The sequence below is a fragment of the Podarcis raffonei genome, chromosome 11 (genome assembly GCF_027172205.1).
Source record: "Podarcis raffonei isolate rPodRaf1 chromosome 11, rPodRaf1.pri, whole genome shotgun sequence".
NCBI classification, from domain to species: Eukaryota; Metazoa; Chordata; class Lepidosauria; order Squamata; family Lacertidae; genus Podarcis; species Podarcis raffonei.
Window position 1 is genome coordinate 27294792 of NC_070612.1, and position 144179 is coordinate 27438970.

Sequence of the window (144179 nt, forward strand, 5' to 3'; positions counted from 1 at the left end):
ATAACTGTGCCGGCACGCCACATTTGCAATTGTTTTGCTACTGTAGGGTTTTGTTCTAGATCCCACAGCTCCTTGTGCAGTTGTGCCGTTATCTGTCATGTTGGGGATTTGAAAGTCTGGGTTGTTAGCATACTTCTCCTTGTTTGGGGAATAAGTCCTCCCAGAACACACATCAGAAAAGATGAATGGGATTTATCTATATCCTGAATACAGGATATAGATAAATATAGGATGACAGGTACCATCTCCGCCTGACCTTTGGCCTGATGGGAGATGGAATCCAACCTGAAGTAGCATCTCCACCCCCATCGTTCAACTCAGACACTGAGGTCCAGCACCAAGGAACTTCTGGCGGATCACTCATTGCAAGAAGCAAAGTTACAGGGAACCAGGCAGAGGGCCTTCTCGGTAGTGGTGCCCGCCCTGTGGAATGCCCTCCCATCAGATGTCAAAGAAATAAACAACTATATGACATTTAGAAGACATCTGAAGGCAGCCCTGTTTGGGGAAGTTTTTAATGACTGATGTTTTAATGTATTTTTAATCTTTTGTTGGAAGCCACCCAGAGTGGCTGGGGAAACCCAGCTAGACTGGCAGGGTGGAAATAAATTATTATTATTATTATTATTATTATTATTATTATTATTATTATTACTACTACTACTACTAAAGCAGCAGGTTGGAAAGGCTGAAACAGAGGTTGTGGACATGTCCATTTCAACAGAGGGTTTTGTTGCAAATTAGGGTACGTTTCATCCTAGTTTGTTAGATCCTTTCCAGACTAGCTGACATTTCCAACCAAAATGTAGCCTTCTGAGCCAAGGCATTTGTGAGAGGACTCACAAAATGGAAGGAGAATAGTGCTTTTTGGCAACAGGATGTTTGCTGGCATTTCTTCGAGTACAAGAATGCTGAGTTATTCCCGTTAAAACAATCACATCTCAAATTTGTTTAGAGGAGGCTTTCAATACGTTGGGTTTCATGGGATCTTTCCACCTTTTGAAATTGATTTTACAGTTAAGAATGTCAAGTTAAGGTCCCCCCACACCCCACCCCTGGAATTATGCATGCTATCCCTTCTGGGGAAAGAGAAATATCAGATTCCGTCAGCCTTGGCCAGTGTGTTCTCCTTGTTTGATCCAGCTCGCACAATAACCCCAAACAACTGGGTTCTAAAATGAAATAAAATGTTTTTATTTACTTTCTCTGTGTGTCTTTCTCTGAGATTCCCCGCCACACACACACAGACACACACAGACACTTCAGTTTTTCGTTCCTGCTTTCATTTTACGCTTAGTGACTTTTTTTCCAGCATTGATCCAGTTATGTCCTGGGCTGAGCCCTGATTTCATTCTCCTCAGCACTTAGAAGTGAAAAAGAACATCGTGTTCCCGCAAAGCAGCCCAGCAAACATGCTTCGTGGCTGTGCCAAGTTTGCAGCTGACCAATTGGCCCATATTCTGAGAGGGTTCATTTTCAAAACTCTCTTTCTTACAAATAAGCTGACAACACTGGAAGAAAGAATAGAGAGTTGGGTCAGATTCCCCCAGAAGTCAAGAATGAAAGACAGACCCTTCTGAGCTAGGCAAACATTTTAATGTTCGCTTTATTGCCACGGCCACCTGTGTGAAATACTTTTGTCGAGAGACTTCCTCGGGAGATGACTAAAGCTTCTTCCATATGGCGCTGGTCTCTGGCAACTCAGATTGGAAGAAACAGTGTGATTTATGTGCCCTGGATTTACCGTCCCAGAGCCCAAACTATTTATAAATATGAAGTCAGAAGTGTCTGTCTTGAGTAACCCAGTCAGATGTGGTGAAGGACCGATTCCTTTAACCTACCTGCATGGCCAATTTCACGTCCAGCAGCTTTTTGAATTTTGTGACCCACAGTTGCAAAGTAGCCATAATAGCAGAGACGGGTAGTTCAATTCTACTTTGTACTTGTGAAAACTTTAGTTTGCACCAATTTTTATCCAAGTGATTTTGTTTGTGGAAGATGCCAATGGAAGAAAACAGGCAGTTGCCTCATAGGTGTGAAATGGCTCAAGAAGAGAGCAGCCAAGCAGTTAGATTCTAGATTCTACACTGCAACTTTATATTCTTATAATATCCTCATATTGTGGACCAAGTTTTTTGAATTTGGGCTAGCTCCATAATCTCTGTAAAATAAAACTAAGATACATTGGATTTTGTATGATTTTGCAATTAATGTGCTGCTGTAGAATCTTCTCTACCTATTCTGGGAGTAGACAACATGTTGCCTTCCAGATTCTGAGAGCCACAACTTCCATCTTTGCTGAATCTTAGAAAGATGAAACACACTAAATTAAAATATCCAACATGAAGTATAAGGAATGCTTTAAACTCTCTGTTTCTTAAGCAGTGAGATATTTAATGCAACCAGTGCTTACTCACAGTACTGTGAGGGGGGCGGCTGCAATATTTAACACTTGCCATTTTCACAATAATAGGACAACAGCACTTACTTAGGGAAGTGTGCCACAGCACATGTGCAGAATGCCATTTTCTCCTATCTTAAACAAAATCTTTTATTTTCTGCACATCTAAGGACAGGGAAAGAGCTGTTGAAAAATTCCAAGCATTCATGTATTGGTTTAATGGGTTAGTGTTGGGTGCCTTAAATGACCTACACTGAATATCTGAGTTTACTGAATAGATATGATGTCCAGATGAAATGATACATTATAAAGAGGGCATTTCAGGGTTTGACTGACAACATCTTCTTCCCCAGGAGCTATGAAATGAAATTAAAGTGTTTTTCTAACTCAAGATTTTAAACGAACTATGTATGAAAAGTATTTATACAGTGCTTTTCATGCAACCCTCTCAAAGCAGTTTAGATGAAAATGAACATTATATAATAAAGCAGAAGGGGTGGGGAGCAAGCTTCAATGAGAAAAAATGTTTCAAAAAGCCAAGTGTTTTCTCCCCTCAGGGCAAGATGATTCTTGAGTAGCCCTGCGGTGGCTATTGAAGGCAGGAACCTACTGAAGGCTTTGCCATGAGGCAAGAGAAAGAAGACAGAACAGTTTGGTGAGCTGCCTGCTGTCTAGCTCCTGCTGCTCCTGCCCTCAACTGCCTCCTCAGGGCTACCCAGGAACCATTTTACACCGGATGGGCAAGACAAGACTTAGATTTTTTAAAGTGTTTCCCCCCTTTCTCCAGGGAACACACTGGCAAGGCAGCATCCATCAGGACTGAACTGCGCATCTCCTTTTCTGCCATTGTCTCCTTTCCTTTCTCAGGAGGGGTGCAGTGAATAACCTGTCCTGGATAAAGGCTGGAATAGGGTGTTACAGAAGTTCTGAATCTGGTTTTGCTTTTTGTTTTCTGTACTTCTGTAACGAGAATGACATTTAATGAGAGATTTAGGGATGATTGTCTTTCTGGTTTGAAGTTCCATTGCTGTCGCCATCCTGACACATGGTTGGTTAAAAGAAAAAGAAGTTACGCTCTCTTTAACAGAAGAGAACTTCAAAAAGACAAAGTTTAAGGTAAACACTTATTTGTAGATTATACAAACATAAAAAATATTTTAAATTCCCCCACCCCCATTAGATAGATATGAATAATGCACTCTTACATTCTTCTTACAGGCAAAATGCCTATTAAAAGCATGCACACCATAGATGAATTGGCCAGACGCATTTTAACAGGAAGTGACTTTTCACAGTGGCCAAACATTCATAATCTAACATAAATATATATATAAATAATGGTGACCTCAGATAGGGGTGGGACTCTTTAAATAAAGAATAAGTTATACAAACTTATTACTCATCCATTGGCTTTGGTATAAAAGCTTCTGTTTTCGAACAAGCCTCAGAAATCAAACATGCCATGCAGCTTCTGTACTGAGCTTTCTGTATTGAGGCTTCCGTATTGAGTTTTCAGTTTTCGAACGTTTCGGAACTCGAACAGTCTTCTGGAACGGATTACGTTCGAAAACCGTGGTACCACTGTAACTAGAATAGATATAACACTTGTTCAAATGCAATACAGCATATAAGGGGAACCCAATTCATCCACGGGGCACCCAAATGATATTTGGTTGCACTCTACCCTGGCCGCATTTAGGGGAAAACTTTTAGATTAGTCCAGGCTTTTCTGATAATTTTGCTGGTTATTTCGTTTCTGTATCTGTATTTGATGTGATGTTTTAAAGATATTTGATTGCTGTTTATAATTGTGATATTTTGCATTGTGTTGTTAGCTGCTCTGAGCTCCCACTGTGAGGAATTGTGGAGCATATTTCCAGGGAAATAGATAAATAAATGTTTTGTGTTGTGTGGTTTTTTTTTAAATGTAAACGTGTGTTGGTTTTCAGTTTGATTTCTGCTTAAAGAAGAGATCTACGAAACGCTAAACGTGCTCACTCTCATCATCTAGCCCTCATCTAATAAAGGGTTTCACTTTACCTAGGTTGTCTTGCTTGTATTTAATATGGTAATTGATATTGGACACCTGCCTAGTCTCATCATAGCTTTCTCTTTCTCATGCACCTGTCTCATTTGCCCAAAACATGACATGAGAACAGAAAGAGAATGCAGGACATAGAAGTTCAAACCTTTCTGTGAAGCTAACACGAGGATGACAAAATCTGTGAATGGGGGCGTTGGGGCTTTTTATTTCTGAGGAAGATGTGTTTTATGGATCTGAAGTTAGATCTTCTCACTTTTATTTTATATGAAAATTTACAGCCCGCCTTTCTAGTGCCTATGGCACAGGACTCGTGACATTTAAAAATAACTCAATCAACTAGAAAGAGCAATGTTCATGAAATATACTCAGAGTCGCAAAGTGATTTCATGCTCTTTATTCAGCTCATAGCGGTGAGGAGGAATGAATGAATGTCCCCTCAAAGTATCTGCTTTATATACATTATCTACACAATGGGCTGCACATGATTGGCTAATTCCGGAATTCTACTGTAAGCCAATCAGGTTGTGGATTCACTTCTATCTGGAGCATGATTGGGTGGTTCCTGCCAACCAATCATACTGCTGCATTGTTCTAGGACCAATCAGACTGCTGCATTCTGAATCCTATTGTTCTAGGACCAATCAGACTGCTGCATTCTGAATCCTATTGTTCTAGGACCAATCAGACTGCTGCCTTTTGGATCCTATTGTTCTAGGACCAATCAGACTGCTGCAGTTTGGATCCTATTCAACTCAGTACATAACAGTTCAATAAAACAGAAAGGTGATAGCACAAACACAGCTTTAGGTTCTTGTTGCTGCAACAGTGCCTGGGCTTCCTACATGGTTTCATGCCTACTTTGGAAGGATGGGATAATAAACCTGACTGGTAGCAGCAAATGTTGACGAAGAAGACCCAAACTACCCACGGAATGGGGGGTCTTTTTATTTTTTGTGCATTTTAATGAGAAACAACGTAATTCTCACATCTGAACCCAATTTGAGAACCAAAATAGAAGCATCCTTCAAAATTCACACTTTCCCCCAACCAAACATTGCACACAGAAATGCACGTATTAGGGAAAGTGTGCCCAAAAATGCATACATTATTTAAAATGACATACAGATATGCATTATATTATGGAAAAATGTTTGCAAAAATATGCGTATTAGTCAAAGCTGCATATTAAAATGTATATATTAGGAGTTAATGTGTCTGCGGCTATATAATGAATACTTTTTTGGGGTGGGATGGGGAAAATGGTAGAAGAAATTCACATTAAAATGCTGGTAAATTTTCACGAGGACCTGATCTGGAAAAGCTCAGGGGAAGAGTCTTAAGCCACAGCCAGTGTTTTAATGTATGCATCTGGTGACTGTTTCACTTTTGTGCTCTACATATTATTTAACTGTGCTGGTTCTGAGTTTTTATGTGCTCTCTTAAGTTTAGCATGATTTTATCATAGTATTATTTTATTCTCCTTTGTGTGATGCCTGGAGAAGTGATTTTATGGGGCATCTCATAAATACAAATCAATAAAATAAAATTATTTTAATCCAATAAAATGCTGCCTCTTCCAGTTGCTCTGAAACAAGGCAGAAAGAAAGGGGAAACGCTTTCAAGAGCCAGGAAAAACAGGAGGGAAGGAACTCTGATGGGATCAAAGGATAGGAGGCAGTCTGTGAATGCTCAGTGACATACAGCTATAGCTGCTGCAATTTTTGAAGGCGACTTTGGTGAACTTAGGTACATCCAAACTACAACTCATAGCTTTATCTATCCATCAGGGACATTTCCTAGAACGTATATATTGAGTAGAAGCCTCCTGATGCATATTTTGCTCTAGGAGGCTTAATTTGAGGATGCACTTCCAGAGTTAACAGTGAATACATTACTTCTTGTAAATACAGTGGTACCTCGGGTTACATACGCTTCAGGTTACAGACTCCACTAACCCAGAAATAGTACCTCGGCTTAAGAACTTTGCTTCAGGATGAGAACAGAAATCGGGCAGTGGCAGGGCAGCGGCAGCAGGAGGCCCCATTAGCTAAAGTGGTGCTTCAGGTTAAGAACAGTTTCAGGTTAGAAAGGAAAAATATACGAAAACAACAAGAAGAGATGAGGAAAACAACAAAGAAGGAATGGATAGAATTGTGAACATCAAAGCAGCAGCAATAAGATGACTGGGTCCCTTTCGGAGCTCGAAATATGGGTACCCCCAACAAAAATTTAAAATTTGGCTCTGTGATTTGGAATTAATGTGATTTGATTGGTTTGTTAATAAAAAAATATTTTATTTTTTTAAAAAAGAGAACAGTTTCAGGTTAAGAACGGACCTCCGGAACGAATTAAGTACGTAACCAGAGGTACCACTGTAAGCTACCATAGCTGCTGGAGAGCCATGAAAATTTGTGTCCTGGGCTTTTCAGACTACTCATGTACTACCTGAAACCAAAGCCAGATGTCCCCCCCCCCAGCTCTCCTACCCCACTAATTTGGCTTATTAGTGCAGGAAGCTTAGCGCCCTTCCAGTTATCAATTGCAGGTAGGAACAGAGGACACATGGAAATCTGTGAATTGAGATGAATATGCAGAGCTGAAACATTGCTTTTCTGAAATGGCCTATCTCTGTTATAGAAAGCCACTTCTTGGGAAGAAGACCCAACTCTGCAGTAGTAGCATCTCTCTTCCTTGGTTATTTTTATCGTAGGGCTCACAGGCTGAGGACTTGCTCAATACTCATTTGTTGGCCACTTCAGAATGTCTGAGTCTTTCTGAGATAAAACATGCCTGCGGCCAATATGTTCTCATAAAAGATTAACATTCCGTTCTTTATCAATAATCACAAATTAGTCATTCCTTTTCACACTCTTGTACTTTGGAATCAGAACAACATAAATTATTAACTGTTCTCATACTCCATCATACAAATGCAAGTGTTTTCGATAATTGCTAAAATATGAGCCTCACTTGGGCTCAAATATCTTCTGGTGCATTTGTGCCAAAAGTGAATTTCAGTCATCAAAAATGGGGAAGTTTCTCATGACAAACTAGGAATTGCAGTGTATTAAACAGCTGAATGCTTCCTTACACATTACCAATAACTATTCGCAGATATTGAGAAAGTCATGAATTGATGAACAGCCTGGCAACCCAGCATGGCTGAGGAAAGCTGCAGCCATCAAGACAAACGTGTTATCTAAAATACTGTTAGCAATCAACATCTACAAATCAGTACATTGATTCTGGATAAATAGCAGAAATGCATAATTTGATTTGCTTAGCAAAATATACCACCAAATAGTTCAGCAATGACTGTGTATAACAAGAAAGGAAGGGTAAAGTATCCCAATATTAGAAGCTATTATCAGGCTGTTAAATTAACCTCATCAAATGAATGATTTAATGAGGAAGATCAAACAGGCCGAACTGGAAATGTTAACACTTAAATTAGTGGACCATATTTGGTTCCAGCAAAGATGAACATTAAGAAAGCTAAACCAGTTGTCAGCCTTGGCCAGGGCCAGGGCCAGATTTGGGGGGGCCTTGAGTATGGTGTTGACCACCATCCCCACACTACCCACAACCAGGGAAGGGCCCAGCCTTGCTTATGGTGACTGCAGCTGACACACCTGAGGCCTTGGCATTGATGTCTGCTGGGCATACTTCAGCAGTGGGCAGGTTGCATTGATTGCAAATAGGAGCTAAGAACTACCCAGACTATCAATTTATGAAAGCATCGTATTTAATAGATTTATGGGCTGGAGGCATTACATTTCAGGTGACTTAAAATGGCAGGCAGTCACTTAGGTAGGAGCTGAGTTTGACTCTCATTGAAAATTGGCAGCACCACCTACTGCTGAAAGGCATCCATGGACCGAGTGGGGCAGCTGGTGATTGGCAGCATGACTGGGTCAAGCTGGGAAAGGGCTTTATGAAGCTCCTGGGCTCTGAGTCAATGCCTGGCCTGGCCAATCGCTGCGGCTGGGCCTGGTAACCAAAGTTGACAAAGCCTTCTATGACATCAGAACAGTCAAGCCTATGGCAACCAGAGAAACTGTGATGCTGTTGCTTACACCCCACCCCACAGATCAGCCATTCGATGTTAAACAGTACTTACAGCATGTGAATATGCTAGTCTTCCTTGACCAAGCAACTATTTCCAATGTTATTTTTCTAACTCTGTGGAAATATTAGGCCTGTTCAGAAATAAACCCTCACCAACATATGCCTTGGGCAACCACCACAACAGCATATCTGGTGACAATGTGAAAAAGGAGCCTGTGTACACATGGAGGACACCTTCACATGAATTGGGACATCTGTACGTGCATAGGCTCCTTTTCACACAAACACTGAACGCAGGACACAGAGACAAATGTAGCCAGTGAGTGTGTCAGTGTTGGAGGGATACATCTTGTAGGTACAGCAAACATGGTCTGTTACCTCCTCAACACATTAGGACATTAATAGTGGAACTATCAAAATGATATTACACTATTTTGTAACACCACTCATTATTATAACATCTCATTTAGAGGAGGGAAGAGTTTGTGTCTAAGTGTGTATTTGTGTCTGTGTGTCTGTTTGTGTTGTTTGTTCGCAGACCCTCTTGAAATGGCCATTTTCTGATGTGGTATAAACAACTGTGAACTTGACTTGGACGCTTATATAGAAAGCCAATGGGATAGCATTCTTCTGAACTAGAAGTTAATAACATTCTTTGCCAACTGAACAATTTTCAGCTTCATTCTTGGCAGAAGTCGCACCACAGACAAATGGATCAGACATTTTTGTAGAAGCTGTGGATGCTGAGTGCTTCTCTGAGAAGAAACACAATGGGAATTTTCACATGGGAATTGGGCCAGATGGCTTTCCCTGGACCTTCATTTTCAAATAATTCCACTTCTACCGCCTAAGTGGGTGAAGGAGATGGAAAAATAAAAACCATCAGTGTGAAAAAGAAAACATCTCACAGTATCCAGTGCTTGAGAGAAAGTTTATGTCTTAATTTTTCAGAAGGTGAACTGTAGGCATGTGTCCACATTTTGACTTCCAGCTCTGTGAACCTATATTCCATATTGCTGGAGCCTTATTTATTTAGCATTGTGTTACTTAGTTTTGCTTAGCAGCTCCTATGAGCAAAACCCGCATTTGCTGTTGTGATGTAAATATGGGGGTGGGGACTCATCGTATGACCAGATCAACAGGTAGGAGGATGAACAAAACGCTCCCCATATGCAGCATGTTTTCCCTGGTGTGTTTACTTCCAATCCTCCATTCTTCTGCCTCTCACCACAAAAAACAACACCATTGGATTTACTGCTGGATTCACAGTCCAGCTGGCTGGTGGGCTGAAGGAGAGTAAGTGAAAAAAGAGGGGGAGGAGGAAGGATCAGAATAGAAGGATCTGTGGTTTCAAATGCATCCCCAACTCCCATATTTGACTTATTAGATAAACATGGAGATGGGGGAGTTGTGTTTGTGCCATGAGATCTAATTCAGTTCTAAGCCTGTGGACCATAAACTTGTTCATCATGTAAAGCATCAGGAGAGAACTTCTATGCCTGATTTCCTGGTCCAAAATTCCAACCACAGTACCACACTGTATCTCAGATCATATATGTTTCCATATATGCCATATCTCTTGTTGTCTGACACTTTTCTTCTCCCTTGTTGTATAAAGCAGTGTTTTCGAAGAGGTGGCTATTCTTTGTTCCTACAGATGTTGATTGACTCCAACTCCCATCAGTACCAGCCAAGCATGGCCGATGGTCAAGGGTTATGCAAGTTAGAACAGAAAGATGGAAGGTACCACAAGGGTCTAATCCAACCCCCTGCATGCAGGAATCTTTTGCCCAACATGGTGCTCAGACCCACGACCCTGAGATTAAAAGTCTCATGCTCTGCCAGCTGAGAGTTGTAGCCCAACAACATCAGGTTCCTAATCCCTGCTTTTAAAAATGGAAATAAGCAACATGGGTTTAGCCTATAAGTCCTAGTTTGGTAGCAATGTTTTGCCATATGCTGAAGAATCACCTTTTTAGCTGGCCTTAGACATGTGTGAGATGTATTTTTAGGACCCACTTCCTTCTTTTAATTGCAGGTTGTTCAGTCTGATTTTGATAGGGTATTTTTCTATTGTTATAAACTACCCTGGAACCTTATGGAGAAAGGTGAATATGAAATTTAAATAATAATAATACAAAAATAATGAAGTGGGAGAATTCTTTATTCCAGACTAGTAAACTTTTGCTGACAAGCGTGCGGAGTTCAGTTTCTGTGCCAGTAGCAAAGCATGGTATCAAAGGTAAAGGGCTGAATTTCTGCCTTATCTTTGAAGGTCCATACTTTTCCTTATTACTTTATTGCAGTTTTTTGTGGTTTGAAAGATAAAAAGTGACTAGTAGGGAGTTGTACCAGCTGCATGCAAGTTTTTTTTTAATAAAAAAACCCGAATCAATTGGTTGCTCTGGGCATTACTGATATTATGCAAATGGCAACTGAATTGTGAGGACAGTTTTATCATTAAAAGACAAATTATTTGTGGTTTCTTGTTGCTCTCATTGTATTGTTTTCATAAAAGATTTCTCCACCATGCTTCATTACACAGCATATTCAACAATTCCCCCGCACACTGCTTATATAATACTCGACATTTTCAAAGATTCTGTTTAGAGTGGAAGAAAATGCCCAAATATACTAGGAAAATGCAGGTGAATCCTATGCATATTTTCTCTGAAGCAGGGACTGGGGAGCACTTTGATTCTGTTCACATTTGAAGGCAAACCTACATAACTTGTGCTTTCCAAAACAACATGGGTAACATAGCCAGCCTCCAAGAGTCACACTTCTTCCAATTTTGCAGTGCAATTCTCTTCGCCAAAATGAAAGTCTCTGGCCCTTCTAGAAAGAAAGCTATGAAGCATAATGTGCCGTTTCTAATCAATTTCTGTTAAATGAGCTGGTCTGGCTGCTCCCACCTGTTTTAACCAATGAGTGAAGTCAGAGCTGTGATTGATAAGCGAGTTGTTTCGATTCCAGGCAATAGGACTCCCTGAGGTCCTAACAGGGTTGGATTTATAATGGTGCAGATGGAATACTTGCACCAGGGCCCATGCCAGCAGAGACCCCAAACTCCTCAGCTTTCATTTGAAAAAGTAAGTCTCTGGGCCTTCTAGATACAAAGTTATGAAGCATTGTATGCAGGAAGCTTTCTAAGATGTAGTTTGCCAACCCAATGCAAGCAGATGAGTTTAATGCTTTTTCTGGCTCTGCAGCACTTGCTGAAGTTGGTCGAGTGACCTGCCAGCGGCAGCTCCCTCATCAGAAGTGTTGTATGGTGTCGTTTGAATTTTCCCTCATCTGTAGAGACACTCTGTTAATCCTACTGGTTCAGAATAAAAAGACTACACAGAGTATTGTAACTGTGTGGCTTGATATCTTTCTTCCCTAGGTAGCCTCCAGGTGAGAGGAGACCCATAGAAGTGCTGTAATACCACACTGTATGAGTTAAAATATTCCCTTTTCAGTTTTCACATTCTGTTAAACATTAGCATCAAATGGCTTGGGTTGTTGGTCTTTAGAGAGAGTGACATGCAGTTTTATCGTTGATTGTCAAAAAGATTGTGTTGCTTGCCTCAAACTTTACAGATAAGGCAAGCTGTGCACCAAAATAAACCTTAAAAGATTTTTAAATAGAAAAATGATATCTAGAAAATAATGGATATACAAATGATACGGTAATCTTGTTAATCTGACATCTACTAAATCAATCGGTATTTATGAAATAGCTCCCATCCTTCTACTATTGCCACTGTATTAATGTCTGGCAGTTATCATGACAATTATTGCCAGTTCTTCCTCATATTTCATTGCAATATATTTTCCCTCAAACATTTGCTGCCCACATACATGTGTTTCCTGTCTGCAGATTGTATCTGTGCCAAATGAGCACTCTTGTGATTTACATTTGATTGCGATTTTTCCATTTTAAAATTACCGTATTTTTTGCTCTATAAGACTCACTTTTTCCCTCCTAAAAAGTAAGGGGAAATATGTGTGCGTCTTATGGAGCGAATGCAGGCTGTGCAGCTATCACAGAAGCCAGAACAGCAAGAGGGATTGCTGCTTTCACTGCGCAGTGATCCCTCTTGCTGTTCTGGCTTCTGAGATTCAGAATATTTTTTTTCTTGTTTTCCTCCCCAAAAAACTAGGTGCGTCTTGTGGTCTGGTGCGTCTTATAGAGCGAAAAATACGGTAGTCGAATCAAAAATAGAAAACATTGTTTTGCCGCTTTTTCATTCGTCAGGTGAGATGGTACCATCAGTACAGGTATTTTGCTGGGATCTTTTTTGACGCTTAATCAATGCCACTAATACATTAGTGATGCCCAGGCATGGTCAATGCACTCGATTCGAATGTTACTCCCCAAACCAGCAGCCCAACAGTTGGGAAGAGGGCAACAGAACTGATAACCAGGCTGTAGCTTAATTTTCTTTTTGGGAAAAGAAAGCCAGCGAACAAAATGGCAGCCAGCCAGATGATTAAGGTGGTTGTCATCATTTTTTAAAAAGATGATGCTACAGGGCACAAATTTGCATAAAGTTTGCAAGTTGCTTTGCTTTATATGTGTAGATGTGCATTTATAAATAATTACTAAGATTTAAATAGAAACACAATGCATATTTACCACAGTGCAGAAGGCTGTGACCTGGTGAATTGTGTGCCCACACAGTTTGCTGTCTAGGTGCAACTGTTGATAGGCCATTTGAAGGCCCCTATGCTAACCTTCATGTCATTTTTCTCTTGAACCAGTTGGACTTGAACCAGGAAACCCTTCAGAGAGAGGACACCTTCAAATAGAGGACTATCTTCTGTAACACAGGACGCATGGCCACAGTGCAGATGTCAGCTAGCTCTGGGTCATTGAGAAGATTAGTGTCACAGTTTTTCCAAGGCATATATGCCATTTACAAATCCAAGCACTTGAGCTGTGATAAGTAGAACTACATAAGAGTCTTAGAAAATGCCCTGGAGGTCATTAACTGGCAGAGGTGGATTTAAGGTTCTGTCGAAGTAGGCGCCAAGCAGAATAAAAGGCAAGAGGCGTGGGAGCATGCGCCAAATTTTGATCTTGCATAGGGTGCCACTGAAATCTGAAGGACCAAAACCCACCCCTGTAACCGGGAGGGTTATGGAGCAGCAGTGTATGTAACAAACTGACCTGAAGAGGGGAAGCCTTCCTTCCTAATGTGGAATGCCTGGGGATAGACTTTAGCATGCATTCTAACTGATGGTACCCCTTGTAGGTTATTACAACCCATGGAGTGGTAGGAAGACCAGATATCAACCTCAGAGAATTCCTACATTGTACATTCTTGTTTATCTGTAGTTGCTAGCAAAGGGGGGCATCAACCTTTCCATTTAGTATGGATAATTTTCAGGACACTCACAAAAATAACTTTTAGCAGGCAGCCATCTGGACCTTCCCTTTGACCTTTAGCTATGGAGTCAGTTCTGACTTTGGTCTGTAGCAGAACCATTACTATATAGGTTTTAACTCTCTGGATACTATTGGGGGATGAGCCATATTTTACACATTCCCTAATCATGCGGCACAGAGCGAAATGGCAATTCAGTATTGAAATGGAATGGGAAATTTCCCTGAGAAAAAATAGAATATTTGACCATGTTCATGCACCATCTGTCACATGGCACTGTGGTCTAAACCACTGAGCCTCTTGGGCTTGCTGATCGGAAGGTCGGCAGTTCAAATCCCTGCAGTGGGGTGAGCTCCCGTTGCTCTGTCCCAGCTCCTGCCAACCTAGCAGTTTGAAAGCAAGCCAGTGCAAGTAGATAAATAGGTACCGCTGCAACAGGAAGGTAAACAGCATTTCCATGCACTCTGGCACTCATCACGGTCCTCCATGCGCCAGTAGTAGTTTAGTCATGCTGGCTACATGAGCTGGAGAGCTGTCTGTGGACAAACACCGGCTCCCTTGACCTGAAAGAGAGATGAGCACTGCAACCCCATAGTCGCCTTTGACTGGACTTTACTGTCCAGGGGTCCTTTACCTTACCTTTAACCTAGTGAATACTAGCCCTATTAAATTGGTACCAGTACAGGGTGATTCTGTGACCAACTTTAGCCCTCTGATCTGCCCCATAATAGAAGAAATAAACGCAGCATAAAGGGCACTGTGACTTCTAAAGGGAGTTGTAGGTATAAATTTTATGGTTCCTTTAATGGATTATCTGTAGATGCTTATAAAAGTGCTGCTTATGTCACAGATATTCTCTAAATGGTAGACAATTGTCTCCATGACTGGGAAGCGCATAGTACAATAATCATCTATGGGATAATATGGTTCATGTTTTACTGTGACTTTGTTAGTGGTGAAAGCCTTACTCATATTTTAGAAACAGTAGGATCTGTGTTGTCATACTTTTACAAGGTTGAGAAATAAACACAGATGTCACAATTACAGATAATGTTGCACATTTTACTATGTGCTTGCAAATAAAGTTTCAGATATCTAATTATCAGTGTGGAAAATGCTAAGGAATGGTGAACTTCGGAGACACTGCGCTTCACTAAAATTTCTGAGTCCCAGGTCGACATCGCGAACATTTCCTGAGAACTCTGCTTTGTTACTTTCTTCATTACAGATACCTTACTGCAGAGATTTCAAAACTTTTTATGTTGGTGGCACACCTGTTAGACATGCATCATTTCACAACACAGTAATTCACCTTTACTAGAAAGCCAGAGGATAAACCAATCCCTTTCCAGCCCCAGGAGGAGCATGGGGAGCATTCGTGCGACACACCCACACACCAGAGCTGAAACACTAATGTGTCGCGACACACAGTTTGGAAAGCTCTGCCTTACTGACTATATTTTTACTGAAAAGGAAGGTCCACCATCACATCATTTTAACATGGCCAGTTACATCAACAAATGTGGAAGTTACTTAATGGCATCCCCAAGGAAGCTGTAAATACTGGTCAATTAACTAATTTTTCTTAAAACCAGAAAATGAATGGTTATTCTTTTACTCTTTCCAAAATGTACTTGAATTCTAAAGGGAAAAAAGGTCCCAATTGAGCAGCATGATCCTATTCATGTCTACTCAGAAGTATATCCCATTGAGTGCAGTGCGGACTGTGGTCTCCATCTAGCTATTAGTAATTAGAAATAGTATTTCTTCTGACACAGTTAGAAGCAGATTCCTTCACATTTGTCCACACACCTCAAACTCTTCCACACGTCTTTATATTCTTGCTTGATTATTACAAACGTTTGTTCCCCGACCTTTATGACAGTGGTGTAGCTGTCTTCAGTCTCTACAAAATTCAGTGCAAAATCCATCTTCTTTGATGGCCCCCAGGATGTTTATTAGAACTCACTCTTTTGAACATTTCTATTGATTCCCAGTTTCCTTTCACAAAGCCATTAAAAATTCTCAGCCTTGGTTTTAGAACTTTAATCCTGTCTGCCTGAGTATTTCACTCAGCCCTCTGTTACAATAACTATATTCTGATAAGTTATCTGAATGCCCCAGTTTTATACCATGGCCTGAGCTAATATCTGGCTACCCTGAACACCTCCCATCTACTCCGACTTATTTTTAACTGTCCTTATCTTTGCAAGCCTAAACAGCTCATAGTGCAGTTGGATGCTCTTGACAAGTCCAAGCACGTATCTCTCATTTTGAATCTGTTAGTGGGCTAGCTCTCTAACTGCACTGTCACACATTTTAGATTTTGCAGGACAGACCTTTTCAATGAGGTCTGCTGCACTGACAGCTTTCAGGAAGCAACTGCACAACCATGACACATCATTGTCCCATTGCATCATCACATAAGGGAAACCCAAACACAGCTTACGTAGCTGACATATGAACATGTCATAATAAAAAATGCCCTTTTATTCAGGAGATATCTAATTATTTCAAGATATGATACGCATTTTGCAGATTTGTAGCACAGAAGAAGCATATCACCTATACATGTATTATTTCATTTTGCATTGGGTTTTTGTTTGAACTCTCCTTATGCTATCCTTTAAACTAAGGATGGGGAGGTGTTTTGAGCCAGTTTGCCAACCACGGCAAGTGTAATTGAATCTACAGTTCTGACATAAGCAATTTATCCAGTTCTTTCAAAGGGGACCTGATCCAAATGGAAAGTCCTTTCTTTGAATTTTGTATATTCCTCCTGCAATTTCACCGACACTGCAACTTCTTTTCAGTACACATGGGGTGGAATCCACAATCCACTCAATTGGTGTGTGTGTTGTTGTTTTGTTTTAAGAAAAACTTCCAGAAGAGGAGGAGATTCTGGTGCTTGGAATGGATGAGGGGAAAAGTGGAAAGGAGGCCTAGGAATGTTTCCTCTTCAGCAACTTTTGGAGAAAGAGTTTCCACTCAGAAAAATGTTTTAATGGTGTTACCTCTTGTTTTGGAACATTGCATTACAAAGAACTCTGCTATTTACATAGTTTTCTGAGCCACAGGACATTCTGAAATCAGAATTTTCTGATTTGAGCTTGTGTGGTTTGATTTAGTCATCGAGCCATTGAAGTCCACAAAACATTTTTTTAAAAACCCTAGGACTTATGTAATCATAGTAGGGCTCCGGTGTTTTTATCAGCTCAAGCTTTCTTAGGAACAGGGATGAAAGAGCAACCTGCAGCACTGGAATGTGTGTGTTTACTTCTAAATAAACTTGGCTAAGGTAGAAACAAAACAAAACAAAAAAATCCAAAACCAGCTGCATAATAAGTTTATTAGAGCCGATAAAATGTTGCAAAAATGTGTGCAAGCTTTGAATAATAATAAAAATTATTCCAGAACTCTTCTTCAGGTGAGATGTTGCACAAAGCGGGAGTTGCAGGGTAAGGGTGCTAAACAAGCTGTTTTACATTTAGGCTGACTTCTGAAGCCTTGGGGTCAGCATTTAAATCAGGGCTGTGGGACCTGAGGCCCTCCAGATGTTGTAGGACTCCAACTCCCATCATCCTGGTTAAAGTAACTTGTTTAAAGTACTGGAAGCAGAGTGTAGGAATAAATGTGGACAGTTCTCCCAATAAAAGAAGTGAAGTCCCCCAAGGATTGACTGGAACATTTTAAATTGTTTAAATTGTTCATACAGGATTTGGAGTTACGGGTGAGCCGTGAGGTAATTGTGTTTGTTGATGATAACAGAGCTGTAAGAACAAAAACAGATTGCGGGAGGCTCCAAAAGGATATCTCCAAACTGGGGGAATTAGCATTAAAATGGCAAATGTGATTCAGTGGAAGCAAGCGTTGCGTCATGCATGTTGGGTTAATAATCCTAACCACATATACAACTCAAGGACTCTGAACTGGAAGTGACTGGCCAAGGAACAGCTTGATGAAGATATTGACCCAGTGTGCAGCCGCTGTGAAAAAGTCGAATTCCCTGTTAAGGATCATTAGGAAAGGGTTTAAAATAAAACAGCCAATATTACATTGTCATTGAACGAATCTGCGATGTGGCCATGCTTAGAATACGGTGTTCATTTCTGGTTGCCACAACAAAACAATACTGTACAGCTGGAAAAAGCTCAGAAAAGGGGAAGCAAAATGCCCAAGAGGCTGGAGCAACTTCCCTAAGAGGCAGAAGTGGTTTGCTGGGTGCAGTGGAACAGCTCTACTGGTTGTCTGGCAGATGGGTTGTTGCTGCTTACAGTGAGGTGAAGGCACGGCAGTGGGGAGGTCATTGCCAGCAGGAGTGCCAAATTGGGGTTTAGACAAATTCACGACAAATAAGGCTATCAATGGCTGAAGTACTGCAGGCACAATGCCTCTAAATACTCGTTGCTGGAGAAAGCGCGGTTGCTGCTCATGTCCTGCCAGCAGGCTTCCCATAGGCATGTTGTTGGCCAGCATAAGAACAGGTTTCTCTATAGCCTATATGCACCTTTGGTCTGATTCAGCCGGGCTGTTTTCATGTGCCTACCACTGACCAATTCATTTCGGCACCTGAGGCAAAGCACAAAATGGCATCCCCCAGGGAAGAAGAGGTGAGTGAAGATGTACATCAGGGATAAGAAGGGGAATATATATATACACGTGGGTGGCGCTGTGGGTTAAACCACAGAGCCTAGGACTTGCCGATCAGAAGGTCGGCGGTTCGAATCCCTGCGACGGGGTGAGCTCCCATTGCTCGGTCCCTGCTCCTGCCAACCTAGCAGTTCGAAAGCACGTCAAAGTGCAAGTAGATAAATAGGTACTGCTCCAGTGGGAAGTTAAACGGTGTTTCCGTGCGCTGCTCTGGTTTGCCAGAAGCGGCTTAGTCATGCTGGCCACATGACCTGGAAGCTGTACACTGGCTCCCTCAGCCAATAAAGCGAGATGTGCACCGCAACCCTAGAGTCGGTCACGACTGGACCTAATGGTCAGTCCACAACGGGAACAAGAGTATGAGAATCAAATCAACCTTACCCAATGGTTGAAGTGAGAATCAAGGGCTATCATGTGGGGAAAGGGGCCTACTCTGAATCATGCCAGGTGGGTGTAGAGCCCAAAAGACCCCAGAGGGCTGTCCTGGTGCCTCTTATCAGCTGAGAGGCCACTGTACTGGCAGCATTTACGGGGGGGGGGGGAGCTTTTGAGGAGGATGCAGATCCAACCTCCAAGGAGTACCCCACAGTCTTTGTTGCTGCAGCAATGATGCATTCCTTGGAAGCAGGAACTGCTGGCCTCGCAGATCCTGCCGCCTGACCACTGCCTAATGGGTGGGCTGGCCCTGCCCCTGACCATTGTCCATGCTGGTCGCGGGTGCCAACTTGAATAAAATATTAGGGGGTGGGGCAAGTAAGCCCTGTCCTGCATAACCTATCACAAGATGTGGCACATGCACACCATTTGAATGCCAATGCCCATCAATTTTGTGGGGGGCGGCCCCCTCAAATATTTTATTGGGTGGCCCGAAGGGACCTCAGCCCCTACGAGTTGGCTCCTATGATGCTGGCTGAAGCTTATGGAAGCCACCTGGAGCCCCCTCACCCATTTACAGAGGCGTGCAAATGGCAGATAGTTGTGAAAGGTGCAGGTGTGGCCAGGCGCCCATTCTGCAGGGAAGGAACGTCTGAGCGGAAAAAAAAGGCGCCTGGCTGGTCTTCGATCCCCTTGGCGCGCGCTGGGGATTTCCACACCGCCCTAAAATTCCTTCCTCCCCCCTCCCTCCATATCGTTCACTGTCATCTCAGCGGGTCAATGGCCGGTTCTTTTCCTCCGGCCCGCCACCCGAACGGAGAGGGGCGGGCTGCAACAGGAGGAACCTTTTCGGCCCGCGAGGAGGAACCGCCAAGCAGCCCGAGGGGAAGCGGACGGCCACTGCGGTGGCAGCTGTGGCGGCGGCTAGAGCGAGAGCAAGCTGGAGAAGCTGCAGCCTGGCTGGGCGGGGAGGCGGCGCTTGGGTCCCCCAGGCCTGGCGCGGGTTGGCAGGGGTGAGGGAGCGGAGGCGGGGCGAGAGGCGAGCTGGGAGGGACGCCAGCCTGCGCTGGGCTCGGGCTGCCTGGCTGGCTGGGGCTGAGGCGAAGGAAGCAGCGCGGCGGCGAGCGAGGGCTGCTGTGGCGGCGGCGAAGCAGCAGCAGCAGCGGGCGCAGACGGAGGCTTGGCGCGCTCGGCTTCTCTCCCTTCGCTGCAGGGCGCGCGGCTGGGGCCCGGGCGGGTGCGTGACAGCCGAAGGTGAGAGCCTTTCCTTCCCGCGTCGCCGTCCCCTCGCCGCCGCCCGCCTCCCTTCCCTGCCTTGCTGCTGCCGGCCTAGCGAGCGTGCGGAGGGGAGTCCGCCGGCGGCGGCGGGGCCGGGACGCCGCTTAGCCGCGCGCTGCAGACATCCTGTTCGGCGGCGCGAGGCCTCCTGCAGCCTGAAGGGGGGCTTCGCTGTCTCTCTCTCTCTTGCGCGTGGCTCCGGCTTCTTCCCTCCCGGTGACAGGCAGGCAGGCAAGCAAAGCCTTGCATTGCATTGCATTCATTTCCCGTCTCCCCTGCCCAGCTGGCTTGGCTGGAGGAAGTTGAACTGGAGCGGAGCGGCGTCCTTGCAGCAGCGGGACCCGATCTCCGCGCCAGCTGGTTTGCTTGCGAAGGAGGAAAAAATGCTTTCTCTGGGAAAGGGCGCTCAGGGTTGCAGGAGGTTGCATTTATGGCAGCTCCGCTCCTCAGCCCCAGACCAGCCTAGGTGCCCTCCACTAGGCTGCGAGGAAGGGAGGAATTGCCGGGTTAAATACTTCGTATTCCCTGCCTCGCCTCCCCCCTTTTTGGGTGCTGGTGACGGCCGACAGAGTTAAAGCTGCGCTGAACTGCATGCATCGCGGTTAAGCGAATTCTCAATCGGCTACAGGTCGTTTGAAAAACCCGGAAGGAATAAACCCTCTCGCTGACTTTATATTTCAAAATCTGAACACGTTTCCTTTTTCTTTCTTTTTCTGCCTCCCCCGGTGCTTTTTATGGACTTTGCACAGCGGCTGTGCTGCGTGAGGAAGTCCACACTGCTGGCTTATGTGGGGAAGCAAATCAAAAGAGTGCATGACACTTCTTGGTCTAGACAGTGTGCAATGGCAAGAGTGGAGCACAAGGTGCTAGACTTGGTTGATGCTAAATAAAACTGGCTAAATATTGACACTAAAATCTCATTCTCTGGATAAGTGAGCAATCCACGGAAGTTAATCTGGAAAATTGCTTCACACCATTTTCCTGATAGGAATTTTAATCATGTATCGGAACGCTAAACCCCCCTCCCCACCGCACTCCTGTAATGTATTCATATTATAAGTACCGAATTTGCATAATGTTGTTCAACATAACTTTGCTCTTTTCTACATGTATTGTCTTTACTATTTTGAAAAAACTTTAATTTCTCTTATAAATAAATAAGCAAACTCTTACTACCCTATCCGGAATACACAGGGAGACTTACTGGTTTTAATTAGATGCAATGTGAAGCAGAGATGCAATTTGTTGAATTCATAGCCCAGATATTATATGAAGCTTGTGTTGCCAAAGCTGCATTTCAGTGAAGTGTAATGAGCTGTTAAGCGAACTTCTTGTGCTGTCCCTGAGTGCTGCATTGTGTTTGCTTTGGGATTTACTGGTGGCATTTTAGAAAAATAGCTCTTATTAGTGTATTGTGTCTTTCCTGGAAATGGAAAGTGTCTGGTTCTGGAGGAACAAATGGCTGGTTGAAGGATTTGAGTTCAGGAAGGGGAGAGGAAAGTCTTGTGTTTTCTGCTGCCAAATCCTTGCCTCTAAGCATTGGATTAAAACGTGCCCACACTGAAAAAAGAGGGTATGAGATGCATAGAACTATTTGAATAGGCAGAGAAAATTCTTGCTATTCAGATGACAAGTGCAAAAGGAATTGCAAAAGGAATTAAGCAAGGTGTTGCATTTTCACATGATGTGTGTTGCTGGGTTATATTTTTATTAATTCATCAACAGAAAAAATCCAGTGTGTGGTACCCATAATGTGAAAAATGAAGACATTGGGTTGTACCCAACATAATCTCTACTCAAAGTAGACCCATTGAAATTAATAAACTTGACTAACTTATTTTTTAATTTCAATAGGTCTACTGTGCGTAGAACTTAGTTGGATACAGACCAACTAATTGAATGTATAAGGGAGCAAAAAACAAAACAAAAAACCAACACCCTAGTAAAATCTCTGTGGTGCCGACAGGAGGAGCTATTATAACTTAAGCCTATGACACTCACAGGTGCAATCCTGTGCCTGTCTACTCGGTAGCAAGTTCTGTTGAGTTCATTGAAACTTACTTCTATTTCAGTAGGTACACAGTTGTAGTCTTAATGTGAAGCTTTTTGAGGAATGAATGCAAAGTCTAAAAATTTGTATAGTAGAACAGATGCTTTGCAAGTGTAAGGTACCAGTTTGTTAAATAATTTTGGCCAGAAGAGCTGGGAATGACTTCTACAGTCAGAGTACAGTGGTACCTCAGGTTACATACGCTTCAGGTTACATACGCTTCAGGTTACAGACTCCGCTAACCCAGAAATAGTGCTTCAGGTTACGAACTTTGCTTCAGGATGAGAACAGAAATCATGCTCTGGCGGCGCGGTGGCAACAGCCTCCCATTAGCTAAAGTGGTGCTTCAGGTTAAGAACAGTTTCAGGTTAAGATCGGACCTCCGGAACGAATTAAGTACTTAACCCGAGGTACCACTGTATACTGTTCTGAGGTAGAGGGACTGCTATAAAGAAATAATCCCATGACTCCTCAGGATTAAAACCTGTAAGCTACAGAAGGATAAAATCTGGACCACATAAATTTAATGGGCATTCTGCTTTTTGATCAGGCAAATCCAATTCCACTTTATTTAAAAGATCATAATAATGTTTGCATATAGGACTTGGATTGTCCTGCAGTGCTGTAATCACTTGTAAGTAAGCCCCATTGCACTTCATGGAATTTACTTCTGAATAGATGTGCAGAGAATTGCATTCTAACTTCTTTAAAAGCTCCTATAATTAGTACAGGACTGTTTACAATAATGGCTGGAGACAGTGTTTTAATTTTGTTTAAAATGTGATTGGCTTGTGGAACACATTAATAGCACAAAGAATAAATGTAACAAGTTATTTTAAAAAGTTATTGCTTAATGTGTAAGGTCATAAAGATGTCTTAGGCAGAGCAAATAGCTCTTCAGCACAACTTCAGTAGCAGAAAACTCATACTAAAATGTCTTGGTCAAGGAAACAGTTGAGTCTATCCTGAGAGATTCTTTGCTGTTCTCAAACTGACTGCAAACCAGAGACTGATCTGTACCCTATCACTTGCTGGTATAAATACTGCAGTATTTCTCTATTATGGAAGTATTGGAGCACGGCAGCTGTGTTGGTAAGATCCATCAGTTTGCTGTCTTGGAGAGTAGGCTTAACAGCTAGAGGTTTGCTGGGCAAGACCATTGCTTGGCCCTGATTTCCAATACAGATTTGTACTGGCTGATAACAAAAAGGCAAAATGAAACTGCTGCATTTGGGGAATACAGTACATGGGTATAGAGAAGTTCAGCACTTAACAAAGCGACTTGGGGTGTTTGCTTCCCATGTGATACATTGTCAACCCTGAGGTTCAAGGGGGTTGTTGCCGTATTGTATCTACAGTGCAACCCTCCCTTTTCAGATTTAACTGAAAGTTTGTTGGGCTGGGTGGAGGGGCTGTGCTATCCTTCTCTACTGGTGGGGAGGGGGGAAATAGGTCAAACTAGACATATTTTACAGTGTTTAGAGAAGAACTCTAATTGGCAGTGTGCCAAAATGGTTGTGTCAACGAGAACAAAGTGAGTAGGCCTTCTCACACACTTGTGCACTTGTGGAGCTGAAACTATTTCTTAGCGTGATAATAAATATTTCAAAGCATTTGAGATAATTGGAGAAGTGTTAATTTTCTGGCACAGGTTGTGTATATATTTAGTTGAGTGTTGGCGATGTTCCAGACTCTCAAGTCAAGGTGTGTTTAAGTGGACTTGCTTGTTTGTTGCAAGAATTAGTGACGAAAACAATGTACACAGAAATCACTGTAGAACAATTTAATTAATACTTACGGTGCATTCTCCCTTGTTTCCAGTTCCAGATGTGTTCCTAGGCATAGGTGTGAAAGTTCTAGAGTTATTAGTAGACTTTCATAGCCAATGCCGAAGTGTTCAGTTCCTTAGTGGGGGCATGTTGAGGCACATAACCTTACCTCCCCACCACTATACTCCAAGAGTCTAAATCCAATGTAAGATGTTTGGCTAGCTTCCACCAGTACATAAGAGCCCTGCAGGATCAGATCAAAGGTTTATCTAGACCAGCATTCTAGGCGAGCCTGATGCCTGGGCAATAGCACAATCCCATAGGTGCAGTGGCAATGCTGTGCAAAATTCTGTGTGCTGTATCTATGGAAAGTGGTTTTCTTTTCTATTAGAGGCTGTTTACTGAGTGTAATCAGTAAATATATTTACTGATATGCATATTTTTTCCTTACTAAGAGGTTTACCCCTGAGTTTTGTTGGTGAGCTTTGTTAGATGGATTTGCATTTGTCAAGCAACTTGGAGGCTCCACCTTCTCCGGAGGACCGAGGGGACCTGATGCGACATCCTGTTGTCGTGCATGCGATTTTGCACGACATCAGGATGCTGTGCAAGATCGGGGGGGGGGGCGGCACAGTGCCTCAGCCCCAAGGAGCTGGCACCCTTGTAGCATATCAATTCTTTCAATGCATCATTTCCCCTTCTTGCAGATACCAGAGAGTGGAGAAAATTAGCATATAGTGATACTGCATGTTCATTCGTGGGTTCCTAAGTACATCAGAAAGGCTGGAGTACTGTGGGAGAAGAGCTTATGTAGAGATGCTACATGGTGCCTTTGGATGGTTGATAACTTGTGGCATCTTCAGAATCAAAGGGACAGCTTTGCAGTGAGGAGTGTAACAGAATGACAGAAGAGGTGTGTGTGGGGGGGAATAGGCACTTGTAACAGAGCTTACTGGCTCTCAAATGTAATTGTTTAATCAAAGCAGTCAGTATACCCAACTAACATAACCAAAGTACTGTAGGAGTTTGGGAAGGGACTGTACTTGCAGGAGGTCTGTTTCTCCTCTTTCTTTCCAAAAGTTTCACCTTTTAATTATATTGATAGATGGCGGCTTGTGCAGAACTACTTCTTGATGTTTTGTATATGCACAGGAACGCTCTTTTACACTTGGCTTACAGTCACACAGCCAAATGACAACATGCATGAAAATAATTCTGTTGACGGATGATGATTGGTTGTCCTTATTGATTAGTCTTCACCAACATTTCCTCAGTGCATTGGAGATGTAGGGGATCAAAAGGCACTTTCCCCCATATATTATGAAGTGTGGCTCATGGAAGAGTAAACATGGTGTAAAATCCCATGTTTTTAAGATCATGAGAACCAAAGGTCCTGTTATCATTACTTCCAATATATTTGCCAGTCATCGGTAGACAGAGATATGGCACTTTGTGCTCCGTTTTTCTTCATTCATACACAACTGCACATTGCAGGTCTAGATACAGAAAAAGATAACAACTTTTAGTAAACATTTACATTCATTAGTAACCATCGGTTAAATTAAGAAATATTTCCCCATATTTTATCCTCTGATGCTACTGAATCTGTGTCATTGCTATTGCTTGTGAAGCCATCTGTGCTACAAGTTTCTTCACATAATTCCTCTTCTTCCTGTGAACTCACTAATACAGTCATCAGGTATCTGTCATCAATAATAATAATAATAATAATAATAATAATAATAATAATAAATTTTATTTATATCCCGCCCTCCCCAGCCGAAGCTGGGCTCAGGGCGGCTAACAACAATCAAAATAGTCCAACATTCTAAAAACATTCATTATAAAATTAATTAAAATCAAATTAAAATCAAATTAATGGCAACCATCAAGCAAAATTCTGTGCAGATTGCCAGAGGAGGGGGTCAGGCTGCGCCCTGACCAAAGGCCTGGTGGAACAGCTCTGTCTTGCAGGCCCTGTGGAAAGATGTCAGGTCCCGCAGGGCCCTAGTCTCTTGTGACAGAGCGTTCCACCAGATTGGAGCCGCGGCCGAGAAAGCCCTGGCTCTAGTTGAGGCCAGCCTAATCATTCAACCAGTGTTATTAATGGAGCAGTTGGTGATAATAGCAGTACAGTTGTCTTCACTGAAATTTTTGGTAAGACGTTATTTGTATATAGTGAAGCAAAGTGCTGGATGTAGGAGGAAAGAGGTTAACAGTGGTACCATCACTGTTTTGGATCTCAGTATCTTGAGCTTCAATATTTTGTTTGTGTGAGACTCTATTTTGTTTCTAATTTTTCCACATTTCTATGGTGGCCATATTTTCACAGAACAGTAAGCCATGGTTCAATAACAAACCATGGCATACCACAAATCATGCTCGTCACACTCCTTCCTTTACTGAGCTGGGTGGGAACAAAGCAGAGTGCTGTCTGAATGTTACATGTGAACCAGCACTCATGCTTTCCTTGTCTTCAGACGAGCCATGAGCAGAAGCCAAGGTTTGGCTTGTTTGGAGAGAAACAAATGTAAGCCCTGGTTCACATTTATTTTCTCTGTGCTAAGCAAAGCGAGCAGCAGAGTAGATGCAATATGAGCAGTCATGGTAAACCATAGTTTACCATGATGTGTGAACCCAGGCCAGGTCCTAAGAACAAATTCAGGAGACATATTAGAAAGCTCTTTGGTTTCCAACACCCAGAAACTTGAGGACCATGTAGAACAGGGGCAGGGGACCTTTTCTGGCTGGTGGACCAGATCCAAACCTCCACCATCCTCTGCAGGTCACCTTGTCTAGGTGCGGGAGGTAATCACTTGTCCCATTGTGACATCAGGCGATAACTCCAAAGGTGCTTGCTACAGATGAAGAATGTCTATTTGCAGCTGTGGTTTGAATCCAAACATCCAATTTTATTTTCATTTATTTATTATATTTATATACCGCCTTTATCTTCCGAGGATATCAAGGTGGTGTACAGTGGATGCTCGGGTTGCGAATGTGATCCGTGCGGGAAGCATGTTCGCAGCCCACAGCGCTGTGGCTGCGCACGCACGGGTCGCGATTCGGCGCATTCGCAAAGCACAATTTAGCTCTTTTGCAAATGTGCAAGCACCAAAACCCGGAAGTAACCCATTCTGGTACTTCCGGGTTCGGCACGGTGCACTACCCGAAATCGCGCAACCCGAAGTGTCTGTAACCCGAGGTATGGCTGTACATGGTTCTCCTCCCCAATTCATTCTCAGAACAACCGATGGGTTAGGCTAAGAGATGGTGACTGGCCCAAGATCACCCAGTGAGCTTCATGGCTGAGTGGGAATTTGAACCACACTTAGCTCAAATGGATGAAGCAGGGCTCAGCTTCAGTTCCCATCAGCTGATGGGCACTGAAAATGAGCCCCGCTTAGTGCAGCTGATCCCAGTGTGGCTCAGATGCATGAAGGCACAGTATGTCACAGTACAGAACATGTATACTGCCTTTGGTGCAGAAGACAAAACTGTCTCCTTAACTCATAATTTTCATGCTTTTTGATGCATGAATGACCTTGTAAGAACCTTAACTCTACTGAAGGAGTTTTGATCCTAGAATTATTAGGTCAGGTGTAAATGGTTTCTGTGACTTTGAAAATGTAGGATTGGGTACCACGTCTATTCTACAATGAGCCATAGTTCATGAAATACAGATTTTCAAAAATTGTGTTATGTGATCCTACTGCAACTGGGATAGAGTGGGGTTTTTCCCCAGAGAATTTCTTTGGCAGAATTAATCCATCAGTTGGAATTTTCACATAACCGTTATTCATTATACTTTGCAGCAAATGGCAGAGTGGCAGTATAAAAAAATATTATCCTGTAAATAGTCTCACCTGCTAGAATTACATAGCCCCCTGAAGACATTTTATTCTTTGCTTTAAAAGGTTTTCACTGTTTAAGTGAATGCTTTCACTTGTTGGTACAGCAATTCAGCAATTAGATTATGATTTGAATTTAGCTTTTTCTATAGCTGTAGAATGAATAGCAGGTGAAATAATAAAAACTTTATAAGGCACCTACTGTTCTGGATTTCTGTAAGCTAGTGTTTAGTGTGTATATTTATAGTATTTTACAGCAGTGTATTGCTTTTTTAACTTCGTAATCACACCAACATGATTTAAATGTTCAAGCCTCGTCTTTTGCTCCAGGTCTAATTTAAGTATTTACCACTTCCCCCAGCCTGACAAAATACTGCTCCTTAGGTGGTCTAGCTTCAGTACAGTTACATAAAGCTGTGGGAAATCACATCAAAATATGAAAGGAGTAGGTTAAAGTCTACATAGAAAAATTGTAACCTTGCTGTTAAATGTATAGTTTCTGAGGAAATAAAAAATGGAGGCACGTGATTTCATGCATAAAATCAATTTGTGTTCAAGCAATGCTTCTTCTCAAAAGAACCACCCCAAAGCAAGAAGGCATGCCTGGGAGGATGCCATGGGTTAAACCCACCCTAGTTCAATTCACTCTTTCTCATGCTTGCCCTCAGCATTGGAGAAGGTAGGCCAGTAGGGGGAAGAGCACTGATCCCCTAGGAGTACAGCAGATTTTAAAGATAAGAACCCTAGAGCACTTTTCCTGCCTTCTCCTGGCTTAGAACTTAAGCTCCTCTGTCCATACTCAGTCGCTAGATTCTGCCATGATGGATATTTGTTGAAGGATGGTTTGCGCCACAAACTAGGCCTAAAATGAAAGACCTGTGAACCTTCACACTCTCTCCCTTATCGTCACTTTTAACTGTTTGCCCCTGTTTCTGTCTTTTTAAGCATGTATGATACAATCACCTTTTAATTGCTAGTCATTATCCCATACCTATTTTAAGTCTTATGTGTTCAGTTTATCCGTATGTTTTATCTTATGCTGGTCTGTGACTAAAATAAAGTTTGATACTGATATTTAAGCTTCAGTAATTTGAGGGGGGTGGGCGGTGGAAGAGAGCAGGGGTGACTTGGCCATTAAGGATGAGCACTTATTAGGGGGACTTCCCATAGAATCATAGAGCTGGAAGGGACCCCGAGGATCATCTAGTCCAACCCCCTGCAATGCAGGAATATGCAGCTGTCCCATACGGGGATCAAACCTGCAACCTTGGCATTATCAGCACCACGCTCCAACCAACTGAACTATCCATTCTAGCAACCCCTGGACTGGAATGGGGAAGCATTGTTCACCTGGTTTCCCAATGCAGAGGTCACTGCTGGTAACTGAGAGAGGTGAGATGGTGGGGAGGGTGGCATGGTGTGGGGGCTGTCAACCTGATGCCCCCACCTCTCTGCCCACATCATACTTATTTCCACACCAGTGTGCTCCTCTCGGTTACTGGCAGTGACCTCCTCAATGAGAATCCAGGCAAGCAATGTTGCTCCACCTGGCTCTGTCCCACCAGACTGGACTTGATTTCCAAAGTAGAGGCAGTACTACAAGAAGTAGCGCACTGGAAACTAGGTTTCAGTACATGCACTGAAGTTGTTAGTGCTCACCCCCTATCTATATTACAAAAAGAGGGGTGCTTGTGTAGGAGCTTCCTCTTGGTGCCAAGTAGATTCTTTTCTGGGTTGGCGTACCTCCTTGGAGTTCTACTTTGAAGTCCGTTTTGTCAGGTCTTCCATTATAATTTTTGTTCTGTGCCAGCACACCTGTTTCTGAAACATTCCCCACTAGAACCTGAACTTACCATAGTTAGAGCCTTCAATGAGAATGGGAGTAATTACGTTAATTTCATGTTTGAATTTTTTTCTTCCTCCGTAGGTGAAGTATGTGTGCAGAACTCCACCGCAAAAAGAAAAGTGAACATTTTCCAGCAAGTACATCAGAAGGAGGTGCAGCAAGGAGTAATTTTCAGCCCACCTTGAAAAATTGTGCCCATAAGTGCCAAGCTGACCTGAAAAGGAACTAGCTGGGAGTCTATACATAGATAAAAGTCCACTCTTCTGAAATTTCACTGATTAAATGTAAAAGACGCACATACAGCCTCAGCTGTACAGCCACAGATTCTGGTGCTTCTTATGTGTTTGTGTTACAGTCCTTCTAACTGACACGTTACTTCCCCTGTTTATAACTTCTTTCGCTGTATATACAATAAAACCGAGTAGCACTGTGTTGCTGTTATTCGCTAAAATAATTGAATGTTAAGACCTTTGCCAAAATGAGTGCAGAAGGATACCAGTACAGAGCTTTATACGATTACAAAAAAGAACGAGAGGAAGACATTGACTTGCACCTGGGAGATATTTTAACTGTGAATAAAGGTACTTTAGTGGCCCTTGGATTCAATGACGGGGAAGAAGAAAAACCTGAGGAAATCGGTTGGCTGAATGGTTATAACGAAACTACTGGAGAAAGGGGGGACTTCCCAGGAACTTACGTAGAATATATCGGAAGAAAAAAGATTTGTCCCCCAACTCCAAAGCCTCGTCCTGTTCGACCTCTTCCTGTGGCACCAAGTCCAGCAAGAGTAGGAACAGACAATGATCAACCAGGTTAGTAGCGACTCTCCCCCATCCCTAATCATTGTGGTTCAATGTCCAAACCTTTATTCTATGGAATATTAAGTGGATACTGCAAACGGTAAGTCATTGAAATTGGTCAGAACACTGGTAGCTTTATTATTATTATTATTATTATTCGCATTTCTCTAAACCATGTTCACTTTGTAACATCTGCATTTTCCTATTTGGGCTAGAAAAGAGTTCATGCTTTCCTTGCATTTTGATTGCCCTTGTGCAGCATGACCACAAAATAGCAAAAACCATAATGGTTTTGGGAAGTACTTCAGCATACTCGCCTTCAGACCGTGTTCCAGAGAACCCTGTGGTACTTCAGTAAGAATGTTGGTAACGGCAAACGAGTTTTCTTTAAAGATATATTTTCCATTACTACCAAATTTCCTCTGTAACATTTTACCCTTTTGAGTCTCAGGGCATGTTGTCAAGTCAACTAGGGTGAGATCTGGCTAGTACTCTTCAGTGCTGTGCACTTGAAAATCTACAGAACCCTCTGCAAAAAGCAGGGGTTCTCTTCAAGACAAGTGTGGAAAGGGTGTCCTGAATGTAACCCCTCCCCCCAAAAAAATCTGTTGGTCTAACACATAGGACAGGGAAATTCTAAGATAATAAATATTTCAGTTTAGAGAAGCTGTAACCAACATGGTGCCCTCCAGATACTGAACTATAGTTCCCATCACCCAAGATTATTGGCTGCACTGCCTGAGGCTGATGGGAGTCTGGCAATGTGTATGATCTGCATACATGAATTATAACTATTTCAATAACACCTGAGTAGTTGTAACCACACATATCACTGAAACTATTACTTGCGGCTGTAAATGGAAACGAAATATCACTGGTACTGTTGGGTTGTATTCATGTGCCAGTTCTGCTAATATAGCTTAATATTTAAGAAAACATACACTAACTTTATTCAGATAAATACATGGTTTTTAAATGTAATAGGGGCCAGCCCTACCATCATGCAGAATGAGGCAACCATCTCAGGTGGCAGGTGCTGCTGCAGCGGCCCATGGTTGCTCCTCCAGATTCCTCCAGTCCTTCCACTGCCCCCCCTCCTAAATGTGGCCTGCTGCCTCAGATACAGTGAACGATGCCATCTTATCACTAGTGTTAATGTAAGCTTCAACTGCTGGCCCAGCTGGTTTTTGCTTGAGGGAAACACCATTTTGTCCTTTGCTTCAGACGGCAAAATGCCTTGGATTGGGCCTAAATGTATTTTTGCTGTCCTCTGAAGCATACTGGTATTGAAAGCCAGGTCAATCAACTTTTTTTGTAAGAAATATATACATGTAAGAGAAGGAGGTTGGGAAGGAGATGGTTTTCACTAATTCTTTCACCTCCCCACAGTCTATGCCCCCCATATTTGCTCCAGAGAGTTGGGAGGACCCTCTGGAACAGCATGGGCGATGGTTTGGTGCTTGCAAGGGGGCATGGGAATCACTGGAAATTGCCTCACTCTCATCTTCTCCTGTTGGAAGGTTCCAATGGATCAGAGAGTCTTCCATCATTAGAGAGATGCCAGTTGGATGCAACACTTAGTCTTGGTGACTTCTGGTCCTTCGTGTTCTCTTCAAGCTCTCATGTGTGTGTGTGTGACAACAGAAATAACTTACTAGGAAATCATTTTTGTTACTTTAAATGAATTCACTTAACGTGAATCTTTATCGCTTTGTTTGTTGAGTAACAGTGTTTGTCATCTTCGCCTTTCATGGACCCCAGAATGCCGCCTGCCCACCAAAATCCCAAAGTATTACAGAATGGTAAAATGTTAAAGCTTGATTCAGAAAAGTAGTTGCTGATGGGAAGGTGGCAAAGTGGAATGGAACTGAATTGCAAGAGGTGGCTCTGGCTACATGTATCTGTGCACATCCATCTCCTTTGACGTTGCCTGGGGAGATTCTGTTATGCAGAATGCCCACAAAGTAGAAGAGAAAGTGGAAACATGTAACATGGTACTTTCTGCTGTCTTTCTTACACATGGCAAATGTAAGCACCTTGCATGTTTAATTGATCCTTTTTAGAACAACTGAGGCAATAATTCACAACTGTGTGAGTGTTCCACAAAGTAGTGACAATATGGCTGCCTACAGCTTTATGTTGAAAACATAATCTCCCCTCACATATTAGATATTAAGAAATGCCTTTGGATCCTATGGTGTGGGGAAAATATTTGGTGCTTAAATACCAGCACTGGTGCCTTCCCTCTTCTGGAGTCACAGTGTAAATTATTAAAAGTGGAAATTCTGTTCCCAGGATAATGAAATGGTTAATCTTTTATATAGTCCAAATGAATGTGGGCAGCAAACCAACAGGAACCTTCCCAGGATAATAAACCATTGTTCTGCACATTAGAGTGCATTTTGGCTATAAGGAGACTTGATGTAAAGCTTGCTTGATTGTATTTGGTCAAGTTCATATTTTCCAGGCTTAATTTTTTCATACTGCTCCATCAGTAGGAGAGGGAGCACATGAGGAGTGATGTTTCTTACTGTACTACTTGGAGTCAAATTGAAAATGAAAACATAGTTGTATAGTTTACAGATTAGGCCTCTGTTGTGGTTTCTCACTGATATATTCACCATGGTACCTTTCCCCCAAACTATTTTTAACATGTGTTCCCATAAACAAAACAAGCTTTATTTGGGGTTTCTGCTTTTGTTTATCAGACTTAGTAACTTGATACTTGGAACACTTCTCTTTCCTTAATCAGACAAGTGTTTTGTCTTTGTGAGCATACATATCCTGAAATCAACAGATGTGATTGAAATTTGTGCACTATGTTTGAGGAAGGCTGAGCTTTAATTAGCTAACAGAAATGTTTTCTTTTTCAAATTTAATTCTCTATGCTAACCAAAGCAATTTAATGTATGCCTAAATAACATAGGCTACATAACATAGAAATTCTTAAGGGGTTGTGGACGACAAATAATAATTGTTTTCAACAGTTTCGTCTCAGCCTTTTGCAGTTAAAGTAACAGTTTTGTAGCACCCTAATTACTTAACAAATTAGTAACTGGCTTACCCATTCCAGGATCTTTGTTATCTTCAGCACTGTTTTGCTTTGTGAATGGTTCTACATACCGGTACATTTAAGCTTTTAACATAAGTATCAGTCTGCACTTTCCCTTTCATGTTCCTTTGACCTCATTGCTTACAATCCTTTCCCTTTGCATGTATATAGCAATTTAGGATAACATTTTGCCCATCTGATGAAGGGGACCTTGCTTACCAAAAGCATGTGACATAAGAAATGCATTAATCTTTAAGATGTCACAAAACACTTTTTAAAATAATAACAGTGGTTAGCCTTACTGCAGAAAAATGAAATTCCTCTTTCTAACCCCCCGTTTTTAAAATAAAAATTACTGGTAGTTATTGGGAATTCCAGTGATTATCTGAGGGTAGGAGCTCTGTGTACTCATGTAAGTACAGCTTGACAGTAAGGGCCAATTTAACATTATCTTAATGGTGGGTGCTACTGCTTCCCCATGTTTAGAACTCTTTCTGTTATTGTCATATCTAGAAAGAGGAATTATGTGATATGGGGAAACCATGTGGTTATGTCAAACACCAGTATCATTTCTTCCAGGGATGCTGGTCTTGGAAGAAACCACATTACTCGCCCACATGGTGTGGTTTCTCTTTTCAGATTGGAGCCATAAGGAATTTAGCCAACAGGAACCGGCTGTCACACTGCTCTGGTAACCAAATAGCCATAACTTATGGATGAAATTCAGGAACATCCCCTTGAAATTTTGTAGACAGTGCTGTTTATAATTGGTCATTACTGGGGGTGGGGAGAGAATTGGGGTGACTGGAGAAGTATGGATGGTCTTCAACTAACTTTTGCTCAGAGGAGGTCCGTTGAAATTAATGGACCTAACTTAATCCTGTTCATTTCAATGCATTCATTCTGAGCAAATTTTTGTTGGATACCTCCCCCAGTATGTTTCCCTTTCCAGTCCCCCCCCCCCGCCCCGTGCTTATTCTACTCCACTAACATTTGTGTGAGTATCAGTGCTGGTATAATCATATGGTTGCAAGATGGAGGGCACTTCTATTACTCCTCCTGCCAAAAAAATAATAATCTGTATAACCTTTAAGACGTTTATTGGTTATTCTATGTGTTTACACACACACAATCACTTTTGGGTATGGTGGTTGCCCTACGAATTAATATTAGAAATATATTTTCAAAGGTAAAAAGTTTCCAAAATAACCTTGGGGGGGGGAGAGCGAGAGACATAGCGGTGAAGGGGAGGACATATCTTTGTGAGTTTCACCTCTCCATTTGACAACATTCGACAAAGCTGAACAGCATGGTCTTTATGTATATTCTGTCTTTTGTTGGGAATTGCACAGAGAGGGAAATGCAATTATGAGCACCCTGCAGAAGAATTCAGATAATCCCTAGGGACATCTTCCTCAAGGGAGAGAGGCTACTTGTACAAATAAACAATATCAGGAGTCTTTAGTGATAGTAAAATATTGAAAATTGACAGTTCAACGCTGTGAAACAGCATCCTATTCTACAGCATACTGTATTTGTGTTTCTTTTAAGAGGCATTGCAATCTACTGGTCTGATTCCCCAGCAAAGCAAGTGGGGTTGGTTGTTTACTCCTGAAATAAAGCTTCTGAAAAGATAAGTGACAATATCTCAGCTTGGAAAAATCTCTACTGCTGTTTTTCAGGCCCAGAAATAAAATGTTTCAAAAGTTTATTGCATTATTTACAAAGATGTGGAATAATATATGAAGTCTCTTCAATATTTGTACAGATACTTCTGTGGGAGGCAGTTGTCTAAAGCCAGGATAGTGGGGAATTCTTGGTTTCCCCAAACGTGTTGGTATATCCATGAAATATATTGCAAAGCCAGGTGCTTTTAAAACATGTGACATTTACAAGTAACCTCCTGCCCTAACTCACATTTCAATATGTATCTTGATCCCTGTACTCTAAAATAGCAATCAAACAAAGTAGCTGAGAAGTTGGTATCCCATCGTGGACTTGTACATCATGGACTTGCACATGTGCAGGAAATCCAAGAATGGGCTATATCTACATGTTTGCCCACGGAGATAATAGTTCTCTTCAGGTGTTCTAAATACCTGTGTAGGAGGCACAAAGATGTAGGTACATGTTGGCTACACCCCTTCACCCCGCGCCTTCCCACATTGAGCAGGAAGATCTGAAGTGGGATAATAAGCCCATTCAACACTATAAATGCAGGAATGTCAGTATGGAGGGACGTGGGGCTGACTTCCTGAACCCTGCAGCCTCTGTATAATTAGACACTGTTAATTCCTAAAGAGGGCTAATGTATTCATGCTAACAATTCTGAACTCCACAATGAAGAGGGGTGTGTGGATGCATGTGTGTGTGTATGTGTACATACAGACAAATATATATGGCTGTTTTATTCCTAAGGGGAAGGAATTATTAGAATTGTTGTTGTTGTTGTTGTTATACCCTGCCCATCTGACTGGGTTGCCCCAGCCACTCTGGGTGGCTTCTAGCACACATAAAAAGACAATAAAACTTCACACATTAATAGGCTTCCCTATACAGGGTTGCCTTCAGATGACTTCTAAAGGTTCTATAGTTACTCACCTCCTTGACATGTGATGGGAGGGCTGTTCCACAGGGTGGGTGGGTCCTGCTAGCTAGGGAGTTTTAGTCCAAAAACAGATAAGAGACCCAAGTTTAGGGAACTCTGATATAGATGGACATGGTAATACACCTTCTGAACAACTTTTACATTAATACTGTTGAAAAATGGGTTGACATTTCAATATGCCTCCTAAAATGTCTACCTGTTTAGGAAGTTTCTGTTCACTAGTTGTTGTTTTTAAGGGCTAAATGTCTGATTTATCAAAGGACTTCTAGGTAGCTATTAATCTTAAGTAATATACACACAAAAGGGATGGAATTATCAGTTTGCTTGGCATATTTTTGGTGTTACATTTGAACAACTGATTTATTTATTTTTAAAAGGCTAAAGCACTCTCCCCTCAATGCCACAGAGCTTCTCTGACTGCTGTTTGACTCCATCTGCTGGTAAATACTCATAGTCCCAAAAATATTTAACACAAGTAATTGATGGATTGAAAGTAATAAAATGGAATCCAGTCTTCATGTGTGTACCCCCACCCAACCAAGACAGACATCTTATTTAAATATTGTATCTAATGGTTCCAACCTAGTAGTGTACCTGATTATAACTCCTGCTAAAATTAAAAGGAAGCCAAAACCTGTCGTCTTGTCTACTTTTAGGGCCACTTGCTTGTGTTAAAATAGACAATTGCATACCAGCCCCAAACCCCCATCGCACCCAACTTCTAATACAAAATTGAAGGATATTCTTAATTGGTGGTAATGCGCATTGCTGACACAGTCTATAGGTTTAGCAGTCTTTCAATTGGGGTTTGCTTATAAAGGAAGACTTGGTTTTTTGCAAAACGTGGTCATTTGCAGCTGCTAATTTCTTGCCAAGAAATGATTAATTCTGTACCACCATGCCCCCTTAAATCTTTTCTTAATGCCATTTACAGATACACAGTTTCTTGTGAAAGAACGCAGATGTCTGCAGCGCAGCTGGCCATAAAACTTTCTGCATGTGTATCTTGCTTAAAATCTTGTGTCCATGATGAATTACCATGAAATCAGTCTGAAGGCTGAAATCTGAGGAATTACCTTATTTTAATAGCCTGGAATGAAAAGGGCATTTGTGTTGCACTTTAAGTATTTAGCAGTGGTTATGGCTTATGCATTCTGTGGCATTATACTGACAGTACTGAAGGAGTGGTTGGGTTTGCTTTATTAAATCCAGCCAGCTTTTAATTTTTATTTCAAAACAGAAAGATTCAAATGCCATGTCCTTATTGTTTAAATTCTCATCCTGCCCTATAACAAAGATAGTGAACGATATAACAATGCATAAAATCAAATAAAGCACAACATATTTTATTTTATTTTTTTAAAAAAACTTATGTTGACTAAACCCTGACCCCAGAAGCCAGCCCAGACAAAGGTCTTACAGTGCTTCTAAAAAATATGCTTAGTTTTTTTGGCTTGCTTCCAAGGGGAGGGGAATTCCACAGCTGCGACAGAGACCAAGACCTCTTCTGTCTGTGCCTTTTTGTTGTCTGAACGGATCCAATGAATGGAGTTTCCAGAAAACTTTCTGATGCCCTGAATAGATTGGAGTTGGTTAGCATGTTTGTTTGACTTGCATTTATTTAGCAACAAAACTTTAAAAGCACAGTGCAACATTGGGATTTAATACGCTGCATACATATCACAGTTTTCCCCCCTAAGAAGTGTTTGAATTGAACTGTGTGGTTGATTGCTGAAAAGTCAGTAAACCACAATTGCACTGCAGTATATGTCTACTCAGAAATAAGTCCCATTGACCTTACGCTCAGCAGCACATGTTAATAGAAGGACAGCCTTAGTGTTGACTAAATGCTTCGTTCAAAGCTTTACTGGGAAATTATTCTTCTCTGAATGCTTGTAAATATTTTAACACACAACTCAAGAAACTGGCTAAGGAAAGGAATGAAGGGACCAAAAACTTGTTAGGCCAATTTTAGCATGCTTAGAAATCAGTGTGTTTAGCTTTGTTATACAGTGGTACCTTGGTTCTCGAACAAATCGGCTCCCGAATGCCGCAAACCCAGAAGTAAGTGTTCCGGTTTGCAAATGTTTTTGGGAAGCCGAATGTCCAACGCGGCTTCCACTTGAGTGCAGGAAGCTCCTGCAGCCAATCAGAAGCGACACCTTGGTTTTTGAACGGTTTCAGGAGTCAAACGGATTCCTGGAACAGATTAACTTCGAGAACCAAGGTACCACCGTATATGCATGCGTGTTTAGGAATGACTCACTTGAAACAATACAGTTCAGGAGCTGTGTAATTTGACTAGTATTGCATAGTATAGTATCCTTTCATTGTGTTACTAATCAATTTTCTGGCATATGCATTTTAGAAATGGAAAAATTTCCATAGAAAAATATAGTAGTGGGAAAATTTCCACCCCCGTCACTGAATGTATCACATACAAATATTAGGAGGCTAGTCATGGCTGATCTTAGAATGAAATGGAATGAGGAATAGAGGAGGAGCCAAGCTTAGATAAGCCTAAGATGTTTAGAGATTTGTAGTAAAATTTAGCTGTGTTTTACACAGGGATGTGACTTTGGTGTGGCTCACTTGAAGTTATAATGTGACTTAAGGAGCCAAGGTAGACATTACAGTGGTACCTCGGGTTACATACGCTTCAGGTTACATACGCTTCAAGTTACAGACTCCACTAACCCAGAAATAGTGCTTCAGGTTAAGAACTTTGCTTCAGGATGAGAACAGAAATTGTACTCTAGCGGCGCGGCAGCATTAGCTAAAGTAGTTCTTCAGGTTAAGAACAGTTTCAGGTTAAGAACGGACCTCCGGAACGAATTAAGTACTTAACCCAAGGTACCACTGTATATGGGAACATGAGCTTTCCTTCACAATGCAAAGGCAGGAAATCCTTCATCATCCCAATACAGGGGGCAGAGTTTACAGAGAAGAATAAGCAGGTGGATGGGAACCGACCCCTTCAACTTGCTGATCTTCTGCTGATAGTCCCTCCGCTGCACTCGCTATTATCTGTGGGGCTGTAACTGCATTTCTCAGTATAAAACCCAGAGTGGGCCCTAAGACAGTTCTTGAATCTGAGTCTCCCAGCTGCAAACCCCACAGTGCTGCTTTCTCAAAGTGCAAATCACTGGAGGCAAAAGTAATCACTGCAGCAGTGAGTACAGAAGCTCACACAGCTGCTTGCCTGCTAAACTGAACATCATAGGACATCTCATGATGAATGGTGAGCAGGTGAACGATACAGTTTGCACCACTGAGATTGCTTTCTGTTACAAGCAGAGATTTAGTCATAATTGCCCTGCACTGTAAATGCAGCAAAACCCAACTCATTATCTTGCATCTGTGGCTCATGTCATTCATAGTCAAAACTAGTCTCTCTTTTTTACTTGCATGCCTTGCTGTAACGGTCAGTAGTGAGAACAGTACTGAGGGGTCTAACAGTCTGATTAAACTTGCTGGAGCAAGGGGAAGACTCTTCGCTGACCAGCAGCAAGAGACATAGAATTGGACTCCCCAAGTGAATGAATGACTGCTCTTCCTTTGTGTAAGAAAGCAGGGTGCTGATTACTACAGCTCAGAGCTATCCCCATGCATGTGCTTTTGTCTTTTGTTGAAAGAGAAACTGATACTCAGAGAAGCGGGGCTTGCATCCTGGTCTCAACTGTGAGCGAGCAATGACAACATGTGAATTCCAGACAGGGCCAGGAATGGATTAAGAACTTCCTGTCAGTGTTGTGTATCAGGCTGTAAATCTTCAGTTTTAAACAGTCACTTGAATACTTAATCTTAGCAGTCCTTGCAACAACAAAAATCCAACAAGGCAGGCCAATATTATTCTTCCACATACTACAGATGAGAAGAGATGCTAAGACTTGAGAAACTGTACTGAAGGCCACTTAGCAAGTTTGTGGCTGAGCTAATATTTAAACTGGGGTCTGCTCATGCTTTTAACCCAACACTAAAGCAGACGGCAAAGAGATATTTCTAGACATTGTGGCTGTGCAGCTTCATAAGAACTTCAGCCTAAGCACATGCAAAGTGGTGCATCGTGAGACAAAAGTTCCTGATTGCACATAGATGCTGATGGTGTCCAAGTTGGTTGAAATTGTTCATGAGATCCTTGGTTCATAGCAAAAAGCTCACTGACAGCACCTGCTGATTGTATAGCAAGAAAATCAGTTGTGTGTGTGTGTGAGAGAGAAAAGAATGAAGGGATGTATGTGGACCATCACCTATGAAGGAAGGTTTGAGAAGTTCCAGCTGCTGAGTTTAGGGGACAAAAGAAGACGATAACTCATCATTATGAAAAGTGTGGAGAGAATTATGAGAGAGAGAAAATTCTCTCCAAACACTAGAACATAAGAGTGATACAGTGGAATTGATCAGTCACAAATTCAGGACAAATAAAAGTAAGCTAAACTTCTCTCAATAATTATGGAATTTATTGCCACAGAATGCCACAGCAAACATGAGTACATGTCTTTTTTTAAAGAGGGGGAGGCTATTCTTTGCTTTATAAATTATGATTACTTCTTCTCTTGAGAGAAAGACACTTCAGAAATGGTTGCTGTTTGATTTTAAGCTTTTGAACATGGACTATAGAACACATAGTCTTGCCAATTCAAATCCAGTCGGCTGTTCCAAATCCGGAATAATTTAGCTGATAATTAGCCTGCATAAGCATTTTTATGAAAAGCATTATTGAGGGCTTTTCCTAGCATAATCCAGTTCAGAGACTTGACCTCTCTATGGGCTTCAGAGTCTTGCTTGTTAGTAGGAGAAAGTGTTGAGGAATGCATGTTCAGTCATACAATGGTACATAACAAGAGCTACTTGTTTTTAAATCAGATATCTAGATTTTTAAGGACCTCTGTTCATCCAGGAAGGGGCCTCCTCAAGTGCACTGATGCTGCAAAGTGATGGTAAAAAAAGAAAGGAAAAAACAAGCTTTTAAAAAAACCACCCTTAACTGCCACCAGTTCTGTATTTTTGCAGTTTCCTCTCTGGGATATATTTTTGTGCTGATGCTAACAAAAATCTTTACTATTAATTATTTGTGGTCCAGAAATGAATTCTAATGGGGCATAATAATTTGGGGGCCTGTACCCAGTGAGATGGTAATAGCTGCAACACATGCCATGGGCTTTTTAAGACCCCTTGTTGTTAATAAACTGACAGGTGTCCTCACTAATTTCTCAAAAGCACTTTCCAGTGAATGCACCCTTGATTTAAAACGGTTACACACTGGTTTGACCACTCCAGACAGCTTTCAGCAAATAAGGCTGTTTGCTGGTCAGAATTGTGTCTGCACTGTAGGCTGCTTTGAGAGAGAAGGCATGATCTTGTGCCTAACAATCAGGTGGAGGTCACTTCAGGGGATGTCTCAGTCAGCACTATGTAAGTGTGCAACTGCTAGGAACCCACAGTGTGTATTGCTGGCATCACTGGAGAATGCTAGGTGGGTGACAACTATATGCTTGCATAGTGCTGACTGAGACACTCAGGGTCCCATCATCACTTCTCAGTGGTTACTGGCACGCTCTCCTTACTGCCTCCACCCTGACTGCCTCTTGGCAGCTCCCAGATTTGTAAATAGCCACTTTTCAATTTGCCTCTGGTGATGAAGAATCGCCTCCAGGCGTCTGGGCAGGGAAGATTTTGCAATTTAGGGGAGATGGCACTTCTCCCCCCTCTTTTTATGGAGTGGGAGACAAGTTCGTAACTTTTGTGAGCTTGGCCATAATTAAGGTTCCTTCATAAGCTGTTCGTTAAAGTTAAATGCCCACCATTTGAATGACTGAAGTAAAAAAAAAGACCCAAATTGATAGTCTAAATATCTATGATGTTTGAGCATTTTTGCCAACATACGTTGGTGCAACTCTCCCCACAAGCACCAGAGGGGGAAGACAGTTATAGGCTGGTCTAGGGTTTTCTCCAGATGTTTCCTCCAAAACTCACAGCTAGAGTTTTTTTTAAAATTATATTTAGGTAAGAGAAGGAACCAATTAACTTTTTTTTATTTAGTTTGTGCTATTTGCCTGATGTTCAGCATTTCTCATTGACTGTTTGTATCAGGACAGAATAAAAGCACGTTGCCCCTTTTTAATCTGCAAGGTTGAATTATCTTTTTTGTAAATAACTACCACTGAAATGCTGTAAAAACAACATTTTAATTTTTTTTGCTAAGGGTGTGTTTAACTTTCTTTTTGTTCTCAAATATTCCATATTTGTTCAGAGTAAGACAGGAAAGAGCAAGCTGTCATCTTCCTCCTACCAAGGTCGTCAGCCAAATCCCTCATTAACGTGAGTGAAAATAGGATCAGACCAACGAAGATTATCCGGGATTGCCTGTTTAACCTGGGAATCTTGTCTGAGAAAGTACTGTGGGGTTGCACTATAGCCATAAGAACAGCCTTCAGGATCAGGCCAATGGCCCATTCAGTCCAACACCTGTTCTTACAGTGGCCAACCAGAAAGCTGTAGGAAACCAGGGAGCAGAATATCAGCACAAAAAACACCCCCCTCCATCTCCACCTTCCTGATTTCTAGCAACTAGTATTTGGAAGTATCACTGCCTCCAACAGTGGACAAAGAGCATAGCCATCATGGCTACTAGCCATTGAAAGCGCTCTTCTCCATGAATTTGCTTAAAGCCATCCAACTTGGCAGCCATCACTGCTTCCTGGGAGAACACATTCCCTAGTTTGACTATGTGGTGCACGAAGAAGTACTTTGTTTTATCTAAAACAAAAGTTTATCCCAAACCTTTGGGAGATTCCATCTAAGAACACTGTTAGAATGCAGTAGGTGTTAGAATTCCTGCTCCATGATTGCAGTCATGGGATTTTTGTCTATCACATGACGGTGTACGTTTTGACTCCACAGAGTGGGAAGTGATGGAGACAGGATGTTTGTGTTACTGTGTTCCGTGAAGTGGGACTATTGTCCTTTTTTTTTTTTTTGCTGTCTGATGCTAGAGAGAAAGGGAGCCACGTTGCAGTGCTCCGTGTGTGTTTGTATGTAAATAAAGTAGATTAGCCAAAATGCTGAGTTGCTGAGGTCTGTTATGCAAGCTGTGAAGACACTGTGGATCCCTAAGTGTCCCGGTGTCTCTTGGCATTGGTCTCTGTGATGTTCGGGCTGAAGAAAGCTTTTAAAGCTCCCGAATGAACGACCAGGAGGGAGAGAACATGCCAGTTGGGCATGTGTCTCTACCAAGGTCCTACTCGAATGTAGGACGAGCTCCTGACCGTAGGATCACAACTTGTACACATTTAACTCACGCGAAAGCAGCTTTATGCGCTTGGCAGCTTCCAGAGCATGAGTAGAGAAATGTCACGTGAAATCACCTCTGAATGATTGAAGACTTGGACAAACACAGAAGGCACCAGCACCTAAGAAAGCACAAGCCAAATATTTCTTGGGAGGGAGTTCTATAATTTGGGTGCTATCATGGAAGAGGTCCCTCTCTCCAGAAGCTACTTGCTTAGACAAGAGCACCAAGAAATTGGTGAGCAGGTTTCTATGGGTGAAAGCAGCCCTTTAAATACTAGGACATGTAGGACTTTAAAGGCCCAGACCAGTAAATAAATGCATATATAAAGACAGTAAATGTGCATTTGCAGATGCCCATACAGTATTATACTGGTACATGTAGCAAGGAGCTGGAATGGATTATATCCCCTCTTAACCTGTGAAGAACTTGAGGGACTGTTTTATATTTTTCTCACCGCACACTTACTGTGGAAGAACTCTTCTAAAGTTGGAACAGCTTGTTTCTTCAGTATGGGAAATTTATTCCACAGAAACAGCAAATTAAGGTTTTATTTATTTATTTCACTATTTTGGTTTCTTAGGGAAGAAGAGACAAAGCAACAAATCAGTTCTTAACAGTAAGAAACCGCCCAAGACATTTTGCTGCCTGAGGTGAAGCACAAAGTAATGCCTCACCTCCATTCCACATTCTGAACCCAAGTGGACTGGCAACTGAATCTCATTTTAGCACTGGTGATCTTCCACTGCACCAGTTAGGGGCCCCAGAACAGACCGTGTGGCAACAGAGGGGAACAACAGCTGGGGGGGCTCATGGAGGAACAGTTGCCTCCCTCTGTCTACCAGCCCCTATTGACGTCATCTGTTGCCTTTTTTGACAGAAGTCTTATTTCTCTTTGGATTCCTGTCTATGTACAGGTTCTGTACAAGGTTCTGTACTTTGACTTTTCTATCTCTTTCTCTCTCTGCTAAATCATGAAACTTAAAGAAAATGAAGAGGGGAAGGAACGAAGAAGAGAAGGAAGAGTGGTAAATGAGAGATTGATGGAACATATGTGTGCTTTTTGAGTACCTAAGGGTTGTGAATGTACATTTATATAACAGCTAATATTGAGGAAACCATTTGTGTCGGGGTGAGTAAACCTCTGACAGATTACATGCAAGCACTTGCGCATGTGTTTCATTATTTGATTGCCTTAGGAGACTGCTGTTTAAGTTGGCAGATCAACTTATTAAAAGCAAAGCTTGTCTGCTGGCAAGATTACAGCACACTGGGGGTGGGGGAGGGCAGAGAGCCCGAATGTTGAGGTAGAGTGTGTTTATAGTGTAAGGAAACTATAATGTTACTGGAGGAAAGTAGGATTAAATGTGGTTCCAATTTATTGTACTGGGCTCAAGATTATATTCCTTCAGGATTTGGGCATATATGGTGTGTGTGTGTGTGTGTGTGTGTGTGTGTGTGTGTGTGGCTTTTTTAAAAAAAACAAAACACGTTTAAGTCAAATATGTTGAGAAGATCTGGAATACCTTTCTCTTCAAACTTTTAGAAAGCGCGGGCATTTTGTTCTCAATATTTCTTAAGTATTTGAGCAGCTTTGAAAATAAAGAACGCCAATAGTAACAGAACAGCTAGATTTGCTGGTCTCACTATCCAGTTATGCAGTGCTAAGCTGCTGCTGGTGGTGTTGCTGTTAAATTTGTATACTACCCTATACCCATAGATCTCAGGGCGGTTCTCAGAATAATCAGGGCAATTCACAACATTCTGGGTCCCCCTTCCTGCCTTCTGGTGCAACACACAGAGGAGGGAGTTGACACAAATGAGCATGTTCACCATTTACATGTGGACCAGCTCACTGAGTCCATTGTCAATTTAACAGTGAGCTTTATGGTAAGCACTTTACGGCTACTTCACACATGGTTTCAAGCTATGCTTTTATCATGTGTTTGGATGCTGCTATGATAGGTTTGAATATATGTGCATACAGGGTAACTGGAAAACAAAATAGGATAAACCAGATAGCCCTGCATAATATTTGTCCTAATTCAGATGCCACCTATACGGGACCAAAGATGATATGTGTTTAAGCATATGCTTAGTTTGACCACATTTGACCCAATTCCATGCTGCAGTACCCTTGTTGTCACTCCGTAGTAGGGAAACTGATGACTAAAATGCACAAGTGAGCTTTCTGTTGCTTTATGGCAACAGAAGCTCTCTGAAAGTGACCAGTTAAGGCACGGTCTACCTGCCCTTTCCTGGTAGCCCATTGAGTGGGGGGAAAGAGGATTCTGTCTCTATCCATTGTTGGCATCTGCCCCACAGCAAGTGACTCCCAGCACTAGCTCAGAGACCACCACCATTATCAAAGCACATTCAGTGTGTTCAGGTTATTTTGTGTGGGCCTCTGATGACAGCACTGCTTGCACAAGACAAACAGTAAACCCTTTCCTACAGATAATTAAGATAGCTATTTACACAGTATGCCTGTTATACTAGAGAGATAGAAAGCAGTACCAAGGCATCCAGTATAAGGGTATTGACTGGCTGAAATCCTAGATGCCCTTACCTGAGAGTAAGTCCCATCGAACTCAGTGGATCTTACTTATGCGTGGACATGGAGAGGCCTGCAATGTTAAGTATCTTTAAAAAACAAAACAGCACGCGGGGAACAGGAAAGAAAATGTGGTGGACAAGAAAATAAGATCCACTCCCCGAGGGTTACTTCTCTTTCTGCAGCAAAGCAATATGAGGTGCAATAGATTAATTGCCACATCAGCTCAGTTTTAAGCAACTTTAATTGGTGCATATGTTTGTACACTGCTCTAAGATTCAAGGGAAAGGCTAATTAGGGTACAGCTTGTTCTAACTGCCTGTGTGGATTCAGTGTAATAAAAAATCGTGTGCAAAGTACATGCTCAGGTGCTGTGGGCGGTGTTGCCTTCAGTTATTTTAGGAATAAGTGCACTGGCCTATTAGAAGAAAAGGTTACCAGACCTAGTTGAGACACAGCTCTCTCTCTCTCTCTCTCTCTCTCTCTCTCTCTCTCTCACACACACACACACACACACACACCATTTCCTGTTTACCAGAATTCAAATACTGTACGTAGATCTTAAGTTCTCCGTACAAGTAGGGCTGCTTTATGTAATGAAAAAGTCCTCATTGAGCATTCTGGCCTAAACATCTCCTGTCTGTATTGCATGGGCTTCCTTGTGGGTCTGGCACGGTGCCATGTTGTATGATGCTGTGTAAACAGAACATGCAAGGAACTGTTTGCTGATACTAGAAATCTTGGGATTGTTAAATACTGGCAGCTTTAGTTTTTGTGTTAGAAAAGATATGAGCTTTCCTACTGGCAGAATTTTGAAATTCCAGATAGTTAGATGTTCACAGGCGGGCAAGGGGTGGTTTTCTTGAAATAATTGCAAGCAAGAAACCTGCATTAAAGCAATTATTTGAATTAGTCCCTGTCCCCTGTTGGTAACCTAAGACCCTCCAAATGGTGGTGAACTACAGCTGCCCTCAGTCCTGTGGCCAGTGCTCAGAAATGATAGCAGTTGTAGTTCAGCAACATCTTGAAGACCACTGTTTCTCCATCCTGCTTATGTGATTTTAATCATTTCGATGTAAACAAAGCTGTCCTTTTTAAAAACGAAACCAGACTGAAAATAGCTCACTATAAAATGATTGCCAAAACTTGTCATAGGTATCTTAACAGATGACAAATGAATTTGCAGAGCAGTGTGAAATGTCACGGTGTTAACTCCTGTTACGAGTGAGAGCTTGTTGTCAGAGTGCCAATATGAAATAAGACCAGACATTGTCACAAATACATACAGCATATGCTTATGTGCATGGTTGGTGACCTACCCAATTTTCTGTGTGGAATAAATTCTTCATTATGTCGTTAAATTAGGCACACACACGACATTTCGTCTTCTGAATATGAGGTGCTAATTTGGAAGAAAGTATTTGCTTCATCTCCCTTGTATGAGAAATAAAATAGGCAGCTAAATGGCTTAATAGTGCAAACAAAATGGATACATAGTAGGAACCCAAGAACAAATGCGTACATTGACAATAAATGTTTACAGTCAAGTTTTGTCAATGTTTTCTGATAATCTGAAGCTACCATTATGAATCTTGCCTCCTTTTGCTTGAATGGGTGATAAGACTTCAACTCTTCATATTGAAGCCCACTTTGGACAATGTAAGTGGTAATGAGCCAATCTGTTAAAGAATACTATATAAAATAAATCTATTAAAATCCATTTCTTTTCCCCTAGTTACATGATTAGTCAAAACGTGTTTAGTAAAACAAAACAATGTAGTAAAAGGTAAAGGCAAAATACAAAATAATGTAACACTTCAGGGATAAATGCAATGCTCTCATGGAACTGCACAGATTAGAAAAAAAGGCATGGATTACTTTTTAATCAAAAAAGTTAAAGCATCAGTTTTAGCCTATAATTAAGGAATAACTAGAGACTTAAAAGAGATCTCTGCAGCATAATGCTGCTCATAGCATAATGGCCTGCTGTTGTGCAGGAGACTGATCTAAGGTTTTTGTGGAAAATACTGACACCCTGAGGTGAAGAGTAACTTCAAAGCAATCTCATAGTTATAAGATCACTTAACTCTTGCATTACGTTGTTTCCAGTAGATTTTGCTGCTCTGCATTTCCTCCGCTTGATGGTTATCCCTTCTAAGCATTTTGAGAACTTTGGCCCTGTAACTGGTGCTGACCATCTCTAATGAACTTAGGAACATACAGTAGAAAGATGCCTTATACCGAGACAAACTCATCTAGCTCAGGGCTTCAGCCAGGAGTCCTTCCAGCCATACAATGAGATACCTGGAGTTAAACATGGGAACTTCTGCATGCAGAGTGTTGTGGGGGTGGGTGGGTTATTGTTAATGTTGTTGTTAATTGCTCTCTAGGCACTGAAAATTCTTTCTTCTTTTGGCAAAGATTTACCAACATCACATGATACTTGCTCCATTTTTAACACAATGCAATACACTGGTACCTCTAGTTAAGAACTTAATTCATTCCGGAGGTCCGTTCTTAACCTGAAACTGTTCTTAACCTGAGGTACCACTTTAGCTAATGGGGCCTCCCGCTGCCGCAGCGCTGCCACCACACGATTTCTGTTCTCATCCTGAAGCAAAGTTCTTAACCTGAAGCACTATTTCTGGGTTAGCGGAGTCTGTTACCTGAAGTGTCTGTAACCCGATGTACCACTGTACAGGTCACGGCAAGATTGGCTTTTGCAGGGTTCAGGTAAAATATCTTTTGCATGTCTCACTTGGGTACCAAACTGGCAAGATACTACATATTTTACTGGCCAAAAGTAACCCCAGTCAATCTCTTAGGCTACCCCTCAGTGAAGATAAAACTTTTGGAGAGAACATGTAGTACTGTAGCTCTAAATGCCAGTTATAAATGAAATAAGTAAATGAATTATGTTACAGTGACCACTTACACATCACCCAAAAAAAGAGGACAAAAGACAAGAGCATCTGCTTTGCTTGCAGAAAATCGCAGGCCATCTCCAGGTAGGACAAGAATGTCCTCAAACTGAAACCCTGCAAAGCCACTGCCAGTCAGTGTACGATGCTATATTGAGCCACAGACCCCTGTGTTCCTTCCTATAAGCATTGGTGCCAATTTTAAAATTAGGGCTATAATTTAAATAGAAAGCCAATACTTCTTGACGTTGGGAGGGGGGAGGGGGAACTCTGTGTCCAGGTGACCTATGTGGCTGCTCAGACTACTGTCCCTGCAATAATTTCCATGCCCCTATTTTAGGGTTATTTGTCTTGAAACCGGACTAAGTCGAAACAGAGGACTCCTTCAAAAAGAAGACTGCCCTTTGTAAAGCAGGACTAACAGACAGTCTACATTAGGTGCTGCTAGAACCATCAGGCTAAAAGAGCGAGAGAGAGAAAGCAGGTAGCGGATCTTGCCAATGTCCTGCTTTGTTTTTAGTGTAATTAGAAAATGGATTTCTATAGTTGCTGTTCAACAAGGAAAAATAATGCCAGTGTGTATTATTATTATTATTATTATTATTATTATTATTATTATTATTATTACTACTACTACTACTACTTCCACAGCATGCTATTGCTTTACACGGTGTTTTTCTACAGTAGCACAAGCAAAAAGAAGATAATTCCCAGCTCTAAGGGTCTTACAAGCTAAACTGTTACTCCAGTGCCACTAAAGTTTTGTCGCCACCTTGAACTAACAGTTCTACACTGAACATGGCATTTCTAAACAGAAAGCAGGTTGAAAAAGGTGTTGTGGCTTTCATAAAATAGTGTGTGCTTCAAAAGCAGCCCGTAGAGGGGAGTAGAATATAACAGGACGATTTAACTACAGGCATTCTTTTTTTTTTAAAGAGTTCCAGTTGGAGCCAACTAAAAACATCTGCTGTCTTATTTATAGTTCCCAGTTCCAAGAAGTATATTCTGTGGCAGATGAAAAAGTGGATGACAGCTCATAATTCATAAAGTTACCAAAGCCTAATCTGATAGAACATAATGTACAAACTCCTCCCTCCCACACAGACAATATCGCTTCCTTTTAACACGAGATAGCATGGCTTTGCTACATATTAAACTGAGCGCTGACATACAATTTACAGCCCTTGTTATAATAATTAAACTTTAATAAAGAAGCACCATGGCCTATTATTGCAAAATGTTGGCTCAGAGCCAGCAATTTGGGGAGATGCATCTTGTTAGTGTGATTCTAAGCCAGTTTTGTTTTGTTGTTAAATCCAGTTCACTTCCCCCTCAGAATCTATTTTTCTTTCGTATTACAGGAACCTCTTGCCTTGTTGTGCTGAGGATTGTTTTCCTTTTTCCTTTAACAAGGGAGGAGAGGGGAGGGGAAGACATTGTCTAGCATATCATTTTTTTATTTTGTTAAAAATACTGGTAAATGAGAGCTTTCTGGGTAGTGGGCTGGGATTGAATTAGCCTGTTGTAAGAGTGTATGTCCAACTTAGTTTATAATCAAGTTTTTGGATGAAGGCTTTGGTAAGTTGTTGGTAAGCGGTATTTCCCCATGCAAGCTTTTCCCTAAAGTTTCAAAGCAGCATTTTCTTTTAGAGGGTATGGAGGTTCTCACAGATGGCGGATACACCTTATTAAAGCAGCTTAAAATGATATAATGTGCGAAATATAAATGCATCATTTTTACAAATATAAATATTTACATTATGTCTTCAGAAAGCAATTCTTTGGAACAGGTGCCATCCAAATGAACAGTTGTTGCACCACTGCGCACACCCAACCCTCCCATCTCACTAGACCAGAGCTTTCCAAACTTTTCATGCTGCTGACACACTTTTTAGACATGCATCATTTTGCAACACAGCAATTCAGTTTTACTAGAAACCGGAGATTAAACTAACCCACTTCCAGCCGCAGGAGCAGGGCGGGGGGGGGGGCATTCGCGCGACACACCTACACACTACAGCCAACACACTAATGCAGGCTTCCTCAACCTTGGCCCTCCAGGTGTTTTGAGACTACAATTCCCATCATCCCTGACCACTGGTCCTGCTAGCTAGGGATCATGGGAGTTGTAGGCCAAAAACATCTGGAGGGCCGAGGTTGGGGAAGCCTGCACTAATGTGTCATGACATACTGTTTGGAAAGCTCTGCACTAGGCCTTGGAAAAATCAAAATATGGGGGAGAGTTCTTGAACATTTGGGGGACAGGGCAGAAGTGGTCTGGAATCCAGGTGGGGGTGACTGTATTACTTACTAATTGTTTTTTGAGGTCTTCTGTGGTCACCCCATGGCGGGGCAACCATCTTGTTTTCATACACTGTGCTGCTAACAACACAACATCACACTACACTAGTGCACCCCACAGTAGCAGTTGGGCTGCCGTTGTTCTGTCGCTAAACTGCGGCTTCGTTTTAAAGTTTAAAAAGATAAGAGAATACCAACACCAATCCTTGTGATAAGGAAGGAAGAGAAATTCATTGGTCCATGTTTTAATTTTCCACCCCAGGAGAGAAATGTGGATTAAAATGCAGCTATCATTCAGATTACACAGTTCTCAGAATTTTGTGGTGCTTTGTTGTTGTTGTTGTTTACTCGTTTAGTCGTGTCCGACTCTTCATGACCCCATGGACCAGAGCACGCCAGGCACCTCTATTCTCCACTACCTCCCGCAGTTTGGTCAAACTCATGCTGGTAACCTCGAAAACACTATCCAACCATCTCATCCTCTGTCGCCCCCTTCTCCTTGTGCCCTCCATCTTTCCCAGCATCAGTGTCTTCTCCAGGGAGTCTTCTCTTCTCATGAGATGGCCAAAGTACTGGAGCCTCAGCTTCACGATCTGTCCTTCCAGTGAGCACTCAGGGCTGATTTCCTTAAGAATGGATGCGTTTGATCTTCTTGCAGTCCATGGGACTCTCAAGAGTCTTCTCCAGCACCATAATTCAAAAGCATCAATTCTTCGGCGATCAGCCTTCTTTATGGTCCAGCTCTCACTTCCATACATCACTACTGGGAAAACCATGGCTTTAACTATACGGACCTTTGTTGGCAAGGTGACGTCTCTACTTCTCAAGATGCTGTCTAGGCCTGTCATTGCCCTTCTCCCAAGAAGCAGGCGTCTTTTCGTGGTGCTATTTCTGCTCAAAATATTCGCACAAAATGCATACTTCACAGAATTAAAAATGCAATAGTATGTATTTAAGGGGGAAGTGCAGTGAAAAGCACATGAAACATACATTTTAGCAGAAAGTGTGTATAATTTGAGTGCAAATTTTTCATTTTTTTTTAACTACAAATAAAGCATGGCAAGGAATTAATCTGTGATTGAGTACATGTGAAACTCAAACTGAGCATAAATAAAGGGATCCAGCCACCTACATACATAGCTCAGTTGGTGGAGCATGAAAGTCTTAATCCTGGGGTCCTGAGTTCGAGCCTTGCGTTGGACAGAAGATTCCTGCATTGCAGGGGTTTGGAAAATATGGCCCTTGTGGTCCTTTCCAACTCTACAACTCTGTGATTCTACAATCTCCGCTTTTGGACCGCCTCATAAAATACCAACAGAGCAATTCAGACTGTGACCAGGCAGCAGCAGGCCATGCTGGGGTGACAGCCACCATAGTATCCACAGCCCCGTCCATTATGCTGGTGTTGGAAGTTGAAGGAGGCAGGCAGAAATGTGCTGTGAGCTATGCCGGCTTGGAACTGCTGTAGCCATTAGGCCTTCATTGGACCCGGTGCTGAGAAAATCTAGGAGAAAAGAAAAGGTAAAATTACTCAGGTTTTGATTTTAACTGTAATGTTAGACCATAGCCTCCTGGATACCTTCTAGTAAATGAGGTGTGTGTCCCCGTCCCCCCAGCTTTTTCAATAGTGTATCTTATTACATTTTAAAGGGCAGGTTAGGTTATAATTTTGGTTCTATCCACTTTCATTCTTCCTCTAGCAGTAATGAAAGGTTTGGCTCAGAGGCTTGCAGAGCCAATCTTCCAGCTTTAACTTTCCATAGGTCTTTGCCAGGTAATAACTCTGAAAATCTCTTTTTACTGAGAACTCCTGCAAAAAGTGCAGCTGTGTGCTGGTTTCATCTTGCAGCTCATAGCTATGTTGGCAGTGCTCAGTTGCAAGGTATGTGTCGTCCGCTCACACACGTTGCTGTTGCTAAATGCTGTTCAGGCATGTCTCTATTAACAAGAGGAGGGAGAGCTTTTGGATTGGAGGGAATCTCAGCTTCTGTTTCGTCTGATTGGTTATGGCCGGTGGCAAGGTAAAAATAGAAGGAGTGGAAAATCCAGCATTTCTCGCATGTCATCAGAAGCCTCCTTTTAACCTGGGATAAATGCCTAATGAGCAGGGAAGAAGGCTCTTTTAAGACAATCCCCCGGCAACTTTTGAACACTGGGGGCTGCGAGCTTCAAAATAAAACCCAAAGGGTGCACTTGGTCTGAACGTGAACGTTAAAATGATTACTTTAAGTGAAAAATTGATACTGGATTGTAGCAAAGGGATCTGCAAAGTTGCCCAGATTCTTAAGAGTGGACTTGGCTCTCCAAACCTTTGTGCTGTGAAGCACACATCAAAGCAGAAGATAGTATTGAAGTCAGGTACCGATTGCAGGCTGCTTGTCAAGTTTCGTTATTTATCTGTGTCCATTGAAAATTGTGTGTTGAGGGGGCGGGGTGGGGGTGGTGGGGGCTTGTTTCTTGCCATAATCCTTTTGATACATGTTCAGTCCTCTGCTCTATTACCACTAATCCATATTCAGAGCTTGTTTTGGCAGTGGTAGCTGGAATACTTGCTTCCATTCCGTTTTGTTGCTGTAGCATGTCAGCTTTCTTTAAAAATATATATATAAAAAATTAAAGCACCACGAACAAACCTGGCTTCCTTCTGTGTAAATCTTGTAAAATGGTACTTAGTTCTAAGAATGTTGTAAAGTGTTTAGTTTGGCAGACAACTGTTTCCTGAGGTCTTTTTTTATTTTTTAAAAAACCCCTAAATGACTGTAATTTTCAGTGTTGTGCCAAAGGTGGAAAGTTTACTGTCGAAAGTACCAATTGCAGTAAAATGGTATGGGAATTTTATATAGGAGCATCGCAGAACAGAGCAGCTCACGGCTACAAGAGCTACGAAACCCACTACTATTAAGAGAGTGTCGTTGTGTCAGAATTGTTGGTGATATGCTTTGCTCAATCATCACTTCATCACATTACAACGTTAAGGGGTTCCCCTCCCCATCAATTTATTTAGAATTTAACTAATTTCATTAAAAATTATGATTGGCAGTTTGTTTGAATCAGTGAGGTGGTATTTGGCTTCGAAGAATCAGGGCTGTCACCCAATTAAATAAATCTTTCTTAACTTTATGATATTGGTTGATTTACCTATGATTAATCAGTTAAATTTGCATATGTAAAAACAGTTGTGAAGTAGTCATATACCATACTAGAATCTTTTTCCTGTTCCACTTTTTTCATTTTAACTTCGGAGAGTCATTCTCTCTTTCCTGAGAGAGCACAGAGAATACCTGTTCTAGTGGCCATTTCCAGCTTACATATGTTTTAAATGCTGCTCAATTAATGGCAGTGTTAGAAACTGAGATATGAGAGCTAGGAGCTAAATGGCACCTTAAACCTAGGTTACGGGCGCAACAACGCAATCAAGGTGTGCTTTTTTATAACAAGAATACAGAGCTGAAAATGAATGAACTGCAGCTAAAATATCACGTTCATTTTTCACATGGTCTCAGAAACTGCTCGCGCACATGGAATTCCCTGTCGCAAAATGCGCCTAGAACAATGGGAGTTTCGAACACTGATTAATGGGTGGTAGTGGTAGATTTTCAGGCAATTTTAACTGATTTGTCTACATGGGGGTAAGCCCCATTGGGAATGTGCATAGGATAGGGCATGTTGCAGCCCTCAAAACTATATTTTATGTAGCAAACCCAATTGATTGCAAGAGCATTTCTAGCTCTGCAGCAGCCTATTTTTCTAACTGCAAAATATAAGGCAAGAGAAGAGAAGCCTCTCTTCTAAAACATCAAAATACTTGATACAGCATTCCTAATTTACTTCTGATCTAGGATGGGAGAACTAGGCTCAAAGGAATTGTGGTGGGCGGGTGGAAAATGCAATTTGCTTTCCTTACAGAAACCGCTAGAGGGAGTAAGAGAGAGAAGGCAGTGAGCTGAATTTTTCGTTCTGCCGCTTGCCTCCCTCAGAACTGCTTTGTGCACAGCTATTTTTGATGCAGATACTTTTGTGCAGAAAACCGACATATACATGGCCATGCATGCATGGATTTGAAAAAGGCACAGTGATTGAGCAGCATTCTGCTGGTTGAAAGACTGGCTGCTTCTTGAGAACACAGACATTTTGGACCTAGAAGGTTTTAACAATGTTTTTGGGTGGCATGCATATTTGTGGTACGACAAGGTTAAAGCACATAAAGCATTAAAAAACCATATTGTCAGGAAAGCATTGTTCAATGTCTGGATAAGATACAAAGACTTACTGGAAAATAAAACCCCAAGGTGGTTGTCACCAATGGAAGCGAAGGCTCAGGAAAAAGCTCAATATGGAGGCCAAATGGCCGAAATATTGGAAAATATTGGAACAAGAAGGAGATAAATTGAAATTGCAGAGTTTTGAGAAATTAAAAGATAAAGTGCGAGATTGGCTTCATTATTATCAAATAAGAGAGGCCTATAATTTGGACAAAAAAATTGGCTTCCAGGTGGAAAAATCAAAATTGTAAACAGAACTGTTAGATCCCAAAACTAAGATACTTTCAAGAATGTATAACTTGCTGTTAAAATGGAATACGCAGGGCGAAACGGTTAAATCTGCTATGATCAAATGGGCACAAGATATTGGTCATAACATTATGTTTGCTGACTGGGAACAGTTGTGGACCACAGGTATGAAATTTACGGTATGTAATGCCTTAAGAGAGAATATTATGAAAATGATATACAGGTGGTACATGACACCAGTCAAGCTTACAAAAATATATCATTTGCCGGATAACAAATGTTGGAAATGTAAAGAAAATGAAGGTACATTCTTTCACCTTTGTTGGACATGCCCAAAGATTAAGGCTTTCTGGGAGATGATCTATAATGAAATGAAAAAGGTATTTAAATATACCTTTCTGAAGAAACCAGAGGCCTTTCTCCTAGGCATAGTCGGCCAATTGGTGCCAAAGAAGGATAGAACTTTCTTCATGTATGCAACAACAGCAGCAAGAATACTTATTGCAAAGTATTGGAAGACACAAGATTTACCCACCCTGGAAGAGTGGCAGATGAAGGTGATGGACTATATGGAGTTGGCGGAAATGACTGGCAGAATCCGAGACCTGGGAGAAGAGTTGGTGGAAGAAGATTGGAAGAAATTTAAAGACTATCTGCAGAAACACTGTAAAATTAATGAATGTTAAAATGATGTTGATTGAAAATAAGTGGCATTAGCAACAAAGTTAATAAGAATATGCAAAAATGAATTGATAATGGGTGAAAATATAGAGTTATAATATGTTAAGATATAGAGTTAAGATAAACGAAAGAGGGCAAGGATTTGCTGATTTGATTATTTAAATAGGAATACAAAAAGGGGAGGTGTGAGGAGGTCAAGGAAACAAGCTAATGAGTTTAAAGTAACAAAAATGGATTTGTTTTTAATTCTTTTTTATCTATTCGTTTTTTGTATTTATCTTTTTCTTTTTTTCTTTTTTATGTATTTTTTTCTTTTTATATGTCTTTTTTGTATTTTGTAAACCTATGTTTTTGTAAAATCTTAATAAAATATTTTATAAAAAAAAAAGAAAAAGAAAAAGGCACAGTGATTGAACACTTATGTAGGTATAAAAGTACAAGTACTTTTTAAAACACAGCAAGGTGCTTTATGCATGGATATCTTTCACCATGATCAGTTTCCCCAAAATTGGCAGAGCTTCTTCTAAACTTTTATAACATGATTGCTTGTTGACCAATGTAAGATTGACTACTGCTGGCTCCACCATGCTAGGATGGGAGTGAATGTTCTTTTCACAGAGTTCATTCTTCTGCTGGACACATTTCACAAAGAGCACTTCAAGGAAATCTTCTTTAGATTCTTGTACTGTGGATTTCCTAGTAATTGTGGCATATTCAAAGAACTACTGTTAAGAGGAAGTTTCTGATCCTTTAAAAAAATGCAGTATTTTAAATAGTTCTTGTAGAAATCACGGGGGGGGGGGGAGAAAGAAGGTGCGTAGCTCCCCCGGCTGGTCAAGTCCAGAGCTTTCTGTTCCATTGCATTTTATTATAAAAAGGTTGTATAGATTTTGCACATTCGGCTGTGTTCTGTTTTGAAGTGCACAGGAGTTCTACAGTTGTGCAGAGCACATGTTGACATAGAGAAACATGTGGGCACTTTGTATGGAACACTAGTGTGTGTATGTGTGTGTGCGGACATATGTGTTCATGCATCTGTGCAGCCTGTGGAGGACAGGGGAAGAAAAGAGTAGGAGGAGGCTCATCAAATACAGTGGTACCTCGGGTTAAGTACTTAATTCATTCCGGAGGTCCGTTCTTAACCTGAAACTGTTCTTAACCTGAAGCACCACTTTAGCTAATGGGGCCTCCTGCTGCTGCCGTACCACCGGAGCACGATTTCTGTTCTCATCCTGAAGCAAAGTTCTTAACCCGAGGTACTATTTCTGGGTTAGCGGAGTATGTAACCTGAAGCATCTGTAACCTGAAGCGTATGTAACCCAAGGTACCACTGTATGCAACTTTAAAGGAAGGGGGAAACAAGTGCTATGATGTGGACTCGATGACAACACAGACTTCCCTGTGCCTGTCGCCAGTCAAGTGCACCTCCATTCTGAACCTTTTTCCTTGGGGAGGCTGCACGTGTCTTTTCAGGGAGATTACAGGTTGTGAGGGAAGCAAGCATACTGCCCTTAAAGAGCCTTTGTAGCGACAGAAAAGTGGGTGGTGGGGTCAAGCGAGTTTGAGTATTGGTTATGCTGTATATGCAGTGCGAGGAAAAGCAGGTGCAAGTGTCTTTTAAGGACAGAAAGGCCTCAGGAACTTGATGAGGAGCAATGAACACAGGCGCCTCTGCATCTCCCATCTGGACTTTGCAGTGCAAATGGACCCAGAATGGAATACGGGCGGCCTGTCCTGTTTTGCCACCTGAGGTGAAACGAGAATTACCACACCTGCCATGTCCCAGTTCTCACCAAACTCTGCAGGAGCCTGGGCGCTCCTCCAACTGTTGCCACTCGCTTTGCTTCTCCGCCTGGGGAGGGGAAGACGAGCAGCAATGCTGCGCACCAGAATGCCTCCCCCTCAGCAGCAGAAGTGGTGTGGCTCTGATGCTGCATCATTGCTAAATGGTCACATTCCAGTGGTGCCCTGTGGTACAGAGCTCTGTGTCACCATGCCCAACAGGCTTCCTTCATCAGTTATACTGAAAATTGAAACAAACAAGGCCGGGGGAGGTGTGTCGAGACTTCTCAAAAGGTTGCTCCAATGAAGAGCTCCAGTTGCCATTTTGGTGTGTCCATGGTCACAAAACTGGATGCTTGTTTCAAACTACTATGCACTTTGCATGAACCACCGTACAGCAACTATCCCATTTATTACATCCCCAGCATATTTGGGTGCATGTTTTCATTGCTTATGGCAGCCAGTGCAAAACTCTGGACCATCTTTCACCCAGTAGGGTCCATCACTGCTCTTATACTTTGTTTTAGCTAGCCATGGAAATATGCCATGCTGGCAGGGATAGCATTCAATATAAGGTTGCTGCTGCTTCTTTCTTTTTTTTGCAAGAAGTTGATAGTGGCACAGTGACCCCCTAAGCACTCCTGTGTCATGGTTGCTATTCCCATCCACTAAAACACTTGTGCATGGCTATCACACATGGGCTAGACACAGATCTGGATAAGGTTCATGACCTTTCTTTTATTTATGTTTCTCAGAAACGAGTGTGCCATTGATGCAACATGACTTGAGCCCTTTGCAGTGAAAGAGTTATAGAAATATAAGGGTGCATATTATTTATTCACTATTGCATGAGAAAATTCATATTGTAGTGATAAGTGGTTCAAAATAGCAAAGGGTGTAGCATGTGTTTCTGAAGTTTCATTCCAGGCCAGCAGAATTTCTACTGAAACTATGCTGAATATGTCCTGAATTATTTGGGACTCAAACTTCTTCTCCTTTTTAACTAAGTGATTATGTATGGTTCTAATACGCAAGGGCTGACGAGAAAACTGTTTGCCTAGACTTTGCCAGCTGATAAAGGGAATTTGTTCAGTGTTTAAAATTTAACCAGCTGCATTACATCTCATGCTTTTCATGAACTCTTAACTGTACCTCAGCTGCTTCATTTTTTAAAAAATATTTTATTTATTTCTCCTTTCCTTTACAGCTTTTACACTTCCAGATCTTTCAGAGCAGTTTTCTCCACCTGAAAAGGCGGCTCCTCTTCTTATCAAGTTAGTGGAAGCCATTGAAAGAAAAGGTATGCATATGGTGGCATAGGGCTAGAATATAACTTTGTTGTGTGCCTGGGCATTCGGATACCACCCCTTTTGAGCTTCACATTTTTGAATTGCAAATGGCAGGCCTAAATGTCAGGAGGCATATCAGGTCATGCTTAGTCTTGCACAATACTCATGTGCTTGCTTCCAGTGATGTTGGAATTATATCCAAGGTCCAGAAGTAATAATGATGATGATGATGATGATGATGATGATGATGATGATACAGTCGCATGCTGATTGAATTGTGGCTACTTGGTTTATTAAAGTAGTAATGAAGCTTGAACAGCTTGCCACCTCATAACTGGCTGTTGAGCTATATTGAAATGAACATGTAAAGACAAATTTGGAAAAGCCCTAGAAATGTGAAATGTTTTCAAACAGGTAGCAAAAACTCTGTCCTTGAAGTGAGTAGTTGATCCACAGGTAGGGACTGCTTGGGAGCATTAAACCAGCTTTCCCCCAACCTGGTGCCCTCCAGGTGTTTTGGGCTACATTTCCCATCGAACCCAGCCAATGAATGGTCAGGGATAATGGGATTTGTAGTCCCAACAACATCTGGAGAGCATTAGGTTGGGAAAGGCTGCCTGACGGGGGCCCTGCTTCCCTCAGGTGTGAGAAGCCAAGGCACAGTGTTTGGGTTTACTTTGAATGGCGGGAGTCCTGGAGAGTAATAATGTCTTTTGTATTCCCTGTTTGTAAACAAATATACCAATATCACACTTTGGAGGAAAAAAAACTCATAAGGCAAAAAGCACAATTGCTAAGGCTGTGTCAGTTTCTTAGAAAGAAGAACAGCCGTCAGAGCGCTTCAGGGTTAGTAAACTTCAGTGGAAACTCTCACTTCTCCGTCTGTGTGTGTCAAAATTCAAACTTGCTACAAACCTTTCTTTGCCCTTCCCATTTGCTGAAGAATGTTGCCAGAGGAGAGAAATTTCCTCCCATCATGAAACATGAATTTTCCTTCTATAGTTTGACTAGCATTTCTGTTACTGTACTGTTCCCATCCCAGCATGGATTTATTGTGTATGTGTGTTCCTTTCTCCATCTGACTTCTTCAACTGGTCAGCCTCACCTCCACAGTGTTATTCCATAGGTTTAGAAGTTAAAACAGGACTGACTATTGGTGCAGGTTAAAAGGCAGACGGTTTGAAGGTTGATGGTTTGCAATCTCTTAAGTGTAGTTCTTGCTCTGATGACTGGTTTACTTTAAATGCAGCCATTGTTAAATGTCACCAACTTCAAACACTTCTTATTGAAAGGAAGTAGCACCTGTACTGAGAACGGCTGTTTCAAAATATACAGGCACTGAGTTTGGGAGGGTTTATTAAAGGATCATGCCCAGCTCTTATGCTTTAGAAACATCTTCCACCAACTAACTACAGTGGTACCTCGGGTTAAGTACTTAATTCGTTCTGGAGGTCCATTCTTAACCTGAAATTGTTCTTAACCTGAAGCACCACTTTAGCTAATGGAGTCTCCAGCTGCCGCCACACCGCAGGGACATGATTTCTGTTCTCATCCTGAAGCAAAGTTCTTAACCCGAGGTACTATTTCTGGGTTAGCAGAGTCTGTAACCTGGAGCGTATGTAAACCGAGGTACCATTGTATTAAAGTTTTGTTTTGTTTTAAAGTCAGAACTGATCATAGATCTTCCATTTCATGTTTAGTTTGGCCCTGATGCAAATTTCAAAGTCAAGAATTTGGATAAGGTATATTTTTGTAGTGTTGCTCAGCTAGTTGTTTGCAGACATGTCCTGCATGGGGTGCCATTAGATGTGAGAGACTAAGAACGTAATTACACAAGCATGTGCAAACTCCTGCTATGCAGTGGCATTTGGGTGAAATACGATGTACAAAAAGCCACAGGATTTGCTTGAGGGTGCTTGTTTCTTTGTTTTAAAAACCCAATCTGCTCTGTTTTTAAGGTCTGGAATGTTCAACGCTGTACAGGTCACATGGATCAAGCAGTACTGGTGAATTGAGACAAATTACTGAGTGTGGTAGGTACAAATATTAATAGATTTCAGGGTTATTCACATGGGACAAATTAATTTAACATGTAAAACTTACACATGGCAGAGCAGTGTATTCCATTGGTATTCAGTTACAGTCTTAGCTTTCACTGACCCCGGGTCCCATTGACTTCGTAAATTCCTGGGATTAGGCCTACTTGGAAATATCTTGGTTGGCAATAGCTTTTAAGAAATATGATTGGCTGAGGATGCTGCTATAACTTAGGTTAGGTAAGGTAAGATTTATGCATGGCTTCCCCACTAAAAGAAGTCTCAGAGCAGTTTACAAAAAAAGTGAGAAATACAATGAAAAAAATCATATAAACATTATTAAAAGAGATATAAGAACACAATATCATAGTGTTGGAAATTCCCAAGTGCCCAGGAAAACACAAGCAATAGAACAATAGCAAGGTTGGTGCCTCCCTGGGAGAGAATTCCCTAGGGACCGATCCAGTACATCCATCACTATAACTGCTTGAGCAAAACATGAGAAATAGAGCCTTGTGTAATCAGAATATTGATGAAAACATGCTGTAAAACTCCAGATACAGCCAGTCTACAGTTGTTCAAATATTCTGGGTCCGAGGAGAATTTCTCTTGGACCTGAAAACGTATTTTTAAACTTTAACATGCATCCATTTAATAATTTTGTTCTGCATGCACAGATCACACACATGCACACATATACACACAAATGCATATATGTGTATATGCATTTGAATATATATCTGAAATTTTAGAGATGTAAAGTAACTTTCAGCACCAGCCAATAAAACATTTTCTTGTTTTCACTCTGGCCTTATCATTGGTTATAATGCTTTACTGTGCTACTGTTTACACAAAATATTAGTATGTAAAACATAGCTCAGTTAAAAATACCTTGAACTCTTAGAAGGCCTAAAACAATCTACTCATATTGCCCCATTAGTGAGAGGTATATCAAAGCAACGAAGTCTCCTGGTGGGCTTTGGACAGACCTCCTTGACTGAGTATACTTTTGTATGTTATTTGTATGGTGTGGCAATGTCTTTTCCTTATCATTCATGATTCCTTGAATGGTGTTACAGGTGAATAATGCAAAGACATTCAATATGTTTGTAAAGGTTCTTGCTTATTATATATTGCTTTTTTTAAAAAAAATATTCCTCACCAGTGTGCAGATTCACCATGCTCTCTCTTAGCGGCCTGTTGCCATTACTTTCTGTAGACAAACTTGGCATTAGAGGGGGGCATGGGATGTGATTGCCAAACTTCTTACATTAGGAAGCAGAGCTTTTACAGTACATTGTCTTTCTGCAATGTCTCTTAAATGTGTTCTACATAAAATTGAACTTCAGTGAAGAGTTCCTTTTTTAGATAGTTGTAAAAGGTATGGAGTCCTAGGGGGAGGGCAGTAAGAACCGCACACCCAGGCAACAGAACATCCGGGCAACAGAACACCCAACTGCCATCACTAAGCAGCTCAGCCAATGCACAGTAGCTCCCTATCTGCCCTTGGATAGTATAATATGATCCATAGCCCTGTAGGAAACCGGGGATATGCTACCCCAGAGCAATGACTTGCATGAAACCAGGTAGAAGCAGCCTCAGTGATGTTGTGTCGCGTGTTATTTTAAGTAAGCTGACTTGGGTAGCCTTCTGGATCGAAATAAATAAATAAAAGCACGTTTTGGATGCCTTGTTTGCTACATTATAAACCAAATTGAGATGCAGGCATTGCTTTCTGTTTTGCATGATCAAGAAAACAGTAGGGGTGGGGGCAGGCAGACTGAACATGCTCCAGAGGCAAAGCATGACTGGGACCTGTCTCTCCCTCTCTCAGATTTTTCTGCAGTGGATTTTGATGCCCTCGATCTGCAGGTTTTATCAGATGCTTTGAAGAGGTACTTTGTGGACTTGCCAAATCCCGTCATTCCAGCATCTGTTTACAATGAAATGATTTCCATAGCACAAGGTATGAACGTAAACTTTTTTTTTTGCAAATGCAGAATTCATTAGCAGTGGTAATTTTCGTTTCCTCCAAGGGTAGGTTATGGGAGGAAACAAAAATTCCAAAAATCGGACCTTTAGACAAGACTTGCATACATTTTTGGAGCCCTGCAGAAACACACACACGTTCCTTTTGAATCTGCTTTGTACACATAGCAAAGATCTGCCGCATAGTCCTGTTTCCCTGGCACACATATCTAGTTGAAAACGTTTGTCTGTTTGCATGTTATGCGCTCACCTTTCATTTTCATGTTAACAAAATCTCATGGAATTTTCTTAAAAACATAATGTACGAAACGGTTCTTAGTGTTAAGAACTCATTGTGACTTGGCAAGTACGATATTTGTACAAACCCTGGTTAACAAATCAAGGATTTGTCTGTATGCAGAAAGAGCTAATTGTTAACCTTTTATCAGTACTTGCGAGGTAAATGTATTAGAGTAGACAAGATTCTGAAGTCCATTCGCAATTCTGGGATACAGTGCAATAAATATGCATAGATAAGGCCCATCTCTTTTAGTATTGAATTCAGGCAGTAGGACTCAACCTGTTCAGTGGCAGCCTTGATAGTTATTTGCAAATTCTAGGGACAGGATATTGCTTCTAGTGTAACCTTCAAAGTTACAACAGCACCTCCGATGCTTATCAGCTACATCTCAGAATTACCCAATCATGTATGATGCTAAACAGAAGACAGACTTCTATCAGCACACGCTGAACATTTTGTGGCTTTTTACCAAATGATACTCCTGTTTCACTTTGACTTTTGTATAGTTTTTTCTGTCCATGCTTACTAAAGTTCTCATCGTTCAAGAGAAGAAAGAATTCATGTCTTCCTGTAAAACTTCTTGTTGAATTATACGAACCTCATTAGGAAACGTTCATTTCTTTGCAGAAGTGCAAAACTCAGAGGAATATGCTCAAGTGCTGAAGAGGCTCATCAGATCTCCTAATATACCTCAACAGTATTGGCTCACACTCCAGTATCTACTCAAACATTTCTCCAGACTTTGCCAGAACTCTACCAAAAACCTTTTAAATGCAAGATCCCTAGCTGAAATTTTCAGCTTTCTGCTCTTCAGGACCCAGGTAGCAAGGTAAGGTGTATGCATTTATTTAACTTACTTATTTATAAGATTTCTTACCTCCCCACCAACCTTAAGGTACTAGGTAAAAAGGTAAAGGTACCCCTGCCCGAATGGGCCAGTCTTGACAGACTCTAGGGTTGTGCGCTCATCTCACTCTAGAGGCCGGGAGCCAGCGCTGTCCGCAGACACTTTCGGGTCACGTGGCCAGCGTGACAAGCTGCATCTGGCGAGCCAGCGCAGCACACGGAACGCCGTTTACCTTCCCGCTAGTAAGCGGTCCCTATTTATCTACTTGCACCCGGGGGTGCTTTCGAACTGCTAGGTTGGCAGGTGCTGGGACCGAGTGACAGGAGCGCACCCCGCCGCAGGGATTCGAACCGCCGACCTTTCGATTGGCAAGTCCTAGGCACTGAGGCTTTTACCCACAGCGCCACCCGCATCCCCACGTAAGGTACTAGAGTGAGTTAATAATGAGATAGTATTTAATAAAGTTTCACTCAAAGTATATATATTGAAATTAATGGCCCTAACTTAGTCATGTTCATTAATTCCAGTGGCTCTACACTAAGTAAACCTTAGTTGAATACCACCCATTTAATCATGCAGTTAGAAAACCAATTACAGTTGTAGAAGCAAGTGAAATCATTTGTATACGTGTCTGATATTATTCAGAATATTCAACTTGTTCAGCGCATGCTTCCTTGTTTTAATATAAGACCAATATTTTTTTACAGCTCTGACAGTCCTGAACATCACATAAAAATCCTGGAAGTGTTAATTACAAGTGAATGGAATGAAAGACAACCTGCACCAGGTAAGAAAATCTGGATTTTGGAGGCATTTTGAAGTATATTTTGGAGAAGGCTGTACTTGTGGCATTTTCTTACCCTCTGCCTTTATTATTATGTTGAATTGGGAAGTCTGAGGCAAAATGGTTTTGCCTTCTCTGATGGTTAACTTCAGGTAGCAATGTTCACAGCTGAAAACCAAGTAGGCTACTCTGCCAAGCCGCGCTGTCCATAAGGCAGCTATGAGGAATCTAGGGCAGTGCACGGGAGCTGTTCTGGTATGCAATTGTACCTTCCTGCTTGCCTTGTTTTCTGATTAAGCACTGAGGGAAACTCCTGTGTAGAAATATCCAAAGATAAGATACACAGTTGTACCATGAGCTGGGTTCAAATCTCACCTCTGCCACAAACTCCCTAGATAGATTTACACAATCTATTGGGCTGTCCCCACCCCTGTCTGTAAGCTAAGGATGGTAATCTGTCAACCAATTTTTCCTTGCTTAAAGCCATATGTCATCACAACGCAGAAGATTATGGCTTACATGGCTTCATGAATGTGCTGACTCCCAGTGAGGAGCCTGTACCCATTTTGCTCCTCCCTGTGCCTTTTTGGCTCCTGCAGGAAAGGTTTGGCTTAGGGTATTGTCCAAGCTCAGGGTCAAGGTTAACGTCACTCTCCTGAAACCATGACCTGTAACCATAGGGCAGACCTTGGCACTGCACTGACATAATGTTGGAAAGAACCTTTCGCTGGGGGATTTTGTATACTGTGGACATTGTAAGGTGTTCTTTGGTGACTGATGACCAAATAAGCAAACTTTTGGCACATACTTTTATTTAAAGCAGATTTAATGTGTCTGAAAAAACTGAGTGTAGTAGAGGCTGTCTCAGGAACAGAATGTGAAGTCAAACAGATGTGATTTGGGTGTGCGAGCATAATTTTAAAAAGCAATAGTCGGTTGAAAATGGATACCTAGAAACAAATGGATGTATTGGTACTGGGTATGAAAACTGTGAACTGTAAGGGAGACACAAAGATTTAAATAGAGACTGTTATTTGTGGCGCAGCATCCCTTTTGCTTGTATTTATTTTTGATTCAGATTTGTCATGACCAATGGCTAGCACAGTAAAGTTATTTGGATTGGATTGGATCGGGTATGAAAACTGTTGCCTGCTTTAGAGAGCTGTTGTAGGGAATTGTGAAAAAAATGCATGTGAAATCTGACGGCAGCTTTGGTCATTGAATTGACATGGTTGGTTGACCCTTTTTAGAAAACTGGATTATGGAAACTATAGGCACTCAGTTCTATCTTGGAATAGACACCAAGTGTCAAAGGATTCTTCCAAGATGGTACCTACTGAATCGTATCCATGCATACTCCCCCTGCTCAAACCTTGTTGTTGTTGTTGCTTTGTGGGGAGAGGGGAGCATCATGGCTTCAGGGGAAGAAAAGGAAGGAAGAGCCTCATTTCAGGAAAGGAAATTCACCTGCACTGTGCTGTATTTAACCCTATGTTTTTATTAAGGAATATTTTAAGTACATTATCAATTGATATCACTGTAAGCTGTGCATTTATAGATTTCAGTATAATCCTTTATCACAACTCACCTGTGCTTAGGGAAAATTATTGAGTCTAAGTGATTTGGCTTTAAAAACATAATTTTAACTCTATCCCCCTGCTCTTGGCATCCCTTACTGTCACTTTAAGCCAGTCTACATTCTGATGTTTGTCCAGCAGAGGGCTCCCCTACTAAGCTAATAATAAGCAAGGCTCACATAATTTTAAACGAATAAAATACCTTGCTGAATTGTGATTCCCATACTTTGTCAGTGCTTCTTATTTTGTATGTTTTGGGGGGGGGGATACAGACACCAGTGATTTCCTTAGTGTAAGCCAACTAAGTAACACAGACAAATATTGCAGTTGGAAGTTGGGTTTGTATTCAACCTCTGCTTTTAGATGCTTTGTGAATCCAGTCTTTCAAGCACCATCAAACAAGTAACCAAATTATGCAAGATGTGGTAAAATTCTGGTTTTTATGGAAGAGAATAAATCAAATTGCAGTCACAATGCACAATCCTGCCCCTCTCTTTTGCTTTTTGCATGCAGCCTTGCACACGCATGAACGGATTAGCTCCACACACTGAGTTCTGTGTTTTTGGTGCCATCTATAGGGGAAGAACTAAATCAAGCCCAAATTAAATATCAGATACTCCTACAATGGTACCCCACAAGACGAATGCCTCGCAAGACGGAAAACTCGCAAGAAGAAAGAGTTTTCCGTTTTTCCAGGTGCTTCGCCAGACGAATTTCCCTATGGGCTTGCTTCGCAAGAAGAAAGCCCATAGGGAAATCTCCAGGGACCTCTTTTAAAATGCTGGCGGTCGGGAGCAAAGACTTTCGCCCACTGCCGGCCTTCAGAAGAGGTCCTGGACCTCTTCTGAAGGCCGGTAGGGGGCCAAAAGTCTTTGCTCCCCCCCGCCTGCCTTCCCGGGACAGCGGAGACTTCTCCGCTGTCCCGGGCGATCTTAAAATGCTGGCGGGCGGCAACGAAGCCTTCGCTGCCGACCCCCAGCATTTTAAAAGCCCCCGGGACAGCGGAGATGTCTCCCTCCCCCCCCAATTAATTTTCTGTTCCCCATTAAATGAATCAGAAGCTTATTTCCTTTGTGGTTGTATAACATTTTTATTTATGTAGTCAAAGGCAAGGAGATGTGAAGCTCATAAGAAAGTAAAATCTCCCAAAATATGTTTCTGCCCAAATTCAGGACTTTTAATGCAGTTTGATCCCAGGCCAACAAAGATTGAGAATACCAGTTGGTACCCGAGATGCCAAAAGTTGCCAAAGTATACGTATAAGTTATTATGGTCAGTTGACTAATAAATCCTGATTTGATTGATTGAGTGATTGATTGATTGATTGATTGATATAAGCAGGCAATGCAAGCAAACAGAGGGGCTGAGTTTCAAGTTTAAACTCATGTAACTTGAAAGCTCTGCGGCTGTCGATGTACCCAGGTTGAAGCTAGCGGGCGTTCAGGGAGGGACTGGGGACTTCAAGTTGATTTTAATTTGACTCAGCAGTGTGGGGCTTCATTTTATGGGTCTTCAAACACCACCTGTCGTTGTGGTCCGGTGAAAGTGTGTGGAAGGTGATGCAGTGAATGCTAACAAGCTTCTTCTGCGCTTGTGGGCTCTCAGAGACGCAGAACTTTACAAGGAAGGCTTTCATTCTGTTTTTCTCCCCCCCCCTCCCCTCCCCAGCTTAGCCACTTCCTGTGTTTGGCTGTTCATAATGCTTTTCTTGACAGTCATGTACTTCACTTCTGCATGCAGCAGCCAGCTACAGAGACTATTTTAAGGCCACTTACAATGGTCTTCTCATTTACTTGGCTAAAATGAGACTGGGTTAGTCTTGCATTGGCCACTTGTTAGCCGATGACAACTCTGACTTTGACTCTGCCTCCCCTCCCCCCCCCACCCGCCTGAAATCTCTTGCTCAGCAAATATTTGAACCTGCCCAAGTTAATCATGAAACTGAGATCTTTATCTCAGAGAGACGTGCAAGCTACAGAGGACCTTTTTTTTTTTTTAACTACTAAAATCAGTGATGAAATAGAGGTGAGCAGATAGTCTGAGAGAGCCCACAAGAAGTCAATTCTTTCTAAAGCGTAAGAGGACTTGGAGTTTTTTTTTTATTATTATTATTTTGCACGTTGCTGCTTTTTCTTCTGGAATTAAGGAGCTAGAAGACACTTTTGGAGACACTTGATTCTTGTTGCCTTCGGTTCCAAGGATAGTTTATTTTCTTGAAATATATTGGTACATGTAAATTCTGTGGAGCTGGGCAGAGGCCATCTACAATCTGGCATTTTCAGGTTGTCAAATACAAGGGTGACCAAGTGCCATGCACAGTATACAAAGTAAGTGACTCACTCTCATTCTCTCTCTCTCTCTCTCTCTGTGTATATATATATATATATATATATATATATACACACACACACACACAATCTTTAAATGAAATGCATGTGATCGTATATATTATGTGTGTGTATGTGTATATATAAATGCATGCATATATGCATTGTATATGCATACTTTTGCTATATATGATCATTAGACTAATCAGCAAGCTTTCATAGTTAAAATGTGATTTGAGTGAAACTTGACACCTGTTCAGTTATCTGCTGGAACAGTGGAAAATCACCTGTCTGTCAGTGTCTTGCCTGTTCTGGTTTTCCACATCGTGTCACAGCAAGCTAGACTAGTTTGGGTCAAGCAGTAACCTGATCATATAAGTGTGGCTGTTCCGGAGTTTAGCCAGTAGTAAAACTTTTGGTGAGGGAGTGTACTTATTCTTCCCACTTTTGCTGTTAAAAGCGATTTGAGGGGGGCAAACAAATAAAAATGACAGCGACTGCCTCGTTGGGCTACGGGAGCTAGCTATGTGTGCTCTTTCGTCTTTCAGAACCTAATTTAAGAAATGTACCTTGGCAACAGAGCTGTTTGGATAGCAGGTGGGCTAAACCCTCAAGTTCAATGTTTGGACTTGTGTCTGGGACTGTCTGAAGTGTCCTGTTACATGAGGCAAATGGAAGGAATCTCTGGAGCATGTCCACCTAAAGGGTTGTAGAGGAGGGGGAGGCTACTGTGGGATGGGTTTAAGCATGGCTGTTGCAGGGCAACGAGTGTGTGCATGCTTTTGCTGCTGTTGGTGCTGCAGCCATGTCCTTACATGCTAGTACTTGTCTTGAAGGATAAAAATGGTCAAGAGTTCATTTGCATGTGCAGTGCTTAGAAGATGTGAGTTGGCTTTCATTTGTGGTGTTCTGCAATGCACATCACCTAGAGTTCCGGTATAAGAATTGGTAAGGCAACAGTAGTACTAATGAGTTAAATATTTTCCACGTCTGGCTTTCTGTGGTGATAAATGTGTAAAATATTGGAATCTGTCTGCTTGGTGACTTCTTTAAGGATTTTTTTTTTCTGATGCTGAGTAAGAAATCACCTTTTAAAGAAATAATAGGTCGCTTTAGCTGGGAGAGAGCCTGGAGGAAGAGACCTGAGAAAATATCCAGTCTAAAGCAGAGAAGGCTGACCAAGAATTTTTGCTCTTCAGGAATTGCCAAAATGGCAAATGCCCTGATGGCAGCAGGTCAAAAGAAGCAGTATGAACTAGGCATCCTGATATATTCTGTTGTATTTTGCTAAGCATTTAACGATGGTGGGCTTGATTTAATTAACAGGAAGTTGTTTGGTTTTGCTCATAGCAGTGTAAACTTCTACCACTGTTTATCTTTTTTTAAAAAAAGACTGGTTGGAACTCAAAACAGCAAAGATAGATTCTGAGTTTCTACGTTTTGTGAAGAATTAGACAATTGCATTTGCCAGCTTTCCTGAAAAAGGGCATTTCTTGAAGGTGGCATGTTATTAGTACAGGACCTTGTGTTTTAAAGAAGCAGTTGGTACCCAGACTTGTGCAAAATGGGCACTTGATAATATATCTGGAGCTTCCGAACTTTCCTCTTGTCAGGCTTTTATTTAAAAAGCGCACCCGTAGTAGAGTCAAAATGTGCATGGAAGGATTGCAGTCAGTCGTAAACCCTGCTAGAGAACAGAAAGCTGGGGCAGAGATGTGATCTCTCTGTGCACCAAGAAATCTACTGTATTGAAGGAAAACGCTTCCTGCTGCTGCTATCAGCCTTTTGTCAACCTGCCAGCAGTGGAATGTACCAAGCAGCCGACAGAAAAGATTAAAGGGGGGGTGGGGGTGGAATCAGTGTAAACTGAGAACATGTTCAGTCGTCTTTATAAATACAATCAGGTGCCGATCACAATTCTGTGAAGTGTCCATTCTTTCTGAAATGACAATTGTTATAAGATTAACAAGGAATAAGAGTGGGGGGGAGGAATGAAACAGGAGTGGTCCAGTGACATTATTTTTGACATGATTGGCTGGGGATTATGATGTAATAGGTTACAGTGCAGCCCCTTATAGGTTTTAAAATGAATTCCAAGACACCATTACAAAGAGATCCCGACTGTTTCCTTCTAAGTGAGCTTACTCGCTGAAACTCGTACAAATGTACAACACTGTCTGGAACATGGAAGAACTGGACATAGACTATCCTAGGACAGATATAAATTGTGGCACGGATTTGATGTTTTACATAGAAATGGACCCACCAGGTAACGTTGCAGCATTATTGTCGGAGGCTGGCATATTCTGGATGCCACAAAAGCTGCTCTCAGAGCAGAACTGGGATTTGGGGGTTAACTTGCTGCTGTTAAGTTGCTGAATTAAATTATCTTTAGTGCATGGGGGGGAAAGAAGACAGCAAGGGTTATTGTTCAGAATTCTCTTTGACTTGCTTAATGAAACTGTAATTGTCATGTGATTTCTGTTTTTAGTTTTTTCCTCTCACCTGTAGGTCTGTTTGTTATACTGTACAGTAAAAATAGCCCTGCTTTGTGTGTCTTGATGTCAGGCAGAAAATGTTGTAAAAAGCTGCTTTTTTCCTCAAAACAATGACGGCGTTTTAAATTATTGGGCACTGTTATTAAATGTTAGGTGTCACCATTTCTACTTTCATTTAGCACAGGATAGGAAGATCAATGGGCTGCATTAAACCTTTGAAAATACAGCATTCATTTTGATGTGCATCTTTCCCACATGCATTGTTGTAGATAAATGAGATTGGAGTTTCCGTTAACGTAAATAACTTGATTTAATTTTTATTTAGTCCTGATTCCCCACCCCCACCCCCATTTTTAGCTGGTAAGCCAGAAATCCTGCAGTATCTTCTCTGGCACCCACTGGTGTCTGCATGCAGGTTTGACATTGAGAAACAGGACTGTGGGTTTTTGAAAAATCAGTATTGCCGTTTGGAGCAGTTTTATCCTATAGAATGCTAAGATTAGAACCAGGGATATTTGGGTCACAGATGGACTCCTTAAAGTGTATTTTGGCAGGATCAGAGAAACCCAATTCTTTCCCTATAGCAGTGCTGTGTAATTTTCCAGTTGTTATTAGCCACAGCGGTGTCGAATCTAGAAAGCAACGTAATTCCTCTTGGATGATTAAATCAGTATGTGTCTGTAAGCGTGTGTGTGGAGTGTAGCATAATTTTAATACATCAAATGATAGAAAGATGTGAAAACAAGGGGTGGGAAATGAGGTGCAAAACTTCAGTTTATATCTTTCCAAGTCCAAATTGCAATTTGTGCTACGATGGGAGTGGGGGAGGAGCTCTCCTTGGCTGAGAGCACAGGACTTTTAGGTAACCAAGGCTGCAATCATATGCACACTTATCTAGAGGAAACCATGTTGAATGCAGTGGGGCTTACATTTAAGCAGATGCATAGGATTGTGTTGAAATTATAAATGCTTACTAGAGGAATTAAGCTTGTTTCTTGGCAGGAGAGGGAGAAGTTTCAAAAGCAGTGCTGATTAAAAACAAATAAATCAGAGCTGAAATAATTTTCTTCTCCTCAATGGATTTAAGTTGATTGTCATTTTAGAACGTAACCTACCTGTACATAGCAGGCAGTATAAATATATATGTATTATTGTTTTCATTTGCAGCACTGCCTCCCAAACCTCCAAAGCCTAATACTGTAGCAAATAACGGTATGAACAACAACATGTCTCTGCAAGATGCTGAATGGTACTGGGGAGATATCTCAAGGTAAGGACACCTTTTATCTTGCTAATTATATATGCACATTTTTAGCACATTCTCTATTTGATAGGAAATGTTTAAAACATTGAAGCACAGGTTTTGTTTGCAGTGCTTTTAAAGAGTTAAAAAGTATATATTTGCAAACCAGAAGTACAAAACATGCCAGAGCTATATTCTGTTAAACATTTCTCTGTTGGTTACTTACAACAGGAAATAACTGTTTTGCAAACGTATCAAGAGCACCAACGTTTGTTTTTACATCTAAAGCTCTCTGAAATTCATACCAAAGAATAAGAATACAATTGCTAGCAGTTCACATTTTTGTACATACAGGAGAAAGTAGTCTATTACTGAGCTCTCTTGCTATAAACTTCTTGGAACAAGTGGGAAGTCAGTTCATAGAATAACAGAACTTGGCAGGTTTTCATATGAAAACTTCCTCATACTTTGACTGTGCTGAATAAAAAAGAAAAAGGGAGAAAATACGTTAGTAGTGAAAGGCTAGTATTTTTAGAAGCTAAACCAGATGTTGCTTTGGTCCCATCACAGGGAAGAAGTGAATGAGAAGCTTCGTGATACAGCTGATGGCACCTTCTTGGTACGAGATGCCTCCACCAAAATGCATGGGGACTATACGCTTACACTAAGGTAAATATTGTTGCATCATCATAATATTTACTGAAGTGCATTTTACATGGCTGGATTTAAGAAACATTTTCCTCATGAAGATGACTGACTTTCCCCATTAAATTTTATTTACAGGAAGGGAGGAAATAATAAATTAATCAAAATATTTCACCGAGATGGGAAATACGGCTTTTCGGATCCATTAACGTTCAATTCCGTTGTTGAGCTAATAAACCACTACCGGAACGAGTCTTTAGCCCAGTATAATCCAAAGCTGGATGTTAAATTGCTTTACCCGGTATCCAAGTATCAACAGGTAAAAAAAAAAGATTTTCATCTCCTCTTCTGCTTAAGTACAAAAATATTGTAAGATTGTCTTCTAACAAAAAGAACGTATGTGTATCTGTGAAGGATAGGAATTGGGGTGGGGATGGGGGCATGGTTACTGTTTAACGTAACATTTAAGTGCTCACTGACCCTAACCCATGTTAACCTCGTCAGATTCAAGAGTAGGTTTTCGCCTACAAGGAAAAGCTCATGCCCACTAAATCTGTTTGTCTAAGTTGCCATGGGGTGTTTTGCTAGTACAGACTAACACGGCTCCTCTTCTGGAATGTGCACTGTTATCTAAATAACTGTCTCATTTATAAGTGGATCTGCAAGTCTTGGGTGTGCATCTGGATGCAGTGGTAGGCTGGAAATGACCAAGACTGAGACTGGATCCTGGAAGGAGAGATACCCTGTGGGTGGGCATTCCCGGGTCTGGGAAAATGGCCATTGGCCTGTTCTGAGTGGGGTCACACACCCTTTGAAGGAGCGAGTTCATGGTCTGGGGCTACACAGTGATACAACCTTGTCATTAGATGCTCAGATGGTATCAGTGGCTACACGTGGCTTCTACCAGCTGTGAATGTTACTGGGCAGGTACAATCTGGCCACAGCAGTCCATGTACTAGTAACCTCAATGAGTGCTGCAATGCACTAGATGTGGGTTGCTCTTGAGTTTGGTCCAGAAGTTCTAATAATGGTGCAGAATACTGCTGTTGCTACAGTGTTGCCATCTGCTGTTGTTTTTGTATATATTTTTACTTATTTTTTGTTTTCTCTACACAACTTTTGGTATTTTTGTAATGTGAGTGGTTTATAAATCTATTAAAACGAAAAGTTGCTGATTTGAATAGTGGTGCACATTTCAGGAGCTCCGTAAGTGGCATAAGCAAAAGAAACATCTTGGACTAATAGGCTAATCACGACACAAGCTTTTTCTTGTAAGCAAGAAGAACGAGCCGTTGCATTTAATAAACACATAAGCTCATTCCACAATAAAATGCATGGGGTATACATCTGTTTTCGGTGCCAGCATTGTAAGCAATGCATTCTGTCATGTGCAGAATCCATGGACGTTCATTCAGTCAAAATTTCTTGGCTGATTACCGGTGATGAGGGGGGCTGCTGCATTATACATGCCTGTCTCTAGACCCAACCCATTGCATTGTGCGAAACATGAATATGTAAGAAGCCTGGTCTTCATTGGACATGTATCTCCATGTGCTTGTCTTTCCAGGATCAAGTGGTTAAAGAGGATAGCATTGAAGCAGTTGGGAAGAAATTGCATGAATATAATATCCAATTCCAAGAGAAGAACAGAGAGTATGACAGACTCTATGAAGACTACACAAGAACATCTCAGGTGAGTAGTGTGGAATGTCTACCATGAACTCAGTCTATAAAGCACTCTGCCACAGCGGGGCCTTCAGTAGGAACTATAGCAGGAGCATTCTGAGGTTAAATCTTCTTGACATTTGTAAATGTGCTACGATGACCTTTGAGTATATGTTTTGAAAGGACGAAAAGTGTATGGTTTGAATAGTGGAGCAGCTTGCCGTTGTTTCACTCCTCATTTGCTTGGCCACTGTGCTTCTTGTCTGGTCACATCCAGGGGCACTAGCACACTATTAATTAATAAATTTTACAGTAAAGATTATATGCTGTTTGAATAAGACAGCTGGGCCCAGCAGGAAAGTTGACATTATCTATACAGAGACTAGATTTTACTAGTGTGAGTAAACCGCTCTGTTGATATGGGAGGAATCTTCTACTTCTTAAAGATTTGGATATGCCTTTTAAAAAAATATTATTTCTGGGTTATAGTAACACTATAGTTTTGTGTTTTATGTCTGCACATACAACTCACTTGTAATTTTACTATACCTGGTTTCGGACTAATGCTTATATTCGTGATAATAATGACTTCCCCAGCAAGAAATATGTTTTAAATAATGATGCTCTATTTCTTATCAGAATAACATAGTTGCACAGGTATATGAACACTGTACTGTTAGTACTCTTGAAGGACTTCAACTTAGCCACTGGAGTCAGGAACAGTGTCTAGACTGGACTTAATGCTTTATGGTACTGTCACTAGTAAACCATTGGTTTTAGCGTTTATTATAGCCAAAATAAAACCAGGAAAGCTAACCAATTGCTCAGACGAACTCAATATTAAAGTAAAGTGTTCCTACAATTGAAAATAGTGGTGATGCTGAGTATATATTGGGCTGGATCCAGCCTGGAAGTTGAACTAAGTTCCTATTGAAATCAGCAGACCTACAGTTAGGAACAAAACACAACTAACTTAGTACACATCCAGCCCATAGTATATAGATATATAAATGTCTTTATTACCTTTGCTGTAAACCTACAAAAATGCAGTGAACAAATGATGGGATTGATAGAACTACTTTAGATGTGCCCTGCAGAAGTTTTGACCTTTTCTCTTTGAACACCTGCTTTCAAATGCCCCTGCAACTTAGTTTGCCATGTGGTGGTGGTGGTAGTGGGTTGAGGGGCAAGGCTGCTGTTCAAAAACGCACACCAGCCCATTGCACCCTTGGGCACATAGAACTAGTTGTTTGGCTCCTTGGATCTCAGCCAAGGCAGGGTGGTAGCTCATTAGTAGAGCACATACATCCTTTGCATGCAGCAGGTCCTAGGTTTACTCGCTAGCATCCTCAGGTAAGGCTGGAAAAGACTCCTCTATGAAATTGTGGAGATCCACTGCCAGTTAGAGCAGACAGTACACAGCTTGCTGGACCACTGGTCTGATTTCAATACACGGCAACTTCCTGTGCTCTCCAATCAAAGTTGATTTTTCAGGCATCAGAAAGAAAGACATGCAGGCAACCACCCTTGCTACTTTACTGGCATTAAAAAAAAAACCCAATCACAAATGTGTTTCAGGTATAGAACATCCAGCCCCTTTCTGAGTTTTGCAGAAACTGAATTTGCAGCTTTTCTCCCCTCTAGGAAATTCAAATGAAAAGAACTGCTATTGAAGCATTTAATGAAACCATAAAAATATTTGAAGAGCAGTGCCAAACACAGGAAAGATACAGCAAAGAATATATTGAAAAGTTCAAACGGGAAGGAAATGAGAAAGAAATACAAAGGTTGGTAGCAGTGTCTTAAGATTTTTATATTTAAAGTGCTCTAAAGAAACTGCAAGCCTGAGCAGTGCGTTAAGAATCTATCTAGAATCTAACATGCCTAATTTTCCCCTCCAGAATAATGCACAACTATGAAAAGCTGAAATCTCGAATCAGTGAAATTGTGGACAGTCGGCATAGACTGGAAGAAGATTTGAAGAAGCAAGCTGCTGAATACAGGGAGATAGACAAACGCATGAACAGCATTAAACCAGACCTTATACAGCTCAGAAAGACCAGAGATCAGTACTTGATGTAAGTGCCTATGAGTTGCCAGATTTTTAAGTGTACTACTTCAATTGAGTCCATTTTTAATGCATATTTCCATCACTAACTATGCCTTCAAATTTACTTTTCAGGTGGCTGACTCAGAAGGGAGTTCGGCAAAAGAAACTGAATGAATGGCTTGGCAATGAAAATACAGAAGAGTAAGCATCCATAGTCTTTTTGAGCATTTGTATTACGCCAGTTAAATGATGGCTCTATACATTTTCATTGATGGAATGTGAATCTTGTAGTGTAGGGACTGTGATACTTGGTCTCTTCAAGAAGGCTAGCTTGGGATTCAATTTTACTTTATGGGCTAGTGGAGAGCTAAGAGTTGAATCCTTAGCAATTTCATATTTTGTAAAAGAGGCTAAGGCGTCTGATTCTCCCACAGCCTTGATACCACAAGGTGGTTATCCTTTTGTCCATCTTAATCCTAGGAAAGTAGAGGAGATAGTCGACCTTTCATCTAGTTTTCTATCTACACAGAGGTCTGTGGCACCTCCTGTTCTTTTCAATAAAGAGAAGCTCTTAGTTTACTATGACAATTGCAACCACATTATATTACTATTACTATTGAACCCACAATAGTGATTTTGCAGCAGCTGCTGAAGCCTTAGATGTTTGGAGCAAGTAAATGTGAAGGCAACAGGGTTTCAACAAACTTTGGGTGCTAGCTCTTTTGGAAAGGTATTTGCTATGCTGCTCCTGAGCATTCCAGAATGTGTTTTCAGTAAACCAGCAAAACAAGGCACATTCTAAATTCATAGAGGAATGCTTTTAAATAACACCAAGGTGAGATTGGGGGAGAAGCAGTGGGGTTTTTTTTTACTCCCTGTTAGCGGGAACACTCTGCATTAATCTAGGGCTTGTTCTGCTTTATTTATAAGACACATTTGTGATTATGGATCGCAATCTGTGTTTTGGGTGAATGCATAGTCTCGTTTGAAAACTAGAGCCATCTTAGCGGACCCAAAGCTGGCTCATGTTGAACTGTTTTGTGCTGACAGCAGGGCAGCACCATTAGTGATGGCAGTACTTGAGAACTTCTCAGTCATGTTGGCTTAGGTCCAGGCTCCATTCTCACTGGTGAGGGAAGGGAGATGGCTTACCTGTTCACTCCACCTTCCGCCACGCAGCCTCCTTGGCATTTCTCACATTGATCTAGACAGTTGGAAGGAGACTTTCCACCCATGGAAGGCAGTCTGGATCCAACCTGTTAAAAAATAATAATAACTGGGTTGTTACCAAAATGTGAAGCTGACAAGAATCCTCTTGATCTCATTTTGTTGCCACATGGCAAAAGTTGTAGGCAGCAATTTGTACATCCTGTAGACTCAGGAAAACAATTCTGTAGTTTGTGTCTTACAATATTTGGAAGATAGTCATGATGATTAGGAAATCAATTTTTTCTCATCAAAGCCTGAATCATGCCCTCATGTACAGTCGCACCTCTTGTTACATCAGTCTCCGGTTGCATTTTTTCAGGATACGAACGCAGCAAACCCAGAAGTGTATATTTCCGGGTTTCACTGCATGCGCATAAGCGCTCTGTGCATCTCGCCCATGTGTAGAAATGCTCTATCGCGCCGCACACATGTGCAGAAGCAGCGCTCTAGTTGCAGACTTTTCAGGGTGCGAACGGCAACCCAGAACGGATCAAGTCCGTAACTAGAGGTACCACTGTATTTGAGAATGCTGATGGGGCCAACGTTTGAAGTCCTGAATTAAATAATTTGGGTGGAAGTGTAATAAATATATTAAAAGTTAATTTCATCTGGTTCTTAACTATTACATGTTGCTTCTCCTCCCAATAGGCAATATTCTATGGTGGAAGATGATGAGGATTTGCCTCATCATGATGAACGAACATGGAATGTAGGAAATATCAACAGAGGCCAAGCAGAAAATTTGCTGCGTGGGAAAAGGGATGGCACATTCCTTATTCGGGAAAGTAGCAAGCCGGGTTGCTCTGCGTGCTCCGTTGTGTATGTATCCAAATGTTTTACCCTACTTCTAAAGCAGTGGGACATGTAACATCCTCAATTCCATTAAAAATTATCCATCTTGCAACATTGGGCGGAATTCAGCATCACACTCTTACAATTGTTCTGTCAGCAAAAGCAATGACTTCTTGCCAGATGGAACAAACTCTCCTACCCCTGTGTGCTTTCGGGGGGGATCTCCCAACCTCTCCAGAGCCAATTGGGCAGGAGGAAGGAGAGAAGGGGAACCCTCGCTGTTCTAGCGGGACTCGCATTTGAATCTGACTAATAACGTTTGAGGTATCTGGGATAGCTCAGTTGGTAGAGCATGAGACTCTTACTCTCAGGGTTGTGGGTTTGAGCCCCTTGTTGGGAAAACAGTTCCTGAACCTCATGATCCCTTCCAATTCTATGAGGATATTGTCCTGAATCTTAACATTTTAATATTATCAGTTACCAACATTTGTGGGTCATTTGTACGCACCTATGTGCTCTCCTCCCTGCCTAATCTCTCTTAGTTATATGCTTATCTGCTCTGCTGGTGGAGAAGACCCCAACAGCCAGTGTAATTTGCTTGGCCGTGCTCCCCTCACAATCCCATACTTGTTTCCTTGAGTAGCCATGTTTTTTAAATGCTCACTCTGCCAACCCAATATGTTCTGCACTTTTAGGCCTAACTTCACTTCTGAGTGAAGGCTGGTTGTTGACATAAAGATGTGCAATTAATGACTTGAACATGAATTAAAGTAAAAATGTTCAAACTTTATTCAGTGATACGAAATGTTTTTGAATAATAGTGTCATCCTATACATGTTTACTTTGAGGTAAGCTCCGTTGAATTCAGTGGGACTTCCAGGGGTGTATGTATAGGATTGCAGCCAAAGTTCAAGAAATATTCTGAGAGATGTTGAAATTATTTCAGAGAAACAGGGAACTTTAGGTTATCTGTATGTGGAGCCACAAAATGAAAAAATATTATTAGTTAAAGGCGAGTGGAGCAGTGGGAGTAATTTTAGGTTATATAGTAATAATGGAACAAAGGATTTTTTTATTTTCTCATTTTAAGGATAACTTAAAATAAGAAGGATGTACCTAAAAAAAATCTTTCTCTCTTCTTTTAGTGTGGATGGTGAAGTGAAGCATTGTGTTATCAACGAAACGCCTACTGGGTTTGGATTTGCAGAGCCATATAACTTGTACAACTCGCTGAAAGAACTGGTGCTACATTATCAACACACATCGCTAGTGCAACACAATGACTCTCTCAATGTCACACTAGCCTATCCAGTATATGCACAGCAGAGGCGATGAAGATGTTAATAATACTCTGGGGTTTGTCTCTTTCTATTAAAACACCCACAAAGATCATTCAACAATCTTGAGGCCTCTGGGTAGAGAATGCTCTTGAGTTGGAGCTAAAGTGTCAAAGCCATCTGTCTTCAGATGGGACTGAAGCTTTCTTCGCAACCGCAGTGGGAGAGAATGCAGTTTTAAGAGCTGCGAACACACATTTCTAATCTAAAGTGCTTTCTTTTTTAGAGGAAAAAAAAACTAAGCAGAAGGCAAAACACATCAAAAGAGAAGTGCTATACCTGTCTCCCTGCAGGGACATAGAGGCCTTTAACCATGGTGCTTGCTGACCACCTCGTCGAAGCTTTAAGAGCTCAAATGTTGGAACTCTGAAGACTCCAAAGTGCAGCAGGGGCTGTGTAAAGTGGCGTCAGAATTTCTCCGTTGCGACTTGGGTGATGTGGTTGCGCACAGAGGATGCGGATTGCCAGTTTTGTGGATTGCTGGTTTTCTGGCGAATGATATGTAGCAGAGCGGCACTTTCATGTTTTAAGGGACACTTTAGAAGACACTTTAAAACAGACGTGGGTAACATAAGTGCCAGGAAGTGTTTTTGTTTAGACATTTAAATTCCTGTTTTAAGAAGATATTTAAGACTGAATAAAACTGGACTTTTATGGCATACAGTATATATAATATGTACATAGTTCCGGATGACTAAATATCTTAGATGGATACTGTCAATACCAAACTCATTCTGTTCACTATTTGTTTCACCGAAAGCTAAATCCTTACACTGCTATGCAATACTTCATTTTCTATAGGCTGTATTTGTTCAAGTGTAACTAGAGGATAAGCTTTTTTCTTTTCTTTTTGTCATCTCAGAATGTTCCCTTAATACATATTTTGGTGTTATTTTTCAGTTCGTTCATTATTTCCTCGGCCATTTTTAAAAAGTAATGTGCAGGATGTCAGTAAAAGGTGGTTTCAGAATTAAAACTATGAACTATTTTAACAGGGTCCCACCCCCCGCCTCACTTTGTATAGAGAATTGGGCTGCTAGCTCAAGGTTAAAATTCAAGATTTCCTTCTTGACTAAATATTTTGTTGGGCAGTGCCTGATAAGCTTCAAAGCTGCTTTATTCAATAAAAGAATATATGAACATTGCAAAGTATCACTGAGTCCAACAATATTGTTTGAGAAATACCTTCAGATTATGGAATCCCAATATATTTTATTGGGAGAGTTTTAGATTTCTGTGCTGGTTCTGTTTGTATTTGAATGAAGACAAATGTCCATCTTGTTTTGAATGCTGCAGAAAAACAGTCAGAAAACATTGGCTACTAGGGTAGTTAAATCAGATTTAATCCTGTTGATTGACATGTGAAATTTTGACCAACCATTCTAGACGCTTCATCAATATATTTTCCATATCGTATGGGAAAATTGTTTTTGGTGGGTGGTTTTTCAACCATGTGTGCATTTGGCTTCCATATTTCATATTTTTGTGAATAACAGAGTATAATTAGGATAATTTTAGGAAGCCCCGGTTCTGTGACACATATTTCCCACAATTAATCTTTTATTACTTTCATATCTCTATGGAGTAAAACAAAAAACAAATACAGTCATCTGATTAGGCAAACAAATCAGGTACCAATGGATTAAAAGTAATGAAAGAAACATAAAACCTCATTGTTCTAGTATCTAACCAAATTCTGCATTTTTTGAGCAAAACTTTAAAAATCATAGTTGCGTTTTCTGTTTTACAGATTAGTGTTAAGGAACTCTGGAAGTCTTTTTTTTATTTTGTTTTAGTGAATAAGCGAAAAGAAAATAGATATTGTGGAACTTTTTATGGTTTTGACCCATTAGGTAATCAGTGCTTTTTAAAACAAAGCACTACGGACTCCTTGCAGATCTATCTTTCTTGTTTGGTAACACTATGAATAAATTAGCTTTGTTCCCTCAGTCCTTTTTTTTCCCTAGTATCTTTATATTTGATGCTGTGAGTAGTTTTTTATCACTCGTTGGCTTTGCTTTTCTGAGGAATGCAGTGTGTTTCAGAAAACTTCAGGGTTCGGTTCAAATCCCCTTTAAAACCAGCTGGGGCTTTGCCAACCTTGAAGAAGGCTTTGGTGGGAGTTTGGGCTGCCCCTGCAAGCTTAAATCCGCTTTCACTGGAGTAGTCTCATGAGAGTCAATGGAATTACTCCCAAGTTTACTCAGGTGGAAGTGGGCTGAGTGTCACATTTCATCTCAAGGAGCATTGATCAACAAGAACTATACCAATTTTAATCAGTTCCTTTATTCTTCTCCACTCAACGGTAGCGGGGAGGAAACACATGCATTTTGCTCCAGTGATAGTTCTTGGAAGGCAAATTACGACTGGTCACTGAATAGCAAGTAGTTTGCTATTGTAATATGACCCGAATGCACTTTGACAGAGATAGTTGTGCATCTGTAGGTTGGCTGCGCCTGACGTATTGTCAAACGGAGAGGTGGCGCTGTGAGTTCTGATCACCTGTTTAGAGGGAAGAGAAGGCTAAGCGTAGGTCCATGGGGGCAAAGAAAGGTGACGTCTGGATTCAGTCCTCACACCACCCAAACTAGCCACCCCAATGATCGGCACTGCTCAGTTTGACAGTATTTGCTGTGCACTGTTGCCAATCTTGTTCTGGGAAACCACACGTGCAGCTTTTGGAGCTGGATACAGTGTCTCAGCCTTGGAAACTGCATAGCAATACCCTTTTTAGTTTGTGGTCCCCAAGCTAGCAGTGGATGCACATGCAAAACTCTGCCTCTGTGCATTGCCTCTCCCTCTCTGGTTTAGGATGCAGAGAGACAGAACCAAACTTCCGAGCTACAAAGATAATTAAACTGGGTTTCTAGAATATGAACTGTCCTGTTTATATCCCGGTGCACCTAAAATGAATACAGCTACTACAGACAAAACAAGTTATGGATTCCTTAACTTGAGGCTTAGGTTTGCTGTCTCTGATGTTACGTGTGTGTGTGTGTGTGTGTGTGTGTGTGTGTGTGTGTAAGGACCACATTCTCACCGCAGTTTTCAGCATGAAGTGAAACTTTACTCCCAAGTTTCCCTCTATTCAAACAACCTGGAAGGAGCAGGCTGGATGGTGTTCTGAGGTGTATTTTAATGTTCGGATTTTATCGTTTTGTGTGTCGTTGGCTGCCCTGGAGATTCTTTGTGCCATTTGGCAGAAGATGCATTGCAAATAAAATAGAGAAATGCTGTTAATTGGAAGTTTGTATAAAGGGGGAGTGCTTTCTTCTTGTTTTTTTTACAAGGAGGAAAAATTGAGTCCAGATCACTATTTCCTATTATAAAAGAGAAACAGAAGAAGTCTGCTGTATTCAATCATGGTACTTAACTGAGCATATTTCAACGTCTCTAACTTTTATTGAAAAAGGAACACACAACCTCCTCCACTCCTCCTGCCCTTCAGACTAGGGAAGAGTGAATGATCTGGATGCACCTGATTTCAAATTCCAGCAACTTGGTTCAAAGACAGAGGAAGCTTGCAAAAAGGTCATGTTTCTAGAATTTGTTTTAATGTGTCAAGCCAAATCTTATGTTTCAGTGTCAGCTGTTATGTAGAAAAAGTGGCTTTGTCATGTAATTAACAATGAGCTTTGATGCTTTGGGGAAAGGGGGGGTCATTCTGATGTTTTTCATTGAGAAGAACATTGGTTAGTTTTAACACAGTGCTTTTGCTATGCATGGTATTTGTTTGGGAAAGTGATTCCTAAGGTGGCTTTTGTTCAGGATCGCTTTCAGAATGGGCAGTTCCAAGCAAAATGCCTCCCATGGGACATGGTTAAAAATGCAATATTCCGTTTTTTAAAAAACCATACACACAAAGAAACCCCACAGATCTTGTAAGATCTGCTTTTAAAATGAGCCGGATACAAAATTAGGAAAAGTTACATTACCATTTGTCCCTATGAGACTGCATTAGCTGCCCAACATGCTGCTATTTTTATTCTTGGTTTTTTCCCTCCATAGGAAAAAAAAATAAGCTCTGTTCTATTAAATGTCTTTAAAACATTAAAAAATTTGTTGTTTTTAATTTTTGTAAGGGAGGAAGAAGCTAAATGGATCACTTTGTACATTGCCTTTAAAAGGTAAATGCACCTCCTTAAAAGATGCTGGCTTTCTGAAATTGATGGAGCTCTGTCCTGTTTTTAAGTTGCTTTAAAAAAAAAAATTGTACTAGATCTTCAGCCAGAATAAAGATTGTTTTGCAACTGCGCTTTATGTGTTGAATCCTCAATGAGGTCATTGTCGCATTGCTGACTCTCTTGTGTGCTTGGTTTCTGATGATCAGCTGGTAGTCTAAAGGATGGTAGCATATGATTTCTCCCCAAAGGACCCCAAGTATAAAGGGAAAAATAAATATTTCAACTTGGTACTCCAGTAGATTAGTAGTTCCTAGTGCATGAGATGGACATACTTTCCTTTTTATTTGGATGGTAAGAGTATAATATGACCTTCCATGTGGTACAGGTAACTTGCAACCTATTCACATTTAACTTGTGTGCACTCAGCTTTATGCGCATGGCAGAGAGAGAGAGCAGGGGAGAGTTCTGGGGAAAATGGTTTATCAATCCCACCAGCAATTGAACCCAACGTATTTTTACTATACATGTTTTTGACATTTCGCACAGTCCCCAGAACATAATCCCCGCATAAGTTGAGTCGCCTGTATTATAATAAAACTTCATTCACACAAATGCCTTTTAGGATAAAACAGATTATTAGTATCCCCTCTAGACTTTAGGTGGCATCCAGGGCTTGTGCTTCTCTTTTGAAACGTGAAGGACTTCCAAAATCAGATTTAATAATAATAATAATAATAATAATAATAATAATAATAATAATAATAATTGTACCCCTCCCATCTGGCTGGGTTTCCCCTGGATGGCTTCCAACAGAATATTAAAAACATTAAAAACTTCCCTAAACATGGCTGCCTTCAGATGTCTTCTAAAAGTCAGATGGTTGTTTATTTCCTTGACATCTGGTGGGAGGGCGTTCCACAGGGCAGGTGCCACTACTGAGAAGGCCCTCTGCCTGGTTCCCTGTAACTTGACTTCTCGCAGCGAGGGAACCGCCAGAAGGACCTCAGTGTCCAGGCAGAACAATGGCGGTGGAGACGCTCCTTCAGGTATGCTGGGCTGAGGCCATTTAGGGCTTTAAAGGTCAGGGGGTGAGAGCGGTGCTGTTCTATGAAATCTCACTGGGCATGCCCAAATATTTAAACCTATATCTGGTGGCTCTCTGTGTCCTGGCCTCTTTTTCACACTTCTCTTTACTTGAGGGCCTAAGGCAGAGGTGTGGAACCTCAGGTCTATGGACCAAATTGGTTTTCTGCATCAGGTCATTGTCATTCCCCTTTGCCCCCTCTTTATTTGGCATGACATTGTTTTTAATCTGGGCCAACCATAGTTTCATCACTGTGAAACTTCTAAGGGCGATGGATGACAGGGCCCGGTTCAATGAGGGTTTCACCCTCTTGAGAGCTGTTTGAGGGAGGGACGGACACTACAGGTAGCGTTCCCTAGCTTTCATCATCCTCATTCAGAATAGCCAATGCTCATGCATGATTGCAGTTGCAAGCCAACCACATCTGGAGAACAGCACGTTGGGGAAGGCTGCTATAGTATGACATGCAAACAAGTCTTATGTGGGAATAGAGCTGGGGTTCAACATGGCACAAAAAAGTGCTCCCAGCAGTTGACTCAAGTGGGTAGAAGAAGTAGAAGGGGGGAAAGAGCAGCGAACTTTAATGAATGTAAGAAATGGAGAGTATCTGCTGATACATTTAGTTAAAGTTAAGCCAGGGTTAAATTGCTGGAAGAGAACATTTGAAAAACCTTGGTTGGCCTTTGCTGTTTGGAAGCACTGAGTGTCGCTGTCACAGTCTGAAAACCTCAAGTTTTCAATCAAATGTTGTGGTTCCAGCACTTCCAAATACTGGTCCAAAAATTCTGTTGGGCACCAACATCCACTGTGCTTTGGACAAATTGGCTTGAGACACTTTCACACAAGCAGGTCTGTGGGCAATTGGTGTTCCAAATCAGCCTGCTGTTTTTGAAGAGGAATCCATGTTATACATAAGTGCTGCTGCTCCACATGGAAATTTGCAAGCTCAGACTTCCTATTTGGATACTGAGAAGTGTGGGGGAAACAGGTGCGAAGGTCCTTGGTGTATCCATGTGTTGGTGCTGCCTGTTACATCTGAAGCATCAAAAATTGTAAAAGGCTATTGGAGGTGGTTTCAGTCCACTGATAATCCTTGTCTAGAGGGCCACAGGAACAAAGTTCTTCAGATACAAGTTGCTGAAGAAACTTTCTAGCTAACTGTACACACCTGATTACATTATATTATCCAAGCCAATGGTCATGCACATTACGGCAGTGCATAAGCTGGGAGTTTCACTAATATTTTGGAGCCAGTGGGCACATCTGGAATTTTGAGGAAAGTGCGATGGGCACCAGTCACAAAATGGCTGTTGTGGAGGTGTGATATAACACAGCTTAGTTCCTGCATCTTAAAAGAAACAGGAACACGCCTCCCCTTCAATGGGGCAGGGGGGCGCGGACAGATTTACTTCCACCACCTCTCTGCTCACTCACAGAGAGAAACTCTTTGTACTTCTGTAAGGTAGGCATCTAATCCTGGCATCCAATGAAGTGTGGGTATGTTCAAGGGGACATGTTCAATGGAGGAGAGGCTAAGCTGGAGCAAACAGGAACTGAGCAGGAAGAGTTAACACTCCCATGTGCACTGGGGATTTTTGAGGGGATACTTACTGCATCCTTCACTGGTTGCCATTGGCAGTTCTGGCAGGCAAACTAGTGCCCATGATCTCTGGGTTGGTGACCCCTGCATAGATGTTTCACTAAAAGAATATTCCCTATTACAGACATGTTCAAAGTCCATTTGGGGGGCCTAATCTGGCCCACTGGTCGGTTTAATCCAGCCCCTGTGGCAACTTCAGTCCTAAAAAAAGTTAACAACTTTGGTTAGCCCTTTGGTCAGCCCTCACGGCCCTTCACTTCATCAAATCTGGCCCTCTTTGAAAAAAGTTTGGACACCACTGCTGTTACCTTCTGAAAGGACAGGAGCTGTCTGTCACCCACAGGAGGAATATCTGGGAATATGGAGTTCCTTTGGTTGTAATGGGCACAGACCAGCATCCTATTTGTCTCTCAGTTTCCATCCTTTCCTCCATCTGAAGTTGCAGAAGGAATATACACGCACATGAAAATCTCTTGTTTGCAGAGTATGAGCTGCTGTTTCCATCATTATCTCTTGGTTTCTGTTCTCTTTTAAGACTTAAAATAAAATTGTCAATTCTGCGGCTTCTCGTTCTACCCTTTCTCTAGTTAAACCAATGTAATGCCATTATCAGCATTATTGCTTAAAGTTTAAGTAACAGTACAGATAATGGCATTATCCTGGTTTAAAAGGGAAAGGGGGGAATTGAGAGACTATAGTATTTAGCATTTTATTTGATAATTTATTTCCATCCTACCTTTCTGCCCAGAACTAATCTCTCTGCTTAGATTACTTTGTTAATTAGTCGTCCCTTCACTCCAGGGAAAGCTAAGCTTCTTGTGTTTCCACAGCTTTTCGTTTGTTGTCATGTGACTCAGTGCCATGCATTCACCATACACAGGATTATTTACAGAGCTAATCTCCCTCCCTCCGGGTTTCAGAGCGGCCTTCGGTTCTCTACACATCCAACGGAATTGCCTTCTAAAAAGATAGGGAACCCCCCCAGCCTATTTGGATCATATTATATGTTATAGATCGAAGTGGGGAACTGTGGTCATCCAGATGTCGTTGAACTTCAACTTCTGTTAGTCCCAGTCAGCATGGACAAGGGATTGTCTATTTTCCAAGTCCTCTAGAAAACAGCTTAATTTGCCAGGCCTGATTCCAAAGTGAGCTGGTGAAGTTCACTTATAACTAATGTGACCTCACATTGTGCACAACTGACCCATGTGCCTCTCTTTAAACCTGCTCAATGGATAGAGTGCGTGCTTTGCATCCATAAAGTACTTGGTGTAACTAGTAACTCTAATCAGGTATCAGGGCTACCTTGGAGATCCATCACAGTGGAATTAGACAAAATGGAGCTAAAATAACCATTGGATGAAACAACTCCTGCTGCATCAGCCTCTTTTGTTCATAGCAGATAAATTGCAGCAGGTTGTCTAACTGGTGATAGCTCAGTCAGTAGGGCATGAGACTCTTAATCTCAGGGTTGTGGGTTTGAGCCCCATGTTCAGTAAAAAGATTCCAGCATTGCTAGATGACCCTTGTGGTCCCTTCCAACTTGACAATTCTATTATTCTATGATCATACAAATGCTAAAATAAAAGGAGGAGGAATAAGGACCCAATAATGGGGAAATAGGATGAGGGGTGGACTTCCAACTAGACCAATTGTTAAAAATGTGTGCCTCTTTAATCTGGTGTTGGGTGCCCACTCACAGTGGGTGGTCTTTAAATTGGCAAAACTGCACCTCCTTTTTTGGCAGTCGATAGCAGATGGTGCAAAACATGCCATCTGGACACGCCTTCATTCATGTTTTCTTGTTCAGCAGCTGAGTCTGAGATAATGATTTACTTAAAGACCACCCGGCATGAGTTGGTAGCTGAGCATCAATTTGAACCCAGGTTTCAGGCTTGCTTTGTAATCTACTGATCTAAATCAAACCATTGCTCCCCTAAAGATTCGAAATGTACACAGTGTATCCTGTATACGAGCAGCTTAGACTTATAGCTGTAGACAAATCTGCAAAGGGCATTAGGAAGGCTATGGAGACACAACTGGGACAAAGCTATTAAGAATGAAAACAGCTGTTGATACCCTGGGAAAGGATAATGCATGCAGGAAAAATTTGAACTTTCCAAAGCTCTTGGAAGTCTAATAACATTTGAATCCTAGGATTACTTGAACCATCCAGGGAAGATCCTCAGAACGTGTTAATTGTTTGTCATTGTGATGTGCTAGGCAACCTACCATGAAAACCCAAATGGTTCCTAAGAACCTCAAGGACCAAGATATTTCAGAGACATGAATGGAATGGCTGGGGTTTCATTTTTTAAAAAAAGAAGCTGTAATCGTATTATACTGGACGTGATCCATAAGGACTTGAACCGAGACAAATCTGGTAGGAATGTATTTATTATTGTTTGTACTGTGATAGCAGCTACAACAGTTTTGGACATATCCGCCCCGCCTCCCCAGTAACTCTCCTTCTCTACATGCACACACACACACACACACACACACAGAGAGAGAGAGAGAGAGAGAGAGAGAGAGACTTACCCAGATATAATCACACCCAAAGAGCACAGAAATAGGCAGAAGCTGTGCCACATGCTTAGTGTCTGAGTGTGCATTAAATTGCCAATGCATTCCTCTTGCTGGAATGTGCAATGCATTTGCAGCTACATGCACACAGATCTGGTAACAATACTGAGGTCAGCAAGGAGGGGAAATGTACAAGTTCGCTTTGTTATCACCTTCAGCCACACAGACATTCATTTCAAATAAACAATGCTATAGCATTAAAATGGGCACACACACAAAGGTTATTTAACACAGTGTTATATATTCTGAGTCAACAATCCAGCTGAATACATTTGGGTCTGGACAGATAAGAACAATTCAAATTACCTATCAAAGTGGTGAATATTAGTTCATTTGCTGCTGTGTTTTTCAGATACGCAATCTTCTTCAATAGCATAGATGTCCTGTACTTCCCAAACTCTCCAAATCTGAGTACAGGTGGAACTAGTTGTAAACTGTACCATATACAATTCTAGTCTCCTCACCTCAAAAATTTGAGTATTGTAGAGTTGGGAAAACATTCAGAGAGGGGCAACCAAAATGATCAAGGGGTGGAGCAACTCCCCTGTGAAGAAAAGTTGCAGAATTGAGGCCTTTTTCGTTTAGAGAAAAGGTGAAGATTTTTGCTGATTCCCTTTGCTTGCCTAGATGGAGGGGTGTATGCAGGGCTTTTTTTCAGCTAGAACTTTCCGGAACTCATTTCTGGCACCTGTCAGGTGGGTGCAATTGCCATTATAAGAGAACAAGGGAGGCATTCATGGTGAGTTCCGGCACCTCTTTTTCTAGAAAAAGTAGCACTGGGTGTATGAGTGTATGTAGAAACAAACCTAGTATGCAAAAGGTTTTGTTTTTTTAATTTGCATTTTATGCTCCTCCCACTTTTGCCTCTGACCCCGCCCACCGCTGGGACGCTGTGGCCCCCAGAAGGTTGATCAGAACAGAAGGTTCAAGAAGGTTCCGCAGCCTTGCTCTGGCCTATAATCCCTTCCCCCTTACAAACCGAGGTCAACCTGACTGACGTACAGGAAGGAACTCTCTCTTCAGCCTGCCAAAGCTAACATTCACACAAAGAAGCGTGACGCTGATTTAACCGTACTTTGCCCTTGTCTGGGTGGCGAAACACTTGGTTGTCATACGACATCCTTCAATTTACACAGGCCTTTCACCGGAATCGAGAGCACCCTTTTAGATCCTAACCTGGCGTGGAGATTATACCGTTCAGCTCTTGAGTTGACAAAGAATCCCTTCTGCTATTGGTTAGACCAAGTGGGCAGGTGCTCAGCATCTCAGGAAATGTCTGTGGTATGGACTTGATAAATGGCTTTCTCTTGCATGCTCAAAGATTGCCATATTTTGGTATGAATAATCGCCCACTTTACGTATCAGGAGTTTCTGAATACACATGGCAACAGGTGGGTCTGCACTGACTTAGCTCCAGCTCTGGGAAATGCACAATATATTGTCAACATGGATAGACAAGGACATGTTGTTCTTGCGCACTGCCAGTGACCTTTCTGCGGCAAAGGTAATGCACACAAGCTTAATTTCTCGCAGTTCTCGGCTTTTACAGAAAGATTCTAAGAGGCTCAGTTTTGAACAAGATTAAACATGTTCACAGCTGAAATCTAAATGGGTTCTCTTCTGCATCGATGTTGAAATGGTGTGCTTAAACGCTGATCCCTAATGCAGCCTACGCGAGACCCACAGCAAATGTTCTCCCCAGCTGCTGCTCTTCCCATTAGCAGAACGGAGGAGAAGAATTAAGGAATCACCCTCGCAAAAGAATCTGTAGCCAAGGCTTCAGTAGCTGTCAGTTTGTAGGCGGAAGACTATAATAGATTGGAGAGCGACAGAAATTCTGAACTCAGGTCAGCTCCTCCAAACGCAACCATAATTTTGGGCACTCTTTATGTGTGCTGCCTTGGTTATATTTAGAGCCTCGCTTGCAATTCATTTTCAGGAAATTCTCAGCAGCCATGAGGGCTAGAACCTTGAAAAAAAATATAAACTGAGTTGTGTGCCACATTGTTTTATTGGCGGTGCTGCAGTTTGTCTGAAGCTGAAGTGAAGAGCATTGCTTCTTTGAGAGGTGAAGGGCAGCTTCCCAATGGCAGATTGTTGACACAATGGCAGATTGTATTCAATGGCGGAGCTTCATGCTCCAGCACTGGGGGCGGAGAGCAGGCGGGGCTGGCTCATGTCCTGGGGAAGGGGCACCAAGCACGGGCGGGGTGGGGCAGCCCCGATGGCACCCTGGGGATCGTGCTGCCGGGGGTGGTGTGCTCCCCCCGCACTCCTCTTCCTCCGCCAGTGATTGTATTCAACATTGCCTTAAGTTCAGATTTAAAATGGCGGGTGCCAATGCATATGCGTGGATTGCAGTGCCGTTTGTTTGCTTGTTTTCTACACAAGATAGCAAAGATGGCAAAGGTGTACAACTAGCATTTGACAACAAGTAAAAGCACCTCATTACATCAAAGCTTCATAGGGGAATTTCTAGCTTATTTCAGATATAGACCTCGGTGCTAAACATACTCCAAAGGAGGGGCTATGTGTCTGCAGAATTAATAAAACCTACAGACACAATTAATTTCTACATGAAAACCACCTCAAAACACACACACATACACACACACACACACACACTTGGCATGAGAAGCCATTTAATCTGAACAATACTTTCTGTCCATTAGAAGCAATCCAATATTGTGTACCTGTTTTCATACGTCCATTCCGTCATGTTCTGCAATGATCTGTGTAATTTTTAAAAAATACTAATCTGCATGGAAATTTGCATTTAAATGTATATTTTTGAATACATTTTCTTTCAAAACATGGATTTTTAAAGGCATTTGGATATTTTTGTGGGTGAGCAGGAGACTCCACCCCCTACACATTATGGATGATTGGGGCAAATTTGTATTGGAAAAGACGGGTCTGTCTGTGGCCGTCATATCTTGTCTGGCCCTCAAGTAATGCAGGGTTAAGCGAAAGGTCAGGAGTCTGTGATAGATGCCTTTCAAACTACTTCAATTTCCTAAAACCCAAGGTAATGGTGGGGTGGAGTTAACAAATCAAAGGTCATGGCACAAGTGAAAGAGTAAAGTGCATAGCTGCAAATTGTCCAAACATCCAAGTGTCTACACTAGTATGTACTTAGTGTCATCTCCCCTTCCTCAAAATAAGTGTTTCCTGTTTGGAGTGTGAACCAATTCCGCAGAGGATGAATTAACACTTATCTATTAGGCCAGATAAGATAAAGACCATGTCTTTTCACCCCTGAAACCACCTAATCCTCAGAGCCCTTTTGTATACATCAGATTGGTGGCATGTTTAGCAGATGCTGATGGAGTCAAAACTCTACACACATGTCCCAGCTTCCACGTCCCATGGTACTTACTGTCATCAAATTTTGGTAGGTCACTAAAAGGTAAAGGGTAAAGGGTCCCCTGATCATTAGGTCCAGTTGTGACCGACTCTGGGGTTACGACGCTCATCTCGCTTTATTGGCTGAGGGAGCCGGGGTACAGCTTCCGGGTCATGCGGCCAGCTTGACTAAGCCGCTTCTGGCGAACCAGAGCAGCGCACGGAAACGCCGTTTACCTTCCCGCTGGAGCGGTACCTATTTATCTACTTGCATTTTGATGTGCTTTCGAACTGCTAGGTTGGCAGGAGCAGGGACTGAGCAATGGGAGCTCACCCCGTCGCGGGGATTCGAACCACCGACCTTCTGATCGGCAAGTCCTAGGCTCTGTGGTTTAACCAACAGCGCCACCCGCATCCCTACATATTGACTATTGCAAGGTCAATTGACAATCACACTGCTATGCCTAAGGGCTATTCCTTACTGACTCCAGAGCTGAGATGGAGGGGGCCGGGGAATGGTTCATTTCACATTTTAATGTGAACCTACCTAATTCACACATCCCAAAATAATATCTGGACTGAAATGAAACTATGATTCAAAATCCACATTTCTCCAAACGTTGCACTGCAGCTTTCCAGTTAAATAATGTCCATATATTAGAGGAAGGCATACATAAGCATGCATAAGTGCATCATGTTGAATCATGTATTGTTGCTCCCCTAGATCCACCTTTGGACTGCCCTCCCTGGAGATGCCAGAGATTGAACATGGAACCTTCTGAATGTAGGTACCCCTAAGCTCCAGCCCTTCCCATGGAAGCATGCTGCAATGTGCTTGACTTCAATCGGCTTCACTACATTTTTATTCTGAACTGGTTCAGGGCCAATATACAGCGAGTTGTTTTGTGCATGCCATCTGTCTATACATGATGTCCTCCATATGCTACAACAGTGGCTTGAGGTTAGGAGCTGGCATGCTACCAGTGCTTCAGAAAAGAAGCCCTGACTCTCCTTGCATCCACACAAAACACAGCTTTGGCGCATCAGCCTGCTCATGAAATGTTTTCCAGCTTTGGGATGCTTCAGAAATCTCTGGTACCCAAGGCTATAGTGCCTTTAATTTGATATATCTGTTTCCCAACTAGTTGACCAAGAACATATTTCCTAGACATGCTATCCTGGTAGAAAACCCACTGAACACAGCAAGACTTGCTATCAAGTAAATGCACATGAACTTGCATTCCATGACTGTGTTGAATTAAGTATAGTCCTGTTGATGCATTTCCCACTTGTGCGCACTCCTCCCACAATTGTGAATTCCACATCCAATAATAATAATAATAATAATAATAATAATTATTATTATTATTATTATTATTTATTTATTTATTTATACCCCGCCCATCTGGCTGGGTTTCCCCAGCCACTCTGGGCGGCTTCCAACTAAACACTAAAATACAATAACCTATTAAACATTAAAAGCTTCCCTAAACAGGGCTACCTTTAGATGTCTTCTAAAAGTTTGGTAATTATTTTTCTCTTTGACATCTGGTGGGAGGGCGTTCCACAGGGCGGGCGCCACTACCGAGAAGGCCCTCTGCCTGGTTCCCTGTAACTTGGCTTCTCGCAGTGAGGGAACCGCCAGAAGGCCCTCGGCGCTGGACCTCAGTGTCTGGGTTGAGTGATGGAGGTGGAGACGCTCCTTCAGGTATACTGGACCGAGGCCATTTAGAGCTTTAAAGGTCAGCACCAACACTTTGAATTGTGCTCGGAAACATACTGGGAGCCAGTGTAGATCTTTCAAGACCGGTGTTTCAAGACAGGTAAGATGCTCATCACTGTATGACTCTTAACAGATCAGAACCAGGCTGGGCTCCTTTTTTTTTGCTGTTCAGCCTAGCAGGGCACATGCTTAGCATGTAGAAGGCTCCAGATTCAATCCTGACATCTCCAGGTAGGGTGGAGAAATCCTCATGTGTGAACCTGGGAGAGTTTCTGCCAGTCAGTGCAGATCAGACACGGAGAGCCTATGGCCCTCCAGATATCATTGAACTGAACTCCCATCATCCCAGACCATTGTTGGTGAGAGTTGGAGTCCAACAATGTATGTGGTGGGAGGGAGGGGACAGGTTCTCCATCCTTTCTGTAGACCACTGTTTCCCGAACTTGGGTCTCCAGCTGTTTTCAGACTACAATTCCAATCATCCCTGACCACTGGCGTTGCTGCCTAGGGATGTTGGGAGTTGTAGTCCAAAAGCAGCTGGAGACCCAAGTTCGGGAAACATTGCTGTAGACAATGCTGAGCTAGACAGAACTATTGAGCACTTGCCTACAAACAGGGCAGTGAACTCCTCTGCTACTGTGCTGAGCTGCATATCCAGTTCATGTTCTGTGCCTGCCTTTCCCCCCTAACTAAAACAATTTTTAAGAGGTACTAATCCCTTCCCACATAACCTTAACTATACAAGAAGGAAGCACACATCATTTACAGACAGGTTTGTCACCTCCTTTCCTGGACATCTCTAGTTTTTACCGTAACTGGTGTGTTTTTTTACTGGGGTTTTTTTTAACTTAAACAGTAAAAAACTGACATTAAAGGCTGCATTTACAGCTTATCTCATCACCCACTGCTGCACTGGTCCCCATTAAGAACTTTATTATTCAATGACGAGTCACTATTTAGTACTGAATGCAAATTAGTTAACTCAGAACAGCGGGCAAAGTATATAAAAATTATGGGATGTTCCCCAAGGCTACAGTTCCTGGTCTCGCCTTGAAAAGGTACCCTTGCTTCTGCTAAAGATAAAAGACAAAGCAGTTAAGCAGAATATAGTCATTGGGGAGCAGAGAAGTGCTGTACATTCCTAGAAAAGGGTTCTTACCAACATGCCAACTCCAAGGGTCATAAAGCCATGGCTCACCTTTCTGGTATGCCTCTTTCCCAGGGTTGACTGAGTGAGCAACCTTCCTTAGGATACTATTACCTGAAAGATGTACTTTCGTATTTTTACCAGACTGGGCAGAAGATCAGATGGGGCACCATTTGAATTTTCGGCCACCAACATCACAGTTATTTGGGCTGTCTCTGATGCTTCCTCTTTTAGCTGAAGGACACCCTACTGGCTCTTTTAATATGATAAAGTACAGTGGTACCTCGCAAGACGGAAAACTCGCAAGACGAAAGGGTTTTTGGTTTTTTGAGTTGCTTCGCAAGACGATTTTCCCTATGGGCTTGCTTCGCAAGGTGGAAACGTCTTGCAAGTTTGTTTCCTTTTTCTTAAAACCGTTAAAACAGTTAATACAGTTGCGACTTGACTTCGAGGAGCAACTCATAGCACGCGGTGTGGTAGCCTTTTTTGAGGTTTTTGAAGACTTTGGTGATTTTTGAAGCTTTTCCAAAACTTTTCCGAAACTGTGCTTCGCAAGACGAAAAAATCGCAAGACGAAAAAACTCGCGGAACGAATTAATTTCGTCTTGCGAGGCACCACTGTATGATACTTAAATCTTTGTTTGATATACAGTGGTACCTCTGGTTAAGTACTTAATTCATTCCGGAGGTCCGTTCTTAACCTGAAACTGTTCTTAACCTGAAGCACCACTTTAGCTAATGGGGCCTCCCGCTGCCGCCACGCCGCTAGAGCACAATTTCTGTTCTCATCCTGAAGCAAAGTTCTTAACCTGAAGCACTATTTCTCGGTTAGTGGAGTGTAACCTGAAGTGTATGTAACCCGAGGTACCACTGTATTATTAGGACTTGTTTTTAACATTCCTACCTCCTTCACTAGGAAAACAAAAACTTGTTCTTGGATTCATTGTCCTCAGACGAGAAATACTATAATCCTACCATATATATATATATATATATATATATATATATATATATATATTCATTCAGGTTCCCTCTAAAGCAGGGGTGGCCAACCTGTGGCCATCTAGACGTGGCTGGGCTCCAGCTGCCATTGTCCCTGGCCATTGTCCATACTGGCTGTAGCTGATGGAAGTTGGGAGCCCAACATCTGGATGTCCGCAGGCTTAACTAAAGTGCTTTAATTGCCTAGGAAAAGAAGGGAAATGACTATTTACTCCGCTTCAGCTAATGTGGAGTGTAGCAGTGCAATAGTTAAGCTGGTGACATTAAAAATGAAAACAAAACAAAGAACATAATCCTGATCAAGTTTGAATTATGTAAGGTGCCATTCCGCCTCTCAGCATACACTCCAGGGGGTGGAGAAATGTTTGGATTTGTGTAGGACAGCCAACAAACTTGGAATGGCCCTGATTTTAGTCCAGATATTCAAAGCCACAACTTATACGGTTTCCCCCTAGTGCTTAAAAGGTGTTGCACATAATAAGGCAAGGTACTATTTCGGTAACGCCTTGCTCGAAAGAGATTTTAAAAAATCGCTAAGACAATCATTTCCCATCTCCCAAAGAGGGTGAGAGCTGCAATTTATGCTCCCAAAGACTACCTTTTTCTTAAAGCTCTTAAGGAACATTTTCGGTAATAATGGCTGATTTAGATAGATTCCCAAGGTGCTGGATCATTGCTGATGACATTAATGGTTTAAGGCTCCCTGAATGTTGATTGATTGCCGTAATCTGCTGAAACTATTTCAGGACATAGATTTATTATTATTAAGCCTATAAAAAGGTGTCAGGGTCAAAGCAAGCTGATGATTTGTTTTGTGATGCAGACATTATACAGGAGCAGATGAAATCTTTTAATAAATGTGAAATGCAGGCGAGAACAATGTTTCATCTTCTTTCGTTGGAAAAATCTGTGGCCGGCTAATACAGATTACAGCAGCGCAGGGAGAATGCATTTCGACTAAGGATACTCGTGGAAAATAACCTTCAAGCACCAAACAAGCTCTGAGCTTTGTTTAACAGTAGCACTTCGCTTAGACTATAGACACCTCTTGGGGGGTCTTGCTCCATGGGCAAGTCTATAGTATGGAAGCACATGATGGAACAAACTTGCTAGAGCTAAACAGAGTTGTGGCTGAATGGAAGAACTATAGGAATTCCATGCTACCTCCAGGTCTATAAGTTGGTTATAAGGTGAGGCTCGTCACCTCAGTTGCATGCAGTGCCTTTTACCAGGTTAAACACCTCATCTGCTGCAGCCAATGTAGGCTGATCCTTTAGGGCCACTGGATCACAGCCTTGCTGTGAAAACTTGTCAAACTTTTTTTTAAAAAACTCCAGACCTCAAAAAATCTCAAAGCCACACTCTCTCTCCTATTCTACACACACTTTATACATCTGTCTGAACTCAGAGCAGCTCTGCAAACATTCCTGTTAATGTACAGTTCTCTGACCAACCAGGCCTCTGCAGTACTCAGCCAGTCCTAAACCAAAAACACATCTCTGGCAAAGAGATCCCTCCCATGTATCTCTAAGCAGGTAAACAATGTGGCTGTTCAAACTGCCTGAAAGTTAGACCTGCATGAAAAGCTCACCTGATTTGTTGCTATGAGGGCTAACCAGCAGCATTCGTACTGGCATTTTGGGGCTACATCAAAGGGCAATCCAAACATGCTCAGAGCTCACCTCAAAGCACGTTGTTTGTGTTATGTACAGAAGTTCTCAGCCTGGGCCAGCAGGGGGATACTGTAGATAGTTATGCAAATAAGGGATCGAAAGTGACGTTCAGTGATTGGATAGTTTTAGAAAATTGTTACAGTTACATTGTACTGGAGCTCTATATAAGCAGGCTGACTGAACCCTTCAGTTCAGTTCTGTTCTGGCCTGTGAATAAACAAGAGCTGTTTGAAGAATCGCTGTGTCATCTGATATGTTCACCCACAACTTAACACTTTGTAGCTAGTTGGGAGAAGAGTGTGGCTCCTAATTAAGAGAGAACAGCAATGGACTGAATGCATGAGCATCTTTCTAGAGAATCTAGACCATCTTTTTTTTAAAAAAAACCCCACCTGAATCATTTACTGTTATTTTTCAGAATAAGGGAGGATTGGCTTCTGTATATGCTGCAACCTTCCCTACTTATATTGTTGGGACTGTAGGGTTTTTAGGGGCCAAGTATAAACTTCCTTTCACTTCTAGGCTTTTTAGCTATGTGCAGTTGCATATCCCCCAACACTTTGAAGCCCAAATGCAGGATCCCATTTTCCCAGACGCCATCTTCCCATTTTTTTATCGTGAGAGCACGGCAGCCATTTTGGTTGCCACAATCTAGTGCAATTTTGCACTTTGGTCATCCCCCCCCCAGCACTTTTTGAGCCATGGCGCCCAAAAACACATGTTTGGGGGCATCATGCAAGATCACAACCCTTTAAAAAGTGTGTTTTCAGGGGGGGGGAGATTGCACCACAAAATTGCACAAGATCACGGTGACCAAAATGGCCACTGTCTTCTCATAATAAAAATCTGGTTTTTCTTTGACACTTGTGGGGTATGCATTTGCATGTTCAATATGTTAACCATTGGTCCTATTGGTCACTTTCTAGACTTCTGTGTTTAGTTTTGTTTCAGTTATTGAATGTTTTAATCACTTGGTTTTTTTAATGCAAAGTATTCTAGATTGCCAGATGGCGGGTAATGTAAAAAAATCTTTGAAATAAGTCAATAACCAAACAAACTAATCTAATTTGCTTAATATTAAAACCCAAAGTGCTTTGACCAAATCTGAATTAAAAAAAAATCATTTGTTTCCCCTCCCAGTATCTCTCACAGTTTCTTTTTAAAGGCAAAAAAAGCCCCATCTCTCCACCCCAAAATAATGTTAAAACAAGGATAGGGGTTACAGGCCAATGTGACAGAGGAAGAGATCATTATTCCCTAGGGTGGGGGGAAGCAAAACTTGAAAGGCCAGAACTGAAACTTGCACAGGCAAAAAAAAAAACCCTACATAAGCAAAAAGATTGCAGCTGGTGCCTAAAGATGATGGGGAAGATCTGTTTAAAGGTTGGTCAGATTTCCAAGCAAATGCAGAACTTCAGAGAACCAAAGGCCTTCGTACTCAAAATGATAGTCTTTTCTTGGTGCAGTGAATACAGTACAGTCTGAAGGAAAGTTCCAGGAAACATAGGATACCAGGTCAGCCAAATAATACCACTAATCCAGTATTCTTTCTTTCTGGTCCTGAATCTCTGAGATAGCAAGCAGGGGTCTTTCAAATCTCCTGCTACTGGAAATATTTTTAGATCAGCTTTCCCCAACATGGTGCCCTCTAGATCAGCTTCTCTCAAACTTTGGTTCCCCACATGTTCTTGAACTACAACTCCCATCATCCCTGACCACTGGCGAAGCTGGCTAGGAATGATGGGAGTGGTAGTCCAACAGCATGAAGACCCAAGGTTGAGAAAGGCTAATCAAAATATTTTGGAGTACAACTCCCAGTACACCCAGACGTTGTAGTCCAAAACATCTGGAGGGCACCAGGTTGGCAAAGGTTGTTTAGACAGATACCATAGATTGTCCTTGTGTCAATAGGTGTGTGTGTTGTGTGTGTGTGTGTGTGTGTGTGTGTGTGTGAATCTGAACTTATTCTATGGTTTATTACTGTAGATCATGGCGTAAGTAAGAAGATTGGCATTACTAAACATGACAGGTGACCCACCATTATGAACTTTCTTGAACCCTGGTACCAGTCTAATCTCAAGCATGCCCTGGAAGGCATTCATAAAATATCTTGAGTTCCTCACACCTCGTAAAAGTCAGCACATGTAAATCAAGTTGCCAGTAAACTCTGTTTAACACCTGAATGGATGACATCAAGATAATGGTGAGATAATTTTAAGACAGGAGGCGGGCAAAGGATGGCCAGGTTTAGTCAATTGCTCCCTGGGAACATATTCTTTCAACCTTTTGTTAAGCACAACACATGGTAGCAGGCAGGAAACTCTGGGATAAAATGAGATGGGGGACACTTGGCTTGCCAGTAGAAAAGGATGTGAAAAGGATCTAGGAGTCTTAGTAGATCAGAAATTGAACATGAGTCAACAGTGTGAAGAAGCGGCAAAAAAGGAGATCAGGAACTGGAAGAAAATGTGAACACAGAGTAGGAAGAGAGGAAGTGTCACATGCAGGGTCTAAAATGGCAGGACACACAATTTGCCTGGGATACAAATTAGCCTAGGCAAGCAGGCAGCCTGATTTTATGAGAAAGTGAAATTCCAGAAAGAACATATTAGTGTGCTATTTTGCTAAATTGCAAACAAATAAATAACATTAGATTTATACAACAATTGAACATTTAGCAAGAACGCTCCTTGCTACAGCAAATCAACTATAATAATTTCCTAGGAAAATAAAGGGCTGATTAGAAAAGAGAAAACAGGAGGGTATTAAATGGTGGTTACTCGGCAAAAGCATCACTCCTTGCCAGAGCCAAGTAAATAACAGAAAGCATGTTCAAGTTGCATTGAAAACTTTGGGACTGGATATAAGTTATAAGCTCTGGTCACGATCTGGCAGGATGTTCTCCTATGCAAGTCCAGTTAAAATGAATGGAAGCAGCTCTCTGCATTTGAATGGAGCAAGCACAGGAGCTTCAAATGTGACTAATTTCAATGGAATTTAAGCATGGATATATTTTCTTCCAGTTGCACCCACAGAGTTAGATTTATATATTTCAGTATATATTCAAAGGCCGCTTCAAGACATACTATGGTGGAATCTACACACATATTTTTTAAAAAAGACTCTGTGAAAATGCTTTATTTTAAAACCTTTTGAAAAATACATTGAATTTTGCATAGCTCACTGTCGCTGTCTAGTGCCACATTTGTGTACTGCACTTTACAACACATTTAAAACATTTTATGTGCAGCTGTATAGCTGGGTCCTACAAGGTTTATTATAATACACAGCAAAAAGTTAGATTAGCTGAGTGATGGGCAAATTTACCCAGACTCAGTTCAGATTGGTAGCAGTGGAGAATACTGGGGGTGGGGGGATTGAGAGAGACAGAGCTTTAAATTCACTATTTTAGTAGACATTTTGTATATTGGATTCCTCACGGGCACAAAAAAGTAGGAGGTTCACACCGCTGCAGGAGATGGATTTATCACAGGCACCCCATGAAAAGTATGAGGGACACTCCACAGATGCTCTGGTGCTCCCAATGCAGTCATATCCACCAGGGCCCAAGAGTGAGGAGAAGATCACACTTTAGTGGGGCCAAGGGACCCAAGAGCCCAGTCCAGGCTGCAACCCCACTGCAATGAGGGGAGGAAAAGGAGGCTCAATCAATAGGAGATCTTTGAGGATATTTATGGAAGGTTATTCCCCTGTATCTACATATGTTCAGTACCTGGCATCTCTGTAGGACTGGGAGAGAAGCCTTTCTGGAACCCTGAAGTCACTGCCAAACTGTGTCAACAATGTGGTGTTAGATGTATCTGTGGTCTGACTCAGTATAAGGTAACTTCCTGTGTTCTTTTGATGCTCGTACCAGCAACAGAATGCTCTCATAACACCATGAAGTTCAGAATCTAACTGCACCACAGTGTCACCTAACAGCCCTGTGATGGAAAGTGGAAACTTACTCCCATAGATCCTGCTGGCCTTGTATACCAAACCTGTCTTAAACCATGCCCATTTTTTTAGCATCCTTCTCCTCCTCCCCCCAGGTTTGACTGTGGTTCTTCAAGGCAGCCAGCATCAGTATGGAAAAAACTCGATAGGTAGCTATCATCGCTTCGACAAATGGATGAAAACTAGTCTCTGAATCTCTTCTCGTTCTTCCTCCACGCTGCATTTCCTGAGAATTCTTTGTGGTGAATGGATTGGCACTGCTTAGACCACGAGGAAATCCCCCCCCTTTTTTCACAGCATCTGTAAACAATTAACAGGAATGCTAGCAAAAGCTCCGCTCAAAAGGGTGCTGTTCTTACAGAGTTATCATGGAATTATGTCTTTGTGCAGTGTAATCTCTACGAAGTGCCCTTGGGCAGGAAGCCATAGTAAGCAAGCTGGCGGGTTCATGATATCTTCTTATCTCACAGGTTTGCCTAAGTAACATGTACCTGCAAGGTCTCTAGGATTTTAGGGTGGTTGTTTTTTTTAAAAAAAACCTTACTGAACTCAATGGATATTGTACCACCTCTCCTGCTTTCAGAATACTTGATGTTTACTTTCATCTATTTCCTCCCTTTTTTGATTTCATTTTAAACACAGGGAAGACGTGGAGCTCAGAGTTGCAGCATCTGCTTTGCATACAGGAAGTCCCAAGTTCATTCCCTGGCCAGAGGCGGAGCAACCTGCTGTGGTACCCGGAGTGGCGCTCGTCCCAGGGGGTGTGGTGCGCATCCCAGGGGGCCTGGCGTGCTGCCCTCAGGGGCGCGGGGCGCTGCCCACAGGGGCGTGGTGCATGTCCTGGGGGAGTGAGTGGTGAGCAGCATGTGCCCCGGGAGGTGCCGCCAGTTGGGGGTTGGCATTTTGTCACACACCCACCCTTTGGAATGGCACCCAGGGGGAACTGCCACCCCCACCCCATCCCCAGCATCTCCAAGCAGAGCAGGAAATGCCCCATGTCTGAAATCCTGGACAGCCACTACCAGTCGTTGTACACACTGCTGAACTAGTGGCCTGACTCTGTAGAAGGCATCTTCCCATGGTCCTGTTTCATCTTAATCATATCAAAGTATAATTCAGTCTCTTGATTTCCTTCCCAGTGAATATTTTTCTCAGAAATTGCCCTGTCTAGGAACTTCAGGTATCCTCCCCACAATGTCAGCGTCTGATGTGACTTTAGCATGGGCACATTGAGTCTATAGATTTAGCATCTTCCACCCAAGTTGCATTGATGAGGCAGGTATGGAAACACCTAAAATATAGAGTTGGATATGCAGGACAGTTTCTTCAGGCATTATGAAACCAGGGATAACCAATGTGGTGTCCTCCAGATTGTAAGGGATGATGGGAGCTGAGCAACACCTGAAGAACTACATGTTTTCCACCCCCTGTCCTGGACCTTTGCTCTCTAGCTGATGTATCTTGACCACTGATTTCAGGGGTGCCAATTTGAGTAAAATATTGGGGGAGCCCAGGTAAGCCCCACCCCACATAACTGATCATAACATGACACAGCACGCACACACCATTTGAATGCCTATCCACTATGGGGGCCCCAGCCCCCCTACATATTTTATTGGGGGGCCGAAGGGACCTCAGCCCCTAGAAGTTGGCTCCTATGACTGATACATAGATTCTTTGTCCTCTCTGGAGCATGAGAAACTTGTTCTTTACTGCTCAGAAGAATCAGCATTGGAGACCTTCTTCCTTCTGTGCCAGTTATTGGACTAGAAGAGCCTCATCTCTCTGCATTCTTCCCAGTGCAGTGACACTATGAAGTAGTAATGTTCTATGAATTCAGGAATGTGGTGGTGCTAAAGTCAGTCTATTCCTGTTCCATTACCTACCGAATTCTAGTCTTCATTTGAAAAATTCAACCCAAGTTGAAAAAAATATGTTCCACATACAATTACAGCTAAGCACATTGGGAAGCATTTCCAAAGCTTATATTTTCAAGAGTTCCTTCTCGATCTTACTTGTCCTCTTTCAGTTCCCATTTCCATGGAAACAAGGTAGAAAAGGCTGTCATTGAGCACTGTACAAGCAACAGTCAGGATTGACAACGGGAGATCTTGCAGATACATTTTAGCTGCTGGAGGTCAGCAGAAAATAGTGCTAGGAAACCAAGTCACAATCTATATGAAGCAACATGCATTGTCTCCTGAATGGCACACAAAGTAAAGCAAGGCCGATGAGATCATGAGGTAAATGAATATTCTTCCCACATACACAGTCACATAAATCCCTCTGGCTGCAGTTCAGCACTTGGGGACCAATGGGGTTGTGCATACCTACCTGTGTGCTGGATTGTGGCCAATCCTTTTTCCCCCACCAGGCCATTAAATCAAAGTTGTTTCTTTCAGAGCCTTACACAATAAAACACAGTTTGCATCTTTATTTTCCCCTTCATTCTTTATATGTGCAGCAAAGCAGCAGTCTGCACATCTATCACCCAAACTATAAGCTTGGCGATACAATGTCTGTGAGGTGCTCTTTGTCACTTGATGGTTGGCAAGATTGGTGCCAGTTTGAGGGAACCCTCAGCAAAGTGTCCCCGCTGGACCCTTCCTGTAAGAAGTGGGTTGATCTGGTGATGGGAACAGCAGGAGTCCGTTTAAGTTTCCCACAATGACACTCGGTCAGGGGCACTGTGGGAAATTTAAAGGGTGGCTCACAGACCAAGACATCAGGGCAGGTGTCAGGGCAAGCTGGTCCTACTAAGGGTGTCAAGAGATGGCACCAAGCCTGACACAGGATGCAGCATTCACCAAGTGAGCAATTGCATCACATATGTCAAGCTCTAAACTCATCACCCAGAAAGGTTCTGTGACTTCCATGAGTATGGGAAGGTGAATTCGCTTCCAGTGCCACACAAAAAAAATGCCTGTTACAGAGACGAAAGATACATGATGGATAACACTGACATGAAATAACAACCTGAGCCAAGGGGGTGTTCAGTAATTACATTCAGTGTCCAAAAGGAGAAAACACGATCTCATTGACTCCAATCAGTCTCTCCTTGTTCGACATTCCGACTAGAGCACTTTCCTAAATAAGATCTAAAGCCTCATTTATTCTACTCTCCTTCCACACACACACACACACCCTTCACCTTTGCTTTTGAATCAGACTCTATTAGCAAAGGTGGCCACTTTCCTTATTGCAAGAAGGGCTTTGCAGCATCCAATGCGGCATTAAATGAAACAAAAGAAAAAAATATACAAGAAAGAAAAGGGCAACAACCGGACAGCTCCACCAGTTTGCGGGTGGTGCTGATAATGCCAGGGTTGCAGGTTTGATCCCTGTATGGGGCAGCTGCAATGCAGGGGGCTGGACTAGATGATCCTCGGGGTGCCTTCCAATTCTACAGTTCTATGATTCTATGAACTCCGAATGGTACCAAAGTGTGACATCAGGAATTGGCATCAGGCCTCCGCAATGTTTGGGAGAAGTTGGCGCCTCAACATCCAGTACCTTTCCATATAGCCGTTTATTGTTGACTCTCCATTAATATGCATGCAAATTTTCTGCAGCATTCATATGACATTATCCTCATCAAAATGCTATCCCATAATATTTCCCCATTAAATCCAGGTTACCTCCCTCTCTCTCTCTCTCTCTCTCTCTCTCTCTCTCTCTCGTGTGTGTTACTTGTGGGATTTTCAGGAACAATTGGGAAAATAACCTGGGTTTGAATCCATAATAAACAGCCATGGTGGGGGCACCCCGGATGTATTCAGTATTTTCTTCAGTAGGTAACTATAGGTAAAGATTAAAAGAGATGTCAAGGTAGCAGGAAGAACACTGGTAGTGATGTCAAATGTCATGAAACGTAATGCAAAAAAGTACAGTCCCTGATCATTCAAATAACAGCAGCTATTGGTGGCAGGGCTACTGTTGAAAATGGCCACTCTGCTTCTTTTGCATACATTTAAACTTTCATGATCAGAAGCCATACTTTTTTGCATTTTGTTTTAAAGACATTTGGCCCGCAGTTCATGTTTCCACCATCACCACCCATACTCAGCTGCCAACTGAGAAAATAATTTCATGTGTTCACTGAAGTAGACGCTGGTCCAGAAAAAGCTGTCCCAGGGTATATGATCTGAAGGCACATGAGGCTACTATCTTCCTGAAACTAAGCAGGACTGGGGCTGGTCATCTGTGCCTGGATGAGTGCCGACATGGAACCATGGGAATGTTGCTTCCAGCATGGAAGAAAAATCAGATTGTGGCCTCCAAGATGCTAAATGACTCTTATTTTTGCCCACTGGGAAAAATGATTTGGTTCCAGCTGCACAGCCTTTCAGAATCCTAATACTGTGGACATCTCTTTAGATCTTTTTTTAATGCTAGGGGTTACTAAGCTTTACCCTATTACACTTTTGCATGTCTTTTCCTCCATGATTGTATATGTGTCATTTTTCAGGAAGGATTTTTTCCCTTCAATGCTATATAATGCTTTTTTAAAAAAACTGAGAAACTCAGAAGTAAAACCATCTGCTCCTGAGATATACACCTGTGTGCGAGAAACACACAGTCAGTTCCTAGCCTGCACGTTGACTTGGACCTCAAGAGGTGAGATTCTTATCCTGGATTTGGCTGACAGTCTCAGCTCCCTTCCCAAAGCCACTAAACAGCGGTCTTGGCGGAACATTTCTTGAGGAAATGGGAAGGGTATATGAAGGAAGCCAACTTCTTCTTGGGTTCCTTACAGCCCTAAAGACAGCCTGGCTTTGCTGAATTTTGAAGACTTTTCAGCAAACCTGCGCCAAGTTTCGAATGACTCAGGGTGAGGCTTCAAAGAGGCTGAGCTGAGTTATGATTCCACCTTAAACCAATCTGAGACTTGGCAGTGGGGACGGAATTTGCCATAAGATTTGGGTTTACTTGAAACTGAAACTCACACAGGGATGCAAGGACGTGTAACTTGAAACGGAAAATTCATTTCTAAGAGTTCTTGTGGAGTTCCTAGGGGCTGTAGGAGGTAGGGCCTGGCCATGTTCCTCCATTTCTCCTTTCCCATGTGGGTGGCGTCGTGATGCTTACTGCAGCTCTGAAAGATTATTCATTGCTAAGAAGCCGGAGATACAAAACAGGGAGAAATATGTAATGCAGCCAAAAGGCTTCTCTTTGCTTTTCATGGAGAATTTCACAGGGCCTTTGATGGGGAAGAGGGAAAAGGGTTACAGTTTATGGTCTAAATGTGTTTAGCCTTGGCCAAATGCAATGCGCTTTGGGTGCAGTCTACCAGAAGGAAGTTCTCCTGCACAAGCAATGTTCGAACGAATGGAAGCTTTGCTGGAGCACTGCCGGGTTCCTACGCAGTTCTCGCTTGTCTCAACGGAGTCTTATCTACCTAGCAAATTGTGACCCTTATGATTGCAAGCGTCCAGAGCAAGCAACAGTATTACAGGCAACGAAGCAGTAAGAATACCAAATAGATGCAATCAACCTTTCCGCTGACTTTAAAAATGCACAGGAATACCTGTCAATATGAAAAGCAGCAGTAAAGCATGGTTAGCCCTGCTTGGGCACAGAGCAGAGTATAGAGTCAGGGTTTTATGCAACTGGTAAGGCTGTCATCAGCCAAACAGGAAGGGAAGCAATTTTCAGCTTCCCCCTCTACACCAGAGAGTTGGAGGGCCATATGGAGCTGATTTGGGGAGGTGGCACTGGGCTTATAAATGGTTGAAAACTGCAGCTGGAAGGCTTACAGTGAGTTTAGAGACACCACTGGACACAACCCTCAGCCTCCAATTGATGGACAGGGAAGGAGAGGTCGTGCTACTGGAGGGTGGAGCTGCGCTTGAGGTTTGAGCACTGGAGCACCACCTTTTTTAAAAGGCTTGAGGCAGACAGTAATCTTGTGGGAAAGTAAAAAGTCATTTGAAGAGGGGATCACTGCTCCCAAGGTGAGTACAGTTTCACATCTGATAAGCACAGGCTGGCCCAAGAAATGCCTGAGGTGAAAGAGAAGGTGCCTTCTCCCCTCCCCCCCCCATTCCATGTACAGAAGTTGACTCTTGCATCAACAATGGCAATGGGGCAATGACCTCCATTGCACCTGAGGGCAGCAGGCTAGCTTAGAGGGTGCAGAGGAGGCCATGCACCCTACACAGCTCTGTCACGCAACACTTTGCTGCCACTCCCTCCCATGTATCTGCTGCCCGAGGCAGTCACCTCACTCTGTCTGTCTGATGGTAGGGCCAGTCCTTCAAGTTTTGCAGGATTCATTTTTCCCTCTTGCTTCAAAAAAATTTCCAAAATCTGTTTGACCAGAGATGACCGTTATGATTGGATGATTTGCAGTAGATATGTATCTTTTTCTGACTGCCAGCTGTTTTAACAATGGCAACAATTGTTTTTGCTTTCCATATCACCCTGTGAGAATCCTTAATCTTTAAGAATGTAAGATGAGTCCTATTGGATAAGGAGGAGAAGGGGCAGGTCTGTCTGGTCCAGCATTCTGTTCTCACAGCGCTTAACCAGGTGCCTCCAAAAAGCCCAAAAGGAGGGTATGAGCACAATCTGTAGTAACTTCGATATAAATGTGTGCCCGTACATGCAGATCTTCCGAGCATATGGTTCATGGAGTTAGGGATGGGAAACACTGTCATTTTCAGCTTCTCTTAGTTTCCCATTTGGCTAGTCTTAGGTTCATTTCTCCACATAAGTTTGTGATTTTTTTATTTTTAAGTTCTTGTGAAAATTATTCAGCATTTTAATATGGACATCTCCTAATATGCACATTTTTGCAAGCAAATTTAGAAGTGGAAGGAAAGAACAAATTTCCATAATAAAATGCATTTTTGTATGTTGCTTCATGCTACTTCCACACACATTTCCCCCTAATATACACATCTTGGGTAGGAGGACAGCTTTGCACAAATCAGAGAAGTGTGGATTTCAAAGCATAGCTGCATTTCAGGTCATATTTGGGGAGCTTCCGATTAAAACCTGAACCAAAATCAAATCCTAGTCTATCTCTGCATAGGTGCACCCATTGTTTTCCTTGGTGGATCATGGCTTCCAGTTAAAAATAGTTTGTAAGGGAAGATATGGTTGATGCATGCTTCTTTTGTGTTCTCCTTGGATAGATGAAATAAGGAAATAGACTGTGAGAAAAGTGGACACAATACATCCAAACAAACTTGTTCTCAAGACAGCTGCTTTCAGGAACGAGAAGAAGAAGATCCCCAGGATGCTACTTTAGCTGGAGAACTACTCAAGCATCTTGAAGAAACATGCAGACTTTGAAAGGAGAAGCTGTGAGACCCCCAACATATTTATTTTCATGATTTATTTTCATGATAAGGTAGTGATGACTGTCTGTGGAAGTCATATATCATTTCCCCGGAGAAACTCCCAAGCGTTAAAGCATATTTTCTTTTTATTCTACTCTATAATAGTAAAAACCAATTACACCCACTCCTCCTGGCTGTCTTCTTGGATTATATTTAGAGTACTAATCTGACTAGTACAGCTGTCACCCAATTAGAGAAATCTTAGTTGAATAATCATATGTTTAATTGATTATAACCGCTTAAATTTGCATTTGACTGCAATAGTGGGTTTTGCAGGGGGATGCGCTTCTTCTGGCCTTAAATGATACATGCATTTGTAGGAGGAGGTGCCCATCTTAAAGGAGACATCCCGTGTGAGTGTGAAAAGAGGTCCAACATGTCACATTGCATTGGCAACATCTGTGACTGGAAAATGTAAATGTTCTCCCTTACCCCCCCCAAAAAAAAATCCAACGTGAGTGGCTGTGCCATTCCTTTGACAGGCAAGCGGGAGAGTACATCTGCATTTGTACACCATGTCAAAGGTTTAAAGATTAAGCTGAAATGATAGGAAGCCCAAATCAGAGTCCTGTTTGCAGCCAGGGGAAAGATTCCCAGCCTATGAATGGCCTGTAGTCCAGGGGTTGGCAAATTTTTTTAGCTGCGGGCCAGTCCATTGTCCCTCAGACCTTGTGGAGGGCCAGAGAAGTGGCACCGGGGGGTGAGCTGGAAGAAGAGGCGAGGGGGACAGTAGTCCTCCTCCCCCCCACCCCCCCCCAGCCGCTGCGCTTACCTTCCCAGGGGCTGCTGCTGCTTCTCATGGGCAGGCAGAGGGAGCCCATCCACTCCACTCTCTGGCTTACAGGAGCACCAGGACGGTCGCAGCGGCGGAGGGAAGATGAGAGGAGAGAAAGGGTTGGCTCCGGAGAGGGGCTGCTTAAAATGGTGCTCAGCCAGCTCAGCCCAGCCCCCTTCCTCCTCTAGGCAGGGCAGGGAGAAGCCAGGAGGAGGGAGGGAGGAGGCGGCGCTGCAGTGTGTGTGAGGGAGGGGGAGATGGAATGGTGCAGGGGGGAAATAGCGCAGCCCGAACGAACAGAATCCCCACGCCAATCCACAGTCCGCAGGCCAGATCATGAAGGCAATTGGGCCTGATCCAGCCCTCAGACCTTAGTTTTCAGACCCCTGCTGTAGTCAGTGGCTAGCATGAACTGGCAACCATTGAGAGACTTTTGCAAATGGCAACTTGGAATGGGCCTGAGAGACTTATAAGCAATCATCCGCTCTGCAGCATCTGCTATCACATCAAAGTAAAAGGTCCTCACTCTAGGCTGGCTCCAAGTCTGAGAAGACCACCCACAAACTGCATGGCACTCTGCTGATAAAGCCAGTGGCCCAACCCTCTGTTTTGTTAGCAGTTCGTTTTAAAAAGGTGCATTATTGTAGAAAGCCAGTGCAGTATAGAGGTTGGAGTGTTGGACTAGGATTTGGGAGATCAAGGTTCAAATCCCTACTCTTCCATGAAGCTCACTGGGTGAGCTTGGTCCAGTTACTTTCTCTCAGCTTTAACTACTTCATGAGGTTGTTGTGAGGATATGAGGAAGAGGAGTTCCTTGGATGAAAGCTGGGGATTGATTGATTGATTGATTGATTGATAGCTAGATATATACAGAATAGGAAAGATAGTCATGGATTTAACCTTTCAACACTGGCATACTTTTAGGGGTGGGTTCTCTGTGATTGCCTGAACTTTTTTTCTGCTGGCAAAAGATTCAGAGAATTATGTGTCCTGCATATTTAACTTTATCTTGGAAAAAAATCACAGTTACTCATTCATTTTTAGCTATGCAACCTCAGGGGAACTGCTTCCAAATTCTTCAAATGCATTGCCAATTTCCCTCCAGTAACTAGAATGTCACCTGGCAGCCTTTGCAGCAACTGATCCATGATAGGGGTGCTGGCTATGCCACATGGCAAAAGGTTTTTATTGCAGGCTTCCCCAACTGCGCCGGCCGAGGCTTGATGGGAATTGTAATCCAAAACATCTGGATGGCACCAGGTTGAGGAAGTTCGATGGTGTCAATAGTCAGATCCAAGAAGAGGAGACCTCAATAGCTACTTGTTGGTAGGACCGATAAGAACTATTGACTCGCAGCCAGCTTGGAAAACCTTGGGGGTTTGCAACAGGATATTGATCTAGAGTCAGGACTGAGTTTCCTGAAAGTTTATAATGTTCATAATTTGGGGTTGTGCCATCTTGCGCGCACACAGTGGGAGGTGCCCACTCACAACAAGACACTGCAGAACTCATGACTTCTCTCTGGAAAGCTGTTAGCTGTGTGCCTCACCCTCAAAGCACCAAGCATGGGTCAACCTTAGCGACGCTAGAAATAGCTCTTGGTTGAAGAGCCAAAGAAACCTTCCTCTTAATGGCTACTAGCCATGATGGCTGGGCTCTGTCTCCATGGCCAGAGGCAGAAATGCATACATGGTGTCTTTTGATACCATCAACCATGTTTTTCTTCTGGGGTTCTGCAGGGTTCGCTCCTGTCCCATATGGTGTTAAACATCTACATGAAATGGCTGAGTGGGGTTATCCGGAGGTTTGGAGTATGTTGATGATACAGTGGTACCTCAGGTTAAGAACTTAATTCGTTCTGGAGGTCCGTTCTTAACCTGAAGTACCACTTTAGCTAATGAGGCCTCCCACTGCCACCGCACAATTTCTGTTCTCATCCTGAAGCAAAGTTCTTAACCCAAGGTACTGTTTCTGGGTTAGCAGAGTCTGTAACCTGAAGCGTCTGTAACCCGAGGTACCATTGTACTCAGTTCCTCTTCTCCTTTACATCTGCAAGTCAGGCAGTGGAAGTGCTGGACTCGATAATGGACTGATTGAGAGCCAACAAACCAAAACTTAAACAAGGTAAACCTGAGGCACTGTTAGTGGGTAGTTCCCTAGACTGGAATGGTTGGGAAGTTGCCTACTCTTGATGGGATAACGCTTCCTCTGTAGGAGTGGGAATTTAGCTTGGGGGTACTCCTGGATCCTTTGCTGTCACTTGAGGCTCAGGTGGCCTCAGTGGCACAGAGTGCCTTCCATCAGCTTCAGCTCATGGCCCAGCTGCAATCTTATCTGGACAGGGATAGCCTAACTTCTGTTGTCTATCCTCTGGTAACCTCGAGGTTAGATTACTGCATTGTGTTGTACGTAGGGCTGCCTCTGAAGCTAGTGCAGAATTCACTGGGGCAAGATGGTTTGAGCATATTACACTGATCCTAGTCAGACTGCACTGGCTACCATTTAGTTTCTGGGCCCAATTCAAAGTGCTGGTTTTGACCTATAAAGCCTTAAATGGCTCAGGACCGCAATACCTCAAGGACCGCCTCTTTCTGTCTGAACCTATCCAGACCCTGAGATTATCTTCTGAGGCCCTTCTTCATGTGCCTCCTCCATGAGAGGTCCAGAGGGTGGCAACAGGAGAACGGGCCTTTTCTGCAGTGGCGCCCCGTTTGTGAAATGCTCTCCCTAGGGAAGGTCACCTGGTGCCTTCATTATACACCTTTAGGCACCAGGCAAAAACGTTCCTCTTTAACCAGGTCCTGCCCCTGATCTATTCAGAATAGCCTATTCTCAGCATTTGGATGGTTATTGCTACACAGAACATTAACCCATCACCACCACTTTCAATAAGAGGCTTTCAAATGTCTTAACAAGAATTCACTCGTCTGGTGCATTACTTTCTCCTGAATTTGTTTTTTTCTCCTGTTCTCAAGTCTACTTTGCTTGCACTGTTTCCCTGGAGCAAAGTTTTCTGGACCAAAGTGATGCTGGTTTCAAAGCAATACTTCGTTCCTCTGGCTCCTCAATGAGGAGTTGACTTACTCTCTTTGGAAAGGACAGTCATTCTTGATGGGCCGAAACCTTGGCCTTGATGTGAAACTCTTAAGTAACTCTTCCGAAACCAAAGCTTTGAAACGTACCCTGCCAAGCCAGCTAGCAAAGAGTTCTGAGAAACCTAAAAAGGCAAAGTTATGTGATCTGGACTTTTTCCTTGCAAAATGAAGACACATTAACCCTAAGGTCCAGAGTACAGAGGGGCTGTATGAATGGAAAGGCCTGATGATGGAGTCAGTAGTTCAGTTAATGTTTAGCAAACGTATTTGGTGACAAAACATTGCTAAACAATACTGATAGCATTAGGATTCCTCCTAAGCCATGCCCAATGTTCCACGAGCACCCCCACTTCTTTATTTTAGGCACCTATCATTAGCTCTCTCTGGACTTTCCTTGTGACTACACTTTTCAGTGCCACTCCAGGAAGGGCGGCTGGCTGCTACCATCTTGCCACATTTCCTAGGGTAGCTTCAGAGCCAGCCAACCAGCCATGCCCTCCTTGGGCTGCCCATTCCTTTGCCCCCACCCCCCACCCCGCTTCCTGTTTTTCTTTTCCAGCTGACAGTCACCATTCCATGGCTACTGAGCATGCTTAATCCACATTAGGCTGCTATTATGATTTTTAGGGGGTGCCCCTTTATTTTATTTTATTTTAAAATGTACTTTGATGAACCCCAAGGCCTCCACATGCATGCTAGTAAAGGTAAGGGGACCCCTGACCATTAGGTCCAGTCGTGGCCAACTCGGGGGTTGCAGTGCTCATCTCGCTTTACTGGCTGAGGGAGCCAGCGTACAGCTTCCGGGTCATGTGGCCAGCATGACTAAGCTGCTTCTGGCGAACGAGAGCAGCGCACAGAAATGCTGTTTACCTTCCCGCCAGAGCAGTACCTATTTATCTACCTGCACTTTGACATGCTTTTGAACTGCTAGATTGGCAGGAGCAGGGACTGAGCAACGGGAGCTCACCCCGTCGCGGGGATTCGAACCACGACCTTCTGATCGGCAAGTCCTAGGCTCTGTGGTTTAACCCACAGCGCCACCCGCGTCCCCATGCTAGTAGCCTCCTCTTATTTTCAGTGGTCCTTGTTTTACTCCATTCCTGCCAGCATACACACCACCTGAGTTCAGCGTTAGTAGGACTGATGTTAGCTTCAGTCAAACTGACAGCCATCTCTGTGGTGAAACCTGCAAAATCTCAAGACGAGTCGGGGAAAGCCCTTGGCATCCCTAATCACTTTCAGCTCCACACAGTACCTCACTTTGAAGGTTCAGTGTTGCTTCCTCTTTCCTGTTCAGGATCACACATATAGCCAAACTATCAAACAGATGGAGCCACTTATTCTTCCCAGAAAATCTACAGCTAGACTGCTCACTGCAAGAATTCCCATCTCCTTACTATTGCCTCTAATGTGTGATTACATCTACACCATACATTTAAAGCACATTTAAAGTGTGTGGCTTTCCCCCAGGGAATCCTGGGAACTGAAATTTACCCCCTCACAGAGCGGCAGCGCCCAACACCCTGAATGAACTACATTTCCCAGGATTCTTTGCAGGAAGCCATGTGCTTTAAATGTATGCTATGGATGTGGCCTTATTTTAAGAACATGAAAGCAAAGAAGGAGCTCTTTTGGGTCAGGCCAAACATCTGTCTTGTCCAACATCCAGTTCCCACAGTTGCCAAGCAGTTGCCTATGGAAACTCCACAAGCGCAATAGCTCTCTTCACCAGAAACAAAAGGATCTGCTCATTTCAGTTCTCCCCATTTCTCACTTTTCCAGTTAAAATTCAGTACTCCACATTTTTGCAACAATTTGCACTGTCATTTTCTATTTTTTTTTTTAAAATCCTCCTGAAAATTCATCAGGATGTTAATGCAAATCTCTCCTACTAAACATATTTTTTCTGCTGCTTTTGAATGATGTACACCTTTTTTTGCAAGCAATTTTCTCTACTGCAACACATTTTTGTATATTATTTTCATGCTCAGTTGGTTAGAGCATGGTGCTGATAATACCAAGGTTGCAGGCTCAATCCCCATATGGGACAGCTGAATATTTCTGCATTGCAGGGGGTTGGACTAGATGATCCTCAATGTCCCTCCCAACTCTACAATTCTATGAATATATTTATTTTTGTGCATGCGCTTCCCTGATGTATGCATTCTCTTAAACACTGGTTGGAGAGCTGCATCACAAAATCCAGATAAGTGGGAATTTCGAAGGATGGTTGTGTTTCAGTGCTCATATTGTTTCAGAAAGTGTGAACTTGATGGATTCACCTGTCAATGCAAACTGAATCAACTTTCTCTCCCATCCCTGCTCTCCACTCATAATATCCAGAGGTCATGTCTCTTATTTAGGCAGTATTCCCGGCAGTGCTGGGATGGCACAAATGAATTTCTAGAAACTATAGGAATTTCTGCAAAAAAAAGTAAAATGCAATTGGGTGCTCAACACATTGGTAATTACTGTGATATTTTCTTTTCCATCATTTGTTAAACCACAAATATATTCTGCTGTACTCATACACCATGTCTGCACTGATGCTACATAACGTTCCGCCCCATAACCTTTCTCCCTCTTCCTTATTTTCTTTCTTTCTCGCTTCGGCAGCACATATACTAAAATTGTAACGATACAGAGAAAATTAGCATGGCCCCAGCACAAGGATGACACACAAATACAGTGGTACCTTGGGTTACAGACTCCGCTAACCCAGAAATAGTGCTTCAGGTTAAGAACTTTGCTTCAGGATGAGAATAGAAATCGTGCTTTTGTGGCAGCAGCAGCAGGCCCCATTAGCTAAAGTGGTGCTTCAGGTTAAGAACAGTTTCAGGTTAAGTACAGACCTCTGGAATGAATTAAGTACTTAACCTGAGGTACTACTGTGTTTTCTTTCTGTATTTCTTTTTCTTTTTCTTATAATTTTAAAACTTCAATAAATAATATATTTTAAAAATGCAACTGGAACATGCTTTGCTCAGCTGTGTGAAGAAGACAGCAAACATGTATTCAAATCCAATCAGCCGGACTTCAAGGCAAAATGTTGTGTGTGCATAACTTCAGAAGGGTATCAGACTTAGATATGAAGACTTATTGGGGGAAGGAAGAGTTCATGAACTTTTCAGGGGAGTTATTTACTTCTCCAGCTTTGTTCCATGGGATGTTGATAATACCTCACATATTTACCATGGGTGCTAAAGAAGCAGTGAGCGGGGAAATTAACTGAATACATTTCTAAGCATTTCTCAATATCCTTCTGAAAATAATAATAATAATAATAATAATAATAATAATAATAATAATCCCTGTTTTGCAAATGGTGTGGGATATTTAAATCAAATGAATTCAGATTCAGGGGAGCACACAAGATAGATGTACACACAGCATGCACAACTATTCAGTGAGGCAGAGAAGCAAAACACCAGGCGACATTCCCATAACTCTTGCCTGCATAAATGGCATTGCCTTAATTTCAGGGCAAGTCTATAACAGTCTTGTCCTTCACCCTGACATCTTTATACCTAACATCTGTTGCTGATACAGCATTACAGGTTCTCTTGTTTACACTATGTTGTTGAATAAATATAATGGCAAGAATTTGCAGAATTGACAGATCCAGCTCTCTTGAGCACTCCTCACTGGGTGCTTTCAAGTGAAAATAAGTGTGTGGCTTATGTAGGAAGAGTGAACAGTGCTGTCCCCTGTGTATGTCTTCTCGATGATAAACCCCACTGAGTTCAACAAGTCTTACTCTCAGGCAAGTGAAAATAGGATTGTGGACTAAAGTACTAAGAGCTAGGCTCTAAATAGCAGGACTTAAAAGAGCTATATGGGATCAGAGTTGTGGGTTTTGAACTGAAAGGGAATTTTCACACCACTGGGTGCATAAAATGGTTTGACTAATGCCTCCGTGTGTGTGTGTGTGTGTGTGTGTGTGTGTGTGTGGTTTTTTAAAACACACACACAAAACACACACCTTTATTATATATTGTGTAGGTTGGTAATTGTGTTATTCATCATTTAATGTCATTCTAAAATACTAGAGGGGGGAAACCTATAGCTGCCCTTCAGAAAGATAAGTGAAGGAAAGTCAAAATACAAGAGGAAAATATTAGTACAACCTGGACACAATGGACTTTTCCTCTCAGTCTCCCACCACACTGATTGCTCTCTTTCACATAGGGCACTTGGAGGGTGTGCGACTGGGAGACTGGAAGTGGAGTGGTGGAGGATAAAGTGGACTCAGGTGGGAGAGAGAAGCAGGGTTGCTAACTTCATGGTTCCATGATGGCCACATGTAAACCTGTTCTCAGAATGGCTTTGCTTGCCAGGAGTAATAAACCTTAAGTTTCTTTATTCTTTCAACCAGCAGTCATACCAGACAATATATTTTATGCACTCCATTTTATCCTTTCTTGCCAACACCGGCAAGATTTGGAAGTATGATTCAGCATATCTTATCCTTTAGTTACATAGAAAGCTGCCTTATACCAGATTAGACTATTTGCTTATCTGGCGCAGAATTGTGCCCATCCATATGTTATCAGACTCATATTCTTTTCAACCATAGCTGGCAGGGCCAAGAGTCAGAGATGCTGGCAGCAGCAGCAATCTAACAACATCTGGAGAACCTCACATCTTTCTCATTACTTGCAACCTGGTCCTTCAAACTGGGGTGGTGCTCCTCAGTTAGAATCGACCCATGACAAGGCCTTCTCAGTGATGGTTCCTTCTTTGTGCAATGCCCTCGCTGGTGAGGTGGCTGTGTCTCTGTCATTATTAACTTCTAGGATGTATTTTAAAATGTTCCTGTCCACACAAGCATAACTGTTCCAAGCAACCTTGACATTATTAGCTGTAAAGATATGAGGCTATTAAATGTTTCTTTTTGTTGTTGTTTAGTCGTTTAGTTGTGTCCGACTCTTCGTGACCCCATGGACCAGAGCACGCCAGGCACTCCTGTCTTCCACTGCCACCCGCAGTTTGGTGAAACTCATGCTGGTAGCTTCGAGAACACTGTCCAACCATCTCGTCCTCTGTCATCCCCTTCTCCTTGTGCCCTCCATCTTTCCCAACATCAGGGTCTTTTCCAGGGAGTCTTCTCTTCTCATGAGGTGGCCAAAGTATTGGAGCCTCAGCTTCACGATCTGTCCTTCCAGTGAGCACCTAGGGCTGATTTCCTTAAGAATGGATACGTTTGATCTTCTTGCAGTCCATGGGACTCTCAAGAGTCTCCTCCAGCACCATAATTCAAAAGCATCAATTCTTCGGCGATCAGCCTTCTTTATGGTCCAGCTCTCACTTCCTACTGGGAAAACTGTAGCTTTAACATAATTGTTTTTAATATGCATTAATTTCAGTTTTAATCACGGTCCTTTACTGCTTTGGTGTTTACTACCCTGGCTCCTTTGGGAAGAAGGATGGACAGACATTTAATAAATAAATGAAATGAAACACCGCAGGTGCAGAAATTGAGCCTGTGTATGCAGAGCATGTGCTCTGGTCCTGATCTCCTGCTCTTAGGAATGTTCTCGGAGCCTGTTCTCCATTAGCATGAGAGGGATGGGTGAGCTGAAGTCCTTTAAATGGCTATTCTGCATCAAATGCATTTTTTAGTGCCAGGTCTGTGAATCAGTAGAGATGAAAGTCTGATGATGTTTGCATTTCGTTATCTTTTGAATGAATGAATGAAACGCTTCCATTGTACAATAAAAAATTGACTTTTCCTTCCCTCTAGCACAAATTATATCCAAAGTTAAGCCCTTGCTCCGGGCATAGAGACATGATCCTCTTCAAGGCCTCCACTGTGCTATTTCTTTTTTTCCTCCTTCCTCAAGGACTTTTCCATAAATTCGTAGTTATTGCAGACTCAGTAGCTTATGGCACTTTGACAATTTCTTAAAAGGGCTATTCTGTATGTAGCCCTGATAACGTATATACCAGTTATGTGCTGTCATATACTATATATATATATGAAGGGTAAAGAATCAGTAAAATTATTGATAGGTTTCCCATTTCAAAATCATCAGAGTTTCATAAGGAAGATAGAAATCTCTTGGCTTTGAAATACAGCTTTTAAAAAAAGTTTTTCACAGCAATGACAAGACATTTGACTTTCCAGAGAAAGTATTTTCCCTGCCGTATTTCATCATTGCTCCTCAGTTACTACCCAGCTGGAATTGGTTTTTGTTTTTTTAGCACTGACATTTTTGTCACTGGGAAAATTTGGCCTTGTCCCACATTAGTTGTGTGTCACGATAGTCCTGTTTGGAATGCAGTTGCGCAGCTGTCCTTGAGCTCACTTAACACACCAAGGAAATCAGGAGAGTTTAAGATATGTGACTGAAGGAAGAGTGTTAAGCAAGAATTCTCAGCCCGTCACCAAATCTGGCCCTGCAGCCTTCTCTGTTTGGCCCTCAGAACTCTCCTCAGGCCATGCCCTTCACTGACACCACTTGGTACCCCTAATGCTTTTGTCTCATTGGAATGTGTCCTTGAACTCAGATAATACCTCAAGGACCACCTCTTTCCACATGAACCTACTCGGACCCTGAGATCATCTTCTGAGGCCCTCTGTGTGACTCCTCGAGAAATCTGGAGGGTGGCAACACGAGAACGGGCCTTCTCTGCAGCGGCTCCCCATCTGTGGAACGCTCTCCCCAGGGAAGTTCGCCTGGTGCCTTCATTATACACCTTTAGGTGCCAGGGGAAAACGTTCCTTTTTAACCAGGACTTTGATTGATCCAATTTACATCCCATGCCCTATTAAAATGTGTTGGGGGGGCTATTAGGTTGTTGCTTTTATTTTTATTAGTTATTTTGTGGTTTTATATCTTGATTTTCTTCTGAGAACTGCCCTGAGACCCCTGGGTCTAGGGAGGTATATAAATTCAATACATACATACATGCATACATACAACACCTTTTGCATGTTCTCATGGAGGATAGAGAGAGAGGTGTTTGTGTGCATCTGTAGAAACTAGTCTACTGTACAAAGTCAAAACCTACCTTCATTTACAAAGTTAAAATTTACATCCATTTTTCTAGCCACTTTGCCTCCCTCACACTCTGCCCAAAACTGGCATGCATCCCCTGGAAATTCTGAGAACCTGGGGGGGCGGGGAGAGAGAATCAGTGAAGTTTTGAAATCAGTGGTTAAAATCTGTGCTTTAAAAGATTCTTGATTCAAAATGGCATCCAATTGCATCCAAGCATAAACAAAAACCTACTCCTCGATCATGTAAAATTTGGTTAGGATACCTTAAGAGTGTCCAGGAACAACAATAGCTGGTGAACGAGACGCCACTGACAGAGCAGAATATCTATATAATGGTATTCTGAAGATATTACTCTCCTGGCTCTTCTCACAAGCCACTTGGTAACATCCCCATGGAAAGCATATTTGGAAACATGCCCTTGGTTTAGCTTTGAATTGAACTTCCATGGTTCATACTCTGGGAGGTTTCTAGTGCACCCGATTAAGAAAGGGGAAGCCAATATAGTGAGCTAAAGATTGTTGATTGTTGACATTATTGGCTCACACAGCCCTGGACTCAACACAGTTTGGATGCAGTTCTATTGTATTTATTTTATATTTTCTTCTTAAAATAGTGTTTGGTGGGTTTTGTTTTGCTTTTTTGTCAACAGGTGCTAGTCCTGCCAGAATAAATGATCTTTTTCAACTGGCCTGAGATCTTCTCTCCCCAAATATGACCATTTCAAGCTCAAATAAAATGATTGCATTGTTGGCCCTGTGGAAACCCAGTGTTAGAAGACAGTCCCTTTGATTACTGATACATGAAAATTACAGTAATCAGTCTACAGCTTTGAGATATGGATCACTGCCCTCTTGTTCTGGTAAGGAAAGTGACAATTACAATAAAACACATCACGGATCAAGCCTTTACCCCCAGGAGCCTTTCAGAATACCTATCGGTACAGAGGAGACAGCCTTATCAGCTGACTCACAGGCTAAGACTGGCTATTGAATGTGATCCAGTTCAGGAATGCTCATAAATGAACAAGGTCAGCAGAGCAGCATCTGCAGTTAGGCAGGACCAGTCAAACTTGGCAAGTAATGCAATCAGCAAAGTAGCAATCAAGTGTTTCAACAATGTGGCCCCCATTGCATCAGGCAGCAGAGAGGTGGAGAAAACCACATGTTTCTGAGGTCGTGGAAAAACCCTACAAGAATGAAGTCACCAGTGCTTGGGGAATAAAACCTTTAATTAAGTGACTACAAATTAGTGCGTCCTGTCCAATGGAACAGCTCTGGCCTTAAGCTATGCAGCCCTTTAACCTTTGTGATTCCCTATATGGACTCCTTTTCCACCATCCCAGTTGTTATTTCCCCATGCAGCCGCCAACTGTTCTTTTCTCTGTGGACCATTTTTTCTGAAATAAAATTTGCTGCGATCAGTGTCATGTTGGAGTCGTCAGCTGACAGCCCTGGGGCTCAGTCCAGCCCTCGGGGACTACAGTAACCTTCCGCACGAGATTAGGCAGCTTTCTGCGTCCCTGGTGGTAGAGGAGAAAATTGGTTCAGTTCTGAATGTGGACCTATTTCGCACTTCCCAAATTCATGAACCAAAAACCGGCTATCTTTCAAAATATGTATTTTGTGATGCAGATCTCTAACCAAAACATACATCTACAAAACCACATCTATTAAGGGAAAGTGTGTGTGAAAATGGTGGTGAATATTCACGAGTTTTATTTAAATCACAGGCTGATGCAGAAAGGTGGCAAATGGAAATGGAAAAATGAGAAAGCAGAATTGGTGGGTGCATCCATTACTATGGGTGACTGGGGTTGTCTACCTGCCATGTGTGTTGTGAAGTGACTTCCCTATGGGGAAAGATTGTGGCATTTGGGACTTATTAGTTTAGAGCAAAGGCGTAAATTTACACATGGCATGAGGAAAGTGGATAGAGAGATGTTTTTCTCCTGCTCTCATGATGCTGGAATTCATGAGAGCCAGTGTGGTGTAGTGGTTAAGAGCGACAGACTCATAATCTGGTGAACCGGGTTCGCTTCCCCGCTCCTCCACATGCAGCTGCTGGGTGACCTTGGGCTAGTCACACTTCTTTGAAGTCTTTCAGCCCCACTCACCTCACAGAGTGTTTGTTGTGGGGGAGGAAGGGGAAGGAGAATGTTAGCCCCTTTGAGACTCCTTCGGGTAGTGATAAAGCGGGATATCAAATCCAAACTCTTCTTCTTCTTCTTCATGGACACCAAATGAAGCTGAATGCTGAAGACAGACTAAAGAAAATACTTCTTCGCGCAAAAGATAGACTATGGAACTCATTTCCACAGGAGGCAGAGAAGGCCACCATCTATGATAGCTTTAAAAGATGCTTAGACAAATTCATGGAGGGTCATGATGGCTCCACAGTCAGAGGCAGTAATTCTTCTGAATACCAAGTTGGGAGAGTCCTCTTAGGCTCAAATCCCGCTTGCAGGTTTCCCACAGGCCTCTGGGTGGCCACTGTGAGAAAGGGATGCTGGATTAGATGGGCCATTAGCCTGATCCAGTAGTTTCTTTTTCTGTTCTTAGGAGAGGACAATAAAATCCCAAAATCTACAAAGCACCAGGTTGTACACCCTTTTTGCACTTGCTCTCTCTTTCTCCAACCACTGGCCTTGCCAGGTATTTCTGAAATCATGTGGGCAACCTTAGTAAGTTATCCTGTAAATATTATTTGGGACCTTTTCATCTGAGAAGGAAATCTTAGCACAGAGAACCAAGAGGTAGGCTGTACCAACCAGTTGAATAGGAAGCCATCGTTTTATTGTGTGCCATAGGTGGCCTTTTTCATTATACTGCCTTAACATTTTGAGCGGTGAGCCACAGAAGGGCTTTTCCCTGCTGAAAGGTTAAACCCATCGAGATCCATCTGCAACATCGAAGAGACACTTTAATTTAGATAATGTTTGAAAAACAGCGGCAAAGCAGGGGATAACTAAGGCTTTGATATAGGCAGAGTTGCTTTTAGTGTTTGCAAACACAAAGCAGTAAAAGGTCACTCTGTTTCTAATTGAATTGCTCTGCATTGTGCTAATCTACCTAATGCCCTGTTTGTAGGTATTGTATCATATTAAAGTGTATTGTGTCATGAGGGCTAACATTCAAATTATGGCCCTTATTGCATTTGTGCATTTTGTAATTAAATGAGAGGAGTATGAGAAAATTGTAATGGCTTTGTATTCAGATTCATTCTCTATTTATAGCTGAATACTTCATCACGGATAGACCTTTACTTGAGCACTGGGTAACCCGTGCAACCATCTCTTTAAAAATGAAAACTCAGGGGAAAATATGTTTATATTCTTTTTCCACCAGAAGAAGTCGAGAGCATCTTTTCTGAGGGAAGCAAGACATTTATTTTATTTTTTAACAGCCATGTTTAAATGTATTGAAATGAGTAAATTGCTGTAATGGATACTCTGGAACAAAATAACTGCAGTTGCATCCAAGGAAGGAGTGGATTTCTGCCTCAACCGGCTAGGGATGGGGGAGGAATTTAATAGTTTGCATTTAAAGGTGATTCACAGTTTCCAAAAAACACATGTGAATGGAAACTCAGGCATTGTTTCAAATTCACAGTTTTTCAGATTTTGCAGTGCAGTTCCCCAGCTAAGTAATATGTACAAAAATGCATAGAGTGTGTATAAAATGCATACATCAGTGGAAATAGCATGCAAAAATGCATCATATTAGGGAAATTTGCTGTGCAAAAATATCTGCATTAGTGGAAAATGCATGCTGATGATGATTATTTTTTAAAATGCAGACTGTTGCAGAAAAATGAAGAACCAAAACTGAGAAAAACAAGCAACTGAGAGAAAACAAAAGTGACAGATTCGCCCTTCCCTAGCTGGAAGGATGCACAGTTCGGCGTTGGCATTCATTTGTCTCTGGAGACAGCGGAGGAGTGCAGCTTTGGTGGTGATGTCAAACCATTGGAGAGTTTCAGCGTCTGCTGTGGCTGCAGAGACTGATACGAGAGAGAGATGTTTTATTGCAACTGAGGCAGATGAAGGCATCTGGTTGTGCTGATGTAGCTTCACCATGGCCTTTCTTCTCTCTGTGTTCCTCCTCCCAACAGTCATATGCCCATTCCCACTCCAAATGATGTAGAATGAGCTTTAAAATATCCAAATTCAATTTATCACCTATAATTTGCCTCAACCACTGAATAAACTTGGATTTGAGAACAGGTTGTTTTTGGCAAAGCCCAATCAAGATGCAGAATCACAACAGGATTTGGAGAGGAGGTTTCTACTGCTGTTCTTATCTATCTCTGATCTCATAATTCCTCTCCCAACCTAATCATTCACTCTTTGGGAACCCTTTGATGGCTTTACACAGAGGATTTCAAGGGAGCCCAGTGAGATAGGCCTGTATGTTTGGCGGGTCTGTAATTTCCTGATAGAAGTTAGAAATTCTCTTCAGTTCTTTTGAGTTAGGGGCAGTTTTCTTTCTCTTTCTTTTTTTAAAAAAGTGCCACATTGCAACCCTTATCTGAAGTAGTTAGCGCTGACTGAAAAGCATTGCATTGGATTCATCATGAAGTCACCTGAGTTTTAAAATGGTATTCCTTTGATTTCCGCTCAGCCATCTGATTGTCAAAAGTGGAGAAGTGAATCAAGGCTCTCCAAAGTAATTTAACCTCCCCACATAGTTTATAACAAAATTGACCTTGTTTTGAAAAATGCTTTCGTGCGGCAAATTTTAGATTTAAGTGGGTTTTCCTTGGCAGACGTGTAGCACTTTGGGTGAAGATATAAAATGATACAATCTTTTCTTTCAGTTGATACCTCTACAATTGCCTGGCCTGCTTTTCACCACCGGAAAAATCTATTTGGACAAGAATGCTGTATATTTTAAACTCAAAAAAACATTGCTTTCAATAAACACCCTAAATAGCAAGTGAATGACTCAGTAAAAGATAAGCAAACATTAGTAAATATGGTTAAAAGGAGATGGTATATTACAATATACCTACAGATCCCAATTCGGAAACCACTCACAGCTGCATGGAGAAATCTCTCTCCCCTCCATGTCATACTGAGCCTTGGAGTTATATCAAACCAGCAGCTCCCGGATGAAGAAGACGAAGAAGAAGAAGAAGAAGAAGAAGAAGAAGAAGAAGAAGAAGAAGAAGAAGAAGAAGAGTTTGGATTTGATATCCCGCTTTATCACTACCCTAAGGAGTCTCAAAGCAGCTAACATTCTCCTTTCCCTTCCTCCCCCACAACAAACACTCTGTGAGGTGAGTGGGGCTGAGAGACTTCAGAGAAGTGTGACTAGCCCAAGGTCACCCAGCAGCTGCATGTGGAGGAGCGGAGACGCAAACCCGGTTCCCCAGATTACGAGACTACCGCTCTTAACCACTACACCACACCGGATGAGTGGGGCACGGAGGGTGCCCTCCCATGCACCACAGTTCAGGATAGGAGAGGGGCGGGGAAACTGCAGCTCACTTTCCTCCTGCTCTCCGCAGCCGGGTCAGACATGACCAGGCAACAGAGCTGCTGTGGCCCAGTGCCCCTTGCCATGGTTGAGGAGGGCTGCTCTCTGCCGCCATGTCAGAAGAGCTGCCACTGCCGGGCGCGAGGTGTGCCACCCACTCGCCTGCCATTTTGTCACCCCCCTCAGTCATGACACCCGGGGTGAGCCGCACCCACCGCAACCCCCTTCCTCTGTGTCAAACACAAGAGTAGACATGGCTAACTTAGGTTCATTCAAAGTGTTGGTGCTGACCTTTAAAGCCCGAAACAGACTCGGTCCAGTATACCTGAAGGAGTGTCTCCACCCCCATCGTTCTGCCCGGACACTGAGGTCCAGCGCTGAGTGCCTTCTGGTGGTTCCCTCACTGTGAGACGCCAAGTTACAGGGAACCAGGCAGAGGGCCTTCTCGGTAGTGGCACCCGCCCTGTGGAATGCCCTCCCACCAGATGTCAAAGAAAAAAACTACAGTGGTACCTCTGGTTACATACGCTTCAGGTTACATACGCTTCAGGTTACATACGCTTCAGGTTACAGACTCCGCTAACCCAGAAATAGTGCTTCAGGTTAAGAACTTTGCTTCAGGATGAGAACAGAAATCAGGCTCCGGCAGCACGGCAGCAGCAGGAGGCCCCATTAGCTAAAGTGGTGCTTCAGGTTAAGAACAGTTTCAGGTTAAGTACAGACCTCCAGAACGAATTAAGTACTTAACCCAAGGTACCACTGTACTAGACTTTTAGAAGACATCTGCAGGCAGCCCTGTTTAGGGAAGCTTTTAACGTTTAATAGATTATTGTAATTTAATAGTCTGTTGGAAGCTGCCCAGAGTGGCTGGGGAAACCGAGCCAGATGGGCGGGGTATAAATATTATTATTATTATTATTATTATTATTATTATTATTATTATTATTATTATTTCCTCTGAGTTGGGCTAGCGTTGGTAACAACCCTTTGGCTCCCATGTGAGTAAATCAATGTATTCTAGAATTACACTTATCCAATAAAATAAACTCATAAGTGAAGACTCCGAATGGTCAGCCATCTAAACTTGATATAGTGTTGGGGGGGATATGGTTAATGCATATCGAAGAGTATGTTTGTGCCTGTGAAATGTGTCAAAGGGCCCAAAGCCTTAGGGTGGCATTGCCATCCATATGGTGTGCTTGTAGCACATCTTGTGATTAATTATGTGGGGCGGGGCTTACCTCCCTGTCCCCCGGCGCCATGTTTTATTCAAGTGGGCACCCCTGCTTCCCACTTCTCAGCTCAGATCTTCTTGAACCAGATTGCAGTATTGTTTGATGCAGAGAGTAGGGGTGCCCATTGCTACTGGTGTCCTGAGAACAGGGCAAAATGCCCCAACCCTGACTCAATGCCTCCCCCCAGTCCAGGGCCCATCCCACCCCGCCATTGCATCCATGCAGCCGCCAGCCCCATCGCCACAGCTGTAACCTCACCTGCAGCTGCACCCCTGCTACCACCACAACACAGAGGCAGGGGCACAACGGGCACAAGTGCAAGGGCAAGGGCACTGTGTTGGCAGTGCAGGAAGCCCAGGAGATGCTGGCAGTGGTGCAATGGTGGGGACAGAGAGGGGATCTGTTCCACCACCTGAGGCAAATGGCTTTGCCCCACCCCTGTATGAGAACAGTTGTCTAGAGCTGGATCGATGCTATGGAATGCATTGAGAGCAATGCAGACTAAACAGACCTTTCAGTCGGAAGAAAAGGATTTTTAGGAGCAGGACGCAGACTGAAGAATTGGAGAACAAAAAGCAAACAGGAGGATTACGAATGTTGAAGGACTCGACATGGTAATTATTTGCAAATATATCATCTAGAACATAAATGGCAGAGTAAATGGAGTCTTTCTATGATTTGTGCCCACATCCAAATAGAATCCTTTCTCTGTGTGTAAAAACAAATATATCAAAGCATAATAGAATTCTTTAGGCTTGCTCTGTTTATGAGAATATAAAACTAGATCCACAATCACACCAGTTTCCAACAGTGCTAATAATCAAAGAGCTAGATAGAGTTAAAACATTGAGGATGGAAGCAGACCAAGATCGGGTATAATTGTAACAAGCCAGGAGGAAAGGATATTGGATGGATTATAGAATGGTGATTCAATCATGCCAAAGCCTGCTTAGAAAGTGGGAGCAATTGTGGTTTAAAATACATGGGATTATTCAACATAGGCTAACAAACAGTTGCATGGCAGGATGCATTGCATGATAAGTCAAAGTCTAAGCATTAAGTTTATGTTATGGAGGCCCTGAAGAAGGATTGCACAAACAATGGACTGGCTGTATGTTATTTACTTACTTACTTACTTACTTACTTACTTACTTACTTACTGCTTACATGTCAAAATGTTTTCTAAAGGTAAAGGGTAAAGGGACCCCTGACCATTAGGTCCAGTCGTGACTGACTCTGGGGTTGCGGCGCTCATCTCACTTTATTGGCCGAGGGAGCTGGCGTACAGCTTCCGGGACATGTGACCAGCATGACTAAGCCACTTCTGGCGAACAAGAGCAGCACACGGAAACACCGTTTACCTTCCCACTGGAGTGGTACCTATTTATCTACTTGCACTTTGACATGCTTTCGAACTGCTAGGTTGGCAGGAGCAGGGACTGAGCAACAGGAGCTCACCCCGTCGTGGGGATTCGAACCGCCGACCTTCTGATCGGCAAGTCTTAGGCTCTGTGTTTTCTATGCATGCTCTAATACTAGAACCCAGGGTCATCCAATGAGGCACACAGGACATAGTTAAACTATAATATGCAACCACAATGAAGTAGTAACAGTCAGCAATCTGAATGGCTTCAAAGGGGGGTTAGACAAATTTACAGAGGGTAAGGCTATCAGTGGCTACTAGTCACAATAGCAGCATGCCTCTAAATACCAGTTGCTGGGAAATGATATATAATGAATTGAAAAGGATGTTCAAAATAACCTTTGTGGAAAAAACAGAATCTTTTCTTTGGGGAATTACAGGGACAGAACTGCCTAAATTGTGTAGAAATTTATTTATGTATGCTACTACAGCAGCAAGAATTCTACTCGCCCAAAAATGGAAAGAAGGAGAAGTCCCAGCAAAGCGAGAATGGATACAAAAACTTATGGAATATGCAGAAATGGCGAAACTTACAGGAAGAATAAGAAATCAAGAAAACAAACTTTTTATAAAAGAATGGAAATGGTTTATTGAATATTTACAGATAAATTGCAAACAGATAAAAACATTGTCAGGATTATTGTAACAACCTGCGGTTTCATAAGAGTTTATATTTAAAGTAAATAATTAAATGAGCAAATTAAATGAATTTGGATATGCAGAAGATATTAAAAAATAAATTTAAGGAACCACAGAAAGAGGGAGAAGGAAGCCAAACTTTGAAATGCTAAAATGATTGCAAAATTAATGAAATGTATAAATTTGAAAAGTATAAATAAAAACTTTTTTTAAAAAAAAGAGAATCACAAGATTGCTGCTGTGCTCAGGTCCTGCTTGCAAGCGTCCCATGGATGACTAGTTGGCTACTTACTTTAGTGGCTTTCTTGATACAGCTTCTTTAATGATGCTATTCCAATAAACAAGTATTTAAAAGGATTTGGAGTTATGGATTGAGCAGAGTTCACCAATATATTCCTCATAACCAGAATCCCTCAATCCATCTTTAAACTGGGCAAGGGGGTGTTGGCTAAGTGTGTGGGCCAAGTAGCAAGGTGGTGATTTGGGGCTCTAAACTAATGAAGCTAATATACGTAGATTATAGAGGAAAGTTACCTCACCCACAAAAGCCCCCAGGTCTATTAGTCTGCAATTTGGCAGGGTTAATTCCCTCTGGAAGGACTCCTGTGCCTCTAAATTTCATCCACTTTGGCTTTGGCCAAAGCGGGGGTAACGTTATAGCTGTTTTTTTGTTTTTTTTAAAGATTTGTCTCAGAAATCAAAACCCCAATCAAAGCAACTGAGAAATCAATTAGAAATAGAAGGTGAATTTGGGGTTCAGCATGCCCACCTAATATTTAACTTCCACTGATTTTTATCAGAAAAAAGCAGATACATAATTTGATGTCACTGAAATAATTAAGACATATAGGTGCTTCACTTTGGCGGGATTGTGCACAATAACTGCACAAAGTATGGTGGCTAGTGTATTTTAGGAAACAACCTTTTTTTAGGGGAGGGCCTCCTCATTCCTGTCAAGCCAAATTTACTTTTATCAAACATTTCTCATCACATCTTTATCCGTTTCATTATATTAAAGTACCTATCCTTTGGAAGATTGCACTAGCACAAAGGGGACTCCCTTATATGTCTCTTTCATTGTTCAGACCTGGCTCAGTTACCTGCAAATGGACAGCAGCATCTGACAGCCCTGTGTCCTATGTGTCCTACTTTATAGAGGACAGTCCTCTGATGGAGAGATTGGCTTGTCCAAGTTCAGTTGAATGATGAAGAACCTAAGAATCTGCTGCTTACTTGCTTGCCTTTCTTCCTTCCTTCGCTGGCCAACTCCCCACTTGCAGCAGCAGATTAGCACAATGGCTTTCTACATAGCCCAGAATGTAACTCTAGTGTTTTGCAAATATTTTAAAGCCTTGGGGAATGCTGCCAAAAAGCTGTGCTGTTTCTCTCCCTCCACCCTCTTTTCAAATGTGAAAAGGGCAATATTCTGGTCGATTTCGGGTAGTTCAGGGAGAGCTACCTGCTCCTGCAGTTCTTCCATCTCTCCCTGTCCTTATCCTACCCCTTCACCTTGTTGCCTTCACGTTTCCCTCCCCCTTTAAAAGACGAAAATAGCTGAACTACAACAATGGCAAAACACATTTCTAGAAACAACTAAGTAGCAGCAAGAAAGCTTTCCACTTTTCCCATGTTATGACTTTTTAGCAGCCAACTTTTGACCCTACTCCTGCAGCACTATAGAATTTCCTGCCTTGTCTCCTTAATTTATCTTTTATCTGAACTAAAAAGGCTCCAAAGCCCACTTTTTTAAAACCACAGGGGAGTTATTCCATCCCCTTAATCATTTTGGTAGCCCTTTTCTGTACCTTTTCCAGTTTTACGATAACCTCTCATACCCTCCAAGTGTCCCGATTTTCCAGGGACAGTCCTGGAATGTCCCTATCTCCCCTGAGCGGCGACAGAGCTGGCTGTGTGGGAGCACCCCATGAGGAGAAGGAAGAGAGGCTGCTTCTGCTAAGGTCCAGCCCCGCATGACAGGCTAGCTCAGAAGTGCAGAGGGCAGGGCCACCCTGGGTGGCAAGAAAGAGAGAGTGGGTGCTTTGGTCATCCGTGTCTAATCTTGCCCCTTTCTAAAATTTCTTCATTAGTGTGTGTTGCTCTTTTTGTAAATCTACCAAAGAATAAAATACAGTGGTACCTCGGGTTAAGTACTTAACTCGTTCTGGAGGTCCGTTCTTAACCTGAAACTGTTCTTAACCTGAAGCACCACTTTAGCTAATGGGGCCTCCTGCTGCCGCTGCACTGCCGGAGCACGATTTCTGTTCTCATCCTGAAGCAAAGTTCTTAACCCGAGGTATTATTTCTGGGTTAGCAGAGTCTGTAGTCTGTAACCTGAAGCGTATGTAACCTGAAGTGTATGCAACCCGAGGTACCGCTGTAATACAAAATTGGAACTAATGGGTTTTCTCAGGCTGGTGGACAACATGTGTGCTGTGTCTCATTGGTGTAGTGGTGGCGGCTTTTGCCCTTTTTCTGATAGGAAATGTCCTGGGGAAGGACAAAAAATGGGGGCAAGGGGTTTCATCTCAGGAATGCTGGAAGGTCTCACCTCTTGGAGGTGCAGTAATCAGAACGGTACACTGTATTTCAAGCAGTTACACCTTAAAGGCATTATGATATGGACAGTTTTTGTTTTTATTTTTCAACCTCTTTCCTAATGATCCCTAATAATGAATTTGGCCTTTCCCCAGCTGCCATACACCAGGAAAACAATTTCACTGAGCTCTTCATCATGACTTCAAGAGCTCTTTCCTGGTCAGTCCCCACCAGTTCAACCTCCATGAGTTAGGATTCTGCCCCCTTCCCCATCCATATCCATCACTTTACACCTATTTACATCAAACTGCATTTGCCATTTTAACACCCATTCACCCAGTTTGTAGAGATCCTTTTGGAGTGCTTCGCAATCCCATTTGGTTTCTGCTATCCTGAACAAATTTGTCACCTTGTTGCTCAACTGTGGTTTACTTACGAACTAGGTTATAAAGCACCAATCTCAATACATATCCTTGGAGGACACCCATTTTCACATTCCTTCCATTGTGAGAACCATCCATTTACTCCTCTTCCTTCCTTCTTGTTTGTTGTTCACTCTTTTTTTACAGCAGAAAACTGATGGGGAGAAATATCTTTGTGAAGTGATCCTGCAGGAATTAAGGAACATATCTGATGAAAATGGCTCCATTAAGAACATGTCAATGTTTATTTCAAGACAAAGCAACCCCAGTTGCTGCTCCCAATGAAATTTTGGTTTGTAACAGGCTTTTTCAGGGCAGCTGTGGTGATCTTAAGAGAGTTTTACACAAATCAAGTGAGCCAACAAACTGAGGGTACCCAAAGGGAGCTATACAGAAAAGTAAAAAAAAGAAAGCCAGCAAGAATATGCTTAGGTTTAAAGGAGCATAAAGGAGCTATAAAAGGGCCTAATGCCCTTAAATAAGGAAGTTTGTTTCACATACACCAGTAATACCAGAAAATCTTGTCAGTGCCCTTAAGTAACTCTATAGCCTTATTTAACAGCAATGTGTCATTAGCCTAAAGCAATGGTTCCAAACTCAAGGCTTTAGCAGTGGATTCCAGGTACACAGTCAATTCCAGGTAAGACATTAGGATTGCTATTCAGCCAGGTTTTGTTTGTTTTTAACATCCAAGCCCTGTTTTAACAGCTTTGTAACTAAAGACTGGATTTATTTGCTTTTAACTCTGGCAGCAAGAAGCACTGAGGATGTCAGGTCATATGGTTTGATTCACAGGCCTGAGGAGGCAATTCTTCAAGCAAAGGCTTGGTCCCCTGACGAGGAAGTTTTTATCATGAGGAAAGTCACCAGGATCCAATAAAGAAAGTCACTGGGCAGGTCTTGAAAAAGCACAAAGACTTCTGCTGGTGAAGACACTGAAAATGTATTAGACTTGAATGAGGGTTGCCAGTTAAAGACTCCTCCATCACACCTGGACTAACACCAGTTAGTGGTGAGAGATGACCCTAAGCAGCTGGTGGGAAGTATAGATCTGCCCTTTGAGAAGCTGAGAACATTTCTTCATGTTTCCTGTAATAAGTACGATTTATATCTTATACTTATAACCCAGTGGTTATAAGTCTTTAACATAACTGGAAGCTTCCTACAGTACAGTGGTACCTCGGGTTAAGTACTTAATTCTTTCCGGATGTCCGTTCTTAACCTGAAACTGTTCTTAACCTGAAGCACCACTTTAGCTAATGGGGCCTCCTGCTGCTGCCGCCACGCCGCCTCAGCACGATTTCTGTTCTCATCCTGAAGCAAAGTTCTTAACCCGAGGTACTATTTCTGGGTTAGTGGAGTCTGTAACCTGAAGTGTATGTAACCTGAGGTACCACTGTATGTGCCTAAAATGAATTCATTCCAAACTCACCATGAAGTAAAACTGTTCCTAGACTGTGATCTATTGGTGACACAGGGGAAAACACATGAAAAATTAGAATTTCCGGAAGCAAAACAGGCTAAACTCTTCAGAAAGATGTAATAAGTGTCTAGCTTTCTATGTGAAGAAAGAAATTTTAAAAAGGATAGCAGTGGGGGAGATTTTACTTATAGGATCCCTCACCTGATGTATGAAGAGCAGCAATTGTCCCAATGAGTTATTTATTGCATATAGACTAGGAGTCACAAGGAGGATCACAAGGTCAGGAGTGTTGATTGGGCTTTCAAGCACAAATCTGAAGAGGTTGTAATGCCAACAAATATCTGAACAAAACACCTACTTGAATTAATGGGGGGAAATGCTTCGAGGAGATTGGTTTCCCTCAGAATATCACTAATTAACAAAGGAGTTAAATTGTCAGTATGATTAATCAACCACAGTTTAATTGGAGGCTTAAGCAGACATGTCACCAGCCTTGTGGAACAAGCCCCCTTTGTGGTCACAAAAATGTTTTTACTTGGGCAGAGACAGAAGGAGCTCAAGCAAGGAAAATGTGCAGTGATTTCAACTTTCTCTTCAGCCAGCCCAAGAACAAAAGGGAGGGCTAAACTCGAAACCTAAACAAGATCCACAATTAGGGCAAATATTTTATGTCACATTTCATCATGTTGCAGCCTGTGTGCCTGTTTCTTAGCGGGCAAGCAGGGGCCGAAATTATTCAGGCATGCGTAGCACCCATTTAGTAGTGCAAATTCCAAAGATGCTCTGTCATTGCACTAATGTTGAGCAGCATCTGGCACAAGTAGACAAGAAGCATTAGACAGAGGGAGGCAGCCGCCTTTGGCAACAGTTGCTGGGGGCAGAGAGCTATAGTGAAGTGCTGGAGAACAGAGGTGTGTTATATGGACTGGTCTCTACCCACAATCCCAGCTATAGTGGAGAGCATTATCCCATTGTCCATGTTGAAGAAATGTTCAACCGGTAGTCCAGCTTGAAGTGAACAAGTGAGACCTCATGTCTAAAACACCACCTGCCCTATCGTCTCTCCCACCAGCACCACCACCACCTTACTTCAGAAGGCAGAGGAACCCAGAGAAGACCTTTGTGTGCAAGCAGGTTGATGTGGAAAAGACAGTCACTCCCTCCCAAGCCATGTTGGGCTTTAAAAGTAAACACCAGCACTTTAAATCGTGTTCAGACCAGAAGCCAGTGGAGCTCTTTAAGCACTGATGAGATATGTTTCCTATGTCCTGGTCAAGTTAGTGACCTAGGGGTTGTGTTTTGAACTAACTGCAACTTCTAGAACAGACTTCCAACATAAGAACATAAGAAGAGGCTGCTGGTTTGGGCCAGTAGGCAGTCTAGTCTAGCATCCTTTTCTCACAATGGCCATCCAGATGCCTATGGAAAGCCCACAAGCAGGATCTGAGAACAAGAGCGCTCTCCCCTCCTGTAGTTTCCAGAAACCCGTATTAGAAGCAACTGTGGAGGTCCTGCACCTCTGGCACAATAAGCAAGGCCAGATATGGTTTGGCAGTTACCAGAAGCAGGGTGTGATATTTTTCCCCCTTCAGTGTTCCCAAGGTCTCTTTCAAGAAGGCACTTTGAGAAGATTCAAGAAGAAATCACGTATTTGTTCAGTCAACATCTCCTAACTCAGTATGTTTTCCTGTCCCTACTCAAACCCAGTTTGATGATCAGCAACAAAGAAGACCTTTGATACAGCTGGCCACAGAAAGCTTTTACTGCTGCTGTTTGCTGGTTATATGAACCTCGGTGGTTGTTGCTTTGTCATTAATTTTTTTTTTAAGAATAATTTTTTATTAACCGACCAATCACATCAAATCAAACCAAATTACATAAATTCCAAATTACACAGCCGAATTTTAAATTTTTGTTGGGGGTACCCATATTTCAAGTTCTGAAGGGGATCCAATCAACTTCTTGCTTCTTACTGCTGTTTTAATGTCCACAAATCTAACCTTATGATGTTCACAGTACTATCCAGTCCTTTCTTCTTGTTTTTCCACATCTCTTGTTGTTATTTTCATATATTTTCCTTTCTCTTTGTGACCTCTGATAGTCTCCACAAGCTGGTTAGACAGTTTGTAATCCTGCGTGGATATTATTATTTTTTATCCAGTAGCCATATCCAGACGTTTTCCATGTAACATCACTTCCATACATCAAAACAGTCTTAGCGTCATAAATCTTCACCAATCAGCCTCCTTTCTCAAAACCTCTGAGGAGATTCACAAGGAATGCAGTTTGAAAACAAGTCCGTTCCTTCTCTCGGCTATAAATCCTTTGGCAAGATGGCGACTCCGAATTAATTGCTGCACCATTCCAAAAGCTCTTATTGCTTCTCGATCTCCATAAAGCCTACTTTTGGTTAAAGTTAATCTCCACACAGACCTTAATCATCCTGCTTGGGTCAGTTCAACCGATGATTCTAATGAGGAGGGGTTCGTGTAAATTACATAGAAGGAAAGTAAAAAAGGTTTCCCCCCCATTCAGTCCCGTTGTCAACATACCCAGCCTTTGGTGTATCTTCATCATAAAATATTCCTGTTTCTCCAACCCGTCGTCTTCTTTCGCAGAGGTCACTTAAATTAGCAGACTTCACTCCCCTTCTTCACTTGAAATATGTGCATTTGCTTCTTTTGTAATTAATTATTCCAAATTGCTGCAGCTAGTGCGCGATCAGAGACAGCGTCCGGGAGAGCCGAGGTCCACACGGGGGCATCCTGCCTAGGGCCCTCACCCCCTTCTTTCGAATTAGGGGGTGATTTGTGGGCACAGCAGGCAAGGGCAGTGTTCCCCATTTCCTTGGGGCAACAGGGGAGGCTGCCTACTCCCATAACAGCCTCTTAATTACCCCGTGTGGGTTGGAGAGATGGTATTGTCGGCCATCTTCCAATGCGCCCCCTAGTGGCCCCCTGCTTTGTCATTAATCTTGATTGATCGGTTATAATGTTACTCTTTCAAAAGATAGCTTATTATTTAAATGAATGTTTTATGTGGACAGCCATGAGAGCCCTTGTTGTGCAGAAAGACAACAAATAAATAAAATTAATTCTATGTGGATCTTGTGCATGAAGCACTGATCTGAGCAATGGGGCTCTGGTTGTCTAGTGCTGCAATCCAGTGCACCCTTAAAGGTAAAGGGTAAAGGGACCCCTGACCATTAGGTCCAGTCGTGACCGACTCTGGGGTTGCGGCGCTCATCTCGCTTTATTGGCCAAGGGAGCCGGCGCACAGCTTCTGGGTCATGTGGCCAGCATGACTAAGCTGCTTCTGGCGAACCAGAGCAGTGCACGGAAATGCCGTTTACCTTCCCACTGGAGCGGTACCAATTTATCTACTTGCATTTTGATGTGCTTTCGAACTGCTAGGTTGGCAGGAGCTGGGACCGAGCAACAGGAGCTCACCCCATCACGGGGATTCGAACCGCCAACCTTCTGATTGGCAAGTCCTAGGCTCTGTGGTTTAACCCACAGCGCCACCCGCACCCTTACTTCAGAGCAAATTCTATCAAACTCAGTGGGGTTTACTTCTGAGCAGGGAGAAGGAAGAAATCCAATTCATTTAAATGTTAACTCCCCTAATCTGCACTTTCCAAAACAATATGGAATGGCTCAGTGCTCTTGGTTCTCCAGGAGACTGGGGGACGCTCTGGTCACAGAAGTCCAGCCCAACATCTAGTCTCCTGGCCTTCAAGCAGTTTTTGCTCTCTGAGCCTCCAGGCAAAGCTGAGAGGGCAGGCGGTTACAGTTCTTTTCAACTGCATTTCAGAGACTGCTGTGGCTCCCACAATACGGTTTCAGTTGCATATAAAGACTTCCCTTGAAAAGAAAATTTAATCAGTTTGCATGTGTCACAACATGTGTATGTCTCCAATTTCATTTATGGTGAGCTTTATGTGTTCTTTTGACGCACGAAAACCACAGATAAAGTTTAAGGGTAACCCACAAACCATGCTGTTTACAAAGCTCTATTGTGGTGCTATTTTCCATCTGCCTTTTCTTGGAGGTGGTGTTGCAAACATTTGAATTTGATCTATAGGCTGCTGGAAGAGATGCCCTTTCAGTCGCCTCTGGAATCTTTCTCTAGCAGGGGAGGCAAGCTATGAAAATGTTGATCAACTATCCTTCAGAAATAGATGTGAAGCCTGTTGCATGGCCTAAAAACCTCAAGAGCATGCATACATGCAAAGCACCTCAGTAGCAATTTGCACAAATGCTTCCAGATTATTGTCTCTGCATGTTAGTGAAGAGTAGCCATAATTTCCACCATTTCCCCTAGAAATATGATCAGTGATGAAATCACATATGGGAGGAAGATTCGGCATAATGTCATTTGCTTCTCTGAATGTGGTCATTTGGAGTGATGTTTGAATGGTTGGCTAAAATGTGGTTTACATATCACACCTCTCTCACTCACTGGAGTCTTCCATACATGAAACTAACCTTGGACAGTGCTCATGGATATCTTCAACTGCAGCTGAATATTCCGTTGATCTGAGACACTCCAAAATATGCAAGGGCATTTTGGAAGGCGGCAGCAAAATGGCTGACCAAGCTGTTGGTCACAAACCACCACAGCTTTCTAAAATTTGCTTGCTGGTCTACGACTCCCATAATCCCCAACCATTGGCCAAGCTGGCTGGGGATTATGGGAGCTGGAATCCAACAGTATCTGAAAGGCCACAAATAGAAAGTAGTTGACCTTCTATTATCTCGCTTTGAAGGAAAAGACAGAATGGACACTACAGGTGGGTGTGTTTATATATATATATACACACACACACACACACACACACACACACACACACATACATATATAAAAACTGGCTTGCACTTGGAGTTCTGCAGTTATCTTCATTGCTTTCCAAGGTTGGGGATCCTGAGTAAGCTCTGCTGGTAGGCAGCCCTATGGCTATCCTCTTCATTGCTTCCATGTATGGTCTTGAGAAATCTTCACTGGTTTTAGACATTCCTGGAAGAAAAACAGAGAGACAAGGAGGGGGGTGGCTACCATCTGACCACATCACCTGGGCAGCTCCACTGGCTTCTCCCTCACAACTTCATCCACTGACTTCATCCACAACCAACTTCCACGCGTTTCTTCTATTTATCAGTTTCCTTTCACAAATCACATTCATGCACATACACACCACCAATCACCTCAACCACATTTGAAACCTCCCATCCCCCCACACCAGCCAACATCCATGAAGAATGCCAGTGGACACGTTCATCTTTCACTCTCCATTGGTGCACCAGCTTCAACCTCCAAATATCCACTGGCTTCTGCAGGTGAATGCCAACCAGCTTAGATCCACAGACATCATCCTGCTTCAGCCTTACAACACCCACTGGCTTTAGAATGAAACCACCACCTTTGTGCAGTAGGCTAGTTTCTGCACATGCTCACAAACCCCTCTCTATCCTCCGTTCAGGCTGTTTCAAAGGTCAAGGACACATTTCAGCCAAACACCCAATGAAGGTGCAAAGCAAGGAAGGTGAGGGCAAGTGGTCTTGAAGGTCAGATAGAAGGATGGAGGGCCATATTCACCCCCAGCTCTGACGTGATCCCAACCCCAGGCACAAAGATTCCTCCTTCAGACCTTCCCAATCAATGTATGAACGTCATAGGCTGCAGGTGGTGTGGACAGGAACTCTGCAGTCACAGGAAATTATTGAAATTTGCATTTCTGTTTGGCTTACAGCAGCTATAAGGAAGATCATGTGGAACAGAACCATTGGGCTGGAGGTGGGAGTTTTAACCCTTTCCCTGTGCCATTGTTCTGACTTAATTCTACCATTCCTGGGGCAGGTACAATGTTATACCTACAGCAGAATAAATAAGTACACAAAAAAACCCACACAATCGCTACTATCCTTCTGTCAATTATGCTGCAAGGAAAAACATTGCTGTTTTTAATTTAAAGAAAAAAGAGGATTTCTATTCAGATCTTAGAAGCCCAAATTTGAGTTTTAGAAACATTTAATTAAATTGTGGCTATCCACTTGAAAGTTTGCATGTCAGTCTGATGTGGAATATGGATGCAAAAAATAAATAAAAATGGTTAGCATTGATTTTCAGCTAGCGCCATTGTAAGGGCATGTGTTGTATCCCAAGGGATTTTTACAAAGCAACCTCCAAATTGGCCATGTCCACAAAGTATATTTGGTTGTGCAACAAAGAGCTCCGATGAGGTATTATGGCTTTATTAAGACAACTCTGAATAGAAAAGAAGTAAGAGGCTTACTCCTGCAGCCTGAAAGCTTCCCTTTCCTTCATATTGATTTGAAAATAAGAGGAAAATCACTTCTGGGCATAGTGCAAGGCAATTTTTGCACAATTTGCTTTTGATCTGTGTGTCCACAGGAGAGCAGTACAAGATGAAGCAATAAGTGAAAATAAGTGCAGCAAATTGACACACCATCGAGAGCCTCCTTGATGTTTCAGGCCCAAGGCTGTGGCAAAGCATTATAATTTCTTCCTTACTTGCTGCGGGTGCTAAATTGCTGCCTTTCTATGACGAGGCAGTGGGACATGTTGCCTTCCTATTGATTTTATCGCTTTAACTCAAAAATCCACATTCTTTCAAATTGGTACCCTTCTCTGCAGAAAGGGGAGCAGGTAGAGGGAGAAGGAGAGAGGGAGAGGGAGAGAAATGGTTCTTCTTTGTCTTTTGCCATTTACAGACATTAAAGTAAATAAATACATAAAACCGAACAGAATAAGCTGTGCCAGGTTTCCCAATCAAGCGATGACTGTGATGTAGCCTAAGGAAGACAATTGAGTCTACTGTGAATTCACTGTTATTTAAATCAGTGCACTGGTATCAGTTCCTCCCAGGTGACTGCCAATCTAGTAGCTCTGTTGCCAGGATAACTTCCATCCTTAACCTTTCACGTCCCTGAGATTAGTTTTGTTTGAAGGGGGGTGGGGGGAATCACAGTAACATAACTGAAGTTGCAAAGCACATTGCTACATGCCACCTCAATCTCCATGTAATAGTTAAAAGTCCCCTACTTGTACGTGTTGTGCCAACCATATCCAGCACCTGCATTCTCATCCTGCATTTCCGTGGTGGTGGTAGCGACACAAGTATACAGAATTTGGGGGGATGCATGCAGTAAGGAGCTTTTAAAAAATCTCATCTGCTGGGTAAACATTCCTTCGTGACCTACAAGCTGGGGCTTGCTGATTGGAAGGTCAGCAGTTCAAATCCCCGCGACGGGGTGAGCTCCCATTGCTCTGTCCCAGCTCCTGCCAACCTAGCAGTTTGAAAGCACACCAGTGCAAGTAGATAAATAGGTACCGCTGCGGTGGGAAGGTAAATGGTGTTTCCATGCACTCTGGTTTCCATCACAGTGTTCCTTAGCACCAGAAGCAGTTTAGTCATGCTGGCCACATGACCTGGAAAGCCGTCTGTGAACAAACACTGGCTCCCTCGGCCTGAAAGCGAGATGAGCGCCACAACACCATAGTCGCTTTTGACTTGACATCCAGGGGTCCTTTTCCTTTACCTTTTTACAAGCTGGGGATGCAACACTTAAATCAGCTTTGAGACTCCAGCAGTGGGAGTTCGATTGCATTTTCGTTCTCGCCAAAGCCACAAATAACCAAGACTTCAGGAGATTACCATATGCCCAAACAATTCCAAGAAATGTTCTCTCTCACGTTACAGACTTATCTTAAACTCCACAACCACATCATAACAATGGACTTCAAAATCAGGCACCTTCTCATCTCTGAATGCTCATATATATGCTATTTTGGAGTTTAAAATATCTCAACATTTGCAGTCCATTTGCCAGCAAAAAAAAGAGACAGAGAAAGCGGGGTAGAAGGAAGCTTTATCTATGACCAACTTCCAATTCAATTTGTATAACTGGTGCTTGGCGCCTTCAGAGAAAGACTGTGGAATTTCAAAATGTGCTGTGGATTTTGGGAAAGTTTAAAACCTATTTTTTTGATAAATTGCTAGGCAGGGCTGCAGCAACCAAATCAGCCTAAACTTGTAAAATGCACAGATAGGAGCTGCCTTATATTGAGCCAGACCATTGGTCCATATAGCTCAGTACTGGCAAAAATGGCTGGCAGAGGTTCTCCAGGGTTCTAGACAGGGACATTCCCTGCCCTACCTGGAAGCACCACTATGCTACATCCATCCATTCCCTGTGCATATGCACCAATGCCAGCGCATACACATGGTGAGTAACTAGTTCAAAATCCTAGTCAACCATAGTGGTGGCACAATGGCAGGTGTTGGATATAGAGCCCAAGAAAAAGGCTAAGCTTTGCTTTCTGCTTACTTGGAATTCCAGTTACCTTGATAATCATTGTGATGTGGAAAATCAACCTTCCAAGAATCGCCTGCAACAAGTAAACCAAAGCAGCCAGCCTCTAATCTGGAAAGTTCAATGTGTGCAATGGTCCAAGTCTGCTATAATCCCAAACCAATGCAAGGATTCCAAATACTCTTTATTCAGCAATGTGACTTATCTTAAACAGTCTGACGCTGTAGTTTACAATAATGAAAGAACAGTTAAACATCCTTGACAGGTCTAATGTGCTTTCCTAGCAGGATGGGGGGGGGGGAGAGACCTGAAAACAAACCACCTTTGTCTATTAAAGATAAAACAGAATTTCATCTAAAAGTCTCTTACATCTGGTATTTTTAAAAAGCTCTGTGCCAGGGCTGGCTATATTGATAAAGCTTATTAAGAGCTATAAAAAGTCCAAAGATCCCTTTTCAAGTTATAAAATCAGCTCCTGCTATTTGCCCTAATTTTTTCAACCAGTATTATGAAATATGTTTCCGTCTTGGAAAGAAAGGAGTCAAAGTGGACTCCATTCAGAGCATAAACAGAAAGTCTTTAAGTTCGCAAATGTAAGAGTCAAATCAAAACACAAAACCCACTCTGGGGCAGCCCTTCAGTTCTGAAAGATCGAATATAACTAGACAGTAAGGTATTCACTTGGAATGTCTCAGACAGTGATTAATGTTCTGTGCTCTCTTAACCCAATGGATTTTCTTCTTGGGAGTCAAATACGCTCAGTATGGCCAGCTCCTGAATGGTGAAACAGCACTGATGATATTTATTTATTTCTTCATTCATTCATTCTTAATTAGCCAGTAAAATGGAGCTGCAGCAGTGGTATGCCAGGAAACATTAGTATTTTTATTGGTATGGATAACAATTAATTGGTTTAATGAATTAAGTCATCACTGGTTTTTGAAAGAAAACAACTTTTTAAACAGGCCTCTCCTAAACTTCAGTTCTGGCAGACTTCCTTCCCTAGTAGGTGGATATACTAGGGAGGAGGTATCCCAGAATTTACTTCTGAATAAACCTACATAGGACTGGGCTACAACGCTGCATCCTTTTACACTAACAGATGATCTCCGTAGAAAACTGGATTGAGGCAGGTCGGGACTGCTGATTCTCTTAGATTTGTCAGCAGCCTTTGATATGGTCGATCATGATCTTCTGAACCACCACCTCGCCAACGTGGGGATACAGGGCATAGCCCATAAATGGCTGTGCTCTTTTATCTCTGGTCAGGGACAGAGGGTGGCGCTAGGGAGGGAGATGTCGTCGCGCCACTCCTTGGTGTGTGGAGTGCCGCAGGGCGCAATCCTCTCCCCGATGCTTTTTAACATCTTTATGTGCCCCCTTGCCCAGATTATCCGGAGCTTTGGGCTGGGCTGTCACTGATATGCTGATGACACTCAGCTCTATCTGCTGATG

General features: G+C 42.3%; 1 protein-coding gene and 1 pseudogene across 4 annotated transcripts; both read left to right on the forward strand.

Moving 5' to 3' along the window:
• Positions 1–20062: 20062 nt before the first annotated feature.
• On the forward strand, positions 20063–85031 carry PIK3R1 (phosphoinositide-3-kinase regulatory subunit 1). 4 transcript variants are annotated; one of them, XM_053407705.1, is made up of 16 exons: positions 20063–20167; positions 29789–30519; positions 59416–59508; positions 61456–61530; positions 63368–63499; positions 64430–64631; positions 65357–65436; positions 73003–73105; positions 73649–73747; positions 73862–74042; positions 75291–75416; positions 77033–77175; positions 77290–77466; positions 77571–77639; positions 79296–79466; positions 80585–85031. In XM_053407705.1, exons 2-16 carry the CDS (start codon positions 30186–30188, stop codon positions 80772–80774), a joined length of 2175 nt encoding a protein of 724 aa, XP_053263680.1. In that variant the 5' UTR covers positions 20063–20167; positions 29789–30185; the 3' UTR covers positions 80775–85031. The 4 variants fall into 4 exon arrangements, with proteins under 4 accessions (XP_053263680.1, XP_053263681.1, XP_053263683.1 ...); XM_053407706.1 differs by lacking the exons at positions 20063–20167; positions 29789–30519 and adding an exon at positions 53352–53592; XM_053407708.1 differs by lacking the exons at positions 20063–20167; positions 29789–30519; positions 59416–59508; ... (2 more) ...; positions 64430–64631; positions 65357–65436 and adding an exon at positions 69115–69337.
• A 31806-nt stretch (positions 85032–116837) lies between these two features.
• On the forward strand, positions 116838–116937 carry LOC128423796 (uncharacterized; annotated as a pseudogene).
• The last annotated feature ends 27242 nt before the right edge of the window (positions 116938–144179 follow it).

Excerpts from the sequence above, each read along its gene's own strand:
- PIK3R1 (XM_053407705.1), top strand. The coding sequence starts at position 30,186 with ATGAGTGCAGAAGGATACCAGTACAGAGCTTTATACGATTACAAAAAA. Across the intron at positions 59,509-61,455 it reads GGAAGCCATTGAAAGAAAAG|GTCTGGAATGTTCAACGCTG; the intron begins GTATGCATATGG and ends TCTGTTTTTAAG. Across the intron at positions 79,467-80,584 it reads TGCTCTGCGTGCTCCGTTGT|TGTGGATGGTGAAGTGAAGC; the intron begins GTATGTATCCAA and ends CTCTTCTTTTAG.